The following is a 137,266-nucleotide window of genomic DNA, read 5'->3' on the forward strand; positions in this document are numbered from 1 at the left end:
GATTACTGACTTTTTCATTTCTGAATTGAACAACCATGATGTCCAGGAGCTGTGGTTCCAACAAGATGGCGCAAAATGTCACACAGCTCGTGCCACAATCGATTTATTGAAAGACACGTTTGGTGACCGCCTAATTTCACGTTTTGGACCTGTGAATTGACCTCCAAGCAGATCTTGTGATTCAACACCGCTAGACTACTTTCTGTGGGGATATGTAAAGTCATTGGTCTATGACTCTATGCGGATAAGCCACAAACCCTTGACCATTTGGAAGACAACATTCGCCTTCTTATTGCCGATATACGGCCACAAATGTTGGAAAAAGTCATCGAAAATTGGACATTCAGATTGGACTACATCCGAGCCAGCCGTGGCGGTCATATGCCAGAAATCATATTCAAAATGTAATGCCTCAAGATTATCTTGCGGATAAATAAAATTCATGTCAATCGAAAAAAGCACTTTTTTTTCTTCAAATGGGGTCTTTTTCAACGATTTCATCCTTCAAACGATCCAATAACGCTATATAATAATCGCTGTTCTTGGTCTGGCCCTTATGGAGGTAATAAATGAATATTATACCTTGCGCATCCCAGAATACTGCTGCCATAACCTTACCAGCTGACTGTTGTGTTTTTCCTCGCTTTGGATTCGGTTCATCGTGTCCAGTCCACTCAGCTGACTGTCGATTGGACTCCGGAGTGAAATGATGATGCAGAATAGCTTCTGCATCCACCTTATTCGCCAGATCTGGCCCCCAGCGACTTTTTCCTATTCTCAAACCTCAAAAGAATGCTCGCTGGAAAGAAATTTAGAGCCAATGAAGAAGTAATCGCCGAAACTGAGGCCTATTTTGAAGCAAAAGTCAAATCGTACTACAAAAATGGTATCGAAAAGTTGGAAGATCACTATAATCCCTGTATCGCCCTCGAAGGCAACTATTTTGAATACTAAAATCGAATTTTGCCAAAAAAATGTGTTTTACTATGGTAGACCGGGGACTTTTCAATTGGCCTAATACATATTCTTAAACAGATAACAAACCTTGATGGGGAAAAACGTATATTTCAAAGTGGGTGTTTTCAAAAAATACACACTAGTAAGTTTAGTACCATATGTCGTAATTTCCAATACCGACAACGCAAACAACTACTGAAAATCATAATATACATTTAGTTTGCAGTAAAACGCGCAGTAAAATCTATTTACAAAACAAGGATTGTTGGCGAAAAAGGAAAAGCAGAACAATAAAACAGCAATAACTGTCGAAGGCAGAGAATATAAAGGCACGTTTCTTCTTCTTGCTTCAATAGTCTTAACGTCAGTATGTTTCGAAGCAAATTATCCATTTTGGCAGTTGCCATCTTGTTGGTTGCCTTGTTGATTCCTAAAGGCTTAACTACTGATGGGCAAGATTCTACGAGTGATGAGCCCGTCACAGAGAGTACAACCGTGGATGGCAATGCAGCCGATGGAGGCAATGCAACAAATAGTGCAAAAGATGCTGGGAATGGTAGCTCTGGTGCTTCAAATGGTAAGCTTGATGTCACATGATACTAAAAATGATAATCGAGGATACCTCTAGCGTCAAGTCAGAAGCTTCTAACCGCTCGTAATTTATACGCCCTTATAGACCACAGAACTGTATTCAGGGTGCCCAAGTTATCTTTGACCAAATTTACCAAGGTGATTTCACAGCCAATACGCTCTATAAGTGTGAAGTCACACACCGCCATTTTGGTTCTCCTGCCAGTGTTCGGAATCCAAACAAATAAATTGTCATTCAAATTATTATTTCGTTTTATTTCGGCTTATTTTCATAAATAAGAGTATTTGAGGAACGATTTCAGTAGTAATTGATAGACAGAAGGAACGAGGTTAATCCCAGTAAGTTTGAATTCTGTATCATTCCCCCGATTTTGTAAAAAGCCGTGTTTATTAGTTGAACTTCAAGTTCGAACTTACTGGCATTAATCTCGTGCCTTCTGTGTATCAATTAATAGTAAAATCGTTCCTTAAATAATTTTATTCATCAAAATAAGCCAATTTCTTCAACGACAACGTACTAATTTGAATGGCAATTTGTTTGTTTGGATTCCGAACACTGACAGGAGAACTAAAATGGCGGTGTGTGACGTCATCACTAATAGAGCGTATTATCAACGAAAAAGTCGCTATATACACAGTGAATTTCAAGTATGGAACGCCTCAATTGACCATATTCACCGTCGCCATATTGTTAAGCGACAATACCAACTACCCAGTGTTCCCAACGGAGAAATATTGAGTTTACTAGAAAAATACCACTAATATCAAAAATATTATCAGCCATAGAGATTATTTTTCCACTGACTACTTCCAAAAATGGAGCGAAGCCTTCATTTATACACTCGGCCACAGTTAATTTGTTCATAAAAACACCTTTCACTAATGTTTTTATTTCCAAAAAGTGGAATTTTTGCGAAATATTGTCCCAAACAAGCCTATCTGGCGTAGAAGCCAAAAAAGGAACACATAAACTTCACTTATAAACTTTATATTGTGGAATTTTTCTAGTAAACTCAATATTTCTTCGTTGGGAACACTGGGCAGTTGGTATTGTCGCGCAACAATATGGCGATGGTGAATATGTTCAATTATCTCGGAAACAGATAGAACATTTTTTACAGATTTTGGTGTGCTAGGATCTTATGATATAGCTCATATTGTGGTGGTCCATTCGAAATAACAAAGTTCATTATTATTCTAGAAAAGAGAAAGATCTGACAATGATGTAAACACCACCATATATTATCGGCCATATCACAAGATTCTTGCACGCCAAAATCTATAAAAATCGTACGATGCGTTTCCGAGTAAATGAGGCATTCCATACTTGAAACACACTCTGTAGAGTATGGTCCAATTATTTTTCGTTGTAAAGTTTTCACCATTCAAATATTTTGCAAGGTTTTACAATTTTTTCACTAAAAACTTACTTCAAAACTACATAGGCAAACAACTTTGCTTCTGCGGTTTTTTCCGAAATTCAAGGCTTTGTTTTAAAAAACTGTTTATACATTTATGATTCAAAGTTTTGTCCACTACTTCCTCCCATCTTTCTGGCAGCGTACGAATCCCGCGTTGAAAAAACTGGTCATCTTTTGAAGCGATCCACGAATCGATCCAATTTTTTACTTCTTCATAAGACCGGAAATGCTGGTCAGCCAGGCCGCGTGCCATTGATCGAAACAAGTGAGAGTCCAAGGTAGCAATGTTTCCAAATATGTTTACCACTTATGCAACAACATGCGTCGAGCGTTGTCATGCTGTAAAATAACTTTATCATGTCTTTCTTAGTATTGCGGCCGTTTGTCTGTCAATGCTCGACTCAAACGCATCAATTGCATTCGATAACGATCGCCTGTGATTGTTTCAGTCGGTTTAAACAACTCATAATAAACTACGCCGAGCTGGTCCCACCAAATATTGAACATAATCCTGGAACCTGGCAGGGATATCCCCATGATTTTTTGCGATTGGCATTATCGTCATGAACCCATTTTTCGTCTCCTGTCACAATGCGATGCAGAAATCTCTTCCATCTTTGCCTTGCAAGCAGCTGTTCACAAGCAAACAAACGCCGTTCAACATATCTCAGCTTCAACTCGCGTACGGCACCCAATTTCCATGTTTCTAAATCATTCCCATGACTTTAAGGCGTTTTGAAATGGCTTGTTGCGTCACTCCCAATAATCCTGCTAATTCTTGTTGCTTTCAACACGAGTGTTGGTCAACTAATGCCTCCAATTCTGCACCATGCTGGTCTTCGACGTAAAAATCACCGTTCTTGAAGCGTTGAAACCACTCTCCGCAAGTTCTTTCACTAAAAGCCGCCTCACCATAGGATTTTGAGAGCATTCGATGAGCCTCAGCCTCAGATTTCATTATATTAAAACAGAAAATTGAAACCTCTCGCAAATGACGAGAATTTTGGTTCGTAAGCTGACATGTTTAATCGAGAATAACTTTATGATGCAGACATAAATCGACTAATATTTCGATGGCGTTATATTTATGAATACCTAAGCCTTTTGCGTGACATCTACGATCTATTTATTTCGACTACCACTTACCGCTACAGCCTACAGCCATCTATTGGAAAACGGCGGAAGCAAAGTTCTACACCATATTATTTTAATCAACATCAACATTATGCACACAGTATTATCATAGATTAATGAACATGATTATTATTATGTTTATTACTCTTAGAGTATTATGCAAAGACCGTTACCTTAGGAACGAGCTGATTGTCAGAACCATAGAAACCTAACCTAATCAAAATGATGGCAAACTCAAGAAGAGTATCGAAATAATACTCAATATTTCCTTGGCCAAAAACCGAGGGAGTTGAGTTTTTTGGTATTTATACGAAATGACAATAGCGAGTTAGGTGCTTAGTTCCAATCTGACCACACCATAGAAATTTCAGGAAGAATATCAGAAAAAAACGCTGCAGATCCGATTGTGATGAGATTTTGCATATTGGTGTTACTGTATCCGCCCTTGCTTCACCTCAATGCTTACCTCATTTTTCAACAACCACGTCCAAATTTTCACACATAGATACAAGTTTATATGTTGGTACTCCGAACTTTCCGCCACGGCTTTATCTGTCAATTCATTTGAAATTTGCCTTAAAGAAATCAGTTCTGCCAACCAACATTTTTCAATGTAAAAATGATATTTATGAAAATATTTCATTAATTTCAATAAAAATGCAATGGATTAGAGAAAATAATGTAAATAATACTCGTACAGAACGCTCATTCTACCACTCGTTCATTCAAAAACTCGCCACTTCGTGGCTCGTTTTTGAATTTTGAACTCGTGGAAGAATATCAATGCCTTCTGCACTTGTATTATAAATAACTATTTCATATTATATCGATTTTTTCTACAGAAATCTGGCAGAAGTGGAACGAAACCGGTATGGGTGAAGAAGGTGAGTGTTAATATGTTTGAAATAAATTGATATGATCCATTATACCTTACTATTCTAGATCGAACATGGCTCATAAAATATTGTCCAAGGAATTTGACATCTAGTTTCGAAAATTTTTGCATCATACATTGTTGGTGGAACAATTGGGAGGGTGGTTATTGTACAAAGGATGATATCTGCGTATGTCTGTGGAAAGATCTGAAAATTGATCTAAATAGTACGGATGAAAAAGTATTAAAATTAGCGGATAATAAAGATAAAGATAAAGATTCTGTTGCTACCAACAGTACCAGCGATCAATCAAGTTCTGAAGATCCTGCAAGTAGTGATTCAAGTGATGAGCCTGACACTACATCTGATAGTGATACTACAACTGAGGAGGCAAAAAAGTAGAAGACTAATTATCTACCACTGGGTAAGTAAGCAAAACATTGCTAAAGTGTTGATCAAAAAATAAAACTCTATCTATGGTTACAAATGTTGACAATTTAAAAATAACTATTCTCTATGGTGTTTCCTGTCATGTGTCGTGTGTCAGTATATTTCAGTAATTTATCTGGTTTTAACGAATAACAACATTGTAATAATAATATATTTGTGCAATTCTAGACAACTGAAACAGTCGATCCTACCAAATATATCAACGAAGATTCAAACAAAAAAATGCATTGAAGAATTGAATGCCAAACCTTCACGATGATTATCCAAGAACCAGTGCAAGCCTCAATTTGGCATTGTTTGAATAATTATGATTATAAGGATGCTATTTTCCTAGCAGAAAGACTTCACGCAGAAATTGATAATAATGAAACCTTACATCTCTTAGCTACTAGCTATTATAGGAATGGTGAAAAAAATAAAACTTTTCACACATTGAAGAGCAAATCAAATCTCTCATCGCAGTGTAGATACTTACTTGGGCTATGTGCTTTTGAACTAGAAAAGTATGCTGAAGCAGAAGCTGTGCTGAAAGAAAATATAAAGGGGACAAACTTGAATGAATTGACATTGGAATATGGAGATCAAGCATCATTTGTACATTTATTACTTGGGAAGATAGCTAATAAAACAGAAAGGAAGACTAGTGCTATAGAATTGTGGTGCAAAGCTTTAGAAGTCAATCCTTTTTTGTGGTCAGGATTTGAAGAATTATGTATAGTAGGTCACAATCCAAATCCCCAACAAATTTTTCAGTTAGAAAACTTGCAAAGTTTGTTGATGTGCCATGGACATAATTTAAATAATATAGAAAGTGCTATTATAAATGAGAATTTACTTGATAAGCAAGTTGAAACACCACAAGAAGTAATTGGCTATATAATAAAAACTCCTCAACAATTATTCAATAAGTTGAATCTAATGAATTCAAACTCTCTCTCTACATTAGATGAAAGTAGTCCCTTATCTAATCCGCTTGGTATGTCTGGATTTGCCCCCATTCCTCCAACAACAAAGCAAAAAGGAACTCGTTTCAAGCGTGAAAACTCAACGCCGATGAGTCCCAGCTTTGGATTCCTCATCGATTCTAGCCTTGATTCAAACACTCCAAAACTTTCTTCCCAGTTGATGTTAATGGAAACGAATGCTTACAATCAGTCAGTAAACCAATCTTTTCCAAAGAGACTAAAATCGCAGGACAATCTGATAGCTAGGAAGGAATCTATTCTGCAAAACTCAAAACATTGCATCTCAGTTACAAATACAAAAACGCCAACAATGCAGACCTACCAAAACGTTCGAAGAAGTTCGAGGCTTTTCACCAACAGCTATTCAGTTAAGGAGAACAACACGTCCCCGAACCAGAACAAATTCGTTACCCCCAAATCACCGTCCAAGAAGACTAAGCAGAGGCTGCCCAAGTTCAATATGAACAAAAATAATTTCCACGAGATAAACACTAGAAATTTAAGTAAGACTGAAAAGAGTGAGACAATCACTTCAGAGAGCAAGAACGAGAACTTACAGAAAGCTAGACAGGCCGGCGAAGAATCTCAAGATAATAAGACTGAAAACAGCTCTCAGAAGAGCATGTTGATTCAAAAACAGAGCGCAGAGGGGCTAATGTTGCTCTTGCGGACTGTGGGGAAAGCTTTCTCCGAATTGAAACAATTCATGAACAGGGAAGCTGTCGAAACTTTCTCGTCACTGCCGAAAAATCAGTTGAATACGATTTGGGTACAGTGTCAGCTGGGTATAGCACATTTTGAACTTTCAGAATACGATGAAGCCATCAAATATTTCAGTAAAGTGCACGTCCAACATCCTTACCAGATGGAATTCATGGATACTTTCTCCACCTGCCTGTGGCATCTGCAGAAAGAGGCTCAATTGTCAGCTTTGGCCCAAGATCTCATCCGAACAGATCAGTACTCCCCGATAACCTGGTGTGTAGCAGGTAATTGCATGTCGTTGCACAAAGAGCACGATTCGGCAATCAAGTTCTTCCAAAGAGCCGTCCAATGCGGTCCCAACTACGCTTACGCACACACGTTGCTTGGGCACGAATACATTACTACCGAGGAGTTAGATAAGGCGATGAGTTGTTTCAGAAATGCAGTAAGACTGAACCCCCGACATTACAACGCATGGTTCGGAATGGGTACTATTTATTCTAAACAGGAACGTTTCAACTTAGCCGAAATGAACTTTGCCAAAGCTCACCAGATCAACCCCACAAGCTCGATCATACTCTGCCATCTGGGTATCATACAGCATGCAATGAAGAATGATGAGAAGGCCCTGAACACGTTTGATCTGGCCGTTAAGACCAATCCGAAGAGTCCCTTGTGCAAATTCCACCGAGGATCGATTTACTTTGCCATGAACAGACATGCGGAAGCTTTGAAAGAACTGGAGGAGTTGCAGCAAATCGTACCCAGGGAATCTATGGTTTACTATTTGATCGGGAAAATTCACAAGAAATTAGGAAATACCGATCTGGCCCTTATGTACTTCAGCTGGGCGACCGATCTAGATCCCAAGGGTGCGAACAACCAGATGAAGGCAGCTTTCGATCCACCGATAGGAGGAAGAAGTGATCCCAGTAACGATTCAAGTAATTCCCCCAACGTTTACCAGTCGGAGAGTCCTTTTGCACCTCAAGGCGAGAGGCCAAGCTTTGTTAGTCTCCTTGAAGAAGATAGCGAAGATAGTTTCTGAGTATTTGATTTTATTGATACTCTGGGATCATAGCATGCTTGTACATAAAATCAATAATGTTCCCCTTTATTCTATTTATAAACTATGGATTCGATTGAATAAGTGATCAAAAAACATGTGTTTTTTTATTGTTTGCGGTGTAGTTATGTGAATTAAACTTTGACTGAAAATAGATGTTTTACCAGAGTGCAACTTTATATATTATAGGAAATTGATTTATTAGAATGTGTATCAACTTCTAAGTCATGAGTCTACCTCATAGGAAGAAATTTATTATTTTCTTTTGAATTAGCTTTAGATTAAAGATATTTTTAATGTGTTTTATCTTGCAGTATTGGCCTATGATGCTTGCTTTCGATATTTTGACTTGGCTCTGGACTATCAAGATATAATGCACCTATATTAACACTATCAAATTATATTAAAATGATTGTTCATTTCAATCTATATATATATTGGATCAGTATTTTTTTAATCATTTCAATTTTATGATTTATTGAATGTATAAATGTTTTATCAATATATTAGTATTTTTTGCAATGGAATACTTGTTGAATTTAAACCTTTTTTAAAAAACTCCCATACATATATATGTTATGTCATAAAAATTGAATTCATCAGAATTTTATTCTATGACTGTCTGCACACAAAATAACCTCAAATTGAAGTAAATTACGCTAAAGTGTGATATCCTATTAGATTTTATTAATCTATTAAAAAAAAATGCAGTCTGTAAGATTTTGTCTACACCAATGTGCCAAAAGAAGCACTTCTCTCAGGTGACTCATTAAATTTTCGATTCAAAACAGGGTTATTTATGATATTAATTTTCAGTTCAACATCTCTCAGAGTATTAGGACAAAATTACTCCACAGCACCATCAAGCACAGCTGCATCACCCGCTATTGAAAATTTAACCATACCTCCCCCATCAAATGTAGATAAGCCTGTGTCTGAAAAAATTGAAAGATTATTCAATGATATTTCAAAATTGAACCTTCTAGAGGTAAGCGAGCTGAGTGACCTTCTCAAGCAACGCTTGAACCTCTCAGATATAAGTGCAGTACAGGTAGCAGGTCCTGCAGCAGCCCCCGCTGAGGATGATGATGCTGTACCCTTAAAAGCAAAATCCAGTTTTACAGTTAAACTAATGAAATTTGAAGAAAAACAAAAGGTAGCTCTTATTAAGGAAATGAAAGGAATTATGGAAGGTATGAACTTGGTACAGGCTAAAAAGTTTGTTGAGTCTGCACCAGCAGTTGTTAAGGCTGACATTTCTAAAGATGAAGCTGATAAATTGAAAGAAGCGATAGAAAAAGTTGGTGGTGTTGTTCAAATAGACTAAGCTTTTGTATAAGATTTATGTAGGAAATATAAGACTTGAATAAACCCCTATTTAATTCCAATTCCTCTTGAAAAATAATATCTCAATATAAATTGATAAAATACAATTGACTCCTCTGATATAACAAATGAAAAGACAGTGTTGCATATTGATAAGTTAGAAACTTGGAAAACCTAGTGATTACCCTGTCTATATGAACATTACAATTCCTTTTTAAATCATTCATTTCAGATCTCAAATAAACATTTGAGTGTTATAAAACTGCTCTATTTGAGACGACTATTCGAATTTGATGAATAAATTGTGATAAACCAAGCTCATTATGAAGGATAGAAAAAGAAAAAAAATTATTTGAGTATTGTGGTGGTAACCACAAAATATATATTCTGTGTTTAAACCATAGACCTAATATATAAAGATATTAGGTCTATGGTTTAAACTAATTATTTGAAAGAAGTCAAGTTGGATTATTTATTATTTTTAAAGGTTGAGCTGATTTTTGAAAATGGTGAATGTTATGAAAGGAATCTTGGTCACCTGGTGCGTTAAGCAATTGTCATAATTCAGCATATCCTTAATAATTATTTTTTTTTAGTGACGGTGCCATGAAACAATTCCTACTGCATTTAGATGACACTCTGAAACTAGGAAGGAAATTTATCATTCAAGATTTGGACGAAAATCATCTTTTTATCTCGGCCGATATTCTTGATCTTCTTCAAGCCAAAATCGACGACTTAATGGATCAAATAAGTTTCCCTCTTGCTGAGAAAGGACAATAAAACAATTGATTTTGTTTTGTGTTTATATACAGTCTAGAACTTCTTCAAGAACTCCCAACGATTTTGCCTTAATCTGTATAAAAATGTGATCTTTGACCCTTGGTTTATTTAATCTAGGCTTAAAGTTCGATATTCTTTGTTGTTTTCAAGTTGCAGTGCAAGAATATCTAAATTATATATCATGAAACAGAGTTTTTCTACCATCAAAGTGCGAAATGTAATAAAGAAAGTTACAGTCATAGGTGGGGAATCATGGGAAATGGTATAACTCAGGTGAAAATTATCACATGTGAATTTTGTAAATACAATGATGAAAACTAAAAAGTGTTTCAATGTTGATTCTATTTTTATAGATTACTGTGTGATTCGCCTTTTCTTTCATCTTTATTTAGATAGCAGCTCAAGCAGGTAACGAAGTAATACTTGTGGACGTGGATGAAAAAATTCTCAACAAAGCCCTACATGCGATCAAAACTAACACGAGTCGTGTAGCTAGAAAACGATTTAACGGAAATCAAAACCAGATGAAACCTTTTGTGGAGCAAACTATGATGAGAATAGCATTGTCCACAGATGTTAAATCGGCAGTACAAGACACAGATTTGGTTGTCGAAGCCATAGTTGAAAATACCAAGGTTAAACAAGAACTATTTGAGAGTCTAGATTCAAGTGCTCCCCAAACAGCCATTTTTGCTACAAATACAAGCTCTTTGAGTGGTACAGAAATCGCATCTGTAAGTCTTGTTTTAGATATTCTACACCTGTTTTGATTCCCCCCTTTTAAGTTGACCAATAGGAAGGATAAATTTGGAGGATTACACTTTTTCAATCCAGTGCCAGTTATGGAATTGGTTGAGGTAGTTAAGACTGAAGAAACTTCAGAAAATACCTTTAAATTGCTTTGGGACTGGGCAAATTCTCTTGGAAAAACTTGTATTGAATGCAAAGATACTCCAGGATTTGTTGTTAATAGACTATTGATTCCTTATCTTAATGAAGCTATCCGCATGGTAGAAAGAGGTAAAGTCACTGATTGTAAAATTTTTATTCGTTACTCAGACTTGAATTTGAATATGAGTTATTTTTGAACAACAAATTGTGAACTTCTGTGTTAAAGGGGATACATCTGTGGAAGATATAGACCTTGCGATGAAATTGGGGGCAGGACATCCAATGGGGCCCTTTCAACTCGCAGATTACTCAGGTCTCGACACCGCCTTGGCAGTGATGAATGACTGGCATAGAAGATTTCCTAAAAATATTGCGTTTAATCCAACAGAGATGATGATAAAAATGGTAAAGGAGGGAAAATTTGGTGTAAAAAGTGGTGAAGGGTTCTACAAATACAAATAATTAGAGATGTTCATTATTTTCTTGTTTATTCCTTGAAATACCCACACACATTAGAAGACCTCCGCTAGGTATAGGCAGAGTAGGTACTTGGCTTCCTAGGGCGCCAATATTCAGAAAACGTATTTCAAGCTTGATGAACAAAAATCATATCTGTAGAAATTTTAAGTACCGAATGAAAATGTCAGAAAAAACATGAGGAATATGGACAGATTCAACATCAAAAACCATAAAGGTTTTCAAGGGGGTTTTATTAGAGAATATTTTAGATGAACCTCAATCCTTATGGTCTAAAGAAAAATAAAAAATCAGTTTGAATAAGTGCGATCAGATCTAATACAGAAAATAAATTATGTTATGAATAGGTTTATATTCGAAGGACCAATACGGTACAGGTGATACTCGAATTGTGTTAGTTTTTCGGAAAAAAATTCAAATTTAATTCAGAGGAAATTTGTCAACAAGCCATCTATCCGCATTTCACTGAACTAATTACTTCCGCGGCCCTACTCGTATAGAATCCTGTGATTTGTACGTCATCATCATAACCGGATTCGAGCTATTCTTCCTAGGCGACACCATTGTTTCCTAGAAAAAAAATTAGATTTGGAAAATTTCACTATGAGAGTTTATAATAGGATTTACTTCAAACTTTGGCATCATGAGGACATCTCGATGCTTAACACCAATTTGCCATCTGGTAATCCCTAGGAGAAGTGTGAACCGAAATATCCAGCGTTAAAAAAAAATAAGAAATTGGCCGCCGGGGACTTTCAAAATTTGGTATTATTTGAAATTTTTGAATCTGAATACTAACCTACCACCAGTTTCTTGCTACTATCCCTCAAAGCTGAGATATTGAAAATTTCGCAGAAAAATAGTGATTTGAACGTGTGGAGAAATTTTTCTGATCGAAATCGATGCCTTATTCGGAATCTACATCATCGACTCCCTTTAAATACACCATAAAATGATCAAATTCGATCGGTCGTATTTTTCGGAAAAAACAAAAACTATAACCTTGGATAAATTTTGAAAAAAAAATTTTTGGCCTGAAAATTTTCTATTCAAGAAAGATTTATGGGAATCAAACAGATGAATATGACTTGTTAATTTTTTTCGAAGAAATGCTTTGCATTTTCTCATCTTCATGATTATACAAAGAAAAACAGTTCCATGATTGCAACTTACTATGATTGCAACTTTCAATATAGTTGTTTCAGGACAAAATTGTTGGGTGAGCTGAATACAGTCCTGTACATTCATAATTGTACTTCAAGAAAACAACTATTAAGGCGCAAGACCACTTTTTAACAGACTTTGACCTTTGGAATATTAAAGAAACTTCAGATTTGGAGTGTTTGTTACTGATTGATAAACTCCTCATTCTTATTTTAACCGGTTTTCTAGTAGGATAAGTCCGCACAATTTTTTGTTATGTCTGTAAACATTATTAAAAGAGGATTAGCTACTTCAGCTGTTAAAAATGCTATTAAAAACGTTACAGTTATTGGTGGTGGTCTTATGGGCTCAGGTATAGCACAGGTGAGCAAGGTTATAAAGGGTTACCTCATAAAAAGAGTAAAGAAGAGATTTTTAAAAAATCAGGCAATAATATTATAGTTGGTAAAAATTAAGTCTTTTAATTTGATTCCTGAGAAATCAAGATAGCTTGAAATCCAATTAGACAGGCGATATGTCTTCCAAATAAAAACCGTATAAAACTCCATATTCTGTCAAAATGGTCGTAGTCACTGAACTATAGAACTTGTTCTACAGTTCAGTGGTCTCAGTTTATAGAACAAAATTTCAAAGTACAGGACCGCACTGAGAATCAAATAAATTTTTATAGGTAGCAGCTCAAGCGGGTAACAATGTTACGGTGCTGGAAGTGAACACAGACCTACTAAAGAAATTGGATAGCGGTATTGCGAAAAATATAGAACGCGTGGCAAAAAAAATCTACAAAGAGGATGCAGAAAAAGCGAAAAATTTCATCGAACAAACCCGGTCTAGGGTAAAGGGCACCACAGATTTCAAAACAGCCGTTCAAGATTCCGATTTAGTTGTCGAAGCTATTGTAGAGAACATGAAGGTGAAACACGAGCTATTCAAGAACTTGGACAGTGCAGCACCACAGAAAACCATATTTACTTCCAACACCAGTTCACTTAGTATCACAGAAATAGCCTCGGTAAGATTGATAAAAAAAATTTTGACACCACCACTCTATATCTACTACCCTGAAAACTTGAAACACCCTATATAACAAGTAATATGTATCTGAGAATCAACTCAATAATTAATTAGTCTATAAATTTTTCAATTCAATTACTAGGTTACAAACCGAAAAGATAGATTTGGTGGTCTCCATTTTTTCAATCCAGTACCCATGATGAAACTGTTGGAAGTGGTAAGAACGGAGGACACTTCTGATGAAACCTTCAAAGCAATGTGGGATTGGGGTATTGCAATTGGAAAGACCTGCATAAACTGCAAAGACACTCCTGGTTTTGTCGTGAACAGACTATTGGTTCCCTATCTCAGCGAAGCTATGAAAATGTTGGAAAGAGGTAAATTTGATGGATTTATTTATAAACAGTTCTATGATGCCTAAGGCCACATAAATAAAAAATCATTTTAAAAATGTACTCCTCTTGTTTAACTAAGAATTTCTATCATTTTTAATTCATAGGAGATGCCTCCGCAAAAGACATCGATATAGCAATGAAATTAGGAGCTGGATATCCAATGGGACCTTTCGAGCTCTCAGATTATGTAGGTCTTGATACAACCAAACACATCTTGGATGGCTGGCATGAAAAATACCCAGATAATCCATCCTTTAAAACTCCTGAATTATTGAAAAAATTGATCGGAGAAGGGAAGTTTGGCAAGAAGTCAGGTGAAGGTTTCTACAAATACAATTGATATGCGTGCATCAATTATTAATATATATTTATAAATATAATTATACAAATAATATTTTACAGTAATTTTCAAAATAAAATATACATTGAACCTGTTTTTATCAATTATTATCTCCAATTGAATCTGTAACCTTCTTTAATTCGTCAACATACCTAGCTTTTCTCAATGGATCCATATCAATCAACTTTGGTAGATCACATTCAGCATAGCTTTTTCTATTTATTATATTATCGTCATCACTCAAAATCTGACTTGCCCAATTTTTAGCTATTAAAACCCATTTACAGTCGGGTTCCATCTGTTCTAGTACCATCAAATCGTCCAGGACTTTTTCACATTTTTCTTTCAATAATTCCTTGTGGCTTAAAATCCAACGAAAATAAAACCAGGCACTTGAGTCATTAGGGTCAGTGTACACAGCATTAATTACTAAATCGAGCTCTTCTTCTAAATTATCCTCATCTAAAGTTCTAAGTGTACTTCGGTAGTGCCAAGATGAATAGTTTGAAAAGTTGGTTCTTATACGATCTGTAGAAAATTTCAATTCTTCATTTAAAATTCGGCCTATTTTGTTAATGATGAGTCTGCGATAGTCCCAACCATGAAGATTTCTATCGTCCCTAGCCAAAAATTTTGAACACAATTTGAATTCTTCTTTCCAATTCGGTTTTGGATGATTATTCAATACCCAATAACGATGGTGCCAAGCGCTGTAACATTTAGGGCTAATTATTATACACTGCTCGACAAATCGCAGTTCGGTATCGAGGAATTCTTCAATTAAAAATTCTGGTTCTTTATCACGCCTCTCAATTTCTATCAATAAAACTTCTTTACGGTAATTCCACAAAGTATATACGTGTGGGTTATTTTGGAGGATTTGTGTTGACAGTTTAAAAGCTTCCTCATCATAAGAGTCCTTTCTTCTACTGCCTAAAATGAATGTCATACCTTTTTTGTAAAGTCCTAACTTTTTGTTGTTTTCCTTCTCTTTGAGCAATTTTTGCTCCTCTGTTGTTCGCACTTTGAGCCGACCGTGCATTATTATTTAATTTTTATTCTGTTCTTTTTATCAAGGTTGTCTCTGGTTTTTTGATTATTGACACAGATCTTTTAGCAAAGGCACAAAGGGCACAGAGTACAGACTAAATAGTGAATATAATTGACAATCTGTCAGAATTTAATCATTTGTCATCATTGAACTGGTTTTATTAATTCTATGTTTGTCATAGACGTAGATTTGAAATATGAAGTGATTTTCGGTCATAGAATTGTTGATTACATATATCAATAATATTTCGAATTCGATTGCTGAAATTATGAATTGTACCTAAATTTCTTATAGACTATTGAATATGAACAATATTGTTCCAATTTAAAAAGTATAATTTTTTCCAAGGGCGTTGAAATGACTGACAAATTTAGAACCAACATTAATATTTTTTTGTTTTTTTTTATATGTAGATAATCATATGAAATCAAAGCAATACGCTGCACATAATGCCTATATCTTGAAATATCTCTTATTAGTAGCATGACAAGTTGAATATTCAACGCTATAAACGAAGTTATTTACAACAAAATTACATTTTTACTACATTTTCAGCTTACTCATCAGTTAAAATAACTGTATGGAATTTAAAATGCTCTTTTTTGAATTTGAACGTAATATCTGGATTTTCTTATAATAGGAAAAATTGTGAAACTGACTTGAAAGTAAGCAAATTTGCTGTGATTTGAAGAAGTTCATTGTGATTGTGTTTAGACATTATTTTCATTTTAAAATGTCTCAGAATATTTGTGATTTGTACATAAAAATCAGTTGCATGACTGGCCACCGTTATTTACTGGTAGTGTCAGGTTCGCATACCATTGAAAATTTAAAAGAAATGATGAGTAAAAGTTATAGATTACCGAAGTTGTTAATTTCCTTGTCGTTCAATGGACGAACATTGAAAGATCATGAAACCTTGAGCAGTATAGGTGTTCGAAATGATAGTGTCCTTAATATGGTTTTGAAAATGCAAGCATCTTCTATGAGCCTAAAGATCAAATGGCCTGAAGAATGTACGAAATTCATAGAATTTGTTGAAAAAGTCAAGTAAGTTTGATTTTCAGATTTTTTTCAAGTATGTCAACTTCCATCAGTTGAACAAAATATACAGGATGTTCTAGTTGATGTTCTCATATACTGATATTTTTTTTAACTACGAACATATAGGTTCGATAATTCATTTTAGTTCAGAAGTTACAATCCAATCTTTGATTTCTCGAAAAGTATTTTCAACACATTGCCCATAAAGTAAAAATATATAAAATATGCGGAAAATTGATCTCATATTTGATGTTTTGTATCCCAAATTTCCATTCATTATACAGGTATTCCTAAATAGGAGGTACAAACAAAAATGACTTGATTATTTTAAGAAAAAAAGTCCTACAGACATGGCCTTCGTTTTAGAAATACTGGGTGTTAAAGTTTGATTTTTTTAAAGTTTTTTTCTCATAGCACCTTCCCTTCTTAAGATAGTCAACTAGAATTTGGTATAGATATTTGAATTAAAAGTTTTCATCATGTGATATGCTCATTTTGAATTTGAATCTACAGGGTGATATTTTTTTTTGGAACAGTATTCGCTTCTTTCCTCGAGAACTTTTTTTGATGGAGCACTGGTAATTTAGAAAAAAGTAAAAAGGAGCTTTGTTCCAGTACTTTTTTTTTCGTTTCTGCTACCGATTTCGGGAAAAAAGTTTTGAACAGTTTTCTAGTAATCCTCAGGAAAATCTAAATTACTATAAAGATCCAGTTAGTATTAGGCCAATTGAAAAGTCCCCGGTCTAATGCACAGTTGGCGGTGCTAGTGTTAGATTCCCATATACTATACATATAAGATATACGACTGCAAACGATGAACCAAATCCAAAGCGAGGAAAAAGACAACAGTCAGATGGCAAGGTTATGGCATCAGTATTCTGGGATGCGCAAGGTATAATATTCATTTATTACCTCCAAAAGGGCCAGACCAACAACAGCGATTGTTATTTAGCGTTATTGAATCGTTTAAAGGATTAAATCTAAAAAAAACGGTACATTTGGAGAAAAAAGGTGCTGTTCCATCAAGACAATGCGCCGTGTCAAAATCAATGAAAACAATGGCAAACTTGCATGAATTGGGCTTGGAATAACTTCTGCATCCACCGTATTCGCCAGATCGGGCCCCCAGCGACTTTTTCCTGTTTTCAGACCTCAAAAGGATGCTCGCTGGAAAAAAATTTAGCGCCAATGAAGAAGTAATCGCCGAAACTGAGGCCTATATTGAAGCGAAAAACAAATCGTTCTACAAAAATGGCATCGAAAAGTTGTAAGATCGCTATAATCGTTGTATCGACATCGAAGGCAACTATGTTGAATAATAAAATCGAATTCTGCCAAAAAAAATGTGTTTTACTATGGTAGACCGGGGACTTTTCAATTGGCCTAATACATATTCTTAAACGTAAACATTTTATTTTATTCACCTAATCTGTAGCGAAAATGAATAAAGATTTGATGAACTGGTATAATCAACACAAAAAAGTAGGACTACAAGAAACACCCTGTATCTCGAAAACATAGAGTTTCCGGGTCCATGTTTATAAGACTTTTTTTTCTCAAAAAAAAAAGGATAATTTTCCTTTGTACCACCAATTTAAGAACAACATGAATGTTGTATCAATCTCAAGGTGAAGATGTTGAAGACTGAATTGTTTTCAGGAACCAACTTTGTGGAGATGATCCTCCGAAAGAAAGGATAATGGTATTAGTAGAAGGTGGTGGGAACGAAGGACCATTTCGTGTAAATCGCGTTTGCAAAGAATCCGACTACAAAAACCGTCTTGATAAATGCAGAACATTATTTTCTCCGCAAATGTTGAAACTTCTTATCTTAACTGTGTTGGTCAAACTTGTTGAAGAGTTCAGGATGAAGATGAACATTTATAAGTTGAGACAGAAGATGAGGGAGATCGCCCAGAAGAAAATGAAGAAGAAGTTCGTGGAAAAACCAGGAATCAAATTCTGGTGCGACTACGACAAAAAAGATGTACCTCTTGTGAACGGAATGGATAGGTATGAGACCGTTATGTTCGTTAAAACGGCAATCACTTACCCATCCATCATGACTGGCTACCAAGAGGATATTACTGGGGATATGACGAAATATTCCAACTTGATTTTCAGGACTTTGGGGAAATTGTCCCAATCTAATGAGAGTGCCATGACTTTCACATCCGAAGAACAAGTTTGGAGGGTAAATATCTTTTCTCTAATTCTGTGGTTATTCCGTTCATTCTTCCACATCTCGTAGAACAAAATCGTGCGAGAATATATCAGAAACGCACAGTTTTCATGGTTATATTTTATTATTCTATGTTGGTACTCCGAACTTTCCGCCACGGCTTTATCTGTCAATTCATCAATTTGCCTTAAAGAAATCAGTTCTGCCAACCAACATTTTTCAATGCAAAAATCACTAAAATATATTTATGGAAATATTTCGTTAATTTCAATAAATATGCAATGAATTAGAGAAAATAATGTATAATACTCGCACAGAAGGCTGATTCTACCACTTGTTCATTCAAAAACTCGCCACTTCGTGGCTCGTTTTTGAATTTTGAACTCGTGGAAGAATATCAATGCCTTCTGCACTTGTATTATAAATAACTATTCTCTAATTCTGTGGTTATTCGTTCATTCTTCCACATCTTGTAGAACAAAATCGTGCGAGAATATATCAGAAACGCACAGTTTTCATGGTTATATTTCATTATTATATGTTGGTATTCCGAACTTTCCGCCACGGCTTTATCTGTCAATTCATCAATTTGCCTTAAAGAAATCAGTTCTGCCAACCAACAATTTTCAATGCAAAAATCACTAAAATATATTTATGGAAATATTTCATTAGTTTCAATGAAAATGCAATGAATTAGAGAAAATAATGTATAATACTCGTACAGAAGGCTCATTCTACCACTCGTTCATTCCAAAACTCGCCACTTCGTGGCTCGTTTTTGAATTTTGAACTCGTGGAAGAATATCAATGCCTTCTGCACTTGTATTATAAATAACTATTCTCTAATTCTGTGGTTATTCTGTTCATTCTTCCACATCTTGTGGAACAAAATCGTGCGAGAATATATCAGAAACGCACAGTTTTCATGGTTATATTTTATTATTACATGTTGGTACTCCGAACTTTCCGCCACGGCTTTATCTGTCAAATTTGAAATTTGCCTTAAAGAAATCAGTTCTACCAACCAACATTTTTCAATGCAAAAATCATTAAATGATATTTATGGAAATATTTCGTTAATTTCAATAAATATGCAATGAATTAGAGAAAATAATGTATAATACTCGTACAGAAGGCTCATTCTACCACTCGTTCATTCCAAAACTCGCCACTTCGTGGCTCGTTTTTGAATTTTGAACTCGTGGAAGAATATCAATGCCTTCTGCACTTGTATTATAAATAACTATTCTCTAATTCTGTGGTTATTCTGTTCATTCTTCCACATCTTGTAGAACAAAATCGTGCGAGAATATATCAGAAACGCACAGTTTTCATGGTTATATTTCATTATTATATGTTGGTACTCCGAACATTCCGCCACGGCTTTATCTGTCAATTCATTTGATATTTGCCTTAAAGAAATCAGTTCTTCCAACCAACATTTTTCAATGCAAAAATCACTAAATTATATTTATGGAAATATTTCATCAATTTCAATGAAAATGCAATGAATTAGAGAAAATAATGTATAATACTCGTACAGAAGGCTCAATCTACCACTCGTTCATTCCAAAACTCGCCACTTCGTGGCTCGTTTTTGAATTTTGAACTCGTGGAAGAATATCAATGCCTTCTGCACTTGTATTATAAATAACTATTCTCTAATTCTGTGGTTATTCCGTTCATTCTTCCACATCTGTAGAACAAAATTGTGCGAGAAAATATCAGAAACGCACAGTTTTTATGGTTATATTTTATTATTATATGTTGGTACTTGAAATTTTCCGCCATGGCTTTATCTGTCAATTCATCAACTTGCCTTGAAGAAATCAGTTCTACCAACCAACAATTTTCAATGCAAAAATCACTAAATGATATTCATGGAAATATTTCGTTAATTTAAATAAATATGCAATGAATTAGAGAAAATAATGTATAATACTCGTACAGAAGGCTCATTCTACCACTCGTTCATTCAAAAACTCGCTACTTCGTGGCTCGTTTTTGAATGTTGAACTCGTGGAAGAATATCAATGCTTTCTGCACTTGTATTATAAATAAATATTTCAGAATGAGTCTTATTGATCTATTTAGATAGGAGTTTTGCTAAGACGGTGTCATTGCTTTGCTTGCACAGTATTTTTTCCATAAAAAAACGGGGTTCTGTTAACACACCAAACTCATTTCTACAATATTTTATTACCAGGAATTGATCTTAAAAACACACTGTACATTTTTGGTCCAAACCGCAAACAGTCTTATAATACTACGTATTTGAATTATTGAGAAAGAAAAAAAAAATTTCGAAAAAAGCTTTTCCTGCCGAAAAATTCAAAAAAATGTGAGTCCTCATCGCCACCATTTTTTTTATAAGAATCCCATTAACTCATGAACCGTTGAATTTTTACTCAAGGAATGGCATATTGCTGAAATTGTCATCAAAAAAGCTATCTAATGATGCAATAATATACTGGTTGTGCCATTTGAAATAAGGAAGTAGTAGTCTGTTTCCGGTATAACCGGAAGTTGTAGAGATCTGAAAATATTTTAGGGATGAAGATCAATGTCTCAAATCCCAATATGCAAATTTTCAGCTCAAAATTATGATTAGTTTTCCATAATTATGATAGTTATGAGAATTGTTCTAACTAAATCTTTATATTTTTTGATATCACCCACGATTTTTTATAGTCCAACAAAAAACTAATCGGACCACTCAGTTCTTGTTTCAGAAATGCCGTCAAGATCAAAATTTCCTCATTCGAATCAGACCACCAAGAAGAAATTTGATCATGCTGAGATTAAGGCGTTGGGCAATAGTCAAACGTCAAGAACTAGCAAAAAGAGTCGCATACTTGGTAGCTAGAACTACAGTTCAAGAGGCTGAAGGTTACCTAAAATACTGCGCAAACAAATTTCAAAATGCAGTTACAAGGTTGAAAAGCCCCAGGCAATATACAATACAACCAACCTACAGAATTTTCCAACTGAGGTATCTATTTGTAGAACCAACACATCAAGTTTATTCACGCTATTTGAATTATAGCGGTACCAAAAAATCATTGGAAGACACCAGTATGGAAACCTTGTTGGAGAAATTGAAGTTAAACCTATCCCGGAAGTTTACCAAGAAGTTAAATAAAGAACCTAAAAAAACTTGTCCAATGATTTCAAAGTCCACCAATTTTAAGGCCGATGAAGCACAAATGGAAAACTACTTAGAAAAACTGTTCGACGATGAGCTAGTGAGTTTCGATAATGCTTATTTTGAGCACTTCAAGAGCAACACTCCTGAAGGACTGAAGCAAGGCAAAATTTACCATCCCAAAGTAGTAGACCAATTTTCAGCAATATTCGAGGAAGCTGAACATTTTGGACTCAGTACTCCTGAAGAATCAGAGCAAGACATGTTGTTCGAAGAAGTTTATCAACAGTATTTGGAGCTCAGTAATTCTGAAGAGTCAGAGGAAGACCAAATATACCACCCTACTCCAGCTTACTCCTCAATGAATGAGCCATTGCAAGATGAAGTTTCATTGGAGGATAGCTTCTTTGCAGAAATGTCCTACGAGTGTCTTGCTGACCTCCACGCAGCTTTGCTCAACGATTTGAACCAGAAGATGTCTAACCAGAAAGTTGAGGAGCCCTACCAAGAAAATCTCTATCGTAAACCAACCTTTGACGATGTTTATTTGAGGAAATTGTGGATGAATATCTACAAGAGAAACCTACTAGAAGATCATGAGAAGTGCATCCTTAATTTGTCTTATGAATTTATTGCAGACATCCACGAAGCTTTCAGAAGGAGAATTTCTAAGAAAATTTGTAACTACAGCTACAGTATGGAATCTTATGAATCTCTAGGTGAAATACATGGTAAAGTGTTGAAGGAATTGAGGACCAGTTTTGTCAAAGATGATCTCTACGAAGCACTTGCTGAGGTAAATTTGAATTCCAAATAATCCTTCAATGTTGATGTCCATAACCATTGCCTTCAGTGTTGTCTTGTATTTGTCTCTCTTTGTGTGGGATGGGTTAATATCTCACTATGTTTTCTCATTGATAGTTCCATGAAAGCATGAGGTTGCATATCTCCAAGCACCTAGAGCAACAGAGACACTTTTCAACGATCCCATTGGACATTGTTAAGCAAAACAGACTCAACAAAAACACTTCACCCGAAGCAACTGAATCCTTAAGAAGTGACTCCAGTGATGGGTCTCAGTTGAGAGAATCAGAATATTCAGATTCGTCTTCAGCGGATAATGAGTCAGAAGTGTTGGACAAGGATACATTTTTCTATTCTACATATGACAACTCAAAATATTCATCCACCACAGGAACTTTGAACTCTAACAATGGAGAGCCAACAGTAGAAACACAAGAAAGAACTACCATCGGTCGTGAAGTGAAATTAACACCTCATGATGATGGTAGAGTGAAAAAGACAAGATGCACCATTTGTAGGAAGAGGTTAAACATCACGAATGTATACGATTGTAGGTGAGCATTCCTTTTTAGATTTCTCTTCGTATTGAGGTTATGATGTAAGAATGTATTAGGCAGTCGAGATCGCGTGACCTTACAATGACGTAGATCTGAATTTAGAAGCATTTGTTTAAGTTCAAATTATTGTCCACAGTTGAAAATACTATTATGCCAACCGCTGCCATATTGAATTTTATGGATTGTCTAATAGATTGAATTATTGATGTTTTCATTGTGGAGGCTACCAAATTTCATGGTCTCAATCTTATTCAGTTGAAAATGGAAACGTTTCTAAGAAATATATCATTTTTTAATGTGTTATTATGATATAACCTAACCTGTAATACTAACCTTACTTCTAAAACCTGGGTTGTTTATTTCTGATGTTTAGTTTAAATAATAATCAGTTTTGGTAATTTCAGATGCGGAAATTTATATTGTGCTGCACACGTATATGCTGAGTTACATGATTGCAACTACGATTATAAAAAGAATGGAAAAGAGATTCTGCGCAAAAAATATCCAAAATTGTATGTTGAAAAAATCAAGAAGATATGATTTTTTATATGACGTTTCTTATTGAATATTCGTTCAATTTGTTTTCATATTGAAAAAATTTGAATCATTGTTCTATAAACTGTGGTAGTTTGATGGTAGCTTACTTTGATATGTATATATTTGATTTCGGTCAGTTTTCGCACAATAAGCTTTGACGAAAAAATATGTTCCATTTAAGTGATTTTAAATCTGTATTGAGTAATTTTACAAAGTGATACATTGGTCACTTGAAAACTTGATTTTGTACCAAATGTATAATTTTTCAAACATTAATATTAAATCTAAATGACTGAATTATTCGAAATGTAAATATTATTGAAACTTTAAGAAGTTTTTTTGTTGTAAATATCTGTTTAGACCTTTATAATCTACTACTTAGCAAGTCTTCTGTTAGCTAAGCATGTTGTGTTAGTTTTTGTTACTTATTCTAAAGAAAAAAAAAGAGATGTATTTTGTATATACATAATTTTGATATTTTAATGTGATGAAATATATATTGTTATAACCTGACGTCAACCTCTATTCTGCAACTTGACATATCTGTTTCTTGTTTGAATTAATTCGATTGTCAAAGTTATATAACCTCTAAAAAATCCCCTAACCTCAAATCTTCTGTCAGAAAATAATACAATTATTCTATGAATTAATTAAAAAAAAAAAGAGTGCCATCCTTGAACATTAAGTTTTATTACGAAAAAGTTACATTCCAAAAAAGTAGCGAAAATAATTTCAAAAAAATATGCACACACACAGCCATTAATACTTTTATTCACTGTCAACTAAAAATTCCTCTAATACTTTAACCAGATTCTCGATACCCTGCAGATAATTTCTATCCAGATCACAATTTTTGGCAGGATAAACGTGTGCAAAGTCGATCATCTTTACCGTTACCCACAGTTCGGACTTGTGTTCACAGCTCAGGTCTTCCAGAATGTCGGTGTAAGATTGCTTACGATTTTGGACGTCTTTATCGTAGTTGTTTTGAAAGGAATGTGTTCGTTTGAGATTGTGGAAGGATTGCTGCCACACATTGTTGCTCTTTCTACGGAACGGTAGGATGTCGAAGCAGTTCCTTTTACGTGAGGTAGGTGTCAAGATGGGCCCTTCTTTGGTCAGTTGTCCGCTGAATCCTAGAGACAAATCTGCATCAGCATGATCTCTTACAGTTAATAATTTAATAAAACTATCAAATGTCTCCACTGATTTAGATTTCGTTTGAGACTAATCCGAGGTTGGTCAAACTTTCTTTTACCACCGTAGGTGGCGCTCTGAACAAATCTCTATGGAAATGACAGATAAATTGATGTGAGCGCCATGTGGCTATCACCTCAAGTTTGGCCAATCTCGTTTAAATCTGATCACTACAATAGCTGAGAGTTAGAACTGAAACTGTTCTAAAACACAGAAAATATTTATATTTATAATATTTATAGATTATAGACAGCTTAAATACAACCAAAGAGTGTATTAAAATGAGCACAAGGTACAAAGGTTTATTAAAAAACTGTTTTTGTATGATATATTGTAACTTGTTTATAACCGATATCTCACCTGTAGGGATCTTGTCGGTGAAATTGTTGAGCACTGCTAAACTCAGGGGCCTGTACAGGCTGTGGGACCTTGTCAGCTTCAGCGCCGGCTTTAGCGCATCGTCTGAACTGTGTTTAAGGCATTCTTTCAGTCTTTTTGAGTCGTAGGCGATCAGAATGGATGAGGAGTAGAGCTGAAAACGTCTCTGTGTCCTTGCCCATTTCTGTATCCGCCACAATGGCGCTAGAATTTGCATCAAGAGGCTTCGACAAAATCTTGTCTCGCCGTTGAGGAAGATTTTTAGCGCTACAAGAAAAAATTGTGTTAGATTAGGAGTTACGGTGAAGAGTATCAGATGTAACGGTGAAAGGCAGTGTGTTGAGGTTAGGTTAGTGTTACGAGCTCCAAAAGGAAGAGATGATAGATGAAACGCGATTGTTCAATCGATACGCTTGAAAATATATCTAAAAAAAAATATTCGGTTAATTTTGTCATTCGTTATGCGAAGAGTAAGAATCGAATTCTATGAAATCTAAGCGACTAACACATGCATCAGTGCCAGATCACAGAGTATGATTTAGGTGGTTTGCAGGTTATGTCAATACAACTTGGGTGTATAAAAGTAAAAGAAGAGAAGGAAGAAAATAAGCAAACTGTTTCTACAGTTTTGAATTCGAGTAAAGTTTACGTGAAAAGCTTGTGTTTTTGAAACCACAACTCATTAGGTCCAGTGTTACACAGGTTGAGCCTCGTGTTCAACCCCACAAGCCTTTCAGATACAATTCTTCATGAAACCAACAATACGAACCCAAGACCAAGTTAGAAGAGAGAGAGAGACTCGTCAACGACCATAAGAATACTTACTCTCTTGTGGTCAGGGGAAGGAATGATGATGGGTTAGTTCCAATTTCAACCCGACGAGGGCGCTGCGTGGTCGAAGTGACACGCACCTAACGCGTTCACGTTAAGTTTTACGATGCGTAGGCGGTGTGCAATGACAGTCGATTACCTTCGTTTACTTTTGTCATTACCTTCTGATATGGTTTCCTTGTTGAGATTCTTCCCGTAGTCCTTGTTGAACTTGACCAATTCGTTGTTGCTGATTTTGTGCACCTGAAAGCCGGGTATGCAGAAGCCCAGCTCCCTTTTGCACTCCGTGAATTTAGACTGCAACAAAAGAGCGCACTTTGCAATCAAATGCGACCTTTCGAAAGGAAGAAGACTACAGAATCTATGACCGACCATAGAATTTGAATCTCTGCGAACTGATTCTATGGTCGTAGAAAAAAGTGTGGTTGGGTCACAGAATTCGTGATCATAGAATATAAGCTGTCTTACCTCTTCCTTGGCTATTTTTTCGTAGCTGGCCTCAGGGTCCCACGTCCTCCTGCCGATCTTGATGTCCATGATACAGGGTTCGTCGAAATCTGCCGTCAGGTCCTCCAGGACTATGCATTTCACCGGTTCCCCGTTGGTCATGACCTCCCTGGTACCGTGGTACTTCGGTATCAGTTCCTTGAGATCGACTAGATCTCTGTCTTCGGAATTCCCAACCGTTTCATAGAAATGGATCTCGCGTTCCCCGCATGCCGACTTACGTGTATTGATCGGCTTCAAAATGGTGTTCTCGTGTTTGAGCATCCCTGAAAACAATGATTTTTCAATGCATTCTGTGGATTCGGATTGATAATTCGCGGTTATACGCTCTGTGGACGAGCGTTTAATATAATACGACTCTATGTTAATCAAATGACGAACATCGAATCAATCTGTCAGATAGATAATTAGAGGTTATGTAATCTATGGTCGTTTTATGTAATATTCTATGGAGTAACTTTCTATGCCCATCGGATGAAGAACATCGAATCAATCTGTCAGTTTGATAATTGAAGGTTACGGAATTTATGGACGATTCATCTAACATTCTATGAAGTAAACTTCTATGTTAAAATCAGCCTCAAAATATTATGATCTACCGCTGACAATGTTGACTTGATGAATGTTTGTCTTTCACATCTTTTTAATTCTCGAGTTGATAAAGTTGATTTTCCGTTTGTTTTAGATCCTCGAAAAGAATGTTGGGTTCGACACTCCTGAAGTCCTATTTTATGCACATATAAATTAGTTAACAACCTTGGAATTATACCGATATCAATGACCTTAAGTGGACACGAGCTGAGATAAAAAAAATCTAATGACTTTTGTTAATATCTGAGTCATTATTTGTCTATTACATCTAGTAGGTAAATTTTCCCATATTAACTTTGATTTGATTGAAGTGAGGTACCTATTCTAACACGTCTCAAGGGCAGACAATTGGTATAATCGAAAAAGCAAAGATTTCTTGATTGAATTTTCATAAGCGAATGAATCACGAAACAAAATTGTCAGAAACGATTATTTCTATGACCGCTAAAGAAATTGTGCAAACATTAAAGAATTCGGACGTTTTTTCTGGAAATCTTTCGAATGTGAAATGATAATCAATTGCAAAATCACGACATTGAAACACTTATTGCTCATCTTGAACTTGAATTCTATTCAACATTAGATTTATTCATCACGGTTCAAATTTCCATATTATTTCCATGGTCATAGAATCTATTTTCAGCATCAGAAGAGTCTATAGTTTCGGTGTCAGTACGTGACATTCGTTTACATTATTGCATATTTTTTTGGCAGGTTGAAATGTTTCGTTTTTTTCAAACGTTTCTTTGTTCACTTTATTGAAATCGTTCATTGGCAACACAAGGAAACGAGGAGGTTAACTGAACATACCTGAAACCTTGGTTCGTGTTTTTTTTTGACAGATATTAAAATCTGTGTTCAGAAAATTTCGAAATGTAACGGTTTTCGGATATAACAAGATTTCTTGATGGAAATTCGATGAAAATGTTTTGACTTACCTATAGTGTTTGGAGACCATGAGTGTCCAGCCACTTGGTTATCAAACACCTCCATATCCTCCGGGATAGCCGGTGGACTACGTCTAGCCTGCGGCGAATGGGACGGCTTAGCCCCGTTACAAGACATCGACAACGTACTGATAGCACTGCACAAGTTTTCCTTTTTCACTGGGTCGGAAAAATATTCGGATTTTCCCATTCTTTTCCTAATTTCTCGTTGAATTCCCTAACGAAATTTCACGCCGAACTGCAAAACAAAACAAATTATAAACACTGAGAACAATCGCAGGAAGAGGAAGAATAGACACTTTCGAATAGTTCAACAATATTCTATGCGAAACGGCCATCGAATCTGTTCTATGGTACTCGAATAGCGACGTCCACAAAATCTGTTCTATGACACTATTCCACAGACTGATCACAGAGCCGCGAGATCGGTCATCGAGTCTAGACGGAGCACAGACGAAAACACGGCGACAGTTCAGCGTCTGAGCTTGTTCTCGTCGCAGCAACCTCGCCACGCTTTATTTTATTGATACGGGCCGTGTTCCAAAAATACATCGAAATTTTCGCTCTTAAATATATATGACAGCCGATGGAGTTCTATTTCATCACGCATATGTAGACCTTCGGTCAGTTGTTGACTATTTTTAAAGCGTTTGTTTTCGGTAAACATAGGAGCGAACACCCCAAACGATTTACGGATACAGGGTGTCCCAGAATTGGTGGTCGAATTTTTGATCGGAGAATAGAGTGGTGAATTATCGACCAGTAATTACGGGACACCTGTATACTAATTGTAAAAAACCGATTTCCAAAGATCACTGACCAATTGATTAAAGGCCTTAAACTTAATTGAAATTAAGATTCCGGACGCGAAGCAGCTAGACCGGTATTCTGGACGTCGAAATATCTAGTTGGCATAATGGAAAAACTCAGCAAATTAGTCGAAAAGGTTGATCTTATCGCCATAGTAATATCCAGTATCGCCAACTATCGGGAGCTGAAGTTTGCGATAAAACGCTGATAGTTCAAGTAACTTTTAGATTGGAATCCTTGAAAACATCCATTCTGTCTAGAAAATACCGGAAGTTGATCATATAAAGATGAAACCTATAGGGTATATTGCTTTGGTTAGGAGCAAAAGTCTGTCAACGATTTTACTAATATAAAAAATACTCTGACAATGGTTGTGGCACTAAACTTATTTGTCCTTTGCTCTGCTAGAGCTGAAATATCTTTGAAATCCACTAATGGTTGAATTACATCGATATCAGACTTGTAGGAAGCTAAATATTGAGGTCCCGGTAATTTCACGTTCATTCATAACCATCTGAAGATGTTAGAATCCCTAAGAAAACACTTACGATCCGAAGAGAGTACACATACCAAATTTCATTGAAAACGGACCAATAGAACTGGAGATTTTGAAATATCAGGAATGTCACATTTGCGCATACCCAACGCGCATCCCAAACCCGACAACCACACCAAATTTCATCAAAATCGGATAAGAATTGTGGAAGTTAAAGCTGTTACAAGGATGAGCGGACACACAGACCGACATACGCCGAATCAAAATCGTTCAGGGTGGTCTGGAATGCATGTTTGGGAGCGGAAATGTTGAAATCGGTGACCAAAAATCGAATGCGACCCCAAGACATCATCTAACTTCGTAAAACCCGCGAAATATTCATAAAACATTCTTCCGTAACATGTGATCGACCCTATCAATCGGCGTGGCGTCAGAAACTCGATCTCAATTCGTATCTTCCGCGTACTTTACATTCCTACATAATCTCCTACCGCGTTTCGGAACATACCCGCATGATGGTGAACATTCCTTCGAATTAGCCTCGATGACTAACTCATAGAAATCGTCACAAACTGGTGACCACCGATTAAAACCAGACGACAGTTTTTTCGGCAACGGGAAGATCGTCGGCCGCAATTAAAAAGAACCAGTGACGCATTTGGGTCATGCGGGTTCCAGTCACATCCGACTCCATCAGCTGCGTAAAATTCAAGGAAAAGACTTGCGAGATAGAATTCTATACGATATGGCTCTGTGACGGCTAATCCAAAGTAATTCTATGGAAGTGAAATCGATCACAGAAAACAAACTATTCGTGTCAGTTTGACGTTGTCAAAACTCATTAACAGGTTATAATCCCCTTTATCTGTGACGCGAGGGTACACAGAGAAACGTCACGATAATTTACAGCACGAACGTATATCGACGTAAAATTCGCTTTCTCGTGAAAATGGGTTCGTTTTCCACGAGACAAGGTTACGCGAGGATTTTTCCAAGGAAAGCCTCGCCCGTGTTTGCTAGCCTTTTTACGAAATAAAGCCAATACACTGAAAGCCTATGTAAATAGTTTGCGTTAATCATGATCGATGATTCGGAGTTTTCCCTTGTGACGTTGCTCCGTTGTTTGTTCACGTGATATGATATCATAGGGTTTCCACGGCCGTTCCCTTTTATATTGATTACTTGCCGCCGGCCTCCGGGATATACAGGGGGCGCGTTGAAAGTGAGAGCGAAGATTATACTTTTTAAAAGAGAAAAGCCTGTCGTTGATTTTGACATTGGGGGTTGTTAGGTTAGAAATCACAGCGTTTTAAGTTAACATCATAGAGTAATAAACATAGATAGAGGGAGTATACGCAATATTTACATGTCCTCAGCTTGGTTAGATTACGTTGTCGGATTGTGATATATTTTCAAATGCACAATTTTACTATATCGTTATGAATGTATATTGTATCGAATGAAATGTATTTATTTGAGTGATTCCCGATTAAATATGCAAATTTGAATATTTGGAAACCGATATTTTCCTAATTGTCGAATTTATAATAAGCAGAATATTTATTATTTTCTGTATCTACCTGCTGAAATCCAAGGTTTGGCAACTTTTGCTCTCCTAGTGTCATCGGTTGTTTCACGTCGTTTGGCGCGCTTGAAGTTTTTTTTCTGAATTTCTGATATATTGAGGTGTTTATTTCAATATATCTTGACTTAATATGAAACGTTGATTCACTATGGGACATAAGAAGTGCGTTCTTTGTAGAGAAACTGGCGAATTGAGTGAAATTTCGTATCACTGATATGTTTTCATTTCCGCCCGCTTCATGTCAAATTTGATAGTTCATGTTGGCGACAAAATTTGCTTACTGAAAATGACATATGCTCCCTCTATCTATGTTCATTACTCTGAGGTCAACATCTAGCAAAGAACAGGGTGTCGTCCTAAATTCGATACTCTTTGTGAGCATTTCGAGAATTATAAGATCTTCAAGGACCCTCGATTCCTTTTTTCGAAATAATAAGATATCAGAAAGCAGATCACAGATATCTTGATTTGTTATAGGGCGTTTCTGAAAAATGACCTTTTCTGAATATTTCGCCATATCTTTGTTTCTATTCGAGATATTCGAAAAATTCAAAATAGCAGATCACAGATATCTTGATTTGTTATAGGGCGTTTCTGAAAAAATGACTTTTTCAAATATTTCGCCATATCTTTGTTTCTATTCGAGATATTCGAAAAATTCAAAATAATTTTTTCACTCAATTTAAGGAGTTGTAAGTTTACCCATAACAGATCATAGCAATTAATTTAAATTTTAGAGATATAGAGGAGAGTTGGTGTTTTTTAAATGGGACACCCTATATCATGTAATTAAAAAATTCTATATTTGTTTCATTTCATTTAAAGTAAAGACAGAATCCATTAATAACGCTTCGAGAGCTTCAAAGGCCGCCCGAAGGCCTTTTGTCGATAATTTTGGACAAGCGTGCGACAAAACGACCTTACCGAACGGCAACTGTCACAGCCTTCTACTATTCGGACTCCTATTCGTTTCTGTCATTCCGGGAAGGTCTGATTTCGTCACGCTTTTGCGTCAATCGGATTCGACGAAAACCCATCTTCCCTTGAGAGCTAAATCCGGCAACGTCGCAGGTGTACGCGTAGTACCTGAATTTATCCCGTTCTAAACTTAGGCCTGTTTACCCGACAAGATAACAAAGCGGGGCTGTAAACGGGAAGTGGAATAATCGGACATTAACGGAAACGGATAAATCATGTTTGACTTTGAATTTTTTTGGGCGGCCCCCGTATACGAGTCGATATTTTGGCACCGGACGCCTCCGGCCGTGCGCCAATTGGGCCAGAGTGCGCGGGACGGGTTTCATTCAAGCGAATCTTGGATTTTTGGAGGAGATCGATGGGCTAGATGAGTGTTTTGAAGAATTCAGGCACTAATGATGTTAGGGAAACATTTTTTTTTGTAGGGATTTTGGTAAAGACCGCAAATTTTAACCTATGATTCATTATTTCCATTTTCAGCGCATAAAAACGAAAAAACATGCAACATTATCCATTTAAAAAGAAATTTAATGAAAAGCCAGCTGTGGGAATCGAACCAAGGGTCTATACGAATGAAATTTAAAAAATTCATATCTCCGGAACTACAAATGTTAGAACTTTGCAGTAAAAACTAATGGATACAGTATCGTTATTCGTTGTAGTATTATATACAGGGTAAGAACCATTTAGAGAAAACCGTTAGGAAGGAAGGGTGGCTTAAATTACAAAAAAATTGCGTTATTTAGAGATAACTGTGTTGGTGTTAACAGATCGAGAATATCTCCATTGGTTCCCGAGATATCTCGAAAAAACTGAAAATCGAGATTTTCTTTTTTTCTGTATAACTCATTTGTTTTTGGAGATAACTTCACGAAATTCGGTTTGTAGCCATTATTCAATATGGAGATTCAAATGGTGTCTTCAGATTTTTTTTTGTTTTCCATTGTTTCAGAGACGTGATAGTCAAGTGATGGTTTCGCATAACAACTCTTCAAATTTGCGTACCTAGAATCGATATTTTTGTAGAGTGCGATACTTTGTTGAATTCGTATTTTTTTTCTTTATCACCTCATACGAAAAACCAATATGGAGTCTATAAGAAAAAAAAATTGGCTATAACATCTCTGAAACAATAAAAAACAGAAAAAAACTGACGACATCATTTGAATCTCTATATTGGATAATGACTACAAACCGAATTTCATGAAGATATCTCCAAAAACAAATGAGTTATACAGAAAATAAGAAAATCTCGATTTTCAGTTTTTCCGAGATATCTCGGGAACCAATGGAGATATTTCGGATCTGTTTACACCTACACACTTATCCCTAAATAACGCAACTTTTTTGTAATTCAAGCCACCCTGTATCTCTAACGGTTTTCGATATCCCTGTAGTGCCCCTCTAAATAGTTCTAAATTTGCTTCCCTGATTTTTTGCTTCAAAAGTATTTTTAATGGTCTGCAATTGAAAATGGTCCTCATCATCTAAAGATGATTTTTCAATGAAAATCACGATCATTTTGAAGCATTTCAAGGACCCAATCAGCGAAGACGTTGCTGGTGATCGACCGTCTTGAGTTTACTGAACTTTAAAGGCTTTACGACCTAATTCTTTATGCAAAACACGTAAGGTTCAAATTAAATAGAAAAAAGTGCCATAGTTTGGCGTGAAACTTGAATTAATTGTCGAAATAAACTTTTTTTTTAGGAAATACACCTGTAATCCCAGATTTGTGGAAAAGATCGACGATAGTTAGATTCCTGATTGTGAACGATCGTAGCTTAAGTTAATGAGGTTATTGTAAATCCCCGTACATTCTTCCTCTTCTCAATTGTGCATTGAAATCACTGTTGCGAAGGTAATTGAAAGAAGAATTAACGTTTTATTAATTGACTCTATGGCACGTCACTGGGAAATTACCCATTGATCGATTGTATCGGTTTGTACGTCGAATAAAATACGCTCAGAAACTACTGTATAATTATTATCATTGAATTTATTAATTTCGCTTGGTGGGAACTTCGCAAAGGAAGCTCAAGTTTTGGTTCTTAATGATTTTTTTTTAATGAAAGCCTAACTCCTAAGATTCTGAGCAGTGTTTGAAGCTGCTTAAGTGCAATAAACCTGAATTTTTGCATCGATATGTGACAATGGATGAAACATGGCTCCATCATTTCACTCCGGAGTCCAATCGACAGTCAGCTGAGTGTACTGCACACGATGAACCGAATCCAAAGCGATGAAAAACACAACAGTCAGCTGGCAAGGTTATGGCATCAGTATCCTGTGATGCGCAAACTATAATATTCATTGATTACCTCCAAAAGGGCCAGACCATCAAAATCGGTTATTATATAGCGTTATAGAATCGTTCAAAGGACGAAATCGTCAAAACACGGCCCCATTTGAAGAAAAAAAGGTGCTGTTTCATCAAAACAATGCGCCGTGTCACAAATCAATGAAAACAATGACCAAATTGCATGAATTTGGCTTCGAATTGCTTTTGTATCCACCGTATTCGCCAGATCTGGCCCCCAGCGACTTTTTCCTGTTCTCAGACCTCAAAAGAATGCTCGCTGGAAAGAAATTTAGCGCCAATGAAGAAGTAATCGCCGAAACTGAGGCCTATTTTGAAGCGAAAGACAAATCGTACTAGAAAAATGGTATCGAAAAGTTGGAAGATCGCTATAATCGCTGTATCGCCCTCGAAGGCAACTATGTTGAATAATAAAATCGGATTTTGCAAAAAAAAAATGTGTTTTACTATGGTAGACCGGGGACTTTTCAATTGAAAACTTGACGACAAAAAATTTCAACGATGCTGAATTCCCAGTTTTTTTTTGACATAAGAATGCACATTTTCCAGTTGAGTTACCAAAAGAAAACCTCCGTAAGGCACAAGAATAATCGACAAAATATGCTCTTGGTCTCAAGGCAAATAACACCGCTCCAATTGTTTTTCCAACCGTAGTTCTGTCAAAACAATTCGATAGCTATATTCGCGACCTCCAAATTTCACTCCTATCTCTCGTGAGACGCCAGTAGTAAAACGTGCGTTCCCACAACCGCAAAGAAGGAAACAAAACACTCGTCAAAACAGACTCACCGATAAACCATCCCAAACTTGACATGTTTATAAACTTTCATTCGCGTTATCGGGCTCGCTTCTAGTACAACGCGTATACACACACACACAGACGGACAGTCTCGGCACCACGCGCTTTTTAGCACTGACTCGTCCACATTTTCCTCGACGATTTTAATATTAATCTGGTTAACCTAGGAAAATTTTATCCGGTTAGACAGACCGGTGTTAATTAACACAACGCGGCAGAGAGGGCGATAAAAGCTATTTACCGAAGATTATAACTATCAATCAGGTCGATATCGAAATTTTTCCGCGCAAACAATATTAAATATTCGTAGATTACAACGAAATTATGCACGTTAATCGTCAATCTATCATAAAGAGGCATAGATAGTACAAAAATTATATTAAATCGACGTCCTTCTATGTCCCGCAGAAAGATCGCTCGTCTATGCTCCTGGTGTACCTGTCGGAAGCGATAATCTGTGTTCTGTGTCGGCCTTCTATGTCCCACAGAAAGATCGCTCATCTATGCTTCCTTTCGGAATCGATAATCTGTGTTCTCGCGAACACAAAGCGACGGTCGATAATACAGTTTTCCCATCTTTTCAATTCAAGGAGGTCCGGCACAAAGACCGTTGACACCAACAAAAAAAAACGAGAAACTACCTGTGAAGGCGAAGAATGCAGGTAATAATCGTATCTTTCGAATGGTCTAGCCGTCTTAAATCATGTTTCTCGAATCGGACAAAGGCTTTCTCAGGTTCTATTTTGCGGTCGGACAATAGTCTCGTAATTCACACGTCGCTGTGAAAAGATTAGACGAATATTCTTCAACGACATCCCTGTATACAGCGATATCTTCAAGATTTACTAATTGTAGCGTAGTTCTTATTACGAATCCATACGTCGTAAAAAATCCAGATACCCTTGGTTGTTTCCTGCATCGATCCAAATAAATATTCAAGGCAATCCTTCATATTAATCAAGTAACAGGAATCGATTCGAGCAATTGCGTCGAACTTTACTCAAATATTTAACCAGCACTCGTTTTTCTCTGGTTCACTTGACTGCCTAATTATTAATTTTCTATGGCCCTCCGGACCTTAAAACAACGTCCAGTTTTGGTGGCGTTCCGTGAACCCATCTGCTCCAAGGCGGATCACATCGATTAGCTAGAAGTCGGACTCAAGGAGTCAACCTTATCGGTACATTTCATAAAACTTGTACCCGATGTGCACCACATAAAGTTATTTGCATTGAAGGTGTTATTTCAAGAACGCCAGTACAATTTCTCGCATACGTAACGCTAAATAACTGGATATTAATGTTTTGGATGCATGCGTCAACCAGAAATAATAAACTATTCTTGAAATAAATATTTTCGAAGTAGGCGTTCGATTCCGTCCAGCGACCGAAGAATTCCAATGGTTTTTGTCAATTTCTATGGTCCGGCACGTGCGACCGCGATATTCTCGTTTGAATTAAGTTCAAACTGGCATCATTGTCTAGACGACTTCAAGTTTCCGAGAACAAGGAGATGTGCGGACCAGCAAGGATTTACCCAGACGTAAAATTGGTTTTATTCGCGTTATGAAACATCCTGTTTCTAAATTTAGGTGCAGGCTGATGGTAGTTCCCGAAAGATAATGAAAACTGAGACGGCCTGACGTTGTTTTTGATGTTTCCCAGAAATTCCAAAGCGTTCTCGAAAAATATGTTGTTTTTGGGTCCAATAATTGTTCCTTCTATGCACCTGATCGAAGATTAATTCGAAATACCATATTTCTATGTAATTTACATGACAGAAATTAGCTCTCTATGGACCTAGTCGAAGATCAATTTGAAATATCATATTTCTATATATCCAACATAACACAGTTGTAACCAGAAATTCTACGAAATCACTTCTGTGGTCAATTCCCAATGAATCATAAAGTTTAATGAAAATCTATCGTAAGACTTTGTGTAAAACCGCCCACAGAAAATTATCATACGATGCCCTTTCAGTTCAATGGTGGTTACCCACAATTGATCGGAATTCCCGTTAGTTTCGCGAGTATTGGAAATGTTTCCGGAAGTAGATCGAAGAACGTGATAAATCGAAGTGTACGTTGTTCCTCCAATATCCGGTCTACTTCCACAATACGTGCGAATTTGAACTGTCGAATACTCGGCACGTGGCGTTATCATAATCCAGAATTCAGCAGTTATTTTAAGTATCGACAACGATGAATCATAAAGAGAAGGAGATATTGCAATTATATTCTATCTTGCATTATAGAATGTCCCCGGCATTGAATACGTTAGATAACGAAATAATCGTGTCTTGTGCAACACGAAAGCGAGGAATTACCAAGTCGCTTACTTCATTGATAATTTTTTAAACGTCAGACAATTTGCAATTTAGAAATCGAGGCTGACAAATCAACTATTATTAAGCCTTAAACTACCTGTTCAAACGGAAACACTACCGTCATTTTTATCGAAAACCGTCCGTTCACACAATAGAAAAAGAATTCTCGATCGTGACGTTTTTTCTATGCAAAAAAGTAGTCTATGGGAAAAGATCGCATTCACAGAAGAGGACATAAATGAAAGTAAATATTCTATGACTTCGGTGATGAATTTAATATTTTCACGGCAGACGGATTATACCAGAAAACAAAGTAATAACATGATAAATTAATCAAGAAACATATCTAATTAAATAAGAATCTTTATTAATTAATGCTGTTTAAGCACCCGGAACTGAATAATTGTTTAAACCCCTTTTTAGTTTTCGCCTTTGTCCAATCTGTGAACCGTCTCTGATTGCATAGAAATAGGTGCAATAGAATAACCTCGAAAGATTTCTCAAGTGAATAAAAGACTTCGAACAGTTCGAACGAAACATTTCTAAATAATCTTCATGTAGATCGAGGCGATCCCACAACTTTTAAGAATAATTAATCAGTCGAAATACCATCTATTTATGAATCCAAACTTGTTCGAACAGCATTGAATATTCAAACCAGTCAAGAACAAAGAAGTTGATTGCCATTGACATATTACGAAATATATTTCTCAAAGCATGATGAAATAAGCTGGCACCAGCACCTAATATCTTATGAACAGGATGCAAACAAATATATCTACACCAAATAAAAAGCTATAAACAGTTGTTTGTACGGCCACATTTGCAAACCAGTTTAAAGGAAGCAGAATCGACTAATGAGATGAACAAATTGAAAGCTGCACACTGTATATTGTTGGAATTATGTTTTTAGGTGTTCTACTTTTTTTTGGTCCGTTAATTATTCCTAAAATAAACTAATGTAACGGACCATCTATGGGTTTTTAGAAAGTTGAATATGAACTGAATGGATGATACTAGTTTCACTTTCCTATTTAGAACAAAGGATGCCAAATTACTCAATACAAATGCATTGAAAAAATAATAAGCCTTCAATTCTGGCGCTCAATAATCTAAAAATAGACGTAAGACCTTCTGCTTAGTTAATAATATTGAAGTTAAAATAGATAAGTCGATCGCTACCGAGTTGACTTCAATTAGCTAATTGCCGACTTTATATACAATTTAATCAATTAAACACAACATGTAATAATGTGTACAGTCTGTGGACGAAATAAAAAATCATGTTTCATTCATATTCGAGAGTATCTGTTCAAATATTGAGAAGGAAAATGTGATATTTGGAAATCTCACCCAAAAAACCGCTTCAATATCTACTCCACTTCAAAACATATTTTGGCCACTTTTTCTTTGTTGTAAAACAGGCAATTCAAAGCTATCATTTTCCAATCAATTATCTCACTAAAACACATTCAACCGCACTGCTTCAAGGTGAAATTTTCAGTGAAGAATCCAATAAGTTCTTCACTTTTCCCTGCCGCTGATAGCGCTAAGGGGAATGTCAGATCAACATTGCAAATATTTTCACAGTCAAACTGGCAGCCCACCAAAAATTCCACAGAATATATCTTTTTCTTACCCATAATTCCGTCTACAAAATAATATAACCTTTTCAACAATTCCAAATCAAATAATTATGGAAACAAGGAGATTCTTTTACTTTTCGAATTTGATCATTTCCGATATTGCACATTGGAACAATAGACAAAATTTTGGAAATTTACGAAACATGTCAAGTGTTAGTGATACAACTTTCTATGGTTGTTGTAATAGTACTCTGTGGTTATCGTTCATAACCTCAATACACATTTGAAAAAATAAAACAAATTTGAGAAATAATTTTTATTATCCATAGTTCACGATTAAAAGCTCAGTTTAAACTACTGTAAACATAAAAAAAAACCTATATTATGGAATTAATGAAAGTCAAATACAATGTATAAGAAATTTTTGGCTTACACATGTTAAGGAACTGAAAATTGTGAATTCAATCACTGGTAACGTTGAAAACAACAATTGCGAAACGGGAATTAGAGCGATTTTTCTACGCTATTTCCTGACTAGATAAAAATTGACCCAGCATCCAACACCAAATTTAAAAAGCACCACTGAAAAAATATCACCACATTTCAAAATGAGCAATTTTACTCATATCAAATAGAATATAGAAAAGTATTCAAAATGAAATGCAAATAATTAAATACATATAAAAGTGTAACAATACGTTATATACAGATAGAATAAAATACTATGTGTAATACATTTAAAAATCATCTAGTACAATATAAATCGGCATTTTCCAAAATTTGGAAAAAGGAAAATTTCTTAAAAAATATCAAGTACTGAAATTCATTGTTTCTCCTGAACCTTCATTTGTGAGACACCCATACACATATTATGAAAATATTAGGCACTCGAATGAACAAATCCAGAGTGTGGCAATTAAATCTTGATGCGTCTATCCAATCTCGTAAAACCATTACGGGTATGTTTATGGCCGTTTCTGGATTGCCCAAACTTGCCCGGCTTTACTCTCGACTCAAATACTACATCGGAGTCAGTATCGCTATCCGACAAAGCAGCTTTTCTAGCAACTGTAAAAACAAATTAGTTAGTTAAATTCTATCGACACAAATATTTTTAATGATCACTCACATGGCGGAATATCATCACTATTTTCAATCAATTTGTAATTGGTGGGTTTATTGGCGTCTTTTCTTCTCTTGCACAAATTGCAACATAAAAGAACGGTTCCCCAAAGCATTCCTGTCAGAAGAATAATCGTAGATAGCACTGCTAGAACGACATAAAGGATGCTCCAACTACAATCGGAATCTTCTCCTGGATTAAAATACACCTTGAACATATTCTACAAAAGAAATATTCCGAATTAGTTGGCGAACAGTTGGTAACACTTCTTGCAGTGTTGTCAGATATCGCGAAATTTCCTGGAACTACTTTTTACACACCTGCATCCAGAAAGCTTCACATTTGCACATTCTCGTCGTCTCTATGCAAACCCCATGTCCAGAACAGTTGTTCTGACAGACACTGGTCTGCAGTTTGGCTACGGTGAAACCGAGCAGGCTGGAGTCAAGTTTCAACTTGCGACGTAACCTACCGACTACTTCGTTTGCAGGGACAGTTTTACCAGTCTTGTCTTCTACGTAAAAGGTGATCTTGGCTTTGCCTTCACCCCGTTCTGTCTGTACATTGCGGAACTGGGGACAAAGAAACATTAGAGAAGCCTTGGTGTGTGCTTTTAGGAATTTTGCATGTAGATTTTTTAGTTCGTTATACTTTTTTCACTCCTCAATACTTACAATCATTTTGTTCTCGTTAGACACCAACAAAGCCAACTTGCTCTTGAGGATGCCGTATTGTGCTTCCGTCAAGTAATTAGCGTAAACATCGATGGTGCTCTCGATCAGGTAGAAAAGTTTCGGATCGTGCTTGACGTTTATGGTGACTTGATCTGTATCGCTCAAGCCTTGTTCATCGTAAACTGTCAAATTGAAGATGTATTTTCCCACTGCCAGATCGGAAATTATGAGTATTGGACTCTCGTCTGATTCTTCGGCTATGTTGCCGAGAGCCAGGGATTTCTCGTCTCTGACCCATTTCCACTTGACTATAGCCCAATCGTCTTTGGAGGCGCTTCCGTTGACGTAAATCACGTTTCTGGGCAGTTCTACGTCTAGGTCTGGACCTGCGTTGGCAGTAGGCTTCTGGTTTTTGTCTGCGAGTAGAAAACAACCACTTCAAGTCATGTTTTTTCAGAGATGTAAAAGCACTTAATTGTGTTTAGATACTATTTCATTTCTGGTGTTTTCATCATTAATTCAACTTACTCTGATTGACTATAATGTAAACAGTATCGCTGGCAACGTTGTTGTTATCATCGGTGACGCTGAGCTTGATTGTATACGTTCCTTTGGTCAAACCTGTAACGTTTGAAACACTCGCGTTTTCCGGGTGAAATTCAACTTTCGAGGGCCCCTCGATTTGTTCCCACTTGAAAGCAACGATTTTGTTGTCGTCGGAACTGTTTCTTCCGTCTACCACCGCCCAAGTTTGTGGTAAACTCATGGTTATATTTGATCCGGCTTCGGCTGTTGGTGGTTTGTTCGTCGGAGGTTTCACGAAAACATGAACCTTAAATATTGCATGAATAATTTTGAAGCTTTCTCATTTGTTCAAAAACTTACCTGAGCTGTGCTGCTTTGTCCTGCACTATCGGTCACTTTTAAAGTGAAAGTGTACATTCCTTCTTCAAGGTTTGATAGTTGTAAATAAGGCGTTCTAGTATCCTGCATATCTACTGCTTTTTGGGCGTCATCAGGACTCTTAATCCATTCCCAAGTTGTGATGTTATGATCATCCGTACTCAAGTTTCCGTTTAAGGTTATGGCATTGTGCGGCAAATAGATGATTTTATCCTCTCCTAAAAAAATAAAACCAACAAAGTTTTGACAGAACTCTGGCAGAAAGTTAAAATTTTTAGACAGTCATACCTGCATTTGCTTCTGGGGGATAATCGTTACTCTTTAAAACTGTTATGTTGGCCAAACTGGAACTTGTAGCTTTGTCTGTGTCAGTTACTGTCAATTTGAATGTATAATTTCCTGGTTTGGTCAAATCATTCAGTTGTAATGTTGGATTATCACTGAGTTGTGGTTGATAACCTAAAAAAAAACCTAAGAAAGACTCCAAAAATAATATAAGATTAATTTACCCAACGGGCCTTGTTGCAGTTCCCAATGCCAGGATACAATACCATCATCATCTTTTGAAGACGAAGCATCAAGTACTGCAGCGGCATTTGGTTGTTTTATAGTCTGATTAGCTGGAGTTATAACAACTTCTGGGGGCTTATTAATTCTGGATGGTGGTAGAACTGTCACATTTACGAAAGTTTCACCAAAAGATGTAGTAGTAGATGCACTAACCTAATAAAAACATCTAGTTATTCCAGTTAAATACCTTAAGTTACAAATAATCACCTTGAACATGTACAACCCTTCAGAAAGTTTACTCAGCTGCAATTTCCCGCCGTTCTGATGTTTAACTGCTGTACTACCTTCAGGTTGATGTAATGAAGTCCACTCAAACTGGTATTTTTCATCTGATTCTTCAGGTGATACTTTGGCTTCTAAGGACACCTCATTCTCTGGCAACTTGACCTGTTTCGAATCAGCTGTAATGCTTAATTGCTTTCTAGTCACGGGGACTGTTCTATTAGTTGTTACTTGAAGGATTCTTTCAGTTAACATGTCAGAAATTGTGTTTTCTTTGAAACCAAGTGATGAAGAAGGCACACATGTACCTTGAGAGAGTCGTTCATAGTTTGGTTTGCACTCACAGGTTCCTGAAAATATTCTATTCTGTATTTTGCATCTTAAAACAAACAATTGAGTTTACCTATTGGTGATCTTTTTTTTGTAGGAACACAAATTTCATTTTCAAGACAAGACTCATCACCAACCTCACATTCATATGGATTGCTATATTCTTCTACCATGAAATCTTTGTAAGCTTCTTGCAACTTTTTTCTATCAATGGATTTCAAGAACCCTCCATTTTTTTCCTCTTGAGGATCTACAAGAAACACAGAATTAGGGTAATTTTATTTTTGTCACTTTCACTGTACCTTGAGCAGTTAAAATTTCTTCCCAGCTCTCATCGTCATCAACTGGTTTTACCAAGATCATGTAAACATTTTTTTCTACCTCAGGATCTGGATGCAACATAGGTATGCATAGATCATTTGATATACAAGCAATATGGTAACATATTTTATGATTCATAAAAGCTACATTGCATTTATAGTCTTCACAGCATTTTAAAACACAGGGTTTCAAATCAGTAACGCCTTCAATACTAGTAAAGGTTCCTGAAAAAAGGATTTCGTATTTTTGAGTGAAAATTGATTTTGTTTCCAAGACTATTTATTACCTGAGGATAGATTCCCTCTGGGAACATATCCCTTAAAAGTATGTTCAAATAACTTTGGGCAAGATAATCTCCAGTTACTGATACCTAAATTATTTCCGAAAAATATAAAGAGCAAAAATGCTATCCGCTCAATTGAAATGATCATTTTTATCATTCTAACTAAGCTGGAGATTAAAGATCAGTTAAACGTTATCAATCTTGTTCTGTCATCAATTCTGTATTTTCATGGCTCCAAACTGGATTAAAAATTGCTTTTCATTACCCACAATGGTGAAATTGATTCAAGTATTTTTTGTTTTAATATTAGGCAATACTTGTCACAAGACTCATCAACCAGACAGATGTTGTGCTAAATTTTCGGTTCAAATTGCAAGAAGAAACAATTATAATTTGACAATATCATTTGATAGGTGTCAAAATCCCTATGATTGATTTATGTTTATCATAAAAAAAATAATTCTGAAGTTCGTAGATCCATATTTTCAGTAGATCAAATGCTACAGTAAGTATTCTGTGGTTCAAACCACAGAACACTAAGATTTTCAAATCATCTAACATTTCATAGAGAAAGATATACAAAAATTTGAAAATCTGCATTGCTGGAGATCTGGAAATATCTCAAAAATTATCATTCAATAATTACAAGAAACCTCAAGAATTTTAATGCTCATAATACTAATGTCATTATAAATTAACTTGATATAAAATATATAAATCTTACAATTTAGGTTTATACAGAGTTATCCCTAGGAACATATCAGTTAAATCATTGCTTCAACAACGAGTAAAGGGTAAGCCATCAATGAAACCGAGAGTTCTGCAAAATTTGTTTGAAATATCATGATCCTTGAAATATTATTTTCCATTGGATATGATTTTTCTAAAAAATAATCCGGAGCCCTATAATCGATTGAATTTTTACAAGAATGTCATGTGTCCATAACCTAGAGAGTTAGCTTGGTAATATTTCCTTTTGATTCTGTTGTTGTTGGTTCATTTTCTGTGGTTTCAAAATCTGTAGTGGTTTTCAGTTTTTCTTCATCTTTTACAAATAATTTGATGGTATAATTTCCAGTTGACAGTGCTTTTATATCAAACTGAGTATTTGAAGTTTGGAGAAATTGTAACTTCGTAGGACCTTCAATTTGTGTCCATACAAAATTTAAATTTTTCCTTGATGGGTCAGTTTTAATCTAGAATAGTATTCACTCAATTGACATTCACTCAGTATAAGGTTGAAATTTGACTTACAGACTTCATTTGTCTTCCATTCGAAGAAATTTCTGGAAATAATTGTTCACCATTACTCTCATTGTTCAATCCTGAAAGTTGTACAACAATATGATTGAAGTAATTTTCATTATATTCATTCAAAATATTTTTCCAGTTTTCTTGACGATTGACAGGTTTAACTAAGACCATAGATAATGAATTTCTGAGAGAGATATTATGGTAAAGAGCAGGAATGCATAACTTGTTCGATTTACATTCTATATGATAGCAGTTAAAGTCTACCATAATCGCTACATTGCATTTTTCATCATCACAACATTTCAAAACACAGTTTTTCAAATCAGTAATTTTTTCAATGTATGCAATATTTCCTGAAGATTCATTTCCACTGGGTAAAAATCCTTTGTATGTGTAACCATACAATTGTGGACAAGAGTCTTTCAGCATTTTTTTTTCTAAACGGAAAAATATGTCAATCCAAAACATTTAGTGTAGTTAATATTCAAATTTTTACCTTGCGCTTTCAATATACTCTCCCAATTTTCATTCTTCTGTTTTGGTCTAACTAGCACCATAGTTATGTTGTCTCTAATATCCGAATTATGATGCAACATTGGAATACATTTTTCGTTGGATTCGCAGTTAAGGACATAACATTTTCCATTGTAACGCAGAACAGCATTGCATACTTCAATTTCACAACATTTTGAAATACAATCATCTAGGTTTGCCACATTCTTAATGAGAAGATATGCACCTTAAAGAAAAAAACAGCCTCAAAATAAATAACTCTAATATTTCCTTACTTTACCTGCCGTCGTGTTTCCTTTGGGTATGTATCCTTCATAAATGCGATAATCTATTTGCGTACAAACAGAAATCCTATCATTTAAACAGATACAACTTTGAAAAAGCATAAAAAACAGTATCGTCGCAAATTTAGAACACATTTTCAAATTTTATACGTTAAGAATACAAAGGCAGTTGTTTTGCTTTGGGTTAAATATGCAATTGATAAGTCTTGGCCTTTCCCATTTTTTTTCCAACTTATATTGAGATAAAGGCTGGATGATCAATAATTTAATTTTGAATTCAACCATAGAAGGAATATAAAAACTATAAGTCATAAAACTTATCGTATACTACTCTTTGTCACTTTATCTATGTCACAAGTGAATTAATTATATTCTATGACCACTCGATTACACGTCATTTGATATATTGTCAATATTTCGAAATTTCCAACTTTTAATTCAAATGTAAACACAAATATCATATTTTGTTAGCAAACCTTTTCAAATTATCTAAGTTTTTTTCCTTTTTATCATAATAATATCTTATTTAACATTATGAATGGAGATAACGGTATTTATCAAATATTGGATAGGATTAAAATGTATTTAACTATTTTCCATTTCAAGTCCAAGGTAACTACATGAGATATCTCGAAAGAGAATTGCTCACTAATCCGTATACGGTTAAATTTATTTCCATTTCTAATGGCTGCCAATAACGACCATAGGATCTGCAGAATCCAAAAATTGGGAAATTTAGGTGAAAATCAGTTGGAGAAATATTGACTTTATAATGTACATTGTCTATTTTAGGGAGCGACATTCAAAATCTGCTGAGAGAAGCTGTGGAAGCGAGGTTATCATCATACTCACCTTACAGTAAGTTTCAAGTTGGAGCAGCTGTCTTAGCAGAAGATGGAACCGTATACAGAGGATGTAACATAGAAAATGCATCATTTCCTATTGGAATATGTGCAGAGAAAACTGCATTTGGAGCTGCAATTTGTTCAGGAAGAAAGAAATTCAAAGCTGTGGCAGTAATAGCAAGCCAAGAAAAAGGATATACAACACCTTGCGGAGGCTGTCGACAATTCATGAGTGAATTTGGAGAGGTGGACGTGTACATTTCGAAACCTGAATTGAATGATGTTCTAGTCACTACTCTGGGAAATATTTTACCTCTGAAGTTTGAGGTTTGTGAAGATTATTCTTTTTGATGTTGATATAATAATTATTACAATGTCATTATGACTTGTTAGTTAAGTATATGAATGGACATTATTTATTATAATGGATTTAAGTAGTGAAATATTCATGAATCAATATACCATATTGCTATTGTATGACTGTTTTATTGGGACTAATTTTCATTGTGAAACCAGATTTACTTTGGTAGAGATAATGAATTTGAGAAAATATATTATCATAAATGTTTTTGTCACCAATTCTATCAGAATGTAGAGAAAAATTATATTGTTTTCTGACACAAAAAAAAGAAATCAATTTGATGGATTCAATCATAACTTTATGGAAATTCATTAGATATAAAATAATGAAACAATCCACTAACCTAAAATTAGTGAAAATCACTTCATTTTATCTAAATTATCAATGTAAAATATTTTAACGAATATGTCTGAATTTTTCTGTTGAAACACAATAATAGATGATTGAAAATGTACAAAAGATAAACTGTACAAAGCGCATCCACCAATAAGTAAGAAACTCAAAGAGAACATTCCGTGAAAAGTATCTGGAATAGATTTTCGTAAGAGATCTCTCGACGAATTGTCCGTTATACTCACGAGGAGTTCGAGAAATTTAGTCTACAACATTCTAATTGGCCAAAAAATATTCATACCAAATTCCATTTAAATCGGATAACAATTGTGGAAGTTAAGGCTGTTACAAGAAAGTGCAGACACACATACAGACAGACTCGAATTTTTTCTCAGGATGGTGTAAAAAGCAAGATTCTCGTTCTAAAAAGTGATCGAAAAGATTCTTTTGGCTCTGCTTGACTCTAAAGCAATAAAATATTCTGCAAACTCTTGAGGTAGGTCCTGGTTTTAGCGGTTCTATATTTGAACGTCTCCCAGGCCTAATACGATCCTGTGGTGACGTTTGGCACACCTTTTCTTCGGTGGCATTATTCAAGAATCGCATGCATCCTACCTACAACAGTTACTAATTTAGAATCAGCGTATAAGTTGGGTTAGAGAATAATAATAAGCTGCGGGAAAGTACAGATCCTATTGTTGCAGTATATTTCGCGCACTTCTGTTAAAGTTGGGCCAAGTTAAAGTGACGGAGATTTTAGTGCAGGTACCAGGTGCGGAAAATAGAGAGGTAGGTGCAAATTTAATGCTGCAGACTTGAATTTTAATTGAGATTGATTTCAAGTGGAAGATTGAAAGCTATTTTGGTCCGATGACTATTTATTTCTATGGTCTTCTGTGTTGTTTTATTTTGAGACGGTTTCTTCAGTTGCTGTTCTTATTTGGTAGTTTATTTCGATAGTAAATTATTGGAATTTCTTTGAAAATTTCGTTCAGTTTCTTTTCACAAGTGATTGATAATATCTCGCCTTTTTCGAAGAGTCTATGAATCGTCACTCTGACATATTAAATCAAAATTGGTGAACATAGATGAGTATTCATTGAAGAAAATTTGAATTAGATGTCAATTTGACATCTTATACATAGAAGGCAATTCAAACATAGAGTAGTAAACTGAGATTTTTGAAAACATTACAATTTTTAGAAGATTACCGTTTTTTTTTACCTTATCGTGGTGAATTTGATATGTTCTGATCGGACGTCAGGATTTATTGACTGTTGAATATCCATTTTTCTCAGTTACCCTGGAAATAATGATTCAAAAACGAAAAAATCAAGGCTTCCGCAACCTGTGTAGAACGAACAAGATTGAAATCTTCAAGGCTATTCAAAAATTATTAGCCTAATCTTGTTAACTCCTCTTGATCATAGTATTTTCCGGATTTATTACGTAAATTGCAGTTTTGTGAAACATGCGGTGTGTTGTTTAGTTATGTAGAATAACTTTTGTGTTAATGATTAGGTAGGTACTTAGTCACAATTTTTAAAATTCTTTTATAACTGGACAATGGTCAGATCGATAAGTTTGTAATAATTTAGCAACAGTCATGTCGCTTCCTGTACAATAAACAATAAAGCATTACCAATATTGGCAAACAAGAACAATGTCTTGATTGGCTACCCATAACTGAATTATGAAAGTGCAATTACCAACAATCTATGTATGATCATGTGGAGTTTTTATTAGTTTTGATGCCGTATTTTTTTATTGTTATTCAAGATCGTGGAACTCATTAGTTCATACCTATTTCACTGGGGAATGTGTAGGTTCTGAAAAGATGATAGTTGGTGAGTTTCTTCGATTATTTTCAATTCATTTGCTGCAAGAATAATACTAAAAAATAGGAAAAAAAGAAAATTATATAAAATTTTTCTCCTTTCGATGTACGCCTTTGCACAAGTTGAGGTATTTCCTATGGACTTATGTTTAAAACTGCCTTTTAAGGGTGCTACAACCCTTGGAAGCTGATTAAAGATTTTATCAGTTTTTCATACAGGGTGTTCTACTATCGACGCGAAACTCTAGTACGGTTAAACGCTAAAATTTTCGATGATACTCTTATTTATGAAAATAAGCCAATTCCTTCAACAACACCGTACTAATTTGAATGACAATTTATTTGTTTGGATTCCGAACACTAACAGGAGAACCAAAAATGGCGGTGTGTGACGTCACACTAATAGAGCGTATTAGAGCTACAATTTCGAATATACAGGTTGTACCAAAAAAGTTTGAATGACCAAACGTGTTTTTTCTTACGGAACACCCTGTTTTTTATTGAATTTTCAGATTGCGTGGAATAAATGAACCCAAGTTTGTTTTTTTGGTACATCCTGTGTATTCAAAAATTAAGGATTTTTGGGCAAGCTCGTGAAAACACTAAATATCCTCGTATAGAGATATTTATGTGGAAAATTTGCAGGATTTTTATTGCACTGTGAGCTTATCATTTACGTCCATTATACCTACAATCAACTTCCTGAAAACCCATTTGAATTAGGAAGAAATCAAGTTGATAAGCCTATTCGTGGTTGATTGAGATATTACTTTTTTTTTAGGTTCGATATAGGAAGTAGTGAATGTCAAATCAAACCGACAAATTAGGTCTTGTCTTATCTCTCATTTTAGTCAGGATATGATTTACCTAGGCCTACTTAATTTGAATGCCGGTCTAACAAAACAGTTTTCAGATAACCATACCAGCACATGTTTGTATTTGCAGAAATTAGTTCGTACGTTTTTTCGATATTTTGTGATTATTTGTGATAGACAGGTAAAAAACACACTCAGTAATATTTCATGCAATTTTGCTGACCGTACTTTATACTGAAAACCTTTTTTTAAACGGGTTTGATGGAACATTTTTAATATCCCTAAAAATCAAGTCTTTTTTGAAGAATCATGTAGCATTTACAGTTCCTGTTCCTGTTCAACTATAAAAAACTTTATTTTTTATGTAAATGTTCAAAGAGGTTTGTCATTCGTTATTTTTATCCATTATAGAATCGACAAACTGAAACATTTTGAACAAATTGAATGTTAGAAGATGTTACTCCACTTGAGTATACCAACATGTGTGGGACACATGTGTCAACAATAACAACAGGACGACAAAAACAATCTGTTTGAGTAGACTTTTCAAATGCTGACGTAATTGAATATTATTGTGCCTTATTTTTAGTATTTAGTTTGCCATCTCTAATAATCTATATTCTTTGCATTGTCTCCCAGATTTTGATGAAATCTTTCTATATTTCATTATAATTTCTGCGAATTATACCTAATTACCTAATTGTTCTAATTTAATTTTTTTTTATTGATATGTTGTTTGTATATCTAACATGCTAATGTTAGTACTTTTTGAAATTAGATCAAAATCAGATATAGGGAAATTTCGAATCAAGCAACAAAAAACATCAAATCGGGCATCAAAACAATTGAAATAATGAACTTGAATATGCTGATTCTGATTTAATCAAATTCCAAATTCCAATTATCTTTTATTCATTTATTCAACCAGGGCAGGGACTTTAAGCAATATTTTCATCTTTAATCAGGCCATTTGCTTTGATTTCTTATTCCCAACGTTCAAAATTAACGGACTTTCAACTTTTTTTTCTATTTTTTTGAATTCAAAATGAAACGTCTTATTGTAAAACCCTTTATTACAATTATAAGTTTCACATAATCAAGAAAATTGTTCGCAAGTTCATCCAGAAACTGCGGAAAAATGGGTTTATTTTAGGTTGGAACCGATAGATGGCACTGGTGAGAATTCTTACTCCAAACTACGTGACTGTTGGATTTCTCACCAAACCAAAAACTTGGAATCTCATGAAGTTTTTTATTCCTTTTTTGAAAGATAACTTAGATTTTAAATTGTTATATTTTTTCTTTCGATCAGTATTATTCATTTTTGCTTTTGTTGCAGGTACCATGGGCCTTAAAGGAGTTTGCGGAAAAACCATATCGAGATTGTCTTACTACGCTTTTATTTTTGGACTCAATGTTTGTTTTGGATGCGTCATATTCTTTATGTTGATTAGACACGTCTTTGCCAACATGAATTCAGCAAATGGGAAAAGATACAGATACGCGATTTTTTGACGTTTTCTTATATGGAGAAACTAAAACTAACTTTTTATTTGTGAAACAGAAGTCTGAAATGTTGTTCCTTGTCATACAAGGGTATTTTTTTTATATGATGTAGACAATTCAATTTTTTGTTTAAACTGACGAATGAGTTTGTTGAAGAATTCACATACGTGCAAATAGCATTCTATTCTTAAGTATGTAGATTATGTAATGCGTTGTACTTAATTTATTCAGTAGATAATAAAGTTATTTATGTTGTATTTTTAATGATGGAGGTATAAGCGATAAAAATCGCTCAAGATTGAATTACAAACTTTCTTCATGCATTCATGAATTTTTTTGTCGACAAGATTACAATTTTATGTTCGTTATGTATGAATCGAAATAAAAACTTGGAAATTCTGAATATTTCGGTTTATTTTTTTTCAATGATAATTTATGCAACTTAATCAACTGTGAATCGTTGTAACTACAGTTTTATAAAGATATATTGTAGATACATCGTACATTCATATTTAGCCTTCAATTATTCCACAAAAACATACTTGAAAAATTTTAATTGGAATAGTCAATCAGTAGGGAAATGAAATGAATATTAAATTCTGGGAAAATTCTACTTTTTGGAGTAAAGATTACGAATTTCAATTAACATTAATTTTTAATGAGTACGTATGAACTATGGGAGGTCAAAATATTATTGTTAATAAAAGGAATTATTACATAATTAAAAACAACATGACTATTATAAGAAGTTTTAAGTTTTAGTTGGAATTTACAAGATTGAAAAGAGGCTATTTATCCAAAAAGATTCGCGGAGCTTAAAAGAGTGTATCAACGTTTTACTTCAAAAAAATCTCGAAATTTTTTAAACTGACCTTTATTTTTTATTCAAATTAGTGTTAAACTTATGTGACTAATATGTCTGTTCATTGTGATGAAAACAATTAAACTCAGCTCATACTTGTGGGAAATGATCAATTTCATATATTATATGTGTCACTTACCTTTGATTCAATAGAACATCTCAAAACTCAAGTTGAAAATGGAAATTTGAGTTCGTTAAAAATATCGTTAAACTGAAGAATGTGTGGTATATCCTAAAAAATGTGAAAAATACTGATAACAATTGCTATCGTTGAAATGAATTTTTACTCATTATACAGTTTGTTTCATGAGTGAAAGTGAAGTGAAAAAAATCAATATTATACTTAGACTATTACGTCTTATAAAAAGAATATTTTCATAAAATGCTATGGCAATTGGAAAAGTTTACCACAACATTTGTTGATGCGAAGTTTTGTTCCATAAACTGAAATGCTTCGTCTACTATTTCCTTCAATACAAAGAACAAAATTTCTAATTCAATAAGACAAATATTATGAAATTTACGTCAGCTGTCAAAAACAACATATCAATATATAAAACAATACGCATCGTGAGTATTAAGCATTCGTTTAATAATACGCCCTTGGAGGCCACATATACCTATACAACTGCCCCCCTGCCCCTCGCTGGGTACGCCCATGCCATAAAGCAATAGACTTAACGATTCTCTTTTCTTCTGCTTGAATTTTCTATGGTTCTGAGAATGCTATTACCGAATATTTCCCTCCTGTCAAAAATTCTATGTAAATGGAGAACAATTATCGAAAATTACAGCAAATATTTCCCTCCTGTCAAAAATTCTATGTAAATGAAATGCAATTATCGAAAATTACAGCGATAATTGCATTGTAGGAAGCGAAATAGCACTGCGATAATTGTTCATTGTTCATAGCTGCATAGTTTCTATGAATCTTACACAGTTTGAATCTGTGGTACCTATGGAATCTATGTCACTTTGACAAGTTAACAGTCACAGATAACAGAGTTTATAACAGTTTATTCGGGAAATATTCCCCGAATTACACTCGTGCATCAAAATGAACGGATAATTTCGCATTCCAGCCCTCCACCTTCGGTGCCGGGCTCTTTCTACAAAAAAGAAAATGAACTCATGCAGTTTTTAAGTTCCTTCATGGGACTCACAAAAGGCCTTTTTCGTACTAGAATATTAATTGAATACATTTCAGGAGTTAATTACATAATTGGTGGATGCTCCAATGACAATAACTGCCTTTATTGAGCTGCAATTGGTCATAAACCTGAGTCCATTCAGCCTATAGATGAAATATTTGCATAGATGACTCTCATGGAAAACATTTTTTCTCAGATTTTTGCCTTCCCCAATGATTAGGTAATTTTATACATATTATTGTTTACATAGTCGATCTAAAAATCCTGCTAAGCTGAAATAATTGATAGACTTCAACAGTTTGAGGTCTTCAAAACAATATTTTTCAATAGATACTTATCACAAAAACCTTTTTTTGTATTAGAATATTAATTGAATACATTTCACGAGAAAATTACATAATTGGTGAATGCTCTAATGACAATAACTGCCTTCATTGAGCTGCAATTGGTCATGAACCTGAGTCCTTTCAGCATATAGAATCTAGATGATCAGGAGTAATTCACATGAATGGTGGATGAATAAATATTAAATGCCCTTGATTGAGCTCGGAATTGGTCAGCAGCCTGTGTCCTCTTGCCTGTAGATGAAAAAATACATAGATGACACTTATGGAGATCACAATTATTCAGTAAAATTCTTTTTCTGGAGCTTGGATGTCTGGAATTTTGTTCATTTTAATGAAATGGTAATTATATACTTATAAATGATTGTGCTAAGGAGAAACAATTCACCAGCTTTTGGTCTGCAAAACAAAATTTTCAATTTTTGCCTACTAAAATCCTATCAACAAGTTTTTTTGTACTAGAAGAATCATTGAATGCTAATGAATACTAATAAATGCCCTTTATTGAGCTTAGAATTGGATAGCAACTTGAGTCCTTCAGCCAGTTGATGAAAAAATACATAGATGACACTTATAGTGATCACAATTATTTAGTTGAATTCTTGTTCTGGAGCTTGGATATCTGAAAATTTGTTTATCCTCATGAAATGGTAATTATATATTTATAATTGGTTGTGCTAAAAAAAAAACAATTCAGCAGCTATTGGTCTGCAAAACAAAATTTTTCAATTTATGCCTGCTAAACATCTTTCAATAAGTTTTTTTGTACTGGAAGATTAATTAAATGCATTTCAGAAGTAATTCATATAAATGAAGGATGAATTAATAATAAATGCCCTTCATTGAGCTCGGAATTGGTCAGCAACCTGAGTCCCCCAGCCTGTAGATGAAAAAATACATAGATGACACTTATGGAGATCACAGTTATTTTGTAAAATATTTGTTCTGGTGCGTGGTTGCCTGGAAATCTTCATGAAAAGGTAATTATATACTGGATAAAATGAAAAAAAAAAGCTTTCATTGAGCTTGAAATTGGTCAGCAACCCAAGTCCTCCTGCATCTAGATGATTCACTTATGGATATCACAATTATTTAGTTGAATGTTTGTTTTTGAGCTTGGTTGTCTGAAAACCTGTTTATTTTCTAAAATAGGTAAATATATACTTATAATTGATAGTGCTAAGGAGAAACAAACCTGCGAAACAAAATTTTTCGAATTATGCCTACTTAAATACTCTACCACTAAAACATTTTTTTTGTACTGGAAGATTAATTAAATGCATTTCAGGAGTAATTTAAATAAACAGATGATGAACTTATGAATATAGATAAATAAGATACATACATGAAACAAACCGAATAGCAAAAATAAAAAAAAATTAGAGGTTGAATTAGAAGAAAAATACAAATTTAAGGCTGCTTTTATCAGAATTTTTTATCTGATCTATCCCAATATGCCCTACTTCATTTGACTAAAGATAAAATAGCGAATCGAACTAGTGCAGTCGCAGTTTTGTAAGACCTTGACCATTCCGATTCTTCTACGTCAGTCATCACCTAGTTCAATGAACGAACTGCGCTTCACGAGATTCTAACATTGTTTATCAGCGATCTCCAACAAGTGAAATAAAGCATAACATAACGGAGATATTCACGAATGACTGAAACATGATTTTCACTGTTTTCGTTTTGATTTTGATCGCGTATGTGGCAAATAGAGTTATACCACCCATATATTATTGGAAAAAGAGGAATATCACTTACGTTAATCCTTTGTTCAGAGTGTACCAAGTGTTTTTCGGAATAAAATCATTTGCTGAGATTGTGCAAGAGGCTTATAATGAATATCCCGATAAAAGGTAAGTGAAAACATTTTTTAATCTTAAAGAATCGACTTCATTCCTCAACATACTCACCAATGACTAGAGGAGCGTAGGAATCCTTTAACTTTTCAATACTTTTTCTGTAGAAAGTTTCAAATTTGCATTCGAAATATGTAGGCTTCAATCTCGGCAATAATTTCTTCAATAGAGCCACATTTCTTTTCCTGGAGCTTCTTCTAACTCTTGTTGTCAATAGAGCAAAAAGTCTGAATAAGCTAGTAATAATAAGCCATTGCTTTGGTTCCACAGTATTCAACCCAACTTATCTCGGGTTAAGTTATGCGGTACTGATGATCCCTAACAAGGGTGAAACCGGTATATCGCTACTCTCCCTTGATGACATGCATTCTCCTTGGGTTACTTTCGATTATGATTCCTACGTAATATCGCGGAAGTCTTCTGTTTGACGATGGTTATGTTGATGGCATTTTTGATGATACATTAATCAGATAGATAATTAATATCGTATGATATCATTACATACTTGAAATTGTACTTCTTTTTCTTTTTGTATTCTCTTCATTCATTACCAAGTATCAGTTATTTTATTTATCAAATTCTATTTAATTCATTTTCTAATCAACAATAAATATTCCCTATCTTCTGAAATTTTGACACATATCTTTTGAAGCTTGGTACTAATGTGAAAAACAGTACCAAATTTTTAACGAATGGTTATTCAGCTTAAATGAACATAACTTGCTTCTTTTCAGGTACTATGGCAGTTACCAATTCCTCAAACCATCTCTATTCGTCAGAGATCTGGACCTCATCAAACAAATCACAATCAAGGACTTCGACCACTTCACCGATCACGTGGACATCCTCAACAGCAACAACGACCCTATATTCAGCAAGAACCTCTTCTCCCTGAAAGGTAAGGAATGGAGGGAATTGAGAAGTACACTAAGCCCAGCTTTTACCAGCTCAAAAATGAAGGCTATGTTCGTTCTGATATCCGAGGCCTCAAAAAAGTTCGTCGAACATTTTGAGGCCAAGAAGGAGGAGATCATTGAGGTAGAGATGAAGGAGACGTACTCAAAGTTCACCAATGACGTCATAGCTACATGTGCCTTTGGTATTAACTGCGACACCTTGGAAAACCCTGAAAATGAGTTTTTCACGATGGGGAAGGCAGTTACTCGTTCTACTTTTTTGAGGATGATGAGAGCTCTTGTGAGAATGCTCTTTCCAACCATCTTTGAAGTAAGTATCATATAAAATCGACATATGATACAGCGCTTTGATGACTTAATCTTCTAGGTCCTCAAAATACCAACATTTCCAAAAGATGTCACCAATTTTTTCAAGAAGATCATAACAGATACCTTAACCACAAGAGAAAAAGAAGGCACAATAAGACCTGACCTCATTCATCTCCTGATGGAAGCTAGGAAAGGAAAACTCCAACAAGAAACATCTCAAGTTACTGAAGACACAGGCTTCGCCACTGCTCTAGAGGTTAAGGATACGAAGATAAAGTCCGACTTAGAAATCAGTGATGACTTGATCACCGCTCAAGCTTTGATATTTTTCTTGGCTGGCTTAGAAACCTCATCAGCTCTCCTCAGTTTTCTTTCCTATGAGCTGGCTAAGAATCCAGACATTCAGCAGAAACTGATCAGTGAAATAGACGATAATCTGTCTTCTTCAGAAGCGTCTATTTCTTATGAGAAACTGGCCAAGATGAAGTACTTAGATCAGGTGGTTTCTGAGGCCTTGAGAAAATGGACACCTGGGTTTGGCTTGAATAGAATCTGTACCAAAGAGTACACAATACCACCTATTAAGGAGGGCGAAATACCACTGACCCTTTCTAAAGGCTGCTTTATCACTATTCCAGTGATTGGAATCCATTATGATCCTCAGTTCTTTGAAAATCCTGAAGTTTTCGATCCTGAGAGGTTCAACGACGAGAATAAAAAGAAAATCGTTCCAGGATCATTTATTCCTTTTGGTTCAGGTCCTAGAAATTGCATAGGTGAGTGGAATAACCTATTTCTACATATAAAGGGTATTCCTCAGGGGTCCCTCTTAGTGCCAATATTATTGTATTCCTCTACTAAGTAATTACCTAATTTAAATTCTTTGGATATAATTAAACTTGTTTCAATTAGGTTTTAACTGAAGCTAGAATTTTTTCAGGTTCTCGTTTTGCTCTCTTGGAGATCAAAGCAGTTATAGCCCAACTGCTCAACAAATATGAGATAACATTTATAAAGAAGACTCCTGTACCTTTTAAACTCAAAAGGACATTTGGTTTGATGATGGAAGGTGGAACTTGGTTAGGTTTGAAAAGAAGATCTAAGGATACTTAAAAATAGATAAAAGGGAGCCTCGAACTTCTATTCCTCAATGCAAATATGGAAAAAATAATGTTATGGAAGGAAAAATATCGTTCGAAAATAATTGAGAAACCAGTTTTCGCTAAGAAAATTTCATCATTGGAATAACAAGATTTAATTCATTCTGATAGAGTAGCAATTTCAAATAAACACAGAAAAAACTCGTATGTTTTGCGTAATTTTTTACTCAAGTGATATAAATTGATGATACTAGTATTATATCCTGATATTTGTATACAAACATTGATATAAGTGAGAAAAAACTTGAACCTATTTTGTTGTAATTTTTTATTGTATAATTATCTTTTTTTATTATTTGTTGTTTGAATATATATTATAAGTATTGTTGTTCACAATTAATGGACTCTCACTGGAAATTCATGAAACATATAAAAGACAGGTCAAAACAAAATTGAAATAATAGAAAATGTTTTCCAAATTAATTATAACTGAAGATTACTCAAAATAATAATATCTACTGTATTCATTTCTGACTACATGAAATTCATATTTTATACGATTAAATAAAGGAGTGCAAACAAAATAATGACCAAAACTACCAAAAATAGGATCAATATAGGTGTTATCGGAGATCCCAAATCCATCGTGAAGATTTTTATTAGAATGGAACCGTCCAATGTTTACCAATAGATAAACCTGTATTGCATTACTATATCTAGTAGACCTTGATGCCCATTGCTTCCTGTAGATCTCTCATAATTCAGTTAATTGAACCTACTTGACTCAATGGGATGTGCATTTTGAAAACGAGTGATATTTACGAGTGAAATAAGCGAGAAATTAGTCGCTGTAAAAGTCGGATATATACACAAAAATTTGAGACATGATTTTCCTTATTTCTGGTGTGATTGTAATATTGTATTTGTTGAATAAGTTACTGCCTTCTGCTACGTATTGGAAGGAAAGAAATATTTTTTATGTGAGTCCTTTTTATAAGGCTTATCAAACGTTTTTCGGGAAAGAGTCTTTCGCTGAAATTGTGAGACAGATTTATGAGGAATTTCCTGATAAAAGGTAAGCTGAGTTTTTTCTTGAAGAACTTACAGTATTTATTTTTTGGGAACTTAGAATTGTCGATGGGATTCTTGAATATATTATTGTTTTGGTATATTGTTTTCTATTTTTCCATCCCAAATTTCAATCCAGAGAATGAATCGCTAGATATATAACAGGCCAATTGGTAAGTCCACGGTCTACCATAGTAAAATACATTTTTTTTGCAGAATTCGATTTTATTATTCAACATAGTTGCCTGCGAGGGCGATACAGCGATTATAGCGATCGTCCAACTTTTCGATACCATTTTTGTAGTACGATCTGTCTTTTGCTTCAAAATGGGCCTCAGTTCCGGTGATTACTTCTCCATTGGCGCTTAATTTCTTTCCAGCGAGCATTCTTTTGAGGTCTGAGAACAAGAAAAAGTCGCTTGGGGCCAGATCTGGCGAATACGGTGGATGCAGATGCAATTCGAAGCCCAATTCATGCAATATACCTTGCGCATTCCAGAATACTGATGCCATAACCTTGTCAGCTGACCGTTGTGTTTACCTCGCTTTGGATCTGGTTAATGGTGTGCAGTCCACTCAGCTGACTGTCGATTGGACTCCGGAGTGAATTGATGGAGCCATGTTTCATCCATTGTCACATATCGACGCGAAAATTTAGGATAATTGCACTTAAACAGCTTCAAACACTCCTCAGAATCATTAACACATTGTTGCTTTCGATCGATTGTGAGCTCGCGAGGCACTGATTCAGCACACAGCTTTTTCATGTACAAATATTCGTGAATGATATGATGTACCTACACGTTCAGATGATATCTTCACAATGTTTGCTATCTCGATCAACTTCACTTCACGGCCATTCAAAATTATTTTGTGATCTTTTTTTATTTTTTCGTCGGTGACAGCATCTTTTGGGCGTCCACTGCGTTCGCCGTCTTCGGTGCTCATTTCACCATTTTTAAACTTAACATACCAATCAATGATGGTTGATTTTCCTGGTGCAGACCCCGGAAACTCTTCATCAGTCCAAGATTTGGCTTCAACTGTATTTTTTCCCTTCAAAAAGCAATATTTTATCAGCACACGAATTTTTTTTTCCATCTTTTTTCAAATAACAAAAGTAGCTACACTCACAACGCAATATCTCACAAACTAATGGTCGGGCTGCTATCAAATTTTAATACTCATCGTTTGAAGGTTGGTACCAACTAAAAATTATATGGATTTAATACTAGCACCGCCATCTGTGCATCAGTCCGGGGACTTTTCAATTGGCTTAATAACTAAATGATTTTGCCCCTTTTTCTTGAGCTACATATAAGATCAAAAATAATTGACCAAACTGTATTCTTTCAGATACTTTGGAAGTTACCAATTATTCAACCCTTGTCTCGTTGTAAAAGATGTGGATCTCATCAAGCAAATCACCATTAAAGACTTTGATCACTTTACTGATCATGTGGACTTAATGAATACAGACCACGATTCGTTATTCAGTAAAAACCTCTTCTTTTTAAAAGGCAAGCAATGGAGAGAAATGAGAAATACGCTGAGTCCAGCCTTCACAAGCTCCAAAATGAAGGCCATGTTCGTTCTAATATCTGAGGCCTCCAAAAAGTTCGTCCAACATTTTGAGGCTAAAAACGACGAGATCATTGAAGTGGAGATGAAAGATGCATACTCAAAGTTTACAACTGACGTCATAGCTACATGTGCCTTTGGTATAAACTGTGACACCTTGGAAAACCCTGAAAATGAGTTTTTCACGATGGGGAAAGCAGTTATAAGGTCCAATTTCTGGATGATTATCAAGGCTTTTTTGAGGACGATTTTCCCAAGGGTTTTTGGAGTAAGTAACACGCTATCCCATAAGGATAACTGAGCTATAGGTGCTTTTAAAATTCATACATTTATTTTCCAGTTTTTCAGAATACCAATACTTCCCGTGGAAGTCACCAATTTCTTCAAGATGATCATTTCAGATACAATCAAATCGAGAGAAAAAGAAGGCACGATAAGACCTGACCTTATTCATCTTCTGATGGAAGCTAGGAAAGGAAAACTGCAGCAAGAAACATCTTCTCAATCTACGGAAGACACTGGTTTTGCCACTGCTCAAGAAATTAGGGATTCGAAGCCAAATTCCGACTTAGAAATAACCGATGATTTGATCACTGCCCAAGCTATACTATTTTTCTTAGCTGGTCTAGAAACCTCGTCGTCTCTGCTCAGTCTTCTATCTTATGAGCTAGCCAAGAATCCAGACATTCAGCAGAAACTCATCAGTGAGGTTGATGATAATCTGTCTTCTTCAGAAGATTCTATTTCTTATGAAAAACTGGCCAAGATGAAGTACTTAGATCAGGTGGTTTCAGAAGCTTTGAGAAAATGGACTCCTGGGTTTGTCTTGGATAGGCTTTGTACTAAAGACTACTCTATACCAACTGTTAAGGAAGATGAAGTCCCCTTGACCATTTCTAAGGGTTGTTATATCAATATACCAGTGATTGGACTCCATTATAATCCCCAATTCTTTGAAAATCCTGAAGTTTTTGATCCTGAAAGGTTCAACGATGAGAATAAAAAGAAAATTGCCCCAGGAACGTACATTCCTTTTGGTTCAGGTCCTAGGAACTGCATAGGTTAGTGTATATTTTTTTTCGTCCCTTTTTTTACTTAGTGCCATACGGCGTTCCCCAAGGCTCTATTTTGGAAACCAAATTATTCTTACCTGCTTAATAATTTTCTATGACAGACATTATCATTGTAGCTCCATTATGATTAGTTCAAATTATTTCATAGAAGTTTCAACTGAATTATTTATTTAGATTTCATTTTCGTTTCAGGTTCTCGTTTTGCTTTGCTCGAAATCAAAGCAATTATAGTTTTTCTGCTCAATAAGTTCGAGATAAAGTTCATAGAGAAGACTCCAGTTCCTTTGAAATTGAAGCAGGGCTTTGGCTTGTTGATAGATGGTGGAGCCTGGTTAGGTTTGAAAAAAAGGTCTAAAACTTCTTAGAAATACTTCGTGTTACAAATAGATATTAGAAATTATATTTTTTTAATATTTTGTTGAATGATTATGCCCTCATCTCATCAATTATGTAATAAGCTGTTTTAATCAACAGCAAAGATATTTCAGGTATTAAAATATCACATTTTATTGAAAACACCAAAAACAATATATTTAATAGCTTTCCAAAGAAATTAAAAGACATATCAAATAAAAATTCTGTACAATTTTTCATGAGTCAAATACTCTGAGCTCTTCCAATTTTCTGGAATCAAAAATCTTCAATTTCCTCCAACGTTGTGGACTGCTCACGTCACAGATGATAGTGATGAAAAATCACTACTTTCATTGATTTCTGAAAGGAACATTAGTAGAAACAATAGCTTGAATTTTTTTATAAGCATACTAACTTCTTATAGCGTCTTCAAGTGAAGTATCGACAATTATTTGGACCAAACTGGCATCCATGTTGAGGAGTGTTTGCCTTATAACAGGTTTGAGATCGATAAAGAGCAACCTTTGATTTCTTTTCTCCACCTCTTCTCTTAAAATTGAGAAACTCTAAAAGTGGTATTGAAAATTATTGATTTTATCTTCCAAGATACACAAGACTTATAGCAAAGTGATGAAATCTCACCCTAGCAACTGTAGCATCAATATTTCCAATATTTTTCCCATTGATCACTACAACAATTCCTTCAACGGTGCATGACTCAGCTATGATCTTTCTTAAATACTCAGCTGCAGGAAACTGCACGTAAGTTTTAGGAGAAACTAGATAGACACATCTTCCACCACAGGTAAGCTGTTCTATAAAAAATTTTGGACGTGCACTGCTGTACAGGACAAATAAAAGGTTGCAAGAGATGCCAATGAGGATGCCATTCTCCAGGCTCCAGAACACACCAACCAAAAACGTTACCAACAGAGGTATGAGATCAGATTCTGAAAAAAAAATTCAACTTTTACTTTGATACGTGTGGTAGATGTATATTAGCAAAATTGATCACTTTACGTACTTTTTGTCCTCCACAAAACGACGAAGGCTTCAAAATCGAACAGATAAAACATAGCGCAGATAACAACAGACGCTAAGGTGGCTTTTGGAATGTAGTAAAAGGTTGAAGTTATGAATGTCAAGGCTAGAAGTACGAGTAGTCCTGTTATAACACCTCCAAAGGTCGTTATAACACCAGATGCATTGTTGACAGCTGTTCTGGTAAAGGACCCAGTTACAGGCATAGAGCTCACAAAAGAACCCATGATGTTGCAGGCACCAACAGCAAACATCTCTTGCGTAGCATCCAAAGTTTTACCTCCAGCTGCAAGAAAACATGGTAATGACTTTTTTGAATGATAAGTAAAGGTGTTGGTGAAATGATTAATTGAAGAACTCACCAAAGGCTTTAGCGATAGCCACAGTCTCTAATATAGCCACCAAAGGCGCAAAAATAATTGTTGAGCCAAGTTCTTTCGTCATATCAGAAAAAGAATAATTGTGTCCATGGTATACAGTAGAAAATGGAGGTAGTTTAAATGATGGAACACCCTCAGTAATATTTCCTAGAAAATAAGAACAATTCAGATGAGCTTTTATGGAAATTCAGTACTTACCAGTTATCCTGAAAGGATATTGTCCATCTGATTCTTCCAAAAGGTACGCTAGAACCGTACCAATTATGACAATAAGGGCATTTCTGGATAGGAAGAGCATAAATGAGGTTATAGAAAAGATGTTTCGACCTGTAGACAACTCAGGTCTATATTTCAGAGATCCTAATCTTTTGAACTCCTGCGAATAAAAAATCGAATTTTAAAATTGAAGAAGATAATGAGGTTTTCTTTTCTTCCTTACCCTCAATACCATCAAGGCAACAATGCTAAGAAGACCTAGAGTAGTGTCTGTCCACCTTATAGAATCTAAATTTTGGAATACAACCTTCCAAGCTTCAACAAATTCGCTAGATTTCTTATCTATACCAAAAAGGCTGTTGAGCTGGGAAGAAGCTATTTGTAAGGCACCAGCTGAAGTGAAGCCAGCTATCACAGGGTAAGAAAAAAATTCCACTACAAAACCTAGAAACATCGTAAGATCAAACTATCGTAAAATTCCTCAGGCTTTATGATATGACTCACCTAAATTGAATAAACCTAAAAGGAATATGATGCAGCCTGTTGTGAACGTACTCAACACAGCCATGTCTGGTCCTAAATTGTACACATGGCTTTGTATCATCAGAGACAATATAGAAGTTGGTCCTATGTTCAAATCTTTACAGCTACCGAATATGAAATATATAAAACATCCCATGAATCCACTGTATAGTCCATACACAGGATCCAAACCTATGGATACATTGAAATATTTAGATCTGAAGATTGTTGGACTAAGTAGGGACCCGTGTGGAACTCCCTTTGGTAAAGATTTATGTGATTTATTTACCTGCTACTTTAGCGTATGCTATGCCTTGTGGTATCTCAGTCAAGGCTACGGTGAAGCCGGCAAGGCAATCTTTCAAGAAGTAGGACAATTTGTACTTTGGTGCCCATTGTAAAAGTGGTATCCTTGTTTTTACTAGATCCATGGGACGAATTTTGTCCAACCACCTACCAGTGGTTGGAATTCTTGGAAGTTCTGAAAATTGACGAAGGTTTATTTAATTCTTCAGTTTAGAGACGCTACATTTGTTGTTGTTTGAAAAATGGATAAAAATCGTGTATTGGCGGGAGAAAATTACTGTGTAAGCAAAGCAATCACTTGAAATATGCTATTCAAACTCTGCTTCACCGAAAATAAGGGTTAAAAATCTATACAGAAACAAAATGAAGATAAGGTAACATTTCAATAGAATCGCACTTAATTCTTAAAATTTTTCGATTTGAGTTCCACCAGTGATGAAAGTTCTATTTGAATTTTATTGCATATCATAGCCATTTTATAGACTCCCATAAGCAATAAAATATTTGGAAAGATCTAATATCTCGAAAATATGGTGACATTTTTAGTTAATTGAAAAAAGGAATAAGATTTGAAAATTACAGTTGGTCCAACATTTGAAAATGAGTAGGTAGGTACGTAATAAATATTTATTTGAAATGAAATCGCTACTAAGCCAAAATGAAATTAATAGGCAATATTCAGAGAAATAATAAAAGTTCAAAACTTGAAAAATAATAAAAGGAAAAACACCTTTTTTGGGTAATTTCTGATGCTTATAGGTTCGAGAAAACAAATGAACGCCATGCTATGTCACCGGATATTGTGAAATGCATTAACCGTTGAAAATAACAAAATAAAATGAAAATGTAAACTTTATACTGATTCAGCATAAGTCTCTTCAATTCATCGACCCGAAAAAGAATGAAATGACTAAAATTGATGTAAAAAATAATAATTTCGAATAACATTGAATAAAACACCGGATGATTGACTATAACATATCAACGAAGTATCCTCGTAACACTTACTTTTTTATTATCTATTATATATCCACAAATCCATCTGGACCGATGACTTATCACACAACAATTAAACAGAATTTTTACATCAGCGGTAGCGTTCAAATTAATTTACGATATTATCATGTTTTCTTTAGTAGCAAGATAAAGCAACAATGCTATATTGTACTGTCGGTTTTTTCTATAAACAAAATTTACGTAGATAATCGATGGAATTCTGAGCTAGATCGAAATTGCTATGTTGGGAAAAAGACGATTTAGTTCATGCAGTCCTAAAACAGTGGTATCAAATAGAAGGATTTTGAGGTGGTCTGATGTTGCCAAATAAGGCAGAATTTCTTGTTATTCCACTGGAGATTTTTGTTTTGCGAAATTTTGGGAATCGGGAATTTATAACCATAATAAAAGATGTGTATTAACCATCTCTATTGGTATTAAATGGATTCGATCCTTACGTGATGGGAATTCATAATAAAAAAATGGAAACGCAATAATTTCCACGAATATTTATTTGGAGGAAATTATTTGGTTTTATTTTATTAGCTCTATTGGTTTTCACAAAGATTGTTCAGGTTTTTCACAACTTATGCTACTCATTTCATAAGTACAAATTATATTCGAGTTTTTTGTTTAACTTGAGCACTGAGTCGATATGCGTATTTTTCTTCATAGCAGATTTTTTTCCAGTTTTTCATTATTCCTCAAAAAAGCAGGTAGGTCTTATAATTTGAAATCAAATCCATTTTGACAAAAAATCACAAGGAAACTTTAGCAAAACTGCATCATCAGGAGTATCAGCTTTCGTTATCAACATTTTTTAATTCTGAATTGCTATTGATTAGGCTTCAGAAAAATAACGAAATAAGGCATTTTCGATATTAGAAACGAAATAAGTATGTACAATAAAACGACACCAGCTCCCATTGGCTTATCATTTTAGATCAACATACTGATCTGTTAATTTCGAAGGCTTAAATCAAATATGAAAATTTCTCAGAATGTTGAAAATCTTTATCTAAGAAATTTTATAAATTTCATATTCGTCTTTTCAGTTCATTCAACTGAAAACAGATTGGATTTCAGATATCTTGATTTTGGTCTCAATTAATCTCAATAAATGAAATGCAGACGATAAAATATGTGAATCTCTATATATTTTTTCAGTTGTGTTTATGGCATATTATTTATGAATTCAATAGAAAGATGCAATGTTGATAACTTATATTATCGACTTCAATCATATTCCACTTCAGAAGGACAATAAAAGATTTATAAGACCAATAATATTTTATTGTAGAAATTTTAACTAATCTGTAAACCCGGAAATTTTGAGAAACTTAAGGTTTTCCACATCTGTTCAAATATGATGTCATTGGTATCTATAAATGTGACATTCTCACGTATTTCACATATTGTTGAAACTACTACTTGAATATATGAAAAATAAAACATTAGGTACTTTACATGTTCAGCTGGAAAGTATTAACCTAGATTGTAATCTGTTATTATTAAAGCCTCAGCTTACCTGAATTCATATCACTTTCAACTCATTCTTTTCAAGCCGACTGCACGAAGATATCAATTAGAAATTTAAATTCGTATAGGTAGTCACATGGTTATGTTGTTGCAAAATAATGCTATAAAATTCAACGATTCATTCAGGATTTGTACGAGGTTTTGATAAGAAGTTAAATAACACAAACAATCTGTTGGATTTCATCTGGATTTCCCTATTGTTCTCAATGGGAAACCTTCAATCAATCAGAATTGTTAATTTTTTTTTTCATTTTGAAATAGCATGAAAACAGATGAGGGTTAAAACATTTGGGAATTCATCTAAAATTTAGCCCGAAAATCAGTGATTATCTTGTATTGATCCTCCTAATATGAATGTGCTACAAATCATTACTTTTTTTTAATTATCTGATTCAGTATTATTTACATTTCACATAAGAGAAGTAAATGCCAGTGTACTTAAAGCTTCGTACCTGTCAGGTTTCTTTTATGAAAAACGATTTCGTCTTCATTGTGACATTTTGTTTTGGTCTCATCCTGTATACTCGTACATTCAACATTTGCAAAACGTTGAGGTTTCACAGCTCAAGAATTATATAATTTGTTTTGATACCAAGGTTAGTCAACGGTTGTATTCAATTAAATCTACTTTTAACATCCTCAATCGTTTTGTTCAAGAGAAGAAAATTTTATCTGATTGGTAAATCTTCGATATCGAATAAAACAATATACACAAAGTTTGCATTTATATTGTATGAGCTGTCAGATGAAATATTTTAGTTACTTTAGTCTGAGCAACTGAGATACTAATATTTTAAATCCTCATTCCTTATAACTTGTTTTTGCACCTATTAGTTTGTAACCTTTTGAATTTAGTTTATTTTTTCGTGATTCTTGTTGAAAAATTGATTTCTTCTCACCTTTTAAGATATCTTAAGAATTTCAAGAACACATTGTTTGGTCATTATAACTTTTCGCACTTTTTCAGGACACTAACGAATATTTTGATCATTATCAATAAAGAAATAACAAAATTCCACGGTAATATGTACCAAAGGATTTCCTACAAGGAATAACCGATTTTTTATATCAAGATCGACCAAACGATGTGTTTGATAAGGGTTACACAGATAAAAATATTCAGGCACTCACTTACTGAAGATAATTGAGTGTCATGATCGATAAGGATAATAATCAGCTGAAAAATATCGCGAAAAAAATAACAATGAAAATATGAAAAAATTCGAAATTATCAATGTTAAAATTTAACAGTTGAAATATTCCATTTAGTTTTACCCCATCAATAGATATTCTCAATATTGTCCTTACATTATCTCACAGTTTCTTAAATTTGATTGCTTTCAATTTCTTTCTTTGATTTCAAACCTTTAAAATCAATGGATCGTATCCTCGAGCTAGAAGTCTTTTTTTTTGTATCAACCTTTATATTTGTATAGCTTTCATAGTTCCGTGTTGCAGCATGTACTTATAAATTTCGATATTTGAGCACTACAACGTTTAAACCTGATTCCCCATTCTCGTTCTCTTTTTCTGAAAAATTCTATTTTTCTGTGCTCATCGACAGTTGGGACTCTTAGATAAAAAAAGGTTCTTGACTATTTTCTATTTTTATATTGACACAAACCATACGATGTTATATCTTTTTGAAATCAGGAAAAATTAAGCTTTCAAAAAATGGCACAGGAATCACGTGTTCCCATTTGAAAAAACATAACTATGGGTAATAGCTTCGTAATTAAAACCCTTGTTAAAAAGATGAGCACACCACTGGATTTTACGTAGAAAAGTGCCTGTGAGATATTCTAATTTCAGAGCTCCATCATCAGTATTATAACTCGAAAACAAAAGGAGGTGGCCAAAAATGAGTATTACCTATTCTTGTTAGTTTCTCAGAAAAAGAGATCGAGAATGGGGTATCACATTTTGTCTATCTCCCCTGGTTTAAAAGTTGTAGTGCTAAAACATCGAAATTAGCCCACGCTGTAGAGTTGAAGAGATTCTCAATAGATGGCACCTCATGTTACCCTACACTAAAACTTCATGACTTGCGTTTGAGTTAGTCAGAGATCAGCTGCTACATTTTTAATTTTTTTCTTAACGTTCTAGCAAATTGTACTTACCACCATCTTTTTTATGTAGATTTTGGGTTGATGAAACACTTGACTCGGTCATATTTATAAAGATCAATCAATACTTTCATTCACAGAGAAAATCAATCATTCTCATCTATTCGACACTTGCATAACTAACATAAAATTAAACAGGTATTTCTTCTGCTGTTTCCGAGTTCTAAAAATATACTTTCTAGGAATTGTAAAACAATGCAGCGTTAACCGAGTAAAGTGCAATATGTTTTGTCCACTAAATAAATAATGGTCACTCTAAAACAACATTTCCGATTTATATATGAGGTCTTACATTCAGCTAATTTTCTTAGATTAAATTAAATTCGAGATAATGATGTACTAGAAATGTAGATTAGGAGTAGCTCGTTTTAAAATGCACGTTCAAGATTGAAGCACCTGATTATACGCAGATATAGGTGTACTCGAGAAAGAATCCTTGACATAGTCATTGATCTTGGAGAGAGTGCAACTGAAAAAGTTTTCACTTTCAAATATCTGTTGTCTTTCAGTCAAGTAGGTAGGTAAATTATTTGATGATGTGATCAATTTTATGACGATTTGCAATTATATATTATCGTTCAAAAAGCAAAGATCCCCCTATATATTTTCTTAACAAGTTTTGGAAATTTTGTTTTCTTGGTGATTTCAAAACTGCAGTGGAGATGGAAATATTCATTTGGTTGTAGAATGGTAATTTCAAGCTTCGTGCAAAATTTTATCAAGATTGGGTTACTAAAACCATACAATATTCAAGAAGAATATCGAAAAAAGTTGAGATTTTGGGTATTGATTTATATTTTTTGTTGATTTAGTTTCTACTTCTTACCTACAGAATCTACAAACGGCATTTTCTACTAGACGCATCCTTTTGAGGTGCTGCCTGAGGCACCTGAAGGTTGTTTTTTTAGAGCTATAAAACTTTAAATTGCAATAAAACAACGATGGATTATTAGATTGACATGAATTTTATTTATCCGCAAGATAATCTTGTGGCATTACATTTTAAATATGATTTCTGGCATATGACCGCCATGGCTGGCTCGGATGTAGTCCAATCTGGACGTCCAATTTTCGATTACTTTTTCCAACATTTGTGGCCGTATATCGGCAATAACACGGCGAATGTTGTCTTCCAAATGGTTAAGGGTTTGTGGCTTATCCGCATAGACCAATGACTTTACATAGCCCCTCAGAAAGTAGTCTAGCGGTGTTAAATAACAAGATCTTGGAGGCCAATTCACAGGTCCAAAACATGAAATTAGGCGGTCAAAAAACGTGTCTTTCGATAAATCGATTGTGGCACGAGCTGTGTGACATGTTGCGCCGTCTTGTTGGAACCACAGCTCCTGGACATCATGGTTGTTCAATTCAGGAATGAAAAAGTTAGTAATCATCATGGCTCTATACTGATCACCATTGACTGTAACGTTCTGGCCATCATCGTTTTTGAAGAAGTACGGACCAATGATTCCACCAGCCCATAAAGCGCACCAAACAGTCAGTTTTTCTGGATGTAACGGTGTTTCGACATACACTTGAGGATTAGCTTCATTCCAAATGCGGCAGTTTTGTTTGTTGACGTAGCCATTCAACCAGAAGTGCGCTTCATCGCTAAACAAAATAAAATGGACGTAGTGCGCGATACGTATTCCGCACAGAATCATTATTTTCGAAATGAAATTGCACTATTTGCAAGCCTTGTTCAGGCTTGAGTCGATTCATAATAAATTGCCAAACCAAACTGAGAATAAATCACTTGACAGCTGTTAAATCGGTCGCTATCTCGAACAGTAATGCCAACTTAAAGTTATATACCTCGAAAAAAAAACACTCATTATAAGGAAAAGGTGTAGCAGATACTTCGTAGATCTCGCAGTATCAAAGTTTCGAAGAAAATTTTTGGAATGATCCCACTCAGGAATATTCCACTAAATTTATTATACCACTCTATATAATTTGAGAGTAGAGTACTTTATTTTTTGTTTGGTCCTTCATGTTATCGATAATTACAAAATTCTTGTTGATTTTTAAGTTTTTTCTCAATTGTTACGGCGTGCAGAAACACCTCAAAATCCTTCATCAGATAATAATATTTTGATGACATTGCGACTCGTTTTTAAAGATTTTTCTATTTAATTTAATCAAGAAGTAAAAAGTAAACTGTCTACAACCTTATCTAAGGTTGTGTTGACCTTGTGAAAGAATTATTGTTACATTTCCTTAATTATAGGATTAACATCGATAATACAAAGTAGTGAAGATTAGTGCTATCATAAGACAGTTATTTATACAACAGGAATATATAAAGCCACTCTTTCTTGCACTTGTCAAAAGTTATTTTCCAATATTTGGTTTTTGCGTACTCTTTAGAGAAACAACATCATTTAGCCTGAAAAATCAGTTGAAAAATAGTGAAATGTGTAGAATTTCGTGAGGATCCGTGAAATAGATTTTTTGTAGAATTTCGATCATGTTAAATTCGATCGATTAAACTTTTAGGAAAAACCCTGGAAAGATCTTTGGCTTTATAATTTGTTGATAAAAGCAATAGATCACGCGTTACGAATCTTGAATCAGTTTGTGTTGAAAAGGTCTCAATTTTGAGATACTTCGAATTTTGTGGAGATTTTCTAAGGGGTTGATTGTAGATCATTTGAACCGATGAACCTTAATCTGTATAGTCTAGAGAAAATAAGTTATAAAATGAATAGGTATATGCACTCAGTACTAATACAGAACAGGTGACACTAGAATCACGATACCACTATACACTTACATTGTAAGTGTATCGTGACTAGAACTACGTCTGTTTTTGTAAATGAAAAGAAGATTTAAATCAATAGGGAATTTGCCTATAAGCCATCTATACGTATTTTACTGAACTAATTATTCCTGCGGCCCAACACGTATAGAATCCTGTATCTCCTCATCATAAACTGGTTTGAGCTATTCTTCGCAGATGACACCACCGAGCCCAAGAAAAAATCCTTTTATGAAAATTTTACTAAGAGATTTTGTGGCCGGATCTGCTTCAAAATTTGATATAATGAGGAAATCTCGATGCTCAACATCGATTTGTCATCAGGTAGGTAATTCCTAGGAGAAGAGTCAACCAAGATATCCAGCGTTTGAAAAAAAAATAAATTGACCGCGGAGGACCTTCAAAATTTGATATCACGGAGAATTTTTGATTCTGAATACTAACCCATCATCGGCCGTATTTTTCAGAAAAAACAAAGACTATAACCTTGAATAAATTTTGAAAAAAAATTTTTTGGCCCGAAAATTTGATATAAGAAGCATTTGGCCATTACGAACATGAATCTGCAATCAGTTTGCCTCTTAAAGGTCTCAATTTCGATATATTTCGAGTTTTATGGGAACATTTTCAAGGGGGTTTAGTCTGCCCTCTGGTGGCATAAATCTGAGACTTGTAAAATGGGTTTGCATGCCACACAACACTCTCCAAAGCTGAGATATAGTGCTTTAAACGTGTAGAAAATGATTTTGGTCGGAATCGAAGACTAATTCGGCAACTATGACCCAAAAATACCTAAATTGGCGCATAAAATATATTCGTTGCTTAGAGATGCATCAGAGTTATACTGGATTAGCGTATTTTGTAGTCTGAATTTGAATTAATATCTCTCTTGAAATAAATTATTGTCAACATAAGGATTTTGCGATGATTTTCTAGGATCTTAACTACACAAAGAGATATAATAAGAATGATATTTCAGTTAGGTTGCCTCTTCTTTCATTTATGATTGAATTATAGTTTAAACCTTGAACATCTCCCATGAATTTTTTTTAGAAGGGGCGTTCAGAAATAAATTCGTAGATAAAAGTTATAAGCTTTTATTTCAATTCAATTACAAATGGTAAAACACTATTATCGCTTAAAAATAAAATTGTCTTCACTGTTGTCAGATGGCATCTATCTCAAATAGACAGTTGGCTTCTATATGAGCCATAAGGTCATTCCTATCAACATCATCCCTAACAATCAGCAAAAGTTTCGTCTGTATTCTCTCAGCTACGGATAGCGGCAAATCCATAGAACTACTTGGTGGGAAGACAATTTTTTTAACATTCCTGCAAGAATTCAAATCATATTATTCCAAGAACAAATCATTGTATACTCATATCAAATTGATTTCGACCTATTGTCCAAAAAGAATCACAAGAAAACGATAATTTTCGATAATTTGACTTTGACAACGTCAATTGTGAAAATATGAATATCTTCAGAATTGAATACGCACAAAAAACTCCCAATCTGTTCCAAGAAAAAAATTTAACAGGTCAAGTGGAATGCTTCGAGTTCAGTTCAGTACCTATATCGAACATATTCAATTTTATTTATCGCTATTTCCTCTAAATTTATATTTTGTGGTTTTGTTCGATCGATTGAATATCGAAAAGTTCCTTGATTGTTAACAGGAAGATAGTCCAATTATCGTGATCCTTCATAGCGAAAAATACACCTTACAGTAAGTTTTTCACCTGCTTTTTTCTTGTTGATTACCTGTATCGGTACTCGTATAGTGATTTAAACAAAGTGTATTCTATTTGAGTGATCCTTGGATGCAAATGAGCCAATAAGACTTCTACAGAATTGAATGAAATCATTTTCCTCATACTCGATTTTAGAGTAAATCTTTATACAGAATCATAGAACAGTTCTAAATTTTAAAATCCATATTTATAGTGCCGAAAAGTCATTTTAATTTATATTTATACTGTGAATATTCAGACATATTTCAAAAATCTAATATGAATGCCAATGAAACAGGTAGGTCCTATACAAAATTCACATATTGTTGAAAAGACGATACAGTTTTGAGAAATTATCATTTTTGATGAATTAGGTCAATTTTTCCTTGTTAATATTGGAACTAATTTTTTCAATTTTGCTCAACCAAAACTATCGACACTTATGCAAACATTATTTTTTAGTGTCATTGTACCTTGAATTCACAATTTGGTTTTAAAAAAGTATGAGGAATTGCTTAATAGAACGCAAAATTCTAAATCATATCAAAGCATTTTCCAATAAGAGGTTTCATTTTGATATTAAGAAGAAATAGTATATTTTGAGAGAAATCATTGAATGTTTATTTCATTTCAAACAGGAAGGAAATATAGAGGTGTTAAATCACAAGATCTCGGTGGCCAATAACCTATTCGATAAATAACACAGCTAGAAAGCTTTTTTTGCAAAATTGTGATTGTTTCGTTGCTTATATTACACAAAATTTTCCACCAGATTCACTATTTCTGACTAAGAAGGTACTTCTCGACTACCCAAAAGTGCTTTAGTTTTGAGTACTTTCACTTCAAAATTTTCACCATTCCATTCAATTCATTTTTAACAATTTCAATGCGTTTTTGAAGCGTGTATCGTTCCATTTTTAGTAATGGTGTAGTTTTTACTTGTCAAACGTCAAAATATGACAGCTGAAGCAGTGACAGCAGCCCAGATAGCGGGTTATTCAAAATGAAACCCCTTTAAATGTCAGTTTGCATTATTACTTTCGGACATTAACATGAAGATCAATAAAAAAATATTAAGAAAAATTATACGACTTGAAATATTTAAATTCTCAACGGGTAGAGTTACAATGATACTGAATAGAATAAATACTTTTGGTCATCAGTTATTTTGTAGTGAAAAAAATACAGGAAAACGTAATTTGACTTTTGTTCCAAATTTGTTGTAATCTTCGTAAAGCATACATTCAGAAAATTTTGAATGTGGTTTAGGTTTTTTTGGATGAGGAGAGTATCGACAGTTTGACAGTATTAAGTACCAAAATACAATTAGCTAGAGTACTACCGACCAAAACTTCTAAAAAAATATTTAGAGCCATCTTATTACTAAGTAAATTCGGTCCTTCAATGAAACTCACTAAAGTGAGCCATCGTAGACCGACAATCAAGAAAAAAAGGCTCATTTCCATCCAAACAACCATGTTCAACAACCAAAACTAACCACCAAAACTTCTCCACAGAAATGTTCAACGCCAAACCCCCAGAGTACAAGGAATTCGAAGATGATCGTCTTCTGTTCAACGAGGAATCCATCAGGAAAGCCTTCATCAGGAAGGTCTACCTCATCCTCACCTTCCAGATGCTCGTCTCCCTCGGCTTCATAGTATGGTTCCTCTTCGACCACCAGGTCAGCTACTACGTAGCCACACACTCTTGGGTAACCTTGGGATCCATGACAGCAGCTATAATCCTCCTCATATTTCTCCTCTGTTGCGATCTCCATAGACAATACCCCCTGAACATAATCCTGCTGGCGGCCTTCACCATCACCGAGTCCATACTATTGGCTTCCATCTCAGCCTTCTTTGGCACCAAGATCGTCATGATAGCTGCCGGTATAACCGCTGTGGTGTTCCTGTCCTTGACGATCTTCTCCTTCCAGACCAAGTGGGATTTCACGATGCAGGGAGGCGTGCTGTTGGTGTTCATGGTGGTGCTGTTGATGTTCGGCCTGCTTACCATCTTGTTCCCAAACAGGACCATGATTTTGATCTATTCCTCCTTCGGAGCGTTGCTCTTCGGCGTCTACATCATCTACGATACCCAGCTGCTGATGGGAGGTGGTCATGCGATGGCCATCTCCCCTGAAGACTACGTCGTTGCCGTTTTGACCCTCTACATGGACATTATCAATTTGTTCGTTCTCATTTTGAACTTGGTGGGTGGATCATCGCGTAACTGATGTAGCAATTTTTATATGTTTTTCGTATGTTGTTATACTGAAGATGATGAATTCGAAACGGGTTGTCCCAGATGCTTTAGGTACCGCTGGGAGTACCTAGGTGAATTTAGTGTCTTGTTTTTATGAATCTTGTTAGCCTATATATTGTTGTCAGTAAACCTTGAGGACAGTCAGATGTTCAGGTGGAATAAATTATTAGATTTAGTTTTTTTTTTTAATTTAAATTTCCTTCCCTTTTCGATACGAAGTAACTAAAAGACCCAAACTGATGTAGGTATGAAAAATGAAGTATTTTTTTGATACTTAATAATATAAAGTTTGCAACTTAGGCGGCCATACTGATCCTGAATTCCTGTAGGTATAATTCTATGCCCTAGTATTGATGAAAAGGATCAGGAATAATTTTTGATCTAACACTAAAAATATATAAAAAAAACCAAAGTGTTATTGAAACAAAGCGAACTTATTTTTAGAATTAGAATATACTACTTTACTGGCCAATTGCTGTCACTTTTGCACAAAATCCTACTGGTCGAAATACAAATTCGTTCACGATAATTTATCAATTGTACTATTACTAAATTTTCTAACCTTGGTATGTGGAAGGGAGCATAGAATATCTTCCTCGAATTAAAATCCATGACAACGCCGTTTATTAGGACAATATCTTCTATGATGTCACTGGTAGAGAATATTTTGATACCTTCCAGATCTGGCATCACTGCTCTCAACAAAGAATATTCTATGTCCTTCATGGCTATGGAGAAGTATATGGGAGATTTTGCCAAAACTTCGAAGGCTAGTCTCAAGGATATTGATGTCCACATTCTCGCACTCAGACTGAAAATTTCATAGAGTATCAACTGAATGAATGGCTAAAAAGTACTACCATCGACATGTTCCTATCTGAGGTTGTTGTGATTCTTTAGTTTCTATGAAATCTCCTGTCGATGTTGCCATATTGTGTATCCTTACTTACCCATCTATTGGATCATCGTCCATCTTCATCGCTTCCAGAATATACTCCTTTCTAATCAGGAAGGCTTGGCTCTGACAATCCGAAATTATAGAGCAGGAACAGGGCCTCTGGCTCAATAAAGCCAGCTCTCCGAAAGTGTTGCCACTCAAATAAAAATCCTCAATTTCCTCTTCGATGTCAAAGCAAGAGATGTTATCTATGACAGGCAAACTACCACATCTGTAAAAATTCTTCAGGGTCTCTTCATCTGGCTTATAGATCGACTTGAAAAGACCTGTGAATGTTTTCGTAAGCAAGTTCGGAAGCAATAGTGCCAAGGTTGGAGGTGCGTCATGGCTAGTTTCAGCATTTTGAAGCAAGAGGATCTCTCCTCAAGTGCAATCTTCAGGTTGTTCGCATCACAATTTCTTCAAAAGCAAGAACTAGCCATGCCACACTTCACTATCTACCTGAAATAATCACGTACACCCCTTCTGGGACTTCGTCTTTCAAACACACGAATTCACCAGATTCGTATCGATTTTTTTTCGAGTGCGACCAGAGGTACTTCACTATCTTGTCATTTTTTCCCATCCAATGGACGTCTTCAAATAACCGCTGGAGGGTGTTGGACGCTACGAAACCCAAACGTTTTGCAACGCTCTCTTGCTTGCCTATAGCCTTCCTCAAAGCGCTTCTCTCCACCTCGTCTATCCAACCTAAAGAAACGAAAAGAAGCTGTTTGAAAACATTGTTAGACTAGCTGACTCCCCCAACATCGATGCTGGCTCATCAATGGAGAGATGACTTAGTTTTTTGGACGCCAGATGTCTCATCAGCGCGTAAAACGTTAATGCTAATGGCGGGCTTCATTTGGTTGTCATCCATGTTGGGTTGTGCCATATTTATGAGTTCCAAAAAGAGTAAAACCCCTCTATCGCTGCTGATACTCCTTTTAACCTAGATTCTGCTAGTCCAACTAGACTTGGTCCTTCATTTTAGGATCCGCCAAAGAATTCAAACCAAAATCCACTGAATGGGTTGTCCAACGTTTTGTTAAACCTACCATTGAAGTTTCAACAACAAAACATACAAAAAGACTACATCCCTCACCCATAAGTTTCAATTCGACAACAGCTTCATTCATCCCCTCTAAAATATTGGTGATTGCCTCCCTAGTCTTCACATTAATAGCCACCAGAGGCCTCTCCCTCTGCACTAAACTCAATTCTTTAGATATAGCAGCCTTGTCATTCTCCATCTCGCGTTTCAAGTCTTCTATCAACTGCTTCTTGAGCATGACGTTCGGCAAGATGTGAAGGACGTCATCTTCACCTATTATGTAACCCTAAAAGCGAAATAGACAGTCTAAGACAGGTCGGATGGCTTCGACCACCTTCTCATACTTTACCAACGCAGTAGGCCAGGGTTATCTTGTAGTTTATCCTTCCGTCGATGCACCTCTCTATGAAAGGGTGAATTCTGTACACCACCCTGGTTAGTCTGACTACTCTGAAGAAGCCCAAGCAACACATGAAGACTGGAAGTGGTCTTGGGTAGTTTTGGTCGATTTTTTTCGAAGATATTTCTACGGTTTCGTAGATGACGATTATAAGCGAGATGAGAAGGCAGAAGTATTCGAATCTGCGCCATTTGGATCTGTGGAAAACAGTATTAATGCCAGACCAGAAAGACTTGGCATTTTAACACACCTAAAGTAAGTGGTGACCCCATCTTTCCAAATATAAACGAACGATAATGCCAAGACCTTCATGAGGAACTCCAACAGATAGATCGTGAAAAATATCATGGATAAGCCCTTGAAGATCAGATATAGGGCAAAATCTCTGTTCCATCTTTGTGGTTCTTGGAACCTCAAGATGATTTCAACCAGACATAAGGTGGCGTTGGCCAAAACGATGATACACATGAAATCGTCGAAGAGATGGTTGAACACCAAGGTGTAGCAGAGTTTTCTGAAGAGAACCCTAGGTCTTTTCCTCAGTCTGTCCTCTTGGTCGTCGTGGAACATCCTAAAGAGGAAGAACCGGAAACGAATAAGACGCATCTGGAACAGAGGCACATTGTTATTTTTTCCAAAGGTGTACTTCATAATTTAGCTCACTGGAGGTCGAAAGAGCTTTATCAGATTCTCGGTGTGTATCATAAAGTCCCCTTCCATGGCATAATCAACCTCGTTATTCAGAATTTTCGAAGCTTCATAGGTCAGCATCCCGTTTTCATACTGCCTGGAATAGGAGACTTGCTTGACCTTCAATATTCGCCGTCTGGCTTCCCTGAAAAGACTACGTTCAAACCAAGGCCTGAATATCGTCTAAGCGTATTACCTAACCTAACCTAACCTCTCACATACCTTGTCAAATCCTCCAACTCCCTCCTAGTGGGCAGGATAGTGGCATCATGTCGACACTCTGGACAAAACACTATTTTCTCAAATTCAATCTCATTTTCCAATTCCTCGTATTTCTTCATGTCTTCCACCCAAAAAGGATGATCAATGACGGTTGCCTTCTGAATGAAGGGCCAGTTTGCTCCGCTGAAGAACCTAAGATAAGGAAAGGATACAAAGGGGTTGAACTTTCCAAACCAACACTATTGTTACCTTTCCAACTTCAACACATTTACAGTGTGGTCTCTGACAACCATGATGTGATTGACGCATTTATTCATATTGGCCTGCTTGATCAAGGAGATTGTACTCCAGTTCAAGTAGTTCAAAAGATACGGTATAGTGGAGACGTTCACTATCATAGTCAGTAAAGTAGCACCAGCCCCTTGAAAGAGGGCACCTTTAGTGAAGTCTTGGTACCTTGGCTCGTCGTACGTTTGAACTATAATCGAAAGGTTTATAACGCTTAAAATGCCACCCCAAGCCAGAATTATCAGGTGATTGAAGGTTATTCCATAGCCTACTCTTCTCAAGATGCAGAATATGGAGATGAACTCGAAAAACCTACAAAATTGAGGATTAACTACTGTTTTTTTGTGATTCTACAAGGTCCCAAAGGGGTAGAATTTATCTCATTCATAGTAGGGGATAGTGTAGTTTTCTCACCTTGCCACAACATTAATCAGATACTCCAACAACACAAAAGCAATGTCTTCGTAGGTGATGTACTGCAACACATCGAAACCAGTGATTACTCCAAGCATGAGCAACCCCCAACTGTTGGAGCAAAGGGCAAGGAAGTTCCAAAACTTCTCAAGAAACCTTCTTGACTCTTTGGTGAGACTCCTCTTTTGCTGTGCCACTACAATGCCTTGTACAGACAACGTAACAAGTCCTGAGCCTGAACCGAGTACAGCGGTTACTATCAAATAAATAAAGAAAGGTCCTATCCAAGATATCAAAATAGTTTGGATGGGGTCGTTGCTCGAACATAACATAATCCTCCCCATTATTCTGCCAGAAACATAGCCGATGGTTGTACCTGGAAGAAGTTTGGTTATCGAAGAAACTTCGGAGTGATTTCAGACTTACCACCAACGAGAAAACTAACTAGGAACTTCACATATTCCCACCATTGGCTCATATGCTCTGTATCTGTCTCCACTAAGATGTGATGCAGCATGAGAGTTATACAGGTGCCGATCAATGATTCTCCTTGAAGAATTGTCAGAACGTGTCGAGAAGCAGCACTAACGTTTTTCAAGTATACCATCATATCCATTGGATATATGGGGGCGAACATAATAGTCAACAGGAAACCGTTCAAGGTTGATTCTGTTGTGATTCTACTGAAGATAAGGGCCACCAAACAGACATTTATGAACAGCCCTACGATTTAAATCATTACACTACTTATTTGGATCAAGTAGTTGATATAAGTGTTGGCAAACCTGGTAAAGCTATCACAAATATTTGTCCCCAAGTTTTCCCTAAAAGAGTAGTATCGAAAGTGATGCACATATTGTAAATCATTACAGGAACCACCAAAATAAGCAAAGATCTAGGATGTTCCTTAAATACTGACTTTATGATATCTTTCTCATTAGCCAAATGAAACATAAAGCCGATGAAAAGTCCTGTTACCAACATGAAGGGTGAAGCATTGAACTTGAGCTCCAATTTCTGAAATTATGAATTTTTTGTACACCATTGAAATAATTCAGTTATTACTTACTTCAGTAACAAAACGGAATAAAGCACAAATAAATAATGTGCAGATGATGAAGAGATATGTAATAACATCTACAGGCAAAAATGTCATAGTTATTGGTCAAAAATACTGCCTTTTTTTTATACCATGAATAACTGCCAAATTGAACCATGGAAAAAATAAATTCTGATATTTTATGTTCACAATTGTAAAAAACGTTTATTCAGTATTCTTCTACAGTTTCTCTAATTACAAAGCTTTAGAGTTATTTTTCATTTCAACACCTATAATACAAATAATACAAACGCAAATCAGAAAAATAAAACTTATATACAAGAAAATAACGATATTTTCCAATAAAATAAAATATTTTGTTCGTTTCAAAATAAAAAGAAGCTTCTATTAAGACCTTTTAAAAATAATGGACTGATTCAAATATTCAATGGGAACGGAGGTATGGGATCTAACTCTCCTAATTCGTACTTGGAATCTTTGATAAAAATTGATTCATTTTGAGGTTTTTTCTTGGTTTTCAAACGATTCAATTCATTTTGTTGCAACATCAACTTTTTTTGCAACTCCTCAATTTCTAATTTTAATGCTGCTATTTGCTTTTCACAGCTGTTGTGAAGATTCAGGCTCTCATTACTGCCAATTGATCTTTTTGATGGTGTCGAATTAGCAGAATTTCTTTCTCTTTCTTTTCTACTTTGGCGAATCTTCATAATATTCTCGAAAGAACTCAATATCAATGGTGATTCAAATTCTGAAGAACTACATGTGTAAAAAATGTGTTTCTTTGAAACTTCTTCCTGGAATTGAAAGGGTATGGTTGCTCCATGTAGTATGTTTTCACTACTTATATAGCAGATTTGATAGATTTCCGATTCATTTCTTGGTAAATAATGTTCTGAAATGAATATCTCTGTAAGTAGCAGTACAGAATAATGATAATTTACTCACTCTCAAATACTACATGGTGTTCTATAGTTTCTGGTAACCCTATAGGAGCCCATTCGAACACAATATAATCCCGTACAGACTTCCAACCCAATCTATATAAGGCGATCCTATCACCTTCTTGGGGTGTATAATGGTTGAGTACAAATTTACAAACTAAATCTTCATTGTAGGAATAAGTTTCCTCGATATCTACAAATATTACCTACGAAAAAGGAACATAATATTTGGTAAATTTCGAGAGTTATGACATCTTACAGCAGATTCTTTGTTAGATACCATACTGCCAATATAAAAACTTTTTGCAATTACTTTTCGAGAGAAAATTTTGAATATAGCAAATCAACAATTATCCACATAAACAATGAAATGCATTGTTTATAAAATGAAGTAGGGAAATGCTTCAAATCAATCTTTTGTTCCGTTTTTTATTTACGTTTTTTGACACTTATGGATCTATTGTTTATTTCTGGGACAGAATAAATAGGTTGATTAATAATATTCTGTGAATAATATATTTTAGACTATTATTGAAAAATTGTAGTACAAAAATCAATCAAGGAGAAGAACAAGCCATGAAATAATATTATTTTAATGCATATCCTATTCACAAAAACTCATTCGGAATGAAAACAATGTGGTATAGAGAGGTTTTAGAAACGCAGCGAACAAGATAAAACTTGCCATGTTGATTGCCTACGTCCGGAACGGATAGGGCACGCCAAGAAGAAGAAGATAGAGAGGTTAAGAAGTTAGTCTTCTGTGATAAATTTCTGCAAGTTATTCTATGACTTTGATTGAAGTTATTATTAGTATTCTGTGATTGAAGTCGGCCATTTCGCAGCTTTATATTACAAGCAAAGATTAAGGAATCTTTGATTACAAGGATTTGTGTTAATTTATTGAAGAAATTAATTTATTATCAAGGATAATGGGCGAAGAGAAAGGTAGGTCTTATAAAAAACCCTTTTGATATGAATTTTCTATATTTTTCTTTTAAGGTCCTGAAAATCGCGAGAGAGAACGTAGTAGAGATAAGGATAAGGACCGTAGGAGGCGATCTAGATCTAGGGAACACAGGAGGAAATCAAGAAGTAGGAGCAGGGATAGAGCTGATAGACCTGACAGACCTGATAGAAGGAGGAGAAGCAGATCTGGATCTCCTTTGTATGAATCAATGTTTTCTTTCTGAACTTCTGTTTATATAAAGTATGTTCTTTCAGGAGACATAATAACAAATATGGATCACATTCACGTAGAAGGAAACCTTCTTTATATTGGGATGTACCACCACCAGGTTTTGAACATATCACACCTCTTCAATATAAAGCTATGCAGGCTGCGGGTCAAATTCCAGCTAATATAGTAGCTGATACCCCACAAGCAGCAGTTCCGGTAGTTGGTTCTACTATTACAAGACAAGCTAGACGTCTTTATGTAGGCAACATTCCATTTGGAGTGACTGAGGAGGAAATGATGGAATTCTTCAATCAGCAAATGCATCTCAGTGGATTAGCACAAGCAGCTGGTAACCCGGTGCTTGCTTGCCAGATAAATCTCGATAAAAATTTTGCGTTTTTGGAGTTTAGGTCGATCGATGAAACTACTCAAGCTATGGCTTTTGATGGGATCAATTTTAAAGGTAAAGAGAATTTCAGAGTCATTAATATTTTAAACTTGCATAAAAATATTTTCAGGACAAAGTTTAAAGATTCGTAGACCTCATGATTATCAACCAATGCCAGGTATGTCAGAAAACTCAATAAGTGTCCCAGCAGGTGTCATCAGTACAGTGGTACCAGATTCTCCACATAAAATCTTTATAGGTGGATTGCCGAATTATCTAAATGAGGATCAGGTATCTATCAATACAATCCTAAGAATAAATGAGTCGAGTATATCAGCTGAAAACACATTTTTGTTTCAAGTCAAATTTAGTTTGATTGTTAATTGAATCTTGGTCAAATTTTGTCTGAATTTTTGGGTTTTCAGCTGATTTAGAGAGAGTGTGAGGTGCGTTTGTTTCCTTTATTTTTCCTAGCCTAATGGTGTTCAACGCCAGCCAGAGAAATAAGTTAGTCAGTCCAATATGAACGTTAAGGTGAAGTTTCCACGTTTTCAGGAAATTGCAACTACTGGTTTTTCTTTTTCAGTGTAAAGTCTTTTTCAGAGATCATGAGTCAGTGAAACGTCTTTTTTCAGTAATTATCTTTTTTTCAGCTTTTAGGTAAATCGAAGAATAAGTTAATAATTCAACAGTTCAAATTTTGGAGTTTCAGTTTTATTTTCAGATTGTTCGCCTTTTCAGCTTAAAGACATTCAATTTTTAGGTTTGTATGAATCTTGAACGGACCATTTTCAGGTGGAAAATTCGGAAATATCTTTAAAATTCATTTCCAACCTCTTCTGACCTGAGTTTTGGAAGAGTTTTCATGTTCATGTATATTGCTTTGCAGCATTTCTCTACTTATTCTTGGACAGGTCGCAGTGGGATGAAATTCTCAATTATGCAAAGACGCCATAATAATCCTTACCTTCGTTCTCCATCGGGTTTTTGTTTTGTTGAGAATTTTATCTGGTAACCTAAGCTGTAGACCTGATCAAGAATGTATTGAAAATATAATGAAATTGTTTGAAACACATACTCATATTTTCTTTTATCTGCCCTATAGCTAGGGTTAAGGTGTCTCTAAGAGCCCATATTGATAACTCCACAAAAATTTCTTGATTGACCTGTAGGAAGACTCAGGCAAGTGGCTGTACAATTGATTTTTACTTTCTTGATGACTGACCAAGAACGTTGAAACGCCTAATTTCGGTATCTAGGTTTTATTCCCACACATAAATCAGCTTTCCTTAGCCCCAAACTTTTTTCAAAATTTTTCGGTAGACTTTTTAACCGAGTACGTAAGTGATGAAATAATTATTGGAAATGTGCCCAAATTCAACTAGAACAACTAAATTGTCTTGTTTTTCTCATATAAAAGTCAGATATATTCCTCTCAAAGGTTCCATACTTATTACTGCAGACTAAAGGTAAAAATTTATTATGCAAACTGAAATTGCTAACAAAATAATGATTTAAAAAGAGAATTTCAATTCGATGGTATTGAATATAATTTTACAATAAAATATACAATAGTCCAATTTTTTTGAAATGTTCCCGCTATGAATTTTTAATTCCTGTACTTTTGCTGCTGCGATCTGAATTTGGGCACATTCACTTTTCAATTTCAAGGTACGCGGTCTTGTTTCTGATTTTTGAATGATCTATAGGTCAAAGAGTTGCTGATGTCGTTCGGGCAATTGAGAGCATTCAATTTGGTCAAGGATTCAGCATTTGGACTGAGCAAGGGTTATGCTTTTGCAGAATATATAGACATAACGATGACTGATCAGGTAAGGATATTTTAAGATGTTACCAGAACTCTGTTTCTCATAATTTACATCCTTTAAGGCAATAGCTGGTCTGAATGGTATGCAACTTGGTGACAAGAGACTTATCGTTCAAAGAGCAAGTGTTGGAGCAAAGAATACAACGGTATTGCCAGCAGTTCAAATTCAAGTTCCTGGACTCAGTCTTGTCGGTGCTTCAGGGCCACCCACAGAAGTCTTGTGTCTTCTTAATATGGTGAGTAGAAAACAAAGTTTGAGGTCATCTAATATTCATCTATAGTATAAACTGACAACTTTTCAAAAATTGATTGAAGTGACAGCTAAGTGACAGTTGACATATTAATGTCAACTGTCAAAAGTGAGGTTAAAAATGACATGTCATTAGACATGCGTCATTTTTAACCTCACTTTTTTCAACCAACTGTTACTTGATTCAAGTGAAGATATTTCCTCAACATCGAATTTTTCCAGGTCACACCTGATGAGTTGAAGGATGAAGACGAGTATGAAGATATCTTAGAAGATATCAAAGAAGAATGTAATAAATACGGCGTTGTTAGAAGTATAGAAATTCCGCGTCCGATAGATGGCGTTGAAGTTCCAGGTTGTGGAAAGGTGAGACTTTGGTGGTTCTTAATATGGAACATCCCCTATATATTTTTTTTTTTTCAGGTGTTTGTGGAGTTTAATTCAGTTTTGGACTGTCAAAAGGCTCAACAGACTTTGACTGGTAGGAAGTTCAGTAACAGAGTTGTCGTTACATCCTACTTTGATCCTGATAAATACCACAGAAGAGAATTTTAAGCAATAGAAATTTCATATTTGATATTGTACCACAAGGATCTTATTAATGTTGATTTCATGTTTTTATGCAGTTTCGCATACTCAATTTTGTTGGTTATATTCCACCTAACATATGAGAAAAAAATGATTTTATAAATTTTTTGGTTTATGTCCAACTTCAGCGTAAATATCGTTTTTGATTGACTGTAATTACAGATAAGTATAGAATAAATTATACAGATGATTCTAAATGGTTTTATTTACTGTTAGGTACACCTCACCTGAACAAATGGGCGGAGTTTCAACCTAGTTGCGATGTTGCCATTTATTTTATATTTAAAGGTTAGGTTAGGTACACCTCACATGAACAAATGGGCGGAGTTTCAACCTAGGTGCGATGTTGCCATTTATTTTATATTTGAAGGTTATGGTTACATCACATCGCAATCTCGTTTAGGAATTTGTTGATTATTTCAGAAATAAGTGATGAACTGAAATTTTCGAAAATAATTTGATCATTTTCCCGAGGTTGCCACCTCTCCTGGACGGGAGATACAGGCTTAAAACCTTAATATGTTTCAGATAAGAGCCCGATCTTCAAAAAACGCCTTCATTTGAGGGGTCTGTAATCAATATTTTTGGAGATAAAGCGTTTTTTGTAGAGGAATTTTTTTTTTGAAAAATTAAAGTTCCCTCATGAGAATTTTGTACCTTTATCTTGATTGTTTTCATTATGTAGATCGCGAAAATGTTTGCATATGAGGGGTTAGTCCATTATTTCATGAATCTAAGTATATATAAAACCGCTTGCACATATACGTCAAACTATAAACGTAAAATCACAGCCCAAACGGGACCATCTAGAGCAAAAATGACAAGAATAAGACCCCCCTCAAAATCGTCTGGAGATCCCGGGAAAAATCCCAAACCTTCGATTCTCCCCGCGGTTTTCGAGTATACGGGGTGTTTCGGATCATTTTGACATTTCAAGTCCCATATTTCTGTGGTATCTGTGGACAATTTGGCTGTCAGTGTCATGTTAATAATAAATATTCCATTTCGATATATGAAAGTTCTTGAAAAAGTTTGCAGTTTCCAAAATTGTTATTCAATATTTAAATAATGTCGACAGATAAAATGCAAAGTCTTCGGCGAATCGAAAATTCGATAGATATTTGTCAAAATTTGGAAATGAACATTGATATCATCATCGAATGCATTTTCCTCAACTCAGGTTCGTTTGAAGGGTTTGTATTATTTGGATGAATGTTACTTTATTTCAGGAATTTTTCGTTTATTTTCCACAAACTATAAAACTACATTCCCTTTCGTGAGAATTTGAATTTATTGCGACAGAAGATGGAACTACCAAAGAGAACAGAAGCTTCATTCATCAATTCAGTCTTGGATTGGAGTAAAAGTTATGCTACTATGAAACAGTATTAAACAGATAGAAAAACTCCTTATAGATAATTCACAATTGGCTTTATTACTGGAAAAAAAGAGCCAAGTTAGTCAGATAATAGTCGAAAGTTTCCATGTGTTTTTTGAATATCTAAAATATACACTTTTACGACAGAGGAGTGCAAAAATATAAGTGACCACTCCGTTTTTGAAGAATTTGAGTGCAGTGCTGTTGAATTTATAATGAATAAGTCAAATCTTTCATACTAATAATTTCAACTATATATACCCTGTTATATTATTTTCCGCTCAACTGAAACATGTATTAATAAACCTTGGAAATTAGAGACTCTCAAACTTATAACCTGATTTCTCAAAAAGGTTTTACCAAGATAAGATATTATAGGTAATTGCTTATGAGGTAACATAGGCCATGGGTATTTGAAAGGCAAGTCTATTCATTATGTCTCTTTTTAGTTGGTTTATTATAGCTATACTGAATATTTCTAAAAATAACATTCACTTTAGATGTGAATTAATTAAATTTGGACTTATGCATCATATCATATATGACTATGAAATTGAGAAAGACATATTCTTCTAAATTCCATTATTAAGTCTTTTGAATAGTACTTTGAAGATATTGATTTCAATAACGTATGGAATATATCAGTTAAAATACTAGTCAAAATGTAACGACAGAAATAAATTTTGAAGGATCATTCAGTATATGAAGAATTTTAACATGGCAGTCACTTTCGAAATTGGTATCAATTTTGCAGCAATTCAATGAAGGTATAAAATACTTTAAAAAGCAACTATTTATTGAAAATTTCCATGTCATGAATGATCAAATTTGTATACAAATGTAGATACCTACCTATTTGTTCACTAAAGTTTCCAATCTTTTAATCGTTATAGGAATAGGTGCTATATGGCCATTTCAAAAATGCTATCCTACTGATTTATTCATTGCTTTTCATTTTGGTAAAAATTAAATTTTTCATTGATTCAGATCCAAAGTTAACATTTGAAAAAATCAAGTCAAACCCACTAATATGGGTCAATAGTATTGGTCGATACAATTTTAGTACCGATTTCAAATACTCAGTTCCTTTTGACTGAAGTAAAAATTGAACAATGATCTTTGTATCTTGAAATGAGTTTTGCATTTTTCCAGTGTTCAACAATGAGATAATTATTAAATTGACTCAAGAAATTAACAGAGTATGCTATATCAGGACTAGTTAATACTGCTAAAGATGTTAATAAACCTATTAATTTCTTATATGGTTCATCATTACAACTCTCTTTTGTTGAATCAAAATTCAATTTAGTTTTCACATGTTCACAATCAGACATGTTGAATTATTGCAATACATATTTGAAGAATATAATCGATAGCTTTACTACCTTTTCCATAATTTCTAGTAATATTCATCCCTAATCATTTTTTAGCTTCCCCTAATTTCTTAATCATAAAATTTTCTATCAGAAAATTAATTCAGAATTAACATTAGTTGAAACAAAAAGTCATCCACGTACAATGCAACAATAGTAAGCCAATTATTTTTTGATTTATGTAAATACTATGATCAATTGTTGATCTTTTGAAACTTATATCTATCAAAATTTTATTTACTATATAGGACATAAATTGCCCTGTTTAATTCACTTCTGAGTAAAACCCAGAGCCACAAGTCTCGTTGTATAACATAGCATCAATACAATCTTCAGATACTAAAAAACTCCTCAGTTCGTCAGGAATTTCCAATAGGTCCTTCAAATTGTTGCAATTATATTGTATTTCTTCCCAAAATATGGAATAGAAGAATAATTTGCTGCTCAACTGAAAAATGTATTGATAAACCTTGGAAATGAGGGACTTCTTATAACCTGATTTCTCAGATATGGGTATCCGAAAGGTAGATCTATTATTCATTCTGCCTCTTTTCAGTTTGTTTATTACAGCTATACTGAATATTCCTAAAACAAAAATGTCACTGTAGGTCTTTTCATAGATCTTATCGAACGATTATGTAAATTCAATATTTGTCAAAACTGAAAATAAACATTGAATGCAATTTCTTTATTTCAGGTAATATTTCTATTAATGAGTCAATTGAATAAATGTAACTTCATTTTAGGGCTCACAAGTAAATATCCAATGGAATGATAGCCCTTAAAATATATCTATTATTCATTTTGAATTGACTTACAAGAATATCAATATTTTCATCGGCAAGACATAAAACGACAAATTTTCTTTCAAAGTTGAAATTCAGAGAAAAATATGCTAATAATTGTCTATTGTAACTATTAAATGAACAAAAAAAGGACCATAAAAAGGATTACAACTTAACTAACAAACATAAACTTTTTTTGTCAATTTTTCCCACCCAATCATCAATTAAATTTGGACTTATGCATCATACATGTCTCTATAAAGAAGAAATGTGCTAATTTAAAATCTTAATGTTGGGATTATATTATTATTCAATATTCTCTAAAAATTTTTTACAAACTTATAAGCACGAATACCTTTCTTGAAAGACTGACGCTCACATTTTGATTATTCATTTCTCCCAAATTCTTCAAAGAAAGGAATTGCCATTTCTGGAAAAATGAGATCTGAGGATTTGGTTGATATCGGTTATTTTTTATTCATTATTAAAGAATACAATATACGATTTATATTTCAACAAATTTTTAAGACATGCGTATGACTGACATTATGATCATAGAGAAATCTTTGTTTATGGTTATGACTGCGTTCGGCAAATCCACACTAGGGATGGGCAAAGGTCAGAAAACTATCGATATCTATACAGGGTCTTTCACGAGGAACCTCACCCATATTTATACGGGAAACTACTGAACGTATTTTCATGAAATTCAGCAGTTATTAGTATTTCACGATGCTGATGAAATCTAAAATATTTTCAAGGCATGAGCACCTCCGGTTTTTCCGGAAATGACGTCAACTTCCGATTTTCAAATTAGAACACCATTTTTTTATTGCAGAAATAGATTCCTTAGAAAATTTCAAGTTATTTTGATGTAACATTTTTCAGTTTTGGTTGGAAAATTCTCTCTGAGCGGGAAATATAAAAAAAAAAATCGAAAATAGAGCTCCGCTGAAACAAGAATAACTTCGAGGTTTTTGGATGGAAAATTTTCATTTTTGGGATTTTTCAGGATGTAAGATTGATGTATCCACTTTAAAAATCGAAATCGCGATTCATGATACAGGGGATGAAAAAATCGCTTTCAAAGTTAGGGATGACAAAATCGTGAAAAATCAATTTTTTCAAATTAGAACCCCATTTTTTTATGGCCGATATTGAATCTACGTTAAAAAATAATGTGAGTGTATACATCACACCCTTGCCCTAAAATGGATATTTTCTGAGTTATTCACAAAAAACTGTTTTTCGTCTTGAATTTTCAGCTATTTCTTTTCCCTTCACGCCAAAAAGTTGAAATTTTCAGGAACTGTTATCTGAACCATGCTGTAGATTTTTCACCCCTTCTTGAAACCGACTTCAAGTTACTATTAGGAGAACCAGGGCAAACTCTCGCAGTTATAACTAGAGAATTTCTCAAGTTTGTCATGGTTCTGTTAATGGTATCTCTCGTTGGTCTGGGTCGGTCAGGAAACCTCTCAATGAACAGTCGAATCGTTCTATCTACAACTTTATTACATTCTCCATGAAGTAGAATGAGATTTAAATAATCTTCATTGGTAACATTAGGCATAGTGATTGATTTTATAACTTAATACGAATTATCACCAAATTAATAGTAAACACAAAATGCTACTGAATAGAGAGAAATTTGGCAGATGTAATTAATGATACTATTATTAAAAAAAAAGAATGTAAAACATGGTAAGTTTTTGCATATGGTTCATAAGGAATTATTTATTTATCACTGGAGAGAAAACCGATGGCCGATTAGTTGAAATAAAGAGGTTTCCGATACAAATTCGAATCAAAATTCGCCATCTATTTAGGAACAACCTGTAACTTTTTTCTCTTGCATATTAGGGTAGTAAAATCTAAAACATGGTTTAAGTAACAGTTCCTGAAAATTTCATCTTTTTGGCGTGAAGGGAAAAGAAATAGCTGAAAATTCAAGACGAAAAACAGTTTTTTGTGAATAACTCAGAAAATATCCACTTTAGGGCAAAGGTGTGATGCATACACTCACATTATTTTTTAACGTAGATTCAATATCTGCCATAAAAAAATGGGGTTCTACTTTGGAAAAATTGATTTTTCACGATTTTGTCATCCCTAACTTTGAAAGCGATTTTTTCACCCCCTGTATCATGAATCGCGATTTCGATTTTTAAAGTGGATACATCAATCTTACATCTTGAAAAATCCCAAATATGAAAATTTTCCATCCAAAAACCTCGAAGTTATTCTTGTTTCAGCGGAGCTCTATTTTCGATATTTTTTTCGAATTTTCTCGCTCAGAGAGAATTTTCCAACCAAAACTGAAAAATGTTACACCAAAATGACTTGAAATTTTCTAAGGAATCTATTTCTGCAATAAAAAAATGGTGTTCTAATTTGAAAAACGGAAGTTGACGTCATTTCCGGAAAAACCGGAGGTGTTCATGCCTTGAAAATATTTTAGATTTTATCAGCATCGTGAAATACTTATAAGTGCTGAATTTCATGAAAATACGTTCAGTAGTTTCCCGTATAAATATGGGTGAGGTTCCTCGTGAAAGACCCTGTATATTGTATCGATAATTTCTGACACTATCGAAATGTATCGAAATATGTAAGAGTAAAATATCGATATATATCGCTGTGATATTTTGGTGTGAGAAAATTCTGTTGATTTGAATAAAGTTTTTCTATCATAGAGGATAATAATAAGATTCAGATGACAAGATTCAGTGGAAAACGACATATTTAGTAGTTTGCTTCCATTTTTATGGAGTATTTTGTCCTCCTGAACATTTATAGGGACATTGATGTTGACGAGGACGCTGTGATTACAAGGTTTTCAAAGGGTTCAAAGTTTTAAAGACCAAATTAGATTTTGTGATGTAGTTGCCAATTGTCTTCTTTTTTTCATATTAAACAATCTAATTTTTTTTAAATTTCTACCTGAATGGTTAAAACCCTGATAGGTAAATAATGGCATTATAATACAACAAATACATAAGGGTACAACTTTTTTTGCGAAATTTGTAATTTGTAAAAAACTGGTTATACATTTATAATTCAAAGTATTGCCCATCGCTGGTCACTACTTTCTCCCATCTTTCGGACAGCGTACGAATTGAAAAAACTGGTCATCTTTTGAAGCGATCCACGAATCGATTCAAGTTTTTACTTCTTCATAAGATCGGAAGTGTTGGTCAGCCAGGCCGTGTGCTATTAATTGAAACAAGTGATAGTCCGTGGGAGCAACGTCTGGAGAATACGTCGGGTAGGGTTGTGGGGTAGGAATTCCCATTTTAACGTTTCCAAGTATATCTTGACTACTTTCGCAACATGGGGTCGAGCATTGTCATGCAGTAAAATCAATTCATCTTCTCTCTCGTTGTATTGCGACGGTTTGTTTTTCAATGCTCGGTACAAACGCATTAATTGCGTTCGATAACGATCGCCTGTGATTCTTTCAGTCATAATACACTACGCCGAGCTGGTCCCACCAAATACTGAGCATGACCTTAGAACCGTGAATATTCGGTTTGGCCGTCGATGTGGAAGCATTGTCAGGATATCCTCATGATTTTATGCGCTTGGGATTATCGTAATGAACCCATTTTTCGTCTCCAGTCCCAATCCGATGCAGAAACCCCTTCCGTCTTTTTCTTGCAAGCAGCTGTTCACAAGTAAATAAACGTCGTTCAAACACCTCGCGGCTTCAACTCGTACCGCACCCAATTTCCTTGTTTCTGAGTCATTCCTATGACTTTCAGGCGTTTTGAAATGGCTTTTAGTGTCACTCCTATTGATCCTACAATTATTGTTGCGTTTGACATGAGTCTTGATCAATTATTGCCTCCAATTCTGCATCTTCAAAAAACTTCTCTCTTCCACCGCGATGCTGGTCTTCGACATCAAAATCACCATTCTTGAAGCGTTGAAACCACTCATCTATATCTTTATTTATTTAATCAAACGGAACAAGCCATTTTACAGATGTACCAGAAAATAACTAAACCTAGACATAAACAATATCGTTGATACGTTCTTCCACCAATATCGTTCTCACTATAGGTATTTGAAAGCATTCGATGAACCTCAGCCGCGGATTTTTTCATATTTTAATGGAAAATTGAAACCTCCTGCAAATGACGAGAATTTGGCTCGTAAGCTAACATGGTTAATCGTGAATAACTTTATGATGCAGACACAAATCGACTAACATGTCAATGGCGTTATGTTCACAAATACCTAAACTTATTGTATGACATCTACGATATATTTATTTCTACTACCACTTACCGTTACAGCCATCTATTGCAAAACGGTGGACGCAAAGTTGTACGCCTTATATAAATATTCATATGAATATCTAAATATAAATATTTTTGAGAGGTAAGGCTTGATATCGGTATAATCTGGGATTTGGTCCCATAGAAATACTCGAAGCACATAACGGCGAACCCCCTCAAAATTTAAGGCTAGGACCGCCCTTGATTTGTCGTCATGGAAAGTTATTTGCATCAAATATTTTCATGTGAGCAAGGGCGAAACGGTATGTTCTAGGAAAGAAGTCATATAGAATTCTACCCTAGAATCAGCATAGGATACCGAGTGAATCGTCTAAAATCAGCTAACGATACAAGGTTTCCGAAAAAAATCTTTTATTTTCTAGAGGGATACCCAGTGAAGGATCTACCGGCATAGTGACGGGGTCCAAGGGGCGGAGCCCCTTCGGCGAGCAGAGCGAGTAATAGGTAATAAACTGAAATTTTCAAAAGTACTTTGATAAACTTCTTGAGTCAAGATCCGGACTTGAAACTTCGATATGATTTAGATCATAGCTCGATCTTCAAAAAACATTTTTGAGGGGGCTCTGATCAATATTTTAGGAGATATAACCAGTGGCGTAACTAGGATTGGCTCATACGGAGGGGTTATCTCACCTTGAAGAAGCAAAATCTTTCAATTTAAATTTTTTTTGTTCTTCTAATCGATGGGGGATTATATCCCCAGTAACCCCTTTGTTAGGCCTATGTTCACTGGCTTTTATGAATGAGCTGCAGTGTTGCCATTATTTATAGGTTATAATATCGCTGAATCACATTTAATTCAATTTCTATCGAAAATCGGCGATCCTAATGTTCTAGGGCGTTTGTAATATGAACCCTTATATCTAACCCCACTACATCCCTGTCAAATTGCGATTGTAACACGTGGCAATCAAGGAAAATTAGTGCCAATCTGAGCTAGGAGCCTGACGATCAATATTGGCTATCGGAATTATCACGAATTTGTCAAGTAGACACGTCGTAATGCGTTCAACATATCTTATAAACGCGATATTCCAATGTTATTGGCACTTATAGCCGGAATGGCATTAATATTGATGGCATATGCACGAGATGTTACCATGTAAAAGACGCGTGCCACTCTAGCCCCATTGAAAATCTAGGGTTTCTCATCAATATCACGTAGAGAGGGCGAGGAGTGTTATTAATTATTTTGTGTTACGGCATTGGTTCATTTGTGTGATTTCGAAATTTGATAAAACGGCTTATTGCTTCGGGCTGTCACGGATATGTTGCTTTGATAATTAAATTTGTTATATTATCACAAACTAGCTGCTCGCCCCGGTTTCGCACTTTCTGTCAGGCAACCCAAAATACATCCTTCGAAGTGTCGAATTGTAGTCTATGATGGTTCGCTCTGTCGGAGGGAAAAGAAAACCTTTTTTTTGTTTTCCGTATGATTTTTTCGAGAATATTTTGTTGTAAAAACCTTCTCATAACAGTAGTGAACATAAAAAAAACAATTTGGTGCAGTCGTTTGAATGTGATGCCCTTTCATAATATCTATAGATTCTATTTTATACCTATATAGGGTGAGTCACCGGGATGGCCTATTAAACGTCTTTTTAATTTTGAGCTGAAAATTTGCATGTTTGGGTTTGAGATAATAATCTTTCTCCCAAAAATATATTTAGATATCTACAACTTCCGGTTATATCGGAAACAGACTACTACTTTCTTATTTCAAATGGCACACCCAGTATATTATTGCATCATTAGATAGCTTTCTTGACGACAATTTTGGCAATATGCCATACATTGGGTAAAAACTCAACGGTTCATGAGTAACTGGGATTCTTATAAAAAAAATGATGGCGATGAGGACTCCCTTTTTTTTGAATATTTCGGCAGAAAAAGCTTTTTTCGAAAACAGTTTTTTCATATTTTTACCCAAGGTATGGCATATTGCCGAAATTCTCATCAAAAAAACTATCTAATGTTGCAATAATATACTGGGTGTGCCATAAGAAGTAGTTGTCTGTTTCCGATATAATCGGAAGTTGTAGAGATCTGAAAATATTTTAGGGGGAAAGATCAAAAACCAAATATGCAATTTTCAGCTCAAAATTATGATTAGTTTTCCATAAACGTCTTATAGACCATCCCAGTGAATCACCCTGTATATAGATTATAACGATACGGGTTGGTTGAACTACAGGATGTTCCTGAATTGGAAGTATAAATGAAAATGGCGGATTCCGCGGATTATCTTAAAAAAAAAGTCTTTGTTTTAAAAATACAGGGTGTTGTAGGTTTATTGTATCTACTGTCGTTTTCGAAAGAAAAATTCAAACAATTCTCTAGTAATCCTCAGATAAATCCGAAATATTATGAAGAGTCAGTTAGTATGCTGTTATGAATAAATTAATTTTAATTTACTCAATCAGTAGGGAAGATTAATAAAGATACAATAAACTGGTATAATCGCAGAAAAGTAGGATGTCAAGAAACACCCCTCGAAAAACAAAGCGTTTGTGGACCCATGATCAAAGGACTTTTTTCACTTAAAATTATCCATGGAAGATCTCTTTTTCCTCGTCGATCCTATGCATTAGCTGAAATTAATGATTTTTATTGCCGGAATTGGAAGATAAAGATGTGAAGATGGCACTACGTGCCACAAAAGCAATGAAACAATTGCAAATTTTGCAACAAAAGTTTGCTGGCTTATTATTTCTAGAAGAAGCGATCACAATTGGCCACCGAGATCTTCTGATTTAACACCTTTATACTTTTTTCTTTGGGACCTCGTGAAAGTTAAGGTCTGAGCTAATGGTCCACAATCGATTCAAGACCTTAAAGATGGAATTCGTGAAGTTATCAAGGAGATACTGCCACAAATGTGGAAACCTAACCTTTAATAAAATATGACAGATGAACAATCAAATGTGACGTTAATGCGTTCACTTGACTGATTGTCAATGTCAAACGAATGCCAACATCTAAATTGCCAATCATAGAAAACTAATAAGAACTGAGAAAACCTTTCCAACTTCTATTAATTAAATCTAAATCTATTTTTCATTCGTTTTCACAACCGAGGATAGAATCCTCTCTCAGATTCTTTTATTTTTCAACCGCAATCCGTCTTACAGCCCTAATGAATAGAATTCTTATCTTTCGTTCGAATTTTCAGTGACGAAAGATATTTTTCACGACCGCTGGCATATCCAAACTTCCCAAATTAGTTTCAAGTATCCAGAAACTTGAGGGTAATCGAATTTCTTCGAGAATTCTGATAATTTCTTCCGGACATCACCTTGTAGGCGATAATTAAGCCCCAAATTGTTAGACAAACAATTCATCTAGGGATAATTCTGTAGTGGGTGTTCGAACCATGCTTATGTCAATATTTGCACCTTTATCGAACGAACAGTTGGCCGTGAAAGTGCAGGGGTTAGGTACTCGTGTTGGATTATTTATTTCAAGGGCTCGTTCCCCAAACCGAGCATGCTATGTTATTTCGTCATGATGATTTTGTTAGAATTTTGAGCTGAGATTGGTCTCAAACGATAAAGGTCAATTTAGTAATGATGATAATTTTCGAACGGAAAATCTAAGAAAAATACTACGCATTCGATCGAGATGTAATTTCGTATTATACAGGGTGATTCACCGGTATGACCTATCAGACTTTTATGGAAAACTAATCATAATTTTGAGCTGGAAATTTGCATAATGATGTTTGAGACAATGAGTTTTCATGAACTTCTAATAGGCCATCCCGGTGAATCACCCTGTATATAAAATTACAATTTAAACCTTGTGCAACATTTCATGTCGATTGCTCTGTCTGAACCATAGAAAATTCCAGCGTAATATTGTAAAAAAAAAAAATAAAGTCGAGTTTTTAAGAAAAAATGTGTTTTATGAATACACCGTCCTGTTCGGCCGGAAAATCAAAGGAAAGCATTTCCTTCTCCCCCAGATTTTCCTTCAGTGAAAGTGACGTGTATATCGATATTAAAGCTGACCGTTGACGAAAAATTTTGAGGGAAAGTAATGAGTTTTTTAGGCGAGGAAAATCTCAGGTTTTCTCCCAGGATACCACTGGTGGAAATTAATTATTTTTCAGAGACTTGTTGAAGGAGCTTAACTTTTCAGCTTGCTTCGTCAGTTTTTTTTGACATAAACGTTAAAATTGGGTTGTTTTAGATCGTATTGTAGCCTGAGGTTGGTTTGTCGGGAAATACGCTTGGGAAATGAGAAAAGGCGGTGAAATTTATCGAATCGAATGAAGGAAATGATGGGTCATTCGTCTGTTAATAATTTTTCGGCTTAAAAAGTGAATTTTACTGACAGCGTAAGTTTTAACTTCGCATGACCCAATTTGATAAACTTCCAGCTGAATATACAGGTGTTTTTTAATTGATGCACCTGTATAATAAACATTCAGAATAATTCCAAGAAAGGCACATCGTATAAAAACAGGGTGATTCTGAATTGGAGGTACTAACGAAAATAACACATTGCTTGGATCATTTTAAGAAAAAAAGTCCTTCAAACTCTTTGTTTTCGAGATGCGGGGAATTCTTTTTCAATTTTTTTTCTAATAGTATCTTCTCTTCATAAGATATTTAACTCAAATTTGACATAGATATTCCTATTTGGAGTTTTCATCATGTGATATGCTGAACTGACTTGAATGCAAATGATATGTGCCCTCTTCTTTCTTTTAGAACTTTTTTTCTGGTGGACCACTGGTAGTTTAGAAAAATGTGAAAAGACACTTTGGTCTAGAGTACTACACTTTTTGCTCTCTTGTAACGGGTGTTTTTTCGAGGTATAAAACTTTAAGTTGGCATTACTGTTCAAGATGGCGAACGATTTAACAGCTGTCAAGTGATTTATTCTCAGTTTGGTTTGGCAATTCATCACGAATAGACTCACGCCATCAAGTAAGGCGTAGATTCGTCGAATGGGCCCAAAATGAGATTGCCGTTGTTCCCGTTGTTTTCATAAGCGAATTTTGTTTAGCGATGAAGCGCACTTCTGGTTGAATGGCTACGTCAACAAACAAAACTGCCGCATTTGGAGTGAAGCTAATCCTCAAGTGTATGTCGAAACACCGTTATATCCAGAAAAACTGTCTGTTTGGTGTGCTTTATAGGCTGTTGGAATCATTGGTCCGTACTTCTTCAAAAACGATGATGGCCAGAACGTTACAGTCAATGGTGATCGGTATAGAGCCATGATTACTAACTTTTTCATTCCTGAATTGAACAACCATGATGTCTAGTAGATGTGGTTCCAACAAGACGGCGCAACATGTCACACAGCTCGTGCCACAATCGATTCATTGAAAGACACGCTTGGTGACCGCCTAATTTCACGTTTTGGACCTGTGAATTGGCCTCCAAGATTTTGTGATTTAACACCGCTAGACTACTTTCTGTGGGGCTATGTAAAGTCATTGGTCTATGCGGATAAGCCACAAACCCTTGACCATTTGGAAGACAACATTCGCTGTGTTATTGCCGATATACGGCCACAAATGTTGGAAAAAGTCATCGAAAATTGGACGTCCAGATTGGACTACATCCGAGCCAGCCGTGGCGGTCATATGCCAGAAATCATATTTAAAATGTAATGCCACAAGATAATCTTGCGGATAAATAAAATTCATGTTAATCGAATAATCCATCGTTGTTTTATTGCAATTTAAAGTTCTATAGCTCTAAAGAAAACACCATTTACATTGAAAATAATAAACGTATGTACTTGATTTCAACTACAGGAAAAAGCTTGTTTTCATTTTCCGAACATCTGTTTATATGTTGATAATCCAAGAACGAAAAATTAGAGAACAGATATTACGTAAGAATCCGCCACCTGTTTATCAGAATGCATCAGTTGGAAGCTTTGAATTCATTTTCCAATCTTCGCGCAGGTGGTTGTTTACGGGAAGTAGTTGAAATTTTTTGATCTTAGAAGTCTATGCTTTACGTGTTTTGAACAAATTGCGCATTTCGGCCATTTTGAGTTCAGAAATAGATGTTAGTGTCAAGATGAAGAGGATTTTCGAAAAATATGTAAGTTTTATTCATTCTTGAATAGTGTAATGATAGGTCTTTATCATATTTCTCGGTTACTCTTGCCTCTTATTCTTCACATACCGTAGTTGATAGAAAACTGTTCCGAAATGTAAAATATAATTGTGAATTTTGGTGAGCCGTACTTTGATGATCATTCGAGAGTATCTATACATTCAGAGATTTGAAAATTTTATTCGAATTGTTCATCTCTTACATTACGTGAAAAAAAAAATTGAAATATATGGTGGTCATATGCCAAAATCATATTTAAAATGTAATGCCACAAGATTATCTTGCGGATAAATAGAATGCATGTCAATCGAATAATCCATCGTTGTTTTATTGCAATTTAAAGTTCTATAGCTCTAAAAAAAACACGTCGTATCTGCTACCGATTTCGAGAAAAAAATTCAAAAAATTCTTTAGTAATTCTCAGTAAAATCCAAATTAATATGAAAAATTCAGTTAGTTATCTGTGATGAACTCATTTATTAGATATAAGTTTTGGTATTTATTCGCCCAATCTATAGTGAATATTGATGAAGATTCGATAAACTGGTCTTATCATCACAAAAAGGTAGGACTACAAGAAACACCCTGTATACTGATAAAAACTGTTCAAGATCCGAACCTACCCTGACAATTTTCAACTTTCTAGGTTTCACCTTTTCAGAGTTATCTTGTTTACGTACGGCCGGACAGAATTTAATTCAACATTTGATGTAATTGACTTATTACACGTTGTGAAACTTGACGGTGTATGCAAACTCTACGGGCTTTTAGCGCCACCCTGTAAAGCACCGATTACATCGTTCATTTTTACCCCCAATGCAAAAAGGGTTCATCTTTTGCCGATAAAATTTCATTCCACTAATTAAAATTGCTTAATTACACCTGAACTGTCGATGGTTTTGGACAGATGACATAAATAACCCACAATCTATCTCTTGTGGATATCTCCATTGTGTAACATGGCCCATTTTGTTATTTTTATGGAAAATGAAAATGGATATTGGTTTTGAATTTTAACAAGCGTGGGATAGTCTATTTTATCACTGGATGATTTAATTGGAATAGCATGGATGGTTTTCAATATGAGAGAGTTTGTTGTTTCCGAATTGAATTCGGTGGGGTTTTTTTATTTTATCGTTCATTAATGAATAAAATTCAGGTTATTTAATTGAACTCGATATACCCTGTTTTCGTGATTCTCTACGCTGTTTCAGTTTTTGTTCGATATATAACAAGCCAATTGAAAAGTCCCCGGTCTACACATGTTTTTGGCAAAATTCGATTTTATTATTAAACATAATTGCCTTCGAGGACGATACAGCGATTATAGCGATCTTCTAACTTTTCGATACCATTTTTGTAGTACGATTTGTCTTTCGCTTCAAAATAGGTCTCATTTTCGGCGATTACTTTTTCATTGGCGCTAAATTTCTTTCCAGCGAGCATTCTTTTGATGTCTGAGAACAGGAAAAAGTCGCTGGGGGCCAGATCTGGCGAATACGGTGGATGCAGAAGCAAATCGAAGCCGAATTCATGCAATTTTGCCATTGTTTTCATTGATTTGTAACACGGCGCATTGTCTTGATGAAAGAGCAGCTTTCTTTTCTTCAAATGGGGCCGATTTCATCCTTCAAACGATCGAATACCGCTTAATAATAATCTCTGTTGAATGTCTGGCCTCTTTGGAGGTAATAAATGAATATTATACCTAGCGCATCCCAAAATACTGATGCCATAACCTTGCCAGCTGACTGTGTTTTTCCTCGCTTTGGATTCGGTTCATCGTATGCAGTCCACTCAGCTGATTGTCGATTGGACTCCAGAGTGAAATGATGGAGCCATGTTTCATCCATTGTCACCGACGCAAAAATTCAGGTTTATTGCACTTAAACAGCTTCAAACACTGCTCAGAATCATTAACACGCTGTAGCTTTTGATCGATTGTGAGTTCGTGAGGCATCCATTTTGCACATAGCTTTCTCATGTACAAATATTCATGAATGATATTATGTACACGTTCAGATGATATCTTCACAATATCAGCTATCTCTGTCAACTTCACTATACGGTCATTCAAAATTATTTGGTGATTTTTCGTCGGTGACAGCCTCTTTTGGGCGTCCTCTGCGTTCGCCGTCTTCGGTGCTCATTTCACCACGTTCAAACTTAGCATAACAATCGATGATGGTTGATTTTCCTGTTGCAACCCCGGAAACTCTCAGTCAAGCCAAGATTTAGCTTCAACTGTATTTTTTCCTTCAAAAAGCGATATTTTATCAGCACCCGAAATTCTTTTTCTCCCCCTTTTTTCAAAAAAAATAGTAGCTACACTCAAAGGGATCCTGTAAATTTGCATTCCTAATTATCATATTATGATGAAAACTTTAAATTTGAATATCTATGCCAAATTTAAGTTGAATATCTATCTTGTGTAGGAAAGATACGAGAAATCTGTCATTTTCATTTGTACCTCCAATTTAGGAATACCGTATAACTTTTCTTCGCAAATGTTTCTTATTTCAAGATATACGGGGTGTTGAACTTTTTTTTTTTAAAACCGACGCAATTGAGATATTTCAAACTTAGAATCAATTTGAAGTTTGTCTTTGTCGTACCTATAAACTAACATCCTGTATGTTAAAACCTCCTGCTGGATCTCCAAATCTTTGCATGGTGGATTTTTTGGGGTTACTTATCAGAAAAGATTTTTCTAAAGAAATTTTATCCTTTCAAATTTTTTGGTGTGAAAGATATTCAATGAAAACGAATGGGGATGAGCTCTAGAACAAAAAGTCAAAGGAAAGACCACCCCCAATTTCCATCGTAGAATCACCCCCTAAAATCTTTTTCATCGATTCGAAACACCCTGTACAACAAGCTGATAGTTTTCCCACAGTCCACTACCCTTGACTTTGACCTTGAAAACCGTATCAAACCTATGCCTTTCCGTCTGATCAAACTCGTCCGAGCTTCAGAGCAGACAATTTCCTCATTTCTGGGAAATCCGCTTTCCTTTTGCGGCCGGAAATCCTCGAATGGGGTCGAAGCGAAGCTCTGCGCGCCACTGGAAGTTTCACTTTTGACTTCGCAGTTTCGAAAATTTTCAGTAGACGCGCGCTTTTCACTGGGAAATGTGCGGGAAGCGCTTTCCGTGAGTTGCGTTGAAAGTTGCGTGAACAACCCCTGAAGAAATTTTCTTTTTCTCTTGCTGTTTACGGGACTTTAATCACTTTGAATACTTGGCTGGAAAATGTTCTGATGTGAGTTTGATGTTGTAGAGATTGGGAAAAAGTTTTTCCGGGATTTTCAAATATTTCCTTTATGGAAATTGTGCGGAAATGGGGTCTCTTTCTGATTTATTGCTGACGTTCGAATAGAAATATTTCATTCCAGAGAAATTTTTAATGGGAGATCCATAAGTGTCACTGATGTGATCATTTCAGAATTTTGTATTTATTTGGAAAATTTCTCTTGAATTGCGACTCAAAATACAGAGTATTTTGGTCACGATGTTGATGATAATTATAATAATTCAAAAATGAAAATTTTGCTTCATTTATCAATAATTATTATATGGAGAAAATTTTGATTTTTTAATTTTTGTTGTTCTTCATCAATAATTAATGAATGAAGGGAAATTTTAATTTTGAAACATTATAATAATTATTGAAATTGAAATCGGAGTGTTTCTGTATTCGCATTTCATAAAATTATTCTAAATAAATTCGAATTTCTAAAATGATCACATCAGTGACACTTATGGTTACTTCAAATTGAAAATTCTCTTTTGAATGAAATATTTCATTGTAAATGAATTAAATGAACTTTTTCTGAAAAATTGATAACGTTCTAACATGAAATTTTGAATATTTAATACTGAATCCCAAAATCTTCTACCTCAAAGTTATATTTCAAAAGATTCGAAAAACAGTTCTTAAAAGCCCTGAAATATTAATTTTCTATATGTATATTTTATATGTTTTTTTGATTTGTCCTGTAGTTTTTAGTAATTTACTTCTTCCCAGACATGAGCTCGCTATATCTGTACCAACTATATTTATAATGATTAACTGAAACTACTATACCGTTTTTTATTACTGTCCTCATAATGAAGATAAGTTCCTTTCTGTTATTCTCCTCTTGAAGTTTATATCCTGTAACGGAAAAACTTTCAGTACCTATAAAACCAACAGCGTCAAAATTTCACCCTCTTAAATAACTCTTTGAATTAACCTTATTAAACTTGAAACAACTATAATTTCATCTTTACAGTCGACTAAACTTCAAAATAAACCTTAAATCTGAGCTCGATTTCCTGTGTCAATAACAGAAGGTAAATAAGTTCAACATGGATATTTATTTGCAGATTGGCTCTTAGTGTATCCATTCTATAATTGAGCACGTTTACACTTGGGAGAAATATACAGTTGTATTGGAATAGAAAAACCTACAAAATAATATTGAGAAAAGACTGAATTGATTCTAATGGAAAATTAATTTAATGTAACAATTTGATAATTCCTCAACGTGGTTGAAGCGTGTATATTTCCATGATTGAATTTGCCCCATTCTGATAAGGTTATTATATAGAAATTATTCCATAAAATAAATGCTTTTCCTATTCATTTAAAAATTCATTCAACGAATAATCTAAGTGCTCACCTCAGTTTCTATCAGACTTGCATTTGAATAAATATTGTGCTAGATTTGATAATATCCCGAAATTGGATTATGGTATTTTGAGCTAGTTAAAAAGTATTTTAAAATTCAATGAAATGTGGATTTTTTCCTATGACAATCAACAAAACTAACATAAGCAGGCCAAATGTAGACCAATTTTGAAACGGTATATCAGAACATTTTTCCATAAAAAGGGTAGATGGCAATCACTACATAAAAAAAATATATTAAGACTTCGAGTTCCTTTTTCTTTAATTTAATCGAAAGAAATATCTAGTTGTATTGGAAAAAAAAAACCTACAAAATAATATTGTGGAAATCAGAATCAACATTATGATTGAAATTTGTAATAAAACAACGATGGATTATTCGATTGACATGAATTTTATTTATCCGCAAGATAATCTTGTGGCATTACATTTTAAATATGATTTCTGGCATATGACCGCCACGGCTGGATCGGATGTAGTCCAATCTGGACGTCCAATTTTCGATGACTTTTTCCAACATTTGTGGCCGTATATCGGCAATAACATGGCGAATGTTGTATTCCAAATGGTCAAGACCAATGACTTCACATAACCCCACAGAAAGTAGTCTAGCGGTGTTAAATCACAAGATCTTGGAGGCCAATTCACAGGTCCAAAACGTGAAATTAGGCGGTCACCAAACGTGTCTTTCAATAAATCGATTGTGGCACGAGCTGTGTGACATGTTGCGCCGTCTTGTTGGAACCACAGCTCCTGGACATCATGGTTGTTCAATTTAGGAATGAAAAAGTTAATAATCATGGCTCTTTACCGATCACCATTGACCGTAACGTTCTGGCCATTATCGTTTGTGAAGAAGTACGGACCAATGATTTCACCAGCCCATAAAGCGCACCAAACAAACAGTTTTTCTGTATGTAACGGTGTTTCGACATACACTTGAGGATTAGCTTCACTCCAAATGCGGCAGTTTTGTTTGTTGGCGTAGCCATTCAACCAGAAGTGCGTTTCATCGCTAAACAAAATAAAATGGACGTAGTGCGCGATATGTATTCCGCACAGAACCATTATTTTCGAAATAAAATTGCACTATTTGCAAGCGTTGTTCAGGCGTGAGTCTATTCATGATGAATTGCCAAACCAAACTGAAAATAAATCAGTTGACAGCGATTAAATCGGTCGCCATCTTGAACAGTAACACCAACTTAAAGTTATATACCTCGAAGAAAAAACACCCTTTATTAAGACTTCGAGTTCCTTCTTCTTTAAGTCAATCAGCATTATCAGATCATTTCAAATTGGTGTGTTCAAATTTGTCATTTTTTTCGATCACACATGTTGAATCAGTTTCTATGGACCAAGGGTCTTTCTGAGGTTTACTATTAGGAATTTATCGAACTTCAAAGCAACAAAGCTGAGCAAATACCAGATCCGAAGCATCCCAACAATTCCCAAACGAAAAAAAGCCAGTAAATAGTCATGATACAGTTTCCTGTAAACATTCGAAGGGGGTGCAATTCCAGATACAAACTTCTTCCTTTATTCCTGAACATTTCCAGTAAACAAAATTACACAATGGAAGTGTCTGATTCTCATACGAGTAGATACTGCCGACAGCCCCGTTTTCTAACGATTACGTAGTCCAGAATAGGTTGGCTTGGGGGTATTTTCGAACTCCAACCTCTTTGAAGTGAATAAAATAACACATGTGGATGCTTTATCTTACATAGTGAAACGGACAAAAAGATGACGATGATACAATGGAAATTCAGTTGGTGGTAGCACCATTCCAGAGCCCTAGGGTGCGAACAAAACGATTTATAAATGCCTCAGTATATAGCTTGGACAGGTCAGGGTAGGAGAAACAGTTGACCCCCTTTTTTAGGCTTGATTCACACCAATTTGGAAGAGCGAAGTGGAAAGCATTTATCCCGGATGTGTATATATGGTGTTGCATATACAATTCGTATACACCTCTTTTATGGTGAATATTAAATTGTTTGATACAGAAAACGTTGTTAACAAGCGCCTATTTGCTCTGTTCATGAGCTTATTAACAACCGTTTTGAGCGAAGCTTATGAATAAGAGCTCAGAAGGAGCACATTTAGAAAACTGTAACGAGTGTTTTTTTTCGAGGTATATAATTTTAAGTTGGCATTACTGTTCAAGATGGCGACCGATTTGACAGCTGTTAAGTGATTTATTCTCAGTTTGGTTTGGCAATTCATCATGAATAGACTCACGCCTAAACAACGCTTGCAAATAGTGCAATTTTATTTCGAAAATAATGGTTCTGTGCGGAATACGTATCGCGCACTACGTCCATTTTATTTTGTTTAGCGATGAAGCGCACTTCTGGTTGAATGGCTACGTCAACAAACAAAACTGCCGCATTTGGAGTGAAGCTAATCCTCAAGTGTATGTCGAAACACCGTTACATCCAGAAAAACTGACTGTTTGGTGTGCTTTATTGGCTGGTGGAATCATTGGTCCGTACTTCTTCAAAAACGATGATAGCCAGAACGTTACAGTTAATGGTGATCGGTATAGAGCCATGATTACTAACTTTTTCATTCCTGCATTGAACAACCATGATGTCCAAGAGCTGTGGTTCCAACAAGACAGCGCAACACACAGCTCGTGCCAAAATCGATTTATTGAAAGACACGTTTGGTGACCGTCTAATTTCACGTTTTGGACCTTTGAATTGGCCTCCAAGATCTTGTGAAGTAACACCGCTAGACTACTTTCTGTGGGGCTATGTAATGTCATTGGTCTATGCGGATAAGCCACAAACCCTTGACCATTTGGAAGACAACATTCGCCGTGTTATTGCCGATATACGGCCACAAATGTTGGGAAAAGTCATCGAAAATTGGATGTCCAGATTGGACTACATCTGAGCCAGCCGTGGCGGTCATATGCCAGAAATCATATTCAAAATGAATAAAATAAAACGAAGTAATTTCCACTATGTTATTTAATTGTTAGCAACAATTGTTTCGCCACACTGTGGCTTCATCAGGTTACATTTCTGAAATGTAGCCTGATGAAGCCACAGTGTGGCGAAACAATTGTTGCTAACAATTAAATAACATAGTGGAAATTACTTCGTTTTATTTTATTTATAATGAATTTCCGCCAAGTAAGGACCGAATCCATTAAATATATTCAAAATGTAATGCCACAAGATTATCTTGCGGATAAGTAAAATTCATGTCAATCGAATAATCCATCGTTGTTTTATTGCAATTTAAAGTTCTATAGCTTTAAAAAAAACACCCTTTACAACTCTCAATGAAAGTATATTTCTACTTGGAAAAATGATAACCTCTTATTGGTAAACTCTATAGATCATTCTAAATGTAGGTTGGTCCACTTCACAAAATGAGGAGGCTAACAAAATATATTAAAAGTTAGTAACTCCTTGGATTATCTTGTATGTTATATAAATATATCCAGGAAAATTGAAGAGAGACAAAAAATATTTGTCCCTAAAGTGAAATGTCTTTCAATTGTATTTAGGTGGATAGAAAGCCAAGATGAAGAAAAGATGAGAGGATTCAGACTGAACGATTCTAAGGATAAACCTTCCAGCGGATTTTTTAAGATTGTCTACATTGGAACAATAAACCAAGGTTGCGTAGAAATATGCGACATCCATCTTCATTTCAGAAATAACATATCATCTTTCCCCTAAGATAATCTGTACTCCTGACAAACAAAAACCGACGTCTTAGAGGAGAAATAAATTGAGAAAACCGCAAATGACGTCATATCTCCCCAAGGTGTTAATTTCCTGAAAACAGACCTGCTCCAGTCATAAATATCAGGAAAATAAAGCTCGGGTGACAAGTGAACATCTGTCAGCTTGTAAACAAAAGTGAAATCGGTATCATTTCTCAAAACAAACGCATAATATAAGAATTTATAGCGACCTCGTGTTTGTCTGAAAGTGATATTTAGGTGTTTACTTGAAGTATGCTTTTAGTTTTGATCTGACGATGTTTTTCTTGAAAGACCATGACCTCAATTAGTTCCTCAAGTAATTGAAGTATCCACTCCAGAAATTACAGGTTTTGTTAATTGATAAGTTGTTTTTGACATGGGTTTTGATGGTGAAAATAATGTGCAAGCAAAGAAATGGCTTAATAAGTGTTGTTCAGGCTCTGTTCCATCGGCAACAATGGTTTAAAGGTGGAAGATATAAGAAGGCAGTGTATTCTCTATTTTGTGAGAACTTTTATCCATGAGGAAGCTTTCTTTAAAATCGGTGCCAAGTTTGTTCACCGCTGATCAAAAGCTGAGTCAAAGAGAGCGCCAACTGAGTTGAATGCAGTAGGTTAAAGCCATCCAAAGCTGAGAAGGTTATAGCGTCTGTATTTAGGGAGGTGCTTGATATACCATTGACAGTCTATTGACTTTCTTGGCAAAGGCGAAACCATCAGAATTTAATATAACATAACTTTATTGCATCGATTGTGTGCAGAAGACTCAATACAATATTAATTGTCTACTGCTTCTTGCTTGACCACCCCAGCGTATTCACTACATCTAGCCTTTAGTGATTACTGGCTCATTGTAAACCTCATAAGAATGCTCCAAGGAAAGAAATTAGGCTCTATTGAATAGGTTATTGTCGTGGTTGAGCCTATTTATAATCAAGGATTAATTTTTCTACAGAAAGGTTATTGAAGGAAGTTGCTGGATAAAAAGTGATGGCTGGATAAAAACAAGAGTTTTTTTAAGGAGGTTTGTAACTTTATTGTGCAGTTAAGCCACCTCTATAGTAGATCTCGAAACATATCAATGTTATACTCCAACCTCTTGGAATTTGACAGAACGCTTGACTGCCTTTTTTGAAGATGTTTTTCTGTCTATACAATTAGGGGAGCTATATAATTTGAAGAGAGCGCCATAGAAAATCAACTGAAGCCTGGTTATTACAAAGTCTCCAGTTTAATATCAAACTTTTTGTAGTCTGAGTGGGTAAACCAGTATTTCCAGACCTCCCATCCTATTCATTATGAAAGAACACAACCTGTCAAACGTTTTGTATCCAATTTCATTTCGAAAACATATTAACCCCATTGGAAAACTCGTTACACGAGAAAAGATTGTTCTGTGATGCGAAACGAATTTATCATTCTAAAGATTAATGAAGCTCTTCTAGTTCTTGTCGCTAGCCTGAGAGCCCGTGTTATCAGTCCCCCAAATTGATATTTTAACCGGAAAAATGGATCTGAAATGAATGGATGTTGTGACACATCCCAACAAGGATCCTCCCACGAAATGTGCCAAAGTGAGTCTCAATTTTTTTTTCGCTTGATCCAGGCCATCGTTCAGTCTGTAATTTTCGAATTTTGAGCTGAGATTCATCTCAAAGGTTAAGGTTCGAATGTCTAAAATTCTTCATCAGTGAGTCTAGATCCAATTTGAGAACATTGTCGAATTAATTCATCAAAAATTTTGTTCAAAACAAGAATGAGAACACAAGGACTCACAGCAGAAATTCCAATAATAACAGGAAGACTATTTAACTTGATTATGGACAAGATAATAAAGGGTGTTTTTTATTAGAGCTATAGAACTATAAATTGCAATAAAACAACGATTGATTATTCGATTGACATGAATTTTTTTATCCGCAAGATAATCTTGTGGCATTACATTTTAAATATGATTTCTGGCATATGACCGCCCCGGCTGGCTCGGATGTAGTCCGATCTGGACGTCCAATTTCCGATGACTTTTTCCAACATTTGTGACCGTATATCGGCAATAACACGGCGAATGTTGTCTTCCAAATGGTCAAGGGTTTGTGGCTTATCCGCATAGACCAATTACTTTACATAGCCCCACAGAAAGTAGTCTAGCGGTGTTAAATCACAAGATCTTGAAGGCCAATTCACAGGTCCAAAACGTGAAATTAGGTGGTCACCAAACGTGTCTTTCAATAAATCGATTGTGGCATGAGCTGTGTGACATGTTGCGCCGTCTTGTTGGAACCACAGCTCCTGGACATCATGGATGTTCAATTCAGGAATGGAAAAGTTAGTAATCATGGCTCTATACCGATCACCATTGACTGTAACGTTCTGGCCATCATCGTTTTTGAAGAAGTACGGACCAATGATTCCACCAGCCCATAAATCGCACCAAACAGTCAGATTTTCTGGATGTAACGGTGTTTCGACATACACTTGAGGATTGGCTTCACTCCAAATGCTGCAGTTTTGTTTGTTGACGTAGCTATTCAATTAGGAGTACGCTTCATCGCTAAACAAAATAAAATGGACGTAGTGCGCGATACGTATTTCGCATAGAACCATTATTTTCGAAATAAAATTGCACTATTTGCAAGCGTTATTCAGGCGTGAGTCTATTCATGATGAATTGCCAAACCAAACTGAGGATAAATCACTTGACAGCTGTTAAATCGGTCGCTATCTTGAACAGTAATGTTCAAGATAGCTTAACTTAAACTTAAAGTTATATACCCCGAAAAAAAAACACCCGTTACAAAGCGTGATCACAATTGGCCACCAAGATCTTGTGATTTAGCTCCTTTAGACTTTTTATTTACAACCACGTGAACGATAAGGCTAAGCCAATACCTGCAAGTTGCCACATATTTCAAAGAAGTCCCAGTAAGATAAAAGCTCGAAAATCAAATTCAATTGAAAGGTCAATACCTAGACTTATTCACCAACGTGAAACTCTTGATGAACCACAAATCATGTCGATCTGTTTTTCCCAGAACATCGTAATAACCCACCTATAGATCAGTCAATAATTTTCATGCTGCTCGTACGTTAGCTCACCCACATGTGAACAAAATTAATGCTGTATACACTGGGACAACTGTAGTAAATAATTGCCAATTTGAAATGTCAAATACACACGTGCATCGTTCACTTGCCAGAAGTAAATACAAAAGATTTATTAGTGAACTGATTCTGGGTTGCCATAATTAACATTCTGTATATCCATGGGAGCTGATTGCTCTTTAAATTATTTTGAGACGGAAATAGAAGTAGAGGGACATATTTTTGGTCGGTTCTTCCTCTTCAACGATTTGAAGATGGTGTGAGTATTTTCTAGGGATTCTATGGTCTCTAAAAGCTACAACTAATTATTTAGGGATATATATTTTTTGGTTGGTATGTCATATGTTACTAGCTTACAAGGATGTCATAACGTTCGGACAATTGGAAAGTCCCCGATCTACCATACTAAAACTCATTTTTTTGGCAAAATTCTATTTTATTATTCAACATAGTTGCCTTCGAGGGCGATACAGCGATCTTACAGCTTTTCGATACCATTTTTGTAGTACGATTTGTCTTTTGCTTCAAAATAGGCCTCAATTTCGCCGATTACTTTTTCATTGGCGCTAAATTTCTTTCCATAGAACATTCTTTTGAGATCTGAGTACAGGAAAAAGTCGCTGGGGGCCAGATCTGGCAAATGAGGTGGATGCAGAAGCAATTCGAAGCCCAATTCGAGAAATTTTGCCATTGTTTTCATTGATTTGTGACACGGCGCATTGTCTTGATGAAACAGCAACTTTTTTCTTCAAATGGGGCCGTTTTTTAAAGATTTCATCCTTTAAACGATCCAATAACGCTATATAATAATCGCTGTTGATGGTCTGGATCTTTTGGAGGTAATCAATGAATATTATACTTGTGCATCTCAGAGAACTGATGCCAGAACCTTGCCAGCTCACTGTTGTGTTTTTCCTTGCTTTGGGTTCATCGTGTGCAGTCCACTCAGCTGAATGTCGATTGGACTCCGGAGTGAAATGATGGAACCATGCTTCATCCATTGACACATATCGACGCAGAAAGTTCAGGTTTATTGCACTTAAACAGCTTCTAACACTGCTCAGAATAATTAACACGTTGTTGCGTTTGGTCGATTATGAGCTCGCACGACACCCATTTTGCACACAGCTTTCTCATGTTGAAATATTCGTGAATGATATGATGTACACGTTCAGATGATATCTTCACAATGTCTGTTATCTCGATCAACTTCTCTTTATGGTCATTCAAAATTACTTTGTGAACTTTTTTAACTTTTTCGTCGGTGATAGCCTCTTTTGGGCGTCCACTGCGTTCGCCGTCTTCGGTGCTCATTTCACCACGTTTGAACTTAGCATACCAATCAGTGATGGTTGATTTTCCTGGTGCTGACCCCGGAAACTCTTCATCAAGCCAAGATTTTGCATCAACTGTATTTTTTCCCTTCAAAAAGGAATATTTTATCAGCACAAGTAATTCTTATTTTTCCACAACACAATATCTCACAAACTAATGGTAAGATTGCTGTCATATTTTGACACGTATCGTTTGAAGGTTGGTACTAACTAAAAATCATATGGATTTAATACTAGCACCGCCATCTGTGCATCAGACCGGGGACTGTTTGGTGTTGAATCTTTTGTATTGAAGATCGATGATATTTTCAACGTAACTTTATAGATCAATCACTGATCATCAACTGACTACTGCATTAAATCCTGCGGAAGTAGGTCTTATATTTTGGAAGATTTGCATGATCACCATCAGCATCATGGAGATATCGCGCTAACACAAACACATCCATCGCAGTAGGCGGGTATCCGTGTAATTTTCCATTCCACGATGAAATTAGAATTCCAAATTTCCCATGTCCTTCTAAAATGCATGAGGGTACATTCTAATGGCCATTCTGGATATATGCGTGACGCTTATACGTTGATATCGGGTTTCATAAGCCAAACTAGCCCATTTCCCAAATCCATTTCCTATCGGTGTCTCTATTCGAACTTGTTGAAGTTGTGAGCTGATGATCGTAAAGATGACTCCTAAGTTCGATACTCAGAAATATTGAGTGTCATAAAGGGTGTTTTTTTAGAGCTATAGAACTTTAAATTGCAATAAAACAACGATGAATTATTCGATTGACATGAATTTTATTAACCTGAAAGATAATCTTGTGGCATTACATTTTGAATATGATTTCTGGCATATGACCGCCACGGCTGGCTCGGATGTAATCCAATCTGGACGTCCAATTTTCGATGACTTTTTCCAACATTTGTGGCCGTATATCGGCAATAACACGGCGAGTGTTGTCTTCCAAATGGTCAAGGGTTTGTGGATTATCCGCATAGACCAATGACTTCACATATCCCCACAGAAAGTAGTCATATGTTAAATCACAAGACCTTGGAGGCCAATTCACAGGTCCAAAACGTGAAATTAGGCGGTCACCAAACGTGTCTTTCAATAAATCGATTGTGACACGAGCTGTGTGACATGTTGCGCCGTCTTGTTGGAACCACAGCTCCTGGACATCATAGTTGTTCAATTCAGGAATGAAAAAGTTAGTAATCATGTCTCTACAGATCAAATTCCTGTGCTCGATGGCGGATAGACTCATTCGGGTCTTCTTCAATGCTACGCTCTACAGCAGCAATAGATTCTTCCGTACGCACCGTACGGCGTCTCTGGGGATGCGAGTTATTAATAAGAGTAAACGTGGTGCGAAAACGTTCCATGGTTAATCGAATTAACTGTTCCGATGGACGATTTTGTCGACGATAAAATGGACGTAGTGCGCGATACGTATTCCGCACAGAAGCATTATTTTCGAAATGAAATTGCACTATTTGCAAGCGTTGTTCAGGCGTGAGTCTATTCATGATGAATTGCCAAACCAAACTGATAATAAATCACTTGACAGCTGTTAAATCGGTCGCCATCTTGAACAGTAATACCAACTTAAAGTTACCTCGAAAAAAACACCCTTAACACCCTTCACTTGATAAATAAATACTTGACTTGAGATTAAAAAACTAGTAGCTTGAAAATCAAGCCTAGCCGTGAATCCTTATTTGGTCACCTGATTTCGATGATGCTAAGCCTAAAAATTGAACTGCAGCATTCTTTTGAGGTTTGCAAAAAGCCAGTAATCAATGGGTACCAGATCTGGAGAGTAAACTTGGTGGTCAAACAGTTGTAAGTGCAATTCATTCAATTTGACCATGATCTTAATTGATTTGCGACAACGAAAAAGAATTGGTGAAAAACAATCAACTTTTACAATCCTTTCAACATACATTATCCTCTAATACCATTAGTTATTGGATTCTTCAATACTTCAATCATGTATAGCCTATTGATTATTATTCATACCTGACCAGCGGAATGAAAACGCGATTTAAGCATAAATTTCGTCATTTATTGGGCTCATCATTCAACCATATTCGACCCAATTATCGCCGGAAATTGAACTGATACTCATTGGAAGCAGGCGCATCAACGGAACAATTTACATTCGATAAATGATAATTCCATCGCGTTCAATTGCGATAAAACTCAAACGGGGTTATGTCGATACAACAGAGAGTGCATTGGAAGATACATCGATTGGGGTGAGAAATGTGGAAGCAACCGTCCAAATGAGAATAACTGGACCGACAAGATTGACACGATAAACACTTCCTATACGCAATATAACAGGGGTGGATTCCATCGAAAATCTACTCGTAACTGAGAGAAGAACACCTAGTAATAATAAATTAATTTCAACAATTTTTTGTAAGCAGGCATTTTAGGCTCAGGTTAGTTATTGATCAAAATTTCAGAAAAATCAGACTCCACAAGGTCTTATGTACTCCTGCGATTGATTCCTTTTCGAATCTCAATTCAGGTAGGGTTGAAGTAATCTTTTTCTCATAATGTCCCAGAGGGGTCGAAAGGGTGAAAAATCAGGATAACTAGAAAAGATCTTCTTGGAAAAGTAGCTTGGACAGTGTCATTATATAAGGCTTCCACCACTTCCTTAATCTTTGGAACACTAAAGGTGACGTGCTTCTATAAGCAATAGCCTTCATAACATATTCCTACAGTGGAGTGCACATGACTCTATCCAGAAACTGGAAACTAAAGGGTGTTTTTTTAGAGCTATAGAACTTTAAATTGCAATAAAACAACGATGGATTATTCGATTGACATGAATTTTATTTATCCGCAAGATAATATTGTGGCATTATATTTTAAATATGATTTCTGGCATATGACTGCCACGGCTGGCTCGGATGTAGTCCAATCTGGACGTCCAATTTTCGATGACCTTTTCCAACATTTGTGGCCGTATATCGGCAATAACACGGCGAATGTTGACTTCCAAATGGTCAAGAGTTTGTGGCTTATCCGCATAGACCATTGACTTTACATAGCCCCACAGAAAGTAGTCTAGCGGTGTTGAATCAGAAGATCTTGGAGGCCAATTCACAAGTCCTAAACGTGAAATTAGGCGGTCACCAAACGTGTCTTTCAATAAATCGATTGTGGCACGAGCTGTGTGACATGTTACGCCATCTTGGTGGAACCACAGCTCCTGGACATCATGGTTGTTCAATTCAGGAATGAAAAAGCTGGTAATCATGGCTCTATACCGATCACCATTGACTGTAACGTTCTGGCCATAATCGTTTTTGAAGAAGTACGGACCAATGATTCCACCAGCCCATAAAGCGCACCAAACAGTCAGTTTTTCTGGGTCTTTCGACATACACTTGAGGATTAGCTTCACTCCAAATGCGGCAGTTTTGTTTGTTGATGTAGCCATTCAACCAGAAGTGCGCTTCATCGCTAAACAAAATAAAATGGACGTAGGGCGCGATACGTATTCCGCACAGAACCATTATTTTCGAAATGAAATTGCACTATTTGCAAGCGTTGTTCAGGCGTGGATCTGATCATGATAAATTGCCAAACCAAACTGAGAATAAATCCTTTGACAGCTGTCAAATCGGTCGCCATCTTGAACAGTAATGCCAACTTAAAGTTATATACCTTGAAAAAAAACACCCGTTACATAGCATCCTCACTTTTACACTGCTATCAGGCATACCCAAGCAGAATCTGTATTTATTATTAAAGACAAAGTCCCAGTTCAGCCGTGGAAGACTGAGAAAGTAACATGGTGGAAGAAAAGATCCTCAATTTTCAATAAAAAAGCATGTGTGGTGGTACTGCTGTCAAATTACATTTTTCTATTCTGAGTCAATTCACCAAGTCGATTTGAAGCCTTGTCCCTCTGGATTTCTTTATTTTCGCCCATTGAACACGTTTGGGACATTATGGAAAGAAAACTACTCCTTCTACCTTCACAGACTTTAGCAGCACTTGGGAACAAGATACAAATAGCATGGGACGCCACATCTTAAGAGGAATACGATCATCTCATTAGGAGAGCCAAGAAGTGTTTTCAAGTGCATTAGACTTCGTGGGGGACTTGGATCTTCCTCTACCTGAGATGCAGGTCTTTGACAGCACCAAACAGAAGTTCTACATCTGCTTCAAGATCTTCGGCATCTTCATCAAGACAAAACCAGTCGCAAAGACTTTGAACGATGTGATTGAGATAAACGAAAATATTGTGATAGGTAGCAAAGAGTTGGTTTGCTAACCACACAAGTAAGTGCCGAGTATCACGAACATATCCTTGGGGAACACCTTCGAATGTTTCGGAGACCTTTTTAGGTGGGACTGATGTCAAACCAGGAGCTTCAAGACCTAGATCATTATCAGCATCTGTTGCGACAACGGGAAACTTTTTGTCACCAATGTCGAGCTGTATCAGCTGATGTTCTCTGATGATGCTGACGAGATCTTGGAGTGTTAAGATTCGAATTATCATACTATGGATCCACATGTTCTGCTTTATATGGTCTCTAATCAATCCATTTTTCCAACAAGCCTATTTTGAAGACGATCAAGTCGAGTCGTTGCTTTGCCACCTAGGTATTCTGATCTTTCACCCATTGAATACGTGTGGAACTCTATAGAAACAAGATTAGGTATTGTGTTAACCCTTCGATTTGATCACCTAAATTGTCATAAAATATTGGTAATATCTCCAACGAACATAAAGAAACATAATTCATTTTGAATACTCGGAAGCAACGAAGAAATCTGCAAGAACCGGACCTCTACGCTGACATGGCAAACAAGCAATTCCAATCGTAATAAAATGGAACGTAAGGGAAGATTGCTATGTCTATTTTCGATTTTATCGGTGTATCATCGGACGTAACGTATTTATTTCTTTGAGTTATGTTTGCATCGAGCGCAGCAAAGCATATACAGGGAAGAGAGAATGAGAAGTTGGAGGTACAATGGGTCAGAGAATGTTATTATAGGTTTTCAATCTCGTTAATGTTACGTTGCATAGTTTAACCGAAAAGAAATCTCACAAATTCTTCGTGATTGCATTGACAAATTACCTTATAATTCTGAAACATATCTGTGGTCTACATATATTCTTCTTCTTACTGCTCCATTCGTATACCCTCCCAAAAGTTACCCAACAAATTCCACCTCGACCTTAACCATCCCATCACTGTCAACACCTTGTCACAAAGTTCAGAATCAAGAAAGTGCACCCCCTACCCTAAATGTCACCTCCAACGTGAACCCCACGACGTTTCGAGCCCACACAACAAATGGAACTCACCCCTTGTCGCATCCCTCAACAGGAACTTCCGGACTGTTGACGGAACACACCCCATTTAGCATATTCTATTATGCCGCCTCAATTGCCTACGCACAAAAGATGTGAATGGAGAAAATGAAGCCTATTGAGGGAAAACATGTGAATCTTAAAGGGGCCTAAGACGTGGGGGGGATAAATACCTCTTATCTCCTATTATTGGTGGGTGTTTTGTTAGATGGAGAAATTGGAGGAGCTTGCTTCTTGGAATTCTTTCAAATTAACGAGGGTAATTTACGCAGAGAAATTTTTAGCAGCTCTACCTACACAGGCTATGTAAATGAAAGAAAAATTGGTGTCTGCAATGCAACAACTGATTTGGAATGTTCTTATTGAGCTGTTTTCAAAGCCAATCACCAGATTTTTTCTATCAGCTCTAGTTTTCGAGATTCAGTTTTATCCTCCTCAAAATTAGAAACTAAGTAGCGAAATATATACCTTGTATCTATCTTCTTATTCTACGATAATACGTTAGGATAGCCTAAAGAAAAAGAATTCAATCTGATGATAGCAGAGAATTTCAATCAAAACTATTCTGGACGATCTCAAAGGAATCTACCCAAATACATAGACGTACAACTCTGCTTCCTCCCTTTTTTCGAAATTCGAGGCTTTATTGTAAGAAACTGGTTATACATTTATGATTCAAAGTATTGTCCATCGTTGGCCACTACTTCCTCCCATCTTTTGAGCACCGTACGAGTTCCGCGTTGAAAAAACTGGCCATCTTTTGAAGCGATCCACGAATCGATACAATTTGTTATTTCTTCATGAGACCAGAAGTGCTGATCAGCCAGGCCGTGTGCCATTGATCTAAACAAGTGATTGTCCGAGGGAGCAACGTTTGGAGAATACGGCGGGTGAGGTAGAACTTACCATTTCAACGTTTCCAAGTATGTCTTGACCATTTTCGCAACATGGGGTCAAGCATTGTCATACTGCAAAATCACTTTATAATGTCTCTCGTTGTATTGCGCGGTTGTCTTTCAATGCTCGGCTCAAACGGATTAATTGCGTTCGATAACGATCGCCTGTGATTGTTTCAGTCGGTTTTAACAACTCATAATACACTACGGCGAGCTGGTCCCACAAAATACTGAGCATGACCTTGGAACCGTGAATATTAGGTTTGGCCGTCGACCTTGAAGAATGGCCGGGATATCCCCATGATTTTCGCGTTTGGGATTATCTTAATGAACCCATTTTTCGTCTCCAGTCACAATGCGATGCAGAAATCCCTTTCGTCTTTGGCTTGCAAGCAGCTGTTCACAAGCAAACAAACGCCGTTCAACATATCTTGGCTTCAACTCGTATGGCACAATTCATGAATCATTCCCATGACTTTCAGGCATTTTGAAATGGCTTGTTGCGTCACTGCTAATGATCCTGCCAATTTTTATTGCGTTTGAACGTTTGACGTCAAAATCACCGTTTTTGAAGCGTTGAAACCACTTTCAGCACGTTTTACTACTAATAGCGGCCTCACCATAGGTATTTGAGAGCATGCAATCAGCTTCAGCCGCAGATTTCTTCATATTAAAGCAGAAAATTAAAACCTCCCGCAAATGACGAGAATTTGACTCGTAAGCTAACATGTTTAATCCAGAATAACTTTATGATGCAGACACAAATCGACTAATATTTCGATGGCGTTATGTTAACAAATACCTTAGCTTGTTGTATGACATGTACGATCTATTTATTTCGATTAGCACTTACCGCTACAGCTATCTATTGCAAGATGAATTATTATCACATTTTTTGCTGTAAAGATAAATTCCTCGAGCAGTGATATTAACTAGATCATCTTATAAAAAATAGGTTATATGAATCAAGTAATAATTGTTAATTCTTTAGCGTTCAGTCATTGAACTGGCTAAAACCTTGTGAATCTTCAAGATCGAAGTGAACGAAAAAATAAGGGAGAAATACGTGTCTGAATACCCCTCTTCATCTTTCCTCAACAGATTGGTCCTTAAATGGAGAAATTGGAGTGTTTTCCTTGGAATTCTTTCCAATTAATGAGTTTTATTTTGGTTGTAAGCCTGTGGCTATATTCAAGAAAATAAGGGTCTAGATGTTAGAACAGATAATGAGGTGATACCATTTTCTTGTGACTTTTCAAACCGGTTAATTATATGATAAAAACATAATATTTTGTTATTACTATAGGTTAAGTTTCTTTTTCAGTTTCATTCTATTAGGAGTCGACAAAACAATATTGAGTATTCAGATAACAGAATAATGGCCTTGTAAAGAAAAATCAGCTCTGATCTACAAAAATTCATTCACATAAGGCATCCAAACATATTCAAGATTCTCAATTGAAATATATCATATTCCTTACCACTTTCTCTAATTTCTATCTCTAAAATAAAGCACAAAATTTAAACAATAATTTATTGAAAACAAATACATATTCATCTTCTAAGTTTGTCTTGGATTTCCTGCAATGTCCTTCCTCTAGTTTCTATAAGAAACACTTTAACAAATATAACACACGCCCAACACATAACTCCAAACAAGATGAAAGCAAGACCCTCGTCGATTTTGTTGAAATAATACGTGAGCAAGAACTGGAACAGCCAATAGATGGTATTAGTCACTGCAGTTCCCACAGATTTGATTTTTTGAGGATAGAGTTCACCTAAAGTCGTCCAAGGTAGAGCACCAACCCCACAGTTGTGGAAGATAACGAAAGACACAATAGAGAGAAGTGGTACCCAGTTGAACTTATGTACAAAGTCAACCGAAAAGTATAAACCTAAGAGGACATTCGATAAACCAACTCCAGTGAAAGCAAAAGCCAACATGACCTTCCTGTTGAATTTTTTCGAGGCTATTGGTGTTATCAAACAAGTAGCCGTTTGAAAACTGCTTACAATTATTGTACAAATCTCTGGACTGACAGAAACTTTAGCATCTTCGAAAATATTCTGCGTGTAAGTCATTATAACATTGATTCCACTGAACTGTTGAAACGTGAGAAGCACTGTACAAATGAAGAAAGCCTTCAGGGCTGCCTTATCTTTAAGCACATCCAGAAGACTCGCCTTCTCCTCCTTACCAACAGCGTTTTCAATCTCTCCCAGTTCCTCCTCCACTAGGTCGGTATTCCTAAGCTTCTGCAACAGTTTTACTGTTTCTCCTGACCCATGCTTCTGCATTGTGTAGTATAGAGTTTCTGGACACAAGAAGATGAATAAGGGTATATAAAGTAGAGATGAGATCGCGATAATCAAGTTGAAGGTTCTTATGCTCACAAAAGGTCCCACACTGTACGATATCAAACACCCCGTGAGTATGAAAGATGTAGCCAGAGACATGTAGGTGCCTCTCATTTTCGTAGATACGATTTCACTAATATACACAGCCACTATACTGAAAGAACCACCAACTGCTGCACCACATAGTATCCTGCAGACGTAGTACAAGTGGATGTGTGTACTGAAGGCTAAGATGAAGTGAGATATTGGAAAAAGCATCGCCAGTATCAACATAGTCATCTTTCTTCCAAAGTATTCGAGGGAGTATATAAGCACTATGGGTCCTACAGCTCCACCAATAGCAAACACAGAGCCAATCAAGTCATGTTGTTCAGCAGTGATGGGCTCCCCCAAGGGATTGTCTTTGGCTTCCTTTAATTTGACGAGGACTGACGAAGACCATGCTAGCGACATTCCGGTGAACACTCCTAAGCAGTCCCCTACAGAAAAACTTATTTAGTTTCACATGACAAAACTAGTTGTGGAGATGAACGAAGTAATATGATAATTTTTACTCACCTATTATAGCAACAAAAAAAGCATATTTGCTACCAAGTAGGTCTGCAAAAAACATCCAAGTAGCCATTTTCTTGTGATGAACTTGTGTCAACTGTGTTCCATATAAAGACAAGATTCACACAAAGTAAAAAAATCACCTGTAGAAATATTGATATCTTATCGAACATTCATAACTGAACTTTTTTGTTCAATTCTGGATGGACCACTACAAGTATGCGTTCAAATTGTAGTAGGAATGTATTCTTTCTCATTCAAGATTTGATAACACACTATGATAAAATAATCAATCGTTTGATTCGAAAATTATCTCATAACCGAGATGAAAGCGGTTTTTTTCAAGTATCTGAGCCAAAGTTCATTACTCCAGTACTTTATCAACTCTTCACATACATTGTCATAGTAGATTTGACCTCGAAGCTAATGGGAGTAGTTTTTGAGTATTTGAATGCAACTGAATATTTATTATATGACATTTCATATGCCTACAGACAGTTTTTTACATATGGTTTTGAATTTTTATGTTTTCAATGAAAATTATCATACATCCATAGATAAAAATCACTTTAGAAACAAGAAAAATTATTTTTATTTTAGTATAACTACATTTATTAACAAATAAAGGAAAAATTCACAAAAATAAAAATATTTAACAATATGTAAGCTTAAGATAGATTCATCACAGAGATTTCAAAGTGAAGTCAAATCTCAACTCTTCAGCTGCCTCTGAATTTCTTGCAGAGTCTTACCCCTAGTTTCAATAAGAAAAACTTGAACGAAAACAGCAGCCATCATACACAAACCTCCGAAAACCAAGAAAGCAACACCTTCATTGATTTTGTTGAAATAATAGGTGAGCAAGAACTGAAACACCCAGTATATAGTGTTTGAAGTTGCAGTACCAACAGACTTAACATTTTGAGGATACAACTCCCCTAAGGTAGCCCAAGGTAAAGGGCCTACTCCACAGTTGTAGAATATCACGAAGGATATAAGAGAAACCAATGCTACCCAGTTTAGACTCTTGATGGAATCCACTGTGAAGTACAACCCAAGCAGAATGTTAGAAAGGCTAACCCCGATGAAAGAGAATATCAACATGTGTTTTCTGTCGAATCTCTTCGATGCTATAGGTGTTATAAGACATGTAGCAGTTTGAAAACCACTGACAATTATCGTGCAAACTTCAGAAGCAATTTTGACTTTAGCATCCTTGAAAATTTGTTGGGTGTAAGTCATTATAACGTTCACTCCACAAAATTGTTGCAGAATCAGGAGCACTGTACATATGAAGAATGCCTTAGTGGCTGCTTTATCTCTGAATACATCCAAAAGACTACCTCTTTCTTCATTACCTACAGCGTACTCTATTTCCTCTAGCTCTACATCTACTGAGCTTGTGTTTCTGAGTTTCCGTAGGAGGATAGCTGTTTTTTCAGATCCATGTTTTTGCATCGTGTAGTACAGGGTTTCTGGACACGTTAACAGGAACAAAGGAATGTATAGGAGAGAAGATACCGCTATTATCAAATTGAAGATACGTATAGATACGTAGGGACCTATACTGTAAGACAATAGACACCCGGTGAGGATGAAAGAGGTCCCTAAGGACAAATACGTTCCTCGCATCTTTGCTGATACTATTTCACTGACATACACAGCCACTATACTGAAAGAACCACCAACAGCACATCCACAAGCAATCCTGCATCCATAATAGACATATATGTTAGTGCTGAAGGCTAGGATGAAGTGGAATATTGGAAAAATGGTTGCTAAAATCAACATTGTAGCCTTCCTTCCCAAAAGTTCCAAGGAGAAAATGAGTACTATTGGACCAAGAGCTCCTCCAATAGAGAAAACTGAGCCGATCAAATCGTACTGCTCTGAGGTGATGGGGTTCCCCAGGGGACTGTCATCGGTACCATTCTTTAGTTTGATGAGAACTGGTGATGACCATGCTAGGGACATACCAGTGAATAGGCAGAGCATGTCACCTGTGGAAAATGTTTGTATGTGATTTTTGAATCTAATTCGAAAGATGACATGATTAGGATTGTTTGGTGAGGTGTTCTACAGGGTGATATTTAACTGATGGACTTTGTGTTATCAAGGAGAAGCTGTCAAATTTGATTACAATGAGTGTCTTAGACGTAAATAGCTAAAATACTCACCAATAATTGCCACGAAAAAGGCATATTTGTTCCCGAGAAGATCAGCAAAATACAGCCACGTTTTCATTGTTGCAAAATTGTCTCATTTCACATTTGAGTTTCATTGAAACTGAGGTATTTCGAGTGCGTACTTTCATAATCGGATAAAGAGTAATCTGACCTTAATGATAATAGCCAGAAATATTCGTTCAAAATTTTCAGTAACAATAGAAGTTGAGAGTTGAGCTATACAAGTATTTGTGAGGATTAGAAAATTCCACTCTGTATGGATGTTTTGGTTCTAAATGAAATAAAATATATATTAGGAGTAATACTGAGTTTATTGACAGGTAGATAACTTGAGCTCGATGGTTTTTAGAAATTTCGTCCTTGAACTACTTGCAAACATTGAGAAGGTTATTGATGTTTATGTACAAATGTGGAAATAAATAAACCAATTTTTTTAAACAAATGACTTTTCTGGCTCTGACTTTCTGCCAATTTGTCTATTCTACAATTTCTATTTTTGGCTAGTGTTAGAAAAAAGAATCTTAGTTAATATTGAGTTATTTTGATGACTTACCAGCTATTTAATATATTGCATAAGTCCTACTCAATTAATCAATTGCAAAATAATCTTATTGAGCATCTGAAAAAACCATTCAACCTGAAAAATTTCATCAGTATTTTCTTGTGCTGAATATTTTTCACAAGATAACGGATATCAATTCTCTTGAAGAAGATACCAGTATTATTTTCTTAGAAAGAGACATGGATATGTTACAAATCGAGTTTTCGCTCTCAGAGACGCTAGAATCAATAGTATTACATAGAAAGATCGGGAGATTATCAAGTTAGAAATTGAAGCTAGTGAAAGATAATAAATATATAGTAAAGGGCGTTTTTTTTTAGAGCTATAGAACTTTAAATTGCAATAAAACAACGATGGATTATTCGATTGACATGAATTTTATTTATCCGCAAGATAATTTTGTGGCATTACATTTTAAAAATGATTTCTGGCATATGACCGCCACGGCTGGCTCGGATGTAGTCCAATCTGGACGTCCAATTCTCGATGACTTTTCCAACATTTGTGGCCGTATATCGGCAATAACACGGCGAATGTTGTCTTCCAAATGGTCAAGGGTTTGTGGCTTATCCGCATAGACCAATGACTTTACAAAGCCTCACAGAAAGTAGTCTAGCGGTGTTAAATCACAAGATCTTGGAGGCCAATTCACAGGCCCAAAACGTGAAATTAGGCGGTCACCAAACGTGTCTTTCAATAAATCGATTGTGGCACGAGCTGTGTGACATGTTGCGCCGTCTTGTTGAAACCACAGCTCCTTGACATCATAGTTGTTCAATTCAGGAATGAAAAAGTTAGTAATCATGGCTCTATACCGATCACCATTAACTGTAACGTTCTGGCCATCATCGTTTTTGAAGAAGTACGGACCAATGATTCCACCAGCCCATAAATCGCACCAAACAGTCAGTTTTTCTGGATGTAACGGTGTTTCGACATACACTTGAGGATTAGCTTCACTCCAAATGCGGCAGTTTTGTTTGTTGACGTAGCCATTCAACCAGAAGTGCGCTTCATCGCTAAACAAAATAAAATGGACGTAGTGCGCGATACGTATTCCGCACAGAACCATTATTTTCGAAATGAAATTGCACTCTTTGCAAGCGTTGTTCAGGCGTGAGTCTATTCATGATGAATTGTCAAACCAAACTGAGAATGAATCACTTGACAGCTGTTAAATCGGTCACCATCTTGAACAGTAATGTCAACTTAAAGTCATATACCTCGAAAAAAAACACCCGTAAAATTTTAATCCAGACGTTTATCTTTGTCTCATTCGATATGAGTGAAACTCAATGCCAATAAAATCGTCCTAACATATGGAGAAATTTTTTAATCTAATAATGTCTCTGCTGCATAGTTTATAGACCGTTAATATTCATTCCCTTCCTACGCTTGTTACATTTCCCTGTTCTAAGGACAATTTATCCTCCTACGAATTTTTCTGAATGAGCTAATGTAGGTGTGTTAGCTTACGTAAGTTCGTTGATATTTGTCAATGTAACACTACCCTTATTTCCTCTACCTTTGGCGTCAGAAGCGGTAAATTTGATCTAGATATACGCTGTTTCCTGTTTTCCTCTGGAACAGGAATAAATTGGTTTCATAATTGGGAATATGAAACACAATTTCTGCTACCTTTATTTGTGTTGTTTTATTTCACTTCTTATTTGAAAAAAAAATAGTCTGAGATTTTATACAGTGGTGTTATATGGATATTTCAAAATAAACGTTAATGGCCAAAAATCAGACCACATCTTCTTCGATAGCAACGCCACTGCCAACACACTTTTATGGGATTTACCATGCCTGGAGCTATCAATTAATGTTGTCTTGTGAAAGAATATCTGGGAAATCGAAGTGAGAAGAGTAGTAGTACAGTCAAGTTCACATAGTGCATTCATACTATTCATCTAAATACAAAATGAATTTAAATCTCAACAAAATAATAAGTTCCATACGACTTTGGGAGTTTTTGCCGAAAATAATTGGGCGAAGATATATATTTTTAGTGATATTCGTAGGTAAGTCTAAAACCAGTTGTTCTTATATATTTATATTGACCACATGATGATTGATATTAACAGATTATGTTGGAAAACCCATCATTTCACTCATCATTATATTTTGTATGGTTTGTCCAATATTCAAATGAAAATTTGTTGAAGAATGCTCCACCATTGTCAAAACAAGTCTTTGCTTTATTTCAAAATTTCATTCTCATGTACAATTAAAAAATTACAAATTAAAACCTGATAATACTTACTATTAACAATACATTCTTTCAGATATCATGAATTACTCAGATTTTTTTAATCAAATCAATACGTTCTCAGTCATCATTCACTTTGAATATTTTAATTGAATTGATTAATTCTTCAATTAAAGAGCTAATCAAAATTCTGATGTGAATTTTTTCAGTCAACATTTCTAGTCTTATCAACGGAATGAGTTTCGCATGGTCATCTCCAACTTTGGTAAAATTGAAGGAAACCAATGACAATCTCTTGGGGAACCCCATAACACCCGACCAAAGCGATCTGATTGGCTCATTGTTCTACATCGGAGCTGCTATTGGGCCTCTTCTGGTTATTTGGAGCCTGGAAACCCTAGGAAGAAGACCAACTTTGATTGTCTTGGGGTTACCTTTGACACTCTCTTATATTTTGCTGGCTGTAGCCAAAAGCATCGAAATATATTACTTGTGTCGAGTGGTTCTAGGTATTATTGTTGGAGGTATTGTCTGCGTGGGACCAGTGTATTCTTCAGAAATCTTACCAGTAAATTTAAGAGGATCTTTGATGTCCCTTAGTAATTCTTTCATACAAGGTGGATCATTGTTGGCGTATGTTATAGGTCCTTATATGCCCATTGCAATGTTTAATTTAACTATAGCTATTTTATCCATGATTTTTGTAGTACTTTTTGTATTGATTTGTCCAGAAAGCCCTTATTTCATTATGTTAGCCAAAGGAAAGGAGGAATCAAAAAATGTATTAGAAATTGTACGACAAGATAATGTAACAGACGAACTGAATTCGATCGAAACTAGTATTAAAAATGAAGAGAAACGATCTTACCTAAGGATATTCGAAACCCGTCATAATATTAAGTGTTTTATTCTAGCTACCACAGTATTGATAATTCAACAGGTCACTGGGATAAATATAGTGATCGGTTACAGTCAGCTAATTTTCTTGGAGAGTAAAATTGATTTTTCTTCTGAAAAATGCTCTATCATAGTTGGTTGTCTCCAAGTGATATCTTCGTTTATAGCTCCAATATTGTCTGACAGGTTTCCTAGGAAAAAAATGTTGTGCTTTTCTTTATTTACCATGTGCCTTTGTAACTTCATAATTTGCTCATATTTCTTTTTCTTGAAAGATCTGCATCTGGTATCTTGGTTACCACTTTTAACACTGGCCTTCTTCGTTGTTTTAGATAATTGTGGTGACGGACCGTTGCCATGGGTACTACTTGGTGAGCTCTACCCTTCAGAAATCAGGTCTGTTGGTCCTGCATTATCCACAACTATATATTACATAGCCCAGTTCATTTTGACATTTTTGTTCAATAAGGTCGAACTTAAATTCATGTTTTTCGTTTATGCCTGGTGTTGTCTTTTTGGAACTGCTTTCATTCATTATTTCATACCTGAAACTAGTGGCAAAACTTTGAATGACATCCAGGAAGCCTTGAGAAGGTGATCTGAGGTTTTCCGGTGGAAAAAATGATGCAGATGAATGTTAAGTGGATAAGATGTGATCATTATGCTGTTGAATAATAGGAATCAAATTATTGTATTCCTATTTCTAGCTGAAATTTCTCAATTGGAACTAATTGAATTGACAACACATTCGTGTTTTATCTTATACGAATCATAAATGTAATTTGTTCTGTCTCACTATGAGGTTTCAATCTATCAATTGTATTGTCACGTATGAACGAAATTATATGGGAAAATTCAGGAATGGAAATGGTATTCATCGGTCTTTCAATTAAGGAATTGACAATTCATTTACTGATGCATTTCAGAGTGTGTTTGTTAGAAGTGGTTGACATATTGTTCGATTTTCCCAGTATCGAAATATGGAATTCTAGGATTTGGGAAGCAGAGAAGAGATAAAATGTAATATAATGTCACTGTGTGGATCAGAAATGCAGGCTGGCGAGATCAATGAAGTGGACATTATCCAAGCAACTGCGTATTCAGGAATGGACTTGTCTTTTCTTCTCTCCTCAATTTCAATCAGTTCTCCCAATAATTTTAACCACTAAAATCAACAAGATAATTAAGATCAGTAGGATTGTAAAAATTATAAGCCCTCTATCATATATTAGGTAAGATTGTGTACCTTTTGACAATCAAGTAGTTTTGTATTTCCTTTCATTTCCTTGAAGAGTCTTTCCTTCAGAACCCATCATAATATTTATATTGCAACAATAAATTTTTTATCTAATCAATATTTCACTCGCCTATAAATTACATATGCAGTTTTTCCTGAAATTATCGTAATTGATAGTGTTTTATTCCATGAATCACTAGTTTTTTCATTCGCTGGAAACACAATAATTCAAACTGGTCAGGAAAATCAATTCATTCAACTTCGAACAAGGATAATGAACCTTTCAGCTTTCCACAAATGAAAACCTGAATTATCCTAGTTTTTCTTTTAATTATCCGAAATTATTCAAAACGATAAGATAAAAAAAACAAATTAACGAAATGGCTGTGTCGATTCCAAACCAAATTGCTTGAAACAATAGAACCTTACATCATGGAAAATGAGATCGATAATAAACGAATAAAACGTTTTATGAACCCTAGGACCAAATCTGCAACTTGGATAATAATAATAGGTGAGAATAAGCTTCCGAATGTTCCCAATTTCTACTTTTGTCACTTTCAGTGGACCTTTCGATCTTCCTGACTGGATTGTGCTTCGCATGGTCGTCTCCAATTCTCGTCAAACTTGCTGAGACCAAGGATAACCCCTTGGGGGATCCCATAACTCCAGACGAAAGTGATTTGATAGGTTCTCTGTTCTATATTGGATGTTGTATTGGACCAATTTTTATCATCTGGATTCTAGTCAAGTTTGGAAGAAAAACCTCTCTGATTATATCAATTGTGCCATTTATCTTAGCGCATGTTTGTTTCGCATTTTCTAAAAATATTGAAGTGTATTATATTTGTCGGATTATTTCGGGTATAGCAGTTGGTAGTATTGTGAGTGCTGTGCCAGTTTATACCTCAGAAATTCTACCACCTAAAATAAGAGGTTGTTTGATGTCTCTTTGCAATACATTCATACAGGCTGGTTCACTTTTATCTTATGTCTCAGGACCGTATTTATCAGTTTGTTATTTCAACATCATGATTGTGATTGTTTCTTTAGTTTTCTTAATTCTTTTTGTTATTTTTTGTCCGGAAAGTCCTTATTACACTTTGGTTGCTAATGGAAAGGAAGAAACAGGTAAACTTCTTCGTAATCTACGAGTAGAAAATATAAATTATGAGTTGAACGAAATAGAAGCAGCATTGAGTGAACAAAGAAACGACTCTTTTTTGGCAATATTCAAGACCAAGAGCAATGTAAAAGCATTTTTATTGGCAACAATTCTTCTGGTGATTCAACAGTTTACAGGAACTAATATTATAATGGGTTATAGTCAACTAATTTTTCTAGAAACCAATGTTATATTTTCCTCAGATAAATGTGCCATCATCGTTGGGTGCTTTCAGTTGTTTTCTTCATTTTTAACACCTCTATATTCTGAAAAATACCCTCGAAAATCTTTGTTAGGATTTTCTCTTTCAGGTCTGATTATATGCAATTTTACTTTGTCGATATATTTTTTTGTATTGAAAGATATGAATATTATGAATTGGTTGCCACTATTAGCCTTAGCTGTTTTTGTTTTGTTTGACAACTGTGGAGACGGTGCTTTACCTTGGGTACTTTTAGGGGAGCTTTACCCAAGTCATATAAAGTGTACTGGGTCATCGTTATCTACGAGTATCTTTTATTTGGTGCAATTTTGCCTCACTTTCATCTTCCACAAAGTAGAACTGAAATTTATGTTTTTGGGTTTTGGTTGTTTGACTATTCTGGCGCTTATTTTTATTTATTATTTTGTTCCAGAAACTAAGGGTAAAACTCTCAGAGAAATTCAAGAACTAATTGAAAAAGATAGTATTTTTGCGTAATTTAAGTGCTGAACAATCTGTGAAAAGGTTGAATAACTTTTCCAATCGTTATATTGACGAAATTATTTTTATCAACTGAATACAACTCCATTAGTATTATCTGAGTAGTATTTTTAATTGTTTTCATAGAAAATTATACGAAAATTATAAGAACAAGGAAGTGATGTAATACAAAAACTGTAATAATTATTATTGGTGATGATTGTATCATTTGAAATCTTATATTTTAACAGTACGAAAGTAACATGTAAATATAAAGAGAATAAAGAATTTCTAAATAAAAAGATGGTTGTTATTTTATTTCAGAAAAGGTCAGTAATATTTTCGAAAAAATTCATTATACCCCAAGTTTATTCAAATAATTCTCTTCACAAATATTCTTTTACAAACATCTACAAAACTGAATAATAGATACAAGGTAAGATTAACATAATAATAAGATCACTTCACAATGCACAAGTAATAATCACAATAATGAATAATAGGAATAGTGTCAGTAATTTCATCTCATCTGAATTCTAGCCAAAAATATCGATTCAATTACATTGAAAAACAACCAATGAAAATGGTCTTATGGTTTACTCAACTAGGAACATTCTATGAGTAATACCACATTTATGGAACTGAGTTATTTGAGTTAATGAACTGTGGAAAGTTAGCCAACGCAATAATACAACCAGAATTATTCATCTGAAAATCTACCCTTCAACAATTTGGATTCCGGCCCTTCCTATAACTCTTCTTCAAATTAACATAAACAAAAGCGAAGAAAAGTACTCCGACAACACAATCAGTAAAAGATGTCAAAAACAAATACCCAATATTAACCTTTCTGAAAGAATACAAAAGAGGGAATATAGAACCAAAGAATAAACTGGTAGATATCGCTGATCCAACAGCACTTATCTTTGTTGGGTAGATCTCACCCATAATGATCCAGGGGATCGAATCAATTCCACAATTGTAAGAGATAACAAACGCTATCAAAGCTACCATAGGAAGCCAATTCAAGGCAGGGATTGTCAACCCGTAGAAGAAGTACAAGGCTAGGACTAGATTGCACAAACCTAAGAGGGTAAGACATAAAATCACCAGTCCTTTCCTTGTAAACGTTTTGCATTTTAATAAAACTGGCGTTAGGAAAGTTGTAGATACTTGAAAGACCACTACAATGATGGAGCACATGTCAGAGCTGATAGAGATGTTGGTTTTATTGAAGATCAACTGGCTATAAGTGATTAGAAGGGGGATACCACACCACTGCTGGATAATCAAAGGGACAGTACCAACCATCAAAGCCTTCCAATTGTCTACAGACTTGAATATGTCAAAGTAAGACTTCTTGGAATCAGTGATGACGATATTTCGAATTTCTTCCAGTTCAGCGTTTACATCTTCTTTATTTCTTAGAGTTTGCAAGACAGCTCTGGTTTCTTCTACTCCTCTGGATTTCATGACGTCGAAAGGACTTGAAGGACAAGCCACAGCCTGTAAAACGAAGATGAAGATTGCGAATATAACAACTGAGAGGTTGAAATAAAAGAGGGGAATGGCAGGAGCAATAGCATAAGCGTACAAGATGCCCATAAAGTTGAATACTGTTTCTAAAGACATCAAGAAGTCTTTCTCTTCCTTAGGAAGGATTTCTGTGAGGTATACAGGTTGTATGCTCAGAGCAGCACCGCTGTAAAAACCAAGGACCGTTCTGCAAATGAAGTACATGTCGATATCGTTAGTGAACGTCAGGACTACGTAGGCTATTGGTATCATGAGGGACAGACCGTCAAGGACATTCTTCCTGCCAAACTTTTCTACAAGTACGATGATCACTAAAGGTCCTATGGCTGCTCCAACGAAGAACAGTGAACCAATAAGGTCACTTTCTTCGTCTGTTACTCTTCTTCCTAAGGGATTGTCTTCCGGATCTAACCTGTTTAGTTTGGCCAGAACTGGTGAAGGCCATGCTGCGTTCAGACATATGTTGAAGTAGACTTCGTGCACTGAAAAATGTACGATTTTAGTTTTTGTTTCATCTTCTGGTTTAGGGTCGTAGAAAAAACGATGCTTTGTGATCTCTTTCGAAATTAAAAGATTTTCGTCTTCAAATTGTCAATTTTGATCGTAAAATTCATTTTAAACGACCACGAATAACTTTGGTTTTATGTGTGTCTGTCTGGGTGTCCGCAAATTCTTGTAACAGCCATAATTTCCACAACTCCTTCGCGATTTTGATGAAATGTGTGAATGTTTCATTTGAAACGAAGTTTTTTGAGCGCTTGATACCTAAAAAGACCACTTTGTCACAATGATAGATAACAGATGATAGGCTTCAACTGACTGATGATCAATACGCCCTCAAATTTGTATCTGTCCGACCGTAAACACGATAACTCTCGAACGGATAGACCTAGAAATTTGAGATTTTCAGAGTAGGTTCGAATCTCAAATGCTGTTCTTCAGTTCGAAATATTTTTTTCTTGATAATTTCAAAATTGCTGAACACCCGTAAATGAAATGCTGGATTTTGATGTGAACCAACCATTTCCAGCTTCATGCAGAACTTGGATTGGATCACATCACTAGTGCCAGAGACAATTCGGAGAAATTCAGAGAAGAATATCAAGGAAAAAATTAGGAAGGCAGCAATGTGAAGTCAGGAGCTTTGGAGCGTTCGTCAATAATGTCATATATATGTGGTTTTCAAGGCCGCAATTGTCTTATCAATGAACGAGCACTCATTACTTTCCTACATTTTTATATGGAAGGAATAAAAAAGGTTATCAATCGACATGATAATGAATAAATGATTAGGATCAGTTGATATAGTTACTGGTTAAAAACTACCTAATAATTTCGAAAATATAACTATCCGGATGATTTTTACATTAATTGGAGAATTCGAATTGAAAATAAGTTATCCAGCCAATGATTTTCTCGAATTTTCAACTTAGATCTTTTTATTTGTACAGGATAAATGCGATATAGAAATTATAGTATCGAAAGCGGAAAACCTAGATGAATCGAATTTGGTGGATGTGCTTGAAATAATTTGAAAGAATTTAATCACAAACTATATTTTCATAAAACTCACCCAAACATGCTACAAAAAGAGAATAGCGCGGTCCAAAATATTTGGCGAATTTTTCCCAAATTGCCATTTCAGAACAACAATTTCCAAACGACAACTGTTGAAACTGGCACTTCCTCCACAACTAGAGGAAGAAAATATAACTCCACACTACGCTACTTACCTGAATAACAAGGATACCCGAAAATAACCGCAGGAAAACAGGCAGGAAAACTTCTAATCGTCCTTGATATCACTTTATTAATAAAAAATTGACTCGATTCTGATTTGCTATCAGTCACATTACAATTTAACCAATCAAAATTCAACAAATTGATAGTCATCGACACAGTAGCCCATATATTCGATAACTAAATTCTTTTAGGTTCAGTGAAACAAAAGAGAACATAGGGAATGCCAAGGCAACAAAAACATGACGAACTTAAAAACAAAAAACCTATATTCACCTTACTGAAAAAAAACAAGGAAGGAAAACTTGCTAGGAAGTACATACTAGCGGAGAGAGCTGCACCAACTGAACTCAAGTTTTTGGGGTAAATCTGCCCCAGCAGCATCCAAGGTATAGGATCTATACCACAGTTGTAAAACGGTACGAATAAAATCAATCCTAGAAGCGGTAGCCAATTCAAAAACTCCACATCTCTCAATAACAGGAAATAAAAAGTCAAAACGAGATTACTAAACGCCATACCTGAAAGACAAAACAAAAGCAACGCCCTCAATGAGAATTTTCCAGATTTGAGCAATAAAGGTGTGAAGAAACTCGTTGAAACTTGAAAACAAGCCACAATCAATGAGCAGATAGCAGGTGCTATAGCAATCTCAGTTTCTTCGAAAATCAGCTGACTGTAGGTCAGTAAAATCGATATTCCAGAAAACTGTTGAAGAAGAAGAGGCACTGTAGCCTTAGTCAGCGTATTCAAATTCCGCCAAGAATTGAATAAATCAAAATATGAACCTCTGACCTCAGTATCGATAATATTCTTTATTTCGTCAGCCTCCCTCATCTTGAAGTTTTTTCGAAGCTGCATCAACAGTTCGTTAGTAGAAGTTTGTCCTCTAGTTTTCATCAAATGATAAGGTGTATCTGGACATCCAAAGCTAAATAAAATTACCACAACAGCACTCACCATTGTTAAAAACCCATTGAAGTAGATAAGTGGCACAAAAGGAGCTACAGCGTATACAACAATCAATCCAGAAAACCCAAATGTAGTACTCAGAGACATATAGAAGTCTCTATCTTCTTCTGCTAAAATCTCAGCAACGTATACAGACTGAACACTCATTGTAGCACCTACAAAAATACCCTGCAACACTCTACAAACAAAATAAAACTCAACTACTTCAACAAACAAAAATGTTCCATAAGTAAACAGTGGTATAAAAGCTAGAAATTGTAAAACGTGTTTTCTTCCAAAATGTTCAGCTGCAGGTATGAATAATATAGGTCCAATGGCAGCACCAATGTACAAGAGGGATCCAATGAGGTCACTTTCGTCTGGTGTAATGGGATTCCCCAAGGGATTATCCTTGGTCCCGCTCAATTTAGGCAGTACCGGGGATGTCCAGCTGAGGGTTACAGCTACTAGGAAGATGAATGTGTGGGCTGAAACAAAATGATTACTCCAATTGAGTGGAAGCATGAACGAAATATACTGGGTGACACGAAAATTGTAAACCAAAGGAGGTAAATTTGAGGAATTCTTATCAAGGCTATAAAACTTACCTACGCAGACAATGAATTTGAAGTAGTGTTGTCCGAAGAAATCAGAGAAATACTCGTAAGATCTTTTTTTCAAAGAGAAAATGATCCTCATTTTGAAACCTCATTGATGTTGGTATAATATGTTTGGGGAATCATATTACTTGAAGACAATAATTTGAAGTGGATGCAAAATAGATAAATACATTATCTATCGATAAAGTACAAGTTATAATTTATTAAAAAGCTATTAAGATTTTATATCCTTCTATTTATGCATCGTTAATTTGAAAATACAGTGAAGATAACCTTGTGAATTGTTATATCGAATATTTGCATTTTTTTTGTGAACATATATCGTCAAATCGGTTACTGCAATAATCGATTATTTACATTATGAAGCAATATGAGTTTATCTCAGATAAAATTATCGTTCCGAAGATTTAATTCGATGGTGAGGAATATCAGTCACAAGGAACAGTTGTATACAATTTATTCAATGGCAACGTTTCTGAGCATTTAGCTCCTTCATCAGGCTAAAAACAAAAACCAATTCATAAACAACGGCATGGATCATACAATTGGTGTAGCAATAAAGATAAAAAATACATAAAATGATGTCGCTATACAATAATAAATATGAAATATAAACTAGATGACAAATAACAATGAATATAAATATAAAGCAAAACAACATGAAACAATTAACGCCAGGTCGGCCAAGGAAACAATAAGTTTACAATAAAAAGCGATCTCACCCTATGAATAACGGTTATAAATCATTCGAATACATCGAAATCATCAAATAAATGTCCATAAAATAAAATGGCATTATCAGGATATCATAAAAAACCACATCAAATAAGACGTATAAGTATAAACTAATGTATCAGGCAAGACAGACTGCATTAAAATGTGTGAGACATACTAACACTCGATTCAAAAGGAAACACGAACTACCGCGCGATAAAACTATCTACATTTACCTTATTAATTAAGTTAAAATACACCGAACTCAAACTACCAATATCGGTGCGTGTATTCACAGAATCTTTTATTCTCTTGATAAAAACCATTTCTTTGAATGTTCGTTTAAACCAATTCTTTTCTTTATTTAAAATTTTTACATTATTAAAATCAAAGGAGTGGTCATTAATTTTTGCATGCTGTGATGATAAGGGTCGAGGTTGAAACAACATGAGAGAGATTGCAAAAATCGTAGTGAAGCAACAGCATTATCACAGCATGCAAAAATTAATGACCACTCCTTTGATTTTAATAATGTAAAAATTTTAAATAAAGAAAAGAATTGGTTTAAACGAACATTCAAAGAAATGGTTTTTATCAAGAGAATAAAAGATTCTGTGAATACACGCACCGATATTGGTAGTTTGAGTTCGGTGTATTTTAACTTAATTAATAAGGTAAATG

General features: G+C 35.3%; 23 protein-coding genes and 1 long non-coding RNA gene across 36 annotated transcripts in view; 15 read left to right on the top strand and 9 right to left on the bottom strand.

Moving 5' to 3' along the window:
- The first annotated feature begins 1,188 nt into the window (after window positions 1-1,188).
- LOC123683469 lies at window positions 1,189-8,691 on the top strand. The gene is made up of 4 exons (XM_045622538.1): window positions 1,189-1,534; window positions 4,946-4,987; window positions 5,046-5,402; window positions 8,479-8,691. Exons 1-3 carry the CDS (start codon window positions 1,327-1,329, stop codon window positions 5,378-5,380), a joined length of 585 nt encoding a protein of 194 aa, XP_045478494.1. The 5' UTR covers window positions 1,189-1,326; the 3' UTR covers window positions 5,381-5,402; window positions 8,479-8,691.
- LOC123683466 (cell division cycle protein 27 homolog) lies at window positions 5,498-8,691 on the top strand. Its single transcript, XM_045622530.1, has one exon. The coding sequence runs from the start codon at window positions 5,684-5,686 to the stop codon at window positions 8,144-8,146; it is 2,463 nt and encodes an 820-aa protein (XP_045478486.1). The 5' UTR covers window positions 5,498-5,683; the 3' UTR covers window positions 8,147-8,691.
- Window positions 8,692-8,765: 74 nt separating this feature from the next.
- On the top strand, window positions 8,766-9,535 carry LOC123683470 (50S ribosomal protein L7/L12-like). The gene is made up of 2 exons (XM_045622539.1): window positions 8,766-8,925; window positions 8,981-9,535. Exons 1-2 carry the CDS (start codon window positions 8,870-8,872, stop codon window positions 9,489-9,491), a joined length of 567 nt encoding a protein of 188 aa, XP_045478495.1. The 5' UTR covers window positions 8,766-8,869; the 3' UTR covers window positions 9,492-9,535.
- Window positions 9,536-10,280: 745 nt separating this feature from the next.
- On the top strand, window positions 10,281-11,642 carry LOC123683468 (hydroxyacyl-coenzyme A dehydrogenase, mitochondrial-like). 4 transcript variants are annotated; one of them, XM_045622536.1, is made up of 4 exons: window positions 10,281-10,571; window positions 10,627-11,007; window positions 11,059-11,293; window positions 11,391-11,642. In XM_045622536.1, exons 2-4 carry the CDS (start codon window positions 10,798-10,800, stop codon window positions 11,624-11,626), a joined length of 681 nt encoding a protein of 226 aa, XP_045478492.1. In that variant the 5' UTR covers window positions 10,281-10,571; window positions 10,627-10,797; the 3' UTR covers window positions 11,627-11,642. The 4 variants fall into 4 exon arrangements, with proteins under 4 accessions (XP_045478492.1, XP_045478493.1, XP_045478491.1 ...); XM_045622537.1 differs by having other exon boundaries at window positions 10,666-11,007; XM_045622535.1 differs by having other exon boundaries at window positions 10,281-10,546.
- Window positions 11,643-12,958: 1,316 nt separating this feature from the next.
- LOC123683485 (hydroxyacyl-coenzyme A dehydrogenase, mitochondrial-like) lies at window positions 12,959-14,644 on the top strand. The gene is made up of 4 exons (XM_045622572.1): window positions 12,959-13,168; window positions 13,476-13,817; window positions 13,962-14,196; window positions 14,319-14,644. The coding sequence occupies exons 1-4, from the start codon at window positions 13,061-13,063 to the stop codon at window positions 14,552-14,554; spliced, it is 921 nt and encodes a 306-aa protein (XP_045478528.1). The 5' UTR covers window positions 12,959-13,060; the 3' UTR covers window positions 14,555-14,644.
- LOC123683484 (geranylgeranyl transferase type-2 subunit alpha) lies at window positions 14,557-15,734 on the bottom strand. The gene has a single exon (XM_045622570.1). The coding sequence runs from the start codon at window positions 15,594-15,596 to the stop codon at window positions 14,655-14,657; it is 942 nt and encodes a 313-aa protein (XP_045478526.1). The 5' UTR covers window positions 15,597-15,734; the 3' UTR covers window positions 14,557-14,654.
- Window positions 15,735-15,999: 265 nt separating this feature from the next.
- LOC123683482 lies at window positions 16,000-24,306 on the top strand. Of its 2 annotated transcripts, XM_045622567.1 has the most exons (6): window positions 16,000-16,655; window positions 18,309-18,843; window positions 21,552-21,823; window positions 21,878-22,772; window positions 22,898-23,334; window positions 23,742-24,306. In XM_045622567.1, exons 1-6 carry the CDS (start codon window positions 16,339-16,341, stop codon window positions 23,875-23,877), a joined length of 2,592 nt encoding a protein of 863 aa, XP_045478523.1. In that variant the 5' UTR covers window positions 16,000-16,338; the 3' UTR covers window positions 23,878-24,306. The 2 variants fall into 2 exon arrangements, with proteins under 2 accessions (XP_045478523.1, XP_045478522.1); XM_045622566.1 differs by having other exon boundaries at window positions 21,552-22,772.
- A 239-nt stretch (window positions 24,307-24,545) lies between these two features.
- On the bottom strand, window positions 24,546-39,225 carry LOC123683483 (inositol polyphosphate multikinase). Of its 2 annotated transcripts, none has more exons than XM_045622568.1 (6): window positions 38,995-39,225; window positions 28,317-28,563; window positions 26,749-27,053; window positions 26,442-26,577; window positions 25,432-25,716; window positions 24,546-25,010 (listed from the first exon to the last, which is right to left on the bottom strand). In XM_045622568.1, the coding sequence occupies exons 2-6, from the start codon at window positions 28,513-28,515 to the stop codon at window positions 24,643-24,645; spliced, it is 1,293 nt and encodes a 430-aa protein (XP_045478524.1). In that variant the 5' UTR covers window positions 28,516-28,563; window positions 38,995-39,225; the 3' UTR covers window positions 24,546-24,642. The 2 variants fall into 2 exon arrangements, with proteins under 2 accessions (XP_045478524.1, XP_045478525.1); XM_045622569.1 differs by lacking the exon at window positions 38,995-39,225 and adding an exon at window positions 35,304-35,324.
- Window positions 39,226-39,528: 303 nt separating this feature from the next.
- On the bottom strand, window positions 39,529-46,012 carry LOC123681595 (dyslexia-associated protein KIAA0319 homolog). The gene is made up of 15 exons (XM_045619783.1): window positions 45,701-46,012; window positions 45,404-45,646; window positions 44,908-44,978; window positions 43,657-44,849; window positions 43,352-43,594; window positions 43,123-43,299; window positions 42,705-43,069; window positions 42,437-42,650; window positions 42,216-42,386; window positions 41,910-42,145; window positions 41,553-41,856; window positions 41,025-41,440; window positions 40,671-40,922; window positions 40,357-40,570; window positions 39,529-40,295 (listed from the first exon to the last, which is right to left on the bottom strand). Exons 4-15 carry the CDS (start codon window positions 43,808-43,810, stop codon window positions 40,144-40,146), a joined length of 2,898 nt encoding a protein of 965 aa, XP_045475739.1. The 5' UTR covers window positions 43,811-44,849; window positions 44,908-44,978; window positions 45,404-45,646; window positions 45,701-46,012; the 3' UTR covers window positions 39,529-40,143.
- Window positions 46,013-46,112: 100 nt separating this feature from the next.
- Window positions 46,113-47,023, top strand: LOC123681596 (cytidine deaminase-like). Of its 2 annotated transcripts, XM_045619785.1 has the most exons (3): window positions 46,116-46,254; window positions 46,311-46,443; window positions 46,497-47,023. In XM_045619785.1, exons 2-3 carry the CDS (start codon window positions 46,389-46,391, stop codon window positions 46,898-46,900), a joined length of 459 nt encoding a protein of 152 aa, XP_045475741.1. In that variant the 5' UTR covers window positions 46,116-46,254; window positions 46,311-46,388; the 3' UTR covers window positions 46,901-47,023. The 2 variants fall into 2 exon arrangements, with proteins under 2 accessions (XP_045475740.1, XP_045475741.1); XM_045619784.1 differs by having other exon boundaries at window positions 46,113-46,443.
- Window positions 47,024-47,836: 813 nt separating this feature from the next.
- On the top strand, window positions 47,837-51,665 carry LOC123681597. The gene is made up of 2 exons (XR_006747695.1): window positions 47,837-48,032; window positions 51,235-51,665. It is a non-coding gene; the product is annotated as an uncharacterized LOC123681597 (long non-coding RNA).
- Window positions 51,666-55,297: 3,632 nt separating this feature from the next.
- On the top strand, window positions 55,298-58,346 carry LOC123683009 (cytochrome P450 9e2-like). The gene is made up of 4 exons (XM_045621907.1): window positions 55,298-55,617; window positions 56,355-56,847; window positions 56,905-57,622; window positions 57,787-58,346. The coding sequence occupies exons 1-4, from the start codon at window positions 55,427-55,429 to the stop codon at window positions 57,957-57,959; spliced, it is 1,575 nt and encodes a 524-aa protein (XP_045477863.1). The 5' UTR covers window positions 55,298-55,426; the 3' UTR covers window positions 57,960-58,346.
- A 319-nt stretch (window positions 58,347-58,665) lies between these two features.
- Window positions 58,666-62,079, top strand: LOC123683008 (cytochrome P450 9e2-like). The gene is made up of 4 exons (XM_045621906.1): window positions 58,666-59,021; window positions 60,371-60,863; window positions 60,936-61,656; window positions 61,861-62,079. Exons 1-4 carry the CDS (start codon window positions 58,831-58,833, stop codon window positions 62,031-62,033), a joined length of 1,578 nt encoding a protein of 525 aa, XP_045477862.1. The 5' UTR covers window positions 58,666-58,830; the 3' UTR covers window positions 62,034-62,079.
- A 182-nt stretch (window positions 62,080-62,261) lies between these two features.
- Window positions 62,262-69,567, bottom strand: LOC123683007 (sodium-independent sulfate anion transporter-like). Of its 4 annotated transcripts, none has more exons than XM_045621902.1 (10): window positions 69,143-69,567; window positions 64,471-64,662; window positions 64,164-64,373; window positions 63,883-64,103; window positions 63,642-63,819; window positions 63,426-63,590; window positions 63,047-63,349; window positions 62,665-62,972; window positions 62,438-62,588; window positions 62,262-62,382 (listed from the first exon to the last, which is right to left on the bottom strand). In XM_045621902.1, exons 1-10 carry the CDS (start codon window positions 69,192-69,194, stop codon window positions 62,336-62,338), a joined length of 1,827 nt encoding a protein of 608 aa, XP_045477858.1. In that variant the 5' UTR covers window positions 69,195-69,567; the 3' UTR covers window positions 62,262-62,335. The 4 variants fall into 4 exon arrangements, with proteins under 4 accessions (XP_045477858.1, XP_045477861.1, XP_045477859.1 ...); XM_045621905.1 differs by lacking the exon at window positions 69,143-69,567 and adding an exon at window positions 67,922-68,051; XM_045621903.1 differs by lacking the exon at window positions 69,143-69,567 and adding an exon at window positions 67,012-67,156.
- A 3,423-nt stretch (window positions 69,568-72,990) lies between these two features.
- Window positions 72,991-81,054, bottom strand: LOC123683006 (sodium/hydrogen exchanger 10-like). The gene is made up of 13 exons (XM_045621901.1): window positions 80,704-81,054; window positions 80,345-80,641; window positions 79,919-80,294; window positions 79,466-79,816; window positions 79,217-79,408; window positions 78,968-79,139; window positions 78,555-78,910; window positions 78,249-78,501; window positions 77,956-78,190; window positions 77,313-77,561; window positions 76,864-77,137; window positions 76,476-76,724; window positions 72,991-73,243 (listed from the first exon to the last, which is right to left on the bottom strand). Exons 1-13 carry the CDS (start codon window positions 80,900-80,902, stop codon window positions 73,075-73,077), a joined length of 3,372 nt encoding a protein of 1,123 aa, XP_045477857.1. The 5' UTR covers window positions 80,903-81,054; the 3' UTR covers window positions 72,991-73,074.
- Window positions 73,414-76,088, top strand: LOC123683011 (protein lifeguard 1-like). 2 transcript variants are annotated; one of them, XM_045621909.1, is made up of 2 exons: window positions 73,414-73,641; window positions 75,163-76,088. In XM_045621909.1, the coding sequence occupies exon 2, from the start codon at window positions 75,165-75,167 to the stop codon at window positions 75,882-75,884; it is 720 nt and encodes a 239-aa protein (XP_045477865.1). In that variant the 5' UTR covers window positions 73,414-73,641; window positions 75,163-75,164; the 3' UTR covers window positions 75,885-76,088. The 2 variants fall into 2 exon arrangements, with proteins under 2 accessions (XP_045477865.1, XP_045477864.1); XM_045621908.1 differs by lacking the exon at window positions 73,414-73,641 and adding an exon at window positions 73,703-73,943.
- Window positions 81,055-81,155: 101 nt separating the features above from the next.
- Window positions 81,156-82,398, bottom strand: LOC123683012 (calcium-binding and coiled-coil domain-containing protein 2-like). Its single transcript, XM_045621910.1, has 3 exons — window positions 82,182-82,398; window positions 81,927-82,128; window positions 81,156-81,873 (listed from the first exon to the last, which is right to left on the bottom strand). Exons 1-3 carry the CDS (start codon window positions 82,203-82,205, stop codon window positions 81,395-81,397), a joined length of 705 nt encoding a protein of 234 aa, XP_045477866.1. The 5' UTR covers window positions 82,206-82,398; the 3' UTR covers window positions 81,156-81,394.
- Window positions 82,399-82,795: 397 nt separating this feature from the next.
- LOC123682110 (splicing factor U2AF 50 kDa subunit) lies at window positions 82,796-86,347 on the top strand. Its single transcript, XM_045620521.1, has 8 exons — window positions 82,796-82,870; window positions 82,925-83,090; window positions 83,147-83,565; window positions 83,621-83,781; window positions 85,200-85,322; window positions 85,381-85,554; window positions 85,791-85,934; window positions 85,992-86,347. The coding sequence occupies exons 1-8, from the start codon at window positions 82,855-82,857 to the stop codon at window positions 86,121-86,123; spliced, it is 1,335 nt and encodes a 444-aa protein (XP_045476477.1). The 5' UTR covers window positions 82,796-82,854; the 3' UTR covers window positions 86,124-86,347.
- Window positions 86,348-99,891: 13,544 nt separating this feature from the next.
- The window catches only part of LOC123682952 (neuropeptide CCHamide-1 receptor-like), a 94,612-nt gene continuing 57,237 nt past the window's right edge, over window positions 99,892-137,266 (top strand). Inside the window, exon 1 of one of the 2 annotated variants that reach the window (XM_045621807.1) lies at window positions 99,892-100,067. The gene's annotated coding sequence lies outside the window, so the exon portion shown is untranslated. Of the gene's footprint in view, window positions 100,068-103,175; window positions 103,343-137,266 lie in introns of those variants that run through there. The other variant, XM_045621805.1, reaches the window with a different exon arrangement.
- Window positions 120,691-122,493, bottom strand: LOC123682950 (facilitated trehalose transporter Tret1-like). The gene is made up of 2 exons (XM_045621803.1): window positions 122,090-122,493; window positions 120,691-122,010 (listed from the first exon to the last, which is right to left on the bottom strand). Exons 1-2 carry the CDS (start codon window positions 122,154-122,156, stop codon window positions 120,725-120,727), a joined length of 1,353 nt encoding a protein of 450 aa, XP_045477759.1. The 5' UTR covers window positions 122,157-122,493; the 3' UTR covers window positions 120,691-120,724.
- On the bottom strand, window positions 122,657-124,416 carry LOC123682948 (facilitated trehalose transporter Tret1-like). Its single transcript, XM_045621801.1, has 2 exons — window positions 124,261-124,416; window positions 122,657-124,083 (listed from the first exon to the last, which is right to left on the bottom strand). Exons 1-2 carry the CDS (start codon window positions 124,325-124,327, stop codon window positions 122,795-122,797), a joined length of 1,356 nt encoding a protein of 451 aa, XP_045477757.1. The 5' UTR covers window positions 124,328-124,416; the 3' UTR covers window positions 122,657-122,794.
- On the top strand, window positions 126,655-129,682 carry LOC123682943 (facilitated trehalose transporter Tret1-like). Its single transcript, XM_045621796.1, has 2 exons — window positions 126,655-126,855; window positions 127,253-129,682. The coding sequence occupies exons 1-2, from the start codon at window positions 126,756-126,758 to the stop codon at window positions 128,536-128,538; spliced, it is 1,386 nt and encodes a 461-aa protein (XP_045477752.1). The 5' UTR covers window positions 126,655-126,755; the 3' UTR covers window positions 128,539-129,682.
- On the top strand, window positions 129,558-131,322 carry LOC123682944 (facilitated trehalose transporter Tret1-like). The gene is made up of 2 exons (XM_045621797.1): window positions 129,558-129,691; window positions 129,742-131,322. The coding sequence occupies exons 1-2, from the start codon at window positions 129,610-129,612 to the stop codon at window positions 131,040-131,042; spliced, it is 1,383 nt and encodes a 460-aa protein (XP_045477753.1). The 5' UTR covers window positions 129,558-129,609; the 3' UTR covers window positions 131,043-131,322.
- LOC123682946 (facilitated trehalose transporter Tret1-like) lies at window positions 131,724-136,020 on the bottom strand. Of its 2 annotated transcripts, XR_006747917.1 has the most exons (3): window positions 135,860-136,020; window positions 134,134-135,739; window positions 131,724-133,042 (listed from the first exon to the last, which is right to left on the bottom strand). XR_006747917.1 is itself a non-coding variant. In XM_045621798.1 (2 exons), exons 1-2 carry the CDS (start codon window positions 134,198-134,200, stop codon window positions 131,748-131,750), a joined length of 1,362 nt encoding a protein of 453 aa, XP_045477754.1. In that variant the 5' UTR covers window positions 134,201-134,304; the 3' UTR covers window positions 131,724-131,747. The 2 variants fall into 2 exon arrangements, 1 of the variants encoding a protein (XP_045477754.1); XM_045621798.1 differs by lacking the exon at window positions 135,860-136,020 and having other exon boundaries at window positions 134,134-134,304.

Source organism: Harmonia axyridis, chromosome 6, assembly GCF_914767665.1.
Source record: "Harmonia axyridis chromosome 6, icHarAxyr1.1, whole genome shotgun sequence".
NCBI lineage: Eukaryota > Metazoa > Arthropoda > Insecta > Coleoptera > Coccinellidae > Harmonia > Harmonia axyridis.

Excerpts from the sequence above, each read along its gene's own strand:
- LOC123682950 (XM_045621803.1), bottom strand. The coding sequence starts at position 122,156 with ATGGCTACTTGGATGTTTTTTGCAGACCTACTTGGTAGCAAATATGCT. Across the intron at positions 122,011-122,089 it reads TTTTTTTGTTGCTATAATAG|GGGACTGCTTAGGAGTGTTC; the intron begins GTGAGTAAAAAT and ends GTTTTTCTGTAG.
- LOC123683007 (XM_045621902.1), bottom strand. The coding sequence starts at position 69,194 with ATGACCGAGTCAAGTGTTTCATCAACCCAAAATCTACATAAAAAAGAT. Across the intron at positions 64,104-64,163 it reads TTTAGGTTTATTCAATTTAG|GTTTTGTAGTGGAATTTTTT; the intron begins GTGAGTCATATC and ends CGATGTTTCTAG. Across the intron at positions 62,589-62,664 it reads TTGATGCTACAGTTGCTAGG|AGTTTCTCAATTTTAAGAGA; the intron begins GTGAGATTTCAT and ends TACCACTTTTAG.
- LOC123682943 (XM_045621796.1), top strand. The coding sequence starts at position 126,756 with ATGAATTTAAATCTCAACAAAATAATAAGTTCCATACGACTTTGGGAG. Across the intron at positions 126,856-127,252 it reads ATTTTTAGTGATATTCGTAG|TCAACATTTCTAGTCTTATC; the intron begins GTAAGTCTAAAA and ends GAATTTTTTCAG.
- LOC123683483 (XM_045622568.1), bottom strand. The coding sequence starts at position 28,515 with ATGGGAAAATCCGAATATTTTTCCGACCCAGTGAAAAAGGAAAACTTG. Across the intron at positions 26,578-26,748 it reads AAAAAATAGCCAAGGAAGAG|TCTAAATTCACGGAGTGCAA; the intron begins GTAAGACAGCTT and ends CTTTTGTTGCAG. Across the intron at positions 25,717-26,441 it reads CAAGGAAACCATATCAGAAG|CGCTAAAAATCTTCCTCAAC; the intron begins GTAATGACAAAA and ends TTTTTCTTGTAG.
- LOC123683008 (XM_045621906.1), top strand. The coding sequence starts at position 58,831 with ATGATTTTCCTTATTTCTGGTGTGATTGTAATATTGTATTTGTTGAAT. Across the intron at positions 60,864-60,935 it reads TTTTCCCAAGGGTTTTTGGA|TTTTTCAGAATACCAATACT; the intron begins GTAAGTAACACG and ends TTTATTTTCCAG. Across the intron at positions 61,657-61,860 it reads AGGTCCTAGGAACTGCATAG|GTTCTCGTTTTGCTTTGCTC; the intron begins GTTAGTGTATAT and ends TTTTCGTTTCAG.
- LOC123681595 (XM_045619783.1), bottom strand. The coding sequence starts at position 43,810 with ATGATAAAAATGATCATTTCAATTGAGCGGATAGCATTTTTGCTCTTT. Across the intron at positions 42,387-42,436 it reads ACTGCAACAAGGCCCGTTGG|GTTATCAACCACAACTCAGT; the intron begins GTAAATTAATCT and ends GTTTTTTTTTAG. Across the intron at positions 40,571-40,670 it reads GTGAAGCTTTCTGGATGCAG|AATATGTTCAAGGTGTATTT; the intron begins GTGTGTAAAAAG and ends TTTCTTTTGTAG.
- LOC123683482 (XM_045622566.1), top strand. The coding sequence starts at position 16,339 with ATGTCTCAGAATATTTGTGATTTGTACATAAAAATCAGTTGCATGACT. Across the intron at positions 16,656-18,308 it reads GAATTTGTTGAAAAAGTCAA|GAACCAACTTTGTGGAGATG; the intron begins GTAAGTTTGATT and ends AATTGTTTTCAG. Across the intron at positions 18,844-21,551 it reads CCGAAGAACAAGTTTGGAGG|TTCTTGTTTCAGAAATGCCG; the intron begins GTAAATATCTTT and ends CGGACCACTCAG.
- LOC123683470 (XM_045622539.1), top strand. The coding sequence starts at position 8,870 with ATGCAGTCTGTAAGATTTTGTCTACACCAATGTGCCAAAAGAAGCACT. Across the intron at positions 8,926-8,980 it reads AAAAGAAGCACTTCTCTCAG|TTCAACATCTCTCAGAGTAT; the intron begins GTGACTCATTAA and ends ATTAATTTTCAG.
- LOC123682110 (XM_045620521.1), top strand. Across the intron at positions 85,323-85,380 it reads ACATAACGATGACTGATCAG|GCAATAGCTGGTCTGAATGG; the intron begins GTAAGGATATTT and ends ACATCCTTTAAG. Across the intron at positions 85,935-85,991 it reads AAGTTCCAGGTTGTGGAAAG|GTGTTTGTGGAGTTTAATTC; the intron begins GTGAGACTTTGG and ends TTTTTTTTTCAG.
- LOC123682948 (XM_045621801.1), bottom strand. The coding sequence starts at position 124,327 with ATGAAAACGTGGCTGTATTTTGCTGATCTTCTCGGGAACAAATATGCC. Across the intron at positions 124,084-124,260 it reads CTTTTTCGTGGCAATTATTG|GTGACATGCTCTGCCTATTC; the intron begins GTGAGTATTTTA and ends CATTTTCCACAG.
- LOC123683009 (XM_045621907.1), top strand. The coding sequence starts at position 55,427 with ATGATTTTCACTGTTTTCGTTTTGATTTTGATCGCGTATGTGGCAAAT. Across the intron at positions 55,618-56,354 it reads AATGAATATCCCGATAAAAG|GTACTATGGCAGTTACCAAT; the intron begins GTAAGTGAAAAC and ends GCTTCTTTTCAG. Across the intron at positions 56,848-56,904 it reads TCTTTCCAACCATCTTTGAA|GTCCTCAAAATACCAACATT; the intron begins GTAAGTATCATA and ends TTAATCTTCTAG.
- LOC123683469 (XM_045622538.1), top strand. The coding sequence starts at position 1,327 with ATGTTTCGAAGCAAATTATCCATTTTGGCAGTTGCCATCTTGTTGGTT. Across the intron at positions 1,535-4,945 it reads TAGCTCTGGTGCTTCAAATG|AAATCTGGCAGAAGTGGAAC; the intron begins GTAAGCTTGATG and ends TTTTTTCTACAG. Across the intron at positions 4,988-5,045 it reads AACCGGTATGGGTGAAGAAG|ATCGAACATGGCTCATAAAA; the intron begins GTGAGTGTTAAT and ends TTACTATTCTAG.
- LOC123681596 (XM_045619784.1), top strand. The coding sequence starts at position 46,389 with ATGGCTGCCAATAACGACCATAGGATCTGCAGAATCCAAAAATTGGGA. Across the intron at positions 46,444-46,496 it reads CCAAAAATTGGGAAATTTAG|GGAGCGACATTCAAAATCTG; the intron begins GTGAAAATCAGT and ends TGTCTATTTTAG.
- LOC123683466 (XM_045622530.1), top strand. The coding sequence starts at position 5,684 with ATGATTATCCAAGAACCAGTGCAAGCCTCAATTTGGCATTGTTTGAAT.
- LOC123683468 (XM_045622534.1), top strand. The coding sequence starts at position 10,526 with ATGGGAAATGGTATAACTCAG. Across the intron at positions 10,547-10,665 it reads TGGGAAATGGTATAACTCAG|ATAGCAGCTCAAGCAGGTAA; the intron begins GTGAAAATTATC and ends ATCTTTATTTAG. Across the intron at positions 11,008-11,058 it reads GTGGTACAGAAATCGCATCT|TTGACCAATAGGAAGGATAA; the intron begins GTAAGTCTTGTT and ends CCCCCTTTTAAG.
- LOC123683006 (XM_045621901.1), bottom strand. The coding sequence starts at position 80,902 with ATGTTGGTAACAGGACTTTTCATCGGCTTTATGTTTCATTTGGCTAAT. Across the intron at positions 80,642-80,703 it reads ATTTGTGATAGCTTTACCAG|GGCTGTTCATAAATGTCTGT; the intron begins GTTTGCCAACAC and ends TTTAAATCGTAG. Across the intron at positions 79,140-79,216 it reads GAGTTGGAGGATTTGACAAG|GGAAGCCAGACGGCGAATAT; the intron begins GTATGTGAGAGG and ends TAGTCTTTTCAG.
- LOC123683012 (XM_045621910.1), bottom strand. The coding sequence starts at position 82,205 with ATGGTATCTAACAAAGAATCTGCT. Across the intron at positions 82,129-82,181 it reads TATCTAACAAAGAATCTGCT|GTAATATTTGTAGATATCGA; the intron begins GTAAGATGTCAT and ends CCTTTTTCGTAG. Across the intron at positions 81,874-81,926 it reads ACACCATGTAGTATTTGAGA|AACATTATTTACCAAGAAAT; the intron begins GTGAGTAAATTA and ends TATTCATTTCAG.
- LOC123682944 (XM_045621797.1), top strand. The coding sequence starts at position 129,610 with ATGGAAAATGAGATCGATAATAAACGAATAAAACGTTTTATGAACCCT. Across the intron at positions 129,692-129,741 it reads AACTTGGATAATAATAATAG|TGGACCTTTCGATCTTCCTG; the intron begins GTGAGAATAAGC and ends TGTCACTTTCAG.
- LOC123683485 (XM_045622572.1), top strand. The coding sequence starts at position 13,061 with ATGTCTGTAAACATTATTAAAAGAGGATTAGCTACTTCAGCTGTTAAA. Across the intron at positions 13,818-13,961 it reads GTATCACAGAAATAGCCTCG|GTTACAAACCGAAAAGATAG; the intron begins GTAAGATTGATA and ends TTCAATTACTAG. Across the intron at positions 14,197-14,318 it reads TATGAAAATGTTGGAAAGAG|GAGATGCCTCCGCAAAAGAC; the intron begins GTAAATTTGATG and ends TTTAATTCATAG.
- LOC123683484 (XM_045622570.1), bottom strand. The coding sequence starts at position 15,596 with ATGCACGGTCGGCTCAAAGTGCGAACAACAGAGGAGCAAAAATTGCTC.
- LOC123682946 (XM_045621798.1), bottom strand. The coding sequence starts at position 134,200 with ATGGCAATTTGGGAAAAATTCGCCAAATATTTTGGACCGCGCTATTCT. Across the intron at positions 133,043-134,133 it reads TCTTTTTGTAGCATGTTTGG|TGCACGAAGTCTACTTCAAC; the intron begins GTGAGTTTTATG and ends TACATTTTTCAG.